Raw genomic sequence first — 144,179 nt, 5'->3', positions numbered from 1 at the left:
CCCTAAAAAGGAAGTAAGACTCTAGTCTTCGTGATTCCAAACAGTGCCAGTTGTTTTAGGTGACATTGGGGGTGTTCATACCTGTGTACAAGTTTCTTACACATGTTCAGCTGCTCATGAGAAAGTTTATATATGTTTATTTTGGTGTAGCTGTTCTCTGTAGAAAGTGGTGTTTTGCTCATGCTTTGATTTGCCCCTGCATTCTGTCCACGTGGCTTTGATCATCTGCAATCTTCTGCTATAAGCCGTCTTCAGATTTTATATTGAAAGTCAGAAAGAAAGGTGATTTCATGAGAAAGAGAAGTCAGGTTGTATGGTGCATATGGGTGAAAATTAGGGCTGTCAACTGGCTCAATAATTTCAGTTGATTAATCATCTATCTGCCTTTTAAGCAACTGATCAATCAATTAAATTGTAATATATTTGCATATTATTAAATCCTCATTATAAGTACCTATTTTGAATTATTGACGGTACTGTAGATAATGAACAGCCTCATAAACAAAAGCTAACACTAATTGTTAGAAAGTTAATATTTTCTTTCCCAATCCCTATTACAAAGCACTTCAATGCAGCCTCAAAAAATAAAGAAGCGTGCCCTTAACATTCTTATTAAAATTTGCACCACCAGATAAAATGAAATAAACTGACAGCTACAATGCAGTCCTAAACATTGTAGTCCTACTCAGAAATAAGTCCTGTTCAGATCAAATAGATTTGCAGCCTAAAGCTTGTAGTCTTAATTAAGACTAGAGCTGATGTAGAAATTTGATTCAGTTTGCAATTAAAGCTGAACATTCCTAACAATATAGGAATTGAAACAAAGCCATCCTTCAAAAATTACACTTTTCTGAATTTTGAATGCATATCTCAAGCCAAGTAATATGTAAAAAAAGGAGAGCATATACTAGGGTATAGCATGCATTAAAATGCACATATTAGTAAAAATAACATACAAAAATTCATTATATTAGGGAAAGTTGCATCAGAAATGTACAAAGTAGGATAAATTTGCACTAAAAGCCAATGTATTTTCATGATGACTTTTATTTTTAAAATTGCACACTGATGTGGAAATGTGGAGACCTGAAGATCTGGGGAATGAGAAATTGAGAGGAACTGAAAGTGAGAATGTAGATACTATGAGAGAGCAACATGCTTCTTGAGGAAAGTACCAATGGGGGAGACAATAAAAACTGGTCCACAGTACACATGTGACAGATTCATGAAAAGTGCTGCCATTTTTCAGTACCAACATAATTTTGGGAGTAGAATTCAGGGATTGCTAGAACCATAGATCTTGGCCAGAGTGCTGGTTTTTGTTTTTTGAGAATTTGATGGCAACAAGCCAGAATAACTGTATTGTTAACATTTCAAAAACTAGTGGATTTCCTTAGATATTTAGTTTAGTTTAGTAATGAGAAGAGATAATGTTGCTATGTATTTCCATACTGTCCCAGGCCAATAATACCTGGCTTTATTTTTCCTTTCCATTAGTCGTCAACCAATGACTATAGAAGATAAAATGCCACACTTGTTTCTGTGGTTTAACCTTGGGTCCCTTCGCATCCTTTCCTTCTCCCCTTTAAAGACAAAGCATTCACTTATGCATAGTTCCCAAGGTTTCATTGGCAACTACATGCTATTCTTCAGTAGGTGCTAAAGCAGAATAATTTGAAAGGAGGGAGAGAGCAGGAAGTGTGAAGACTGTAGATCTGGGATTATTCACACATGTTAAGGGGGTTGGGGCAAGGAGAGGCAGCTTCACCTTTTGGTGCAATGGAGTGCATTGCAAAGACAAAGTGTGTGCCTGTTATAAGCCAGGGAGAATATCTGTTCCCATCAGGGATGCTTTAGCAGAATTCAGAGGAGGAGAAATCTATCAGAGGTAGGGAAATCCCCACTCGGGGAATGTTCAGGGAGGCAGGAGAGGACATATTGTTTATTAATATCCTTCCTAACTTGCGTTATCAAGTTCTATAACTTAGTAGAGTTTACATTCTCTTAAATGGACAGTAGATAGCTGGTTGCAGACTGGTTTAAGCCTCTCAATACAGTGGTACCTCGGGTCAAGAACTTAATTTGTTCTGGAGGTCTGTTCTTAACATGAAACTGTTCTTAACCTGAAGCACCACTTTAGCTAATGGGGCCTCCCACTGCCGCTGCGCCACTGCTGCACGATTTCTGTTCTCATCCTGAAGCAAAGTTCTTAACCCGAGGTACTATTTCTGGGTTAGCGGAGTCTGTAACCTGAAGCGTCTGTAACCCGAGGTACCACTGTATTAGATTCCTGGTAAGTTCCCTTATATCCCTCTTAAAAGAATAAACACGTCACAATCTTGTATAAAGTATATAAAATAAGTTTACTCACATCATCAGTTCACAGTTGGATCCCTGAAGGCAGACTTAGTTACAAAGCATATACATGTGGAACTATCCCATATGGAGATATTTCCAGTGTCTTCTGTTGGCTGAGAGCCAACAGAGCAGTTCTAGCTTAGAGCTGCTGCTCCAGAGACGAGGAAGTCAAAGAGAGAGAGTGTGCTGCGTGCCTTGTCCTTTTTGTTACCTGGACAGGTAAGGTCATGCCCGCTTCTAGTCACATGCAAAAGGAAGTATGCACCAGTCAGGAGGAAACAGAAAGTTTTCGACTGGCTGGACCAAACATTCCCCCACATGTCCACTCTAGGAAAACAAGGAATGTTGTACTTGACTGCTACTTACGGTATGTATCACATCCCACATCCACACCTATTGTCTGTTATTGCCTTAGAGTGCTTTGTGTTCTAGGGGAATGAAGAGGAAATCTCACTGTGCATGCTGTGCACACTTTTCAGGAGATGGGGAGTCAGTGGCGTGTACTAGGATCTGGGAGACCAGGATTCCAGTCCCTGCTCAGCCACAGAGCTCAGTTGGGTGACCTTGGGGCAGTCTCTCCCTCTCAGCCTAACCTACGTCACAGGTTATTATTGTGAGGATAAAATGAGGAGGAGGAAAACTGTGCATGCCACCTTGAGCTCCTTAGAAGAAAGGTGGGGTATAAATGAATAGATCAGATCAGATCACACAGGAAGCCATCCTCTCACATTTCTTACTGTTATTATACCCAATGGGAGGAAAACAAAATACATTACAAACCAACCAGAAAAGGATGGAAGAATGCAAGAGCTCCACTCTCACTTCTGCCCTACTGAAGAGCCTGGCAGTGTGTTGGGTAAAGTGGATGAATTGCCTTTGGTTCCTCCCTGCCTGCTTTAGGATTTTGTCCTAAACCTCCATTTCCCAAATGGGAAGGAAGGGCTGTGCACATTAGGAACAGTATGGCAAGCTCCACCATAAAAGACCCCCCGTGGATGGTCATTTTTGATCCAACAGCACTGGGTGAATTAGCACTGGAAGATTAATTCCTTCCTGTCATCTCCCCAGGGGTATTAAATGATATCTGGTACAATTTTTCTTGCCTACAACGCTGTAATCTGGAAATACATTGCTAACGGCTTCAGCTTATAAGAGGTCTAATGAGACCAAACGATTGTCCAGCTTCTGAGAATGGATTATCAGCCCAAGGTATGTTTTCTTAATGAAATGGTGATTTCTTGCAAAGCGATTCCTCTCTAATATGAAAAGCCCAGCAAAGCAGTTAGGAGCATGAAGCTTAGACCAGTGTTTCCCAACCTTTTTTGGGCAAAGGCACACTTGTTTCATGAAAAAAATCTCGAGGCACACCACCATGCCAGATGGGGAAAGGTCACTTTTTACTTATGTAAAAAAATATAAAAAAATAGTAACAGCATAGAAGGTAATGGTTAGGCTAGCATCCCTCTTCCAAATATGCTAGGTTTTTATTTGCAGGGACTGTTCTACATGGGAAAGCATTCAGCACTGTCATTCTCCCATCTGCCATCTGAATTGGTACTATTCTGGGTCAACTAACTCTGCTGCATGTGTAGATGAAAATGGCACCAAGTGTGGGGGAGGGGGCAGAACAGGTTTCAGATACATAGACAGAAGCTGGCTCTAAGATCTGCCTGCCATTGCACTCTGAGGTGTGAATCCTATGGAACGAAGCAAACCCACTTATATTCTTACATACGGTCCTTTTAATGCACAAGGTAACAAAATATGTTAACTTGCTCCAGCAGTTTTATGTTGTAACATACTGAAAAGACTGTCGAAGTCTCGTGCTCCCCCAGCCTTCGCCAGCCCTGCGCCCTCCGGATGTTTCGGGCTACCAGCCACCCTCCCCTCAGTCTCAACCTAATATCCCCAAGTGTTTCATATTTACTAGGAAATAACTCCCGCTGGTACAACGGAACTTCCTCCCAAGCAAGTCCATCTCTCGGTTTACATCCACGAGCTCGGGGCTGCGGCGTCCAGGAGGCGACAGCCCCGCCCAATGGCCCCGAGGGGACCCCGGAAGGGAGGCTTCGGCGCGGCGGCGGCCCCTGCGTGTTTCGCCTCAGGCTCCGCGGGGGCGGCAGCGACAGGCTGCGCGGCTCCTCCTCGGGCCGCTAGGCGGAGCCAGAGCAGCGCGGGAGGGCAGCGGAAAGGGCGGGTCCATCGCTATAGAGACGCCCGCTTGGGTGGCGCTCGAGGTGGCTCCGCCTGGCCCGCGAGTCCTGCGAAGCGCTCTTCCCCGGGGCCTGTGGCGCAGGCGCAGAGCGGCGCGGCGGAGGGCCGCTTCCCTCCCCCGCCCGGAGCGGCATTTAAAGGGGAAGTGGCCCCTTTCCCGCGGCCGGCCTCCTCCGTCGTCGGCGCCCGGCTCTCCTATGGCCTGGCCCGGGGCGCGGAGGGCGCGGAGAGTGGCAGTCAGGGCCGGGGGGCCATGGCTGCTCCCGGGGCGTCGCGCTTCCTCTACGAGCTGCCCGCCGCCCCGCCTCTCGCCGCCCGACTCGCCCGACTCCCTCCAGGCAACATCTTGCGGCACACCAGGCAACGTCTGGCGGCACACTAGTGTGCCGCGGAACACCGGTTGGGAAACACTGGCTTAGACAATGTTGGCAAAACACACACACACAGGGTGCTAAATCTCATTTTCACTATAAGGTACGTTTATTTCTATGTTGGTTTCCCCCATCTCTCAACCACAAGGTCTCCCAAGGTGTCAGCCACTCTTTGGGGAGCCTTCTTGTTGAAAGTGGCGAAAGGATGTTGAAATAAATGAAGACAAATAACAAATGGTTTTTAAAAAGACAAATCGCAATAAAAAATACAATTAGTAACAGTATATAATAGCCTCTCTCAGTCTGACCCAATAAGTTTTGAGATTTAAGGCAAACACTACGAAGACTCCCCTCCCCCTTCAAGTAAAAATGTAACAATTTAATGGGATATAATAAGTGACAATTGCCTGCTCTGGAATGATGCTCAAAATCTGCCACAGGAGGCAGTCATCTCATTCCACCTAATGATAAGGCTGGTCCTGTTCCCCGACACTATTTGTGCAAATGTCTTTAAATGTTGTTAACGTAGAAGAGGAACCAAAAGGTACATTCCACCCTTGGTAGCTTTTATATTTGCATCCGAGACTGATTTAAGCAAACCAATTTTAAGTCTCACATATTGAAAACTGCCCTTATTTCTTTATTACATTTGCCCAAGTGCATTTCAGTGCTGTTGTACAAATTTAGTGGAAGATGCGCTACCAACAACCCCATCGTGCGAGCTCTTTATTATCCTTACCTGTCTAGCGCCTTAGATGAGGGTTGGCACCTGTCAGGTATTTCTTAGACCTTGCTGGTAGATACCATCTATCAAAACACTTATATCAATAAACAGTGTGTTGCATCACCACAGTAAATTATGCAGCATCCTGTTAGCATGCTTTTAAAATGAACAATTGTCCTCATCCGTCCACACATGCCCTGGTCTGGTTCTGATGACGAGCCCTCTGGCACAGCAGGACAAAGCAGTACCTCAGTCTCCAGGTCTGGGTCTGTGTCAGTGTTCACATACTGTCAAACATTTCTCCAATGAAAATAGGGACGTCCCATTCCATAATGATAATTTTACTACAGTGGTACCTCAGGTTAAGTACTTAATTTGTTCCGGAGGTCCGTTCTTAAGCTGAAACTGTTCTTAACCTGAAGCACCACTTTAGCTAATGGGGCCTCCTGCTGCTGCCGCACTGCCAGAGCACGATTTCTGTTCTCATCCTGAAGCAAAGTTCTTAACCCGAGGTACTATTTCTGGGTTAGAGGAGTCTGTAACCTGAAGTGTATGTAACCTGAAGCGTATGTAACCCGAGGTACCACTGTACTTATACCTCACGCATCTTACTAGGTTGCCCTAGCCACTCTGGGCAGCTCTCAACATATATAAAAACATAATAAACATTAAACATTAAAAAAACCTTCCCTACACAGGATTGCCTTCAGACTGCTTCCAACATTGGATACCCTCCAACATTTCTCCAATGAAAACAGGGACAGCCTAAGGAAAAGTGGGACCTTCTGGGATCAAATCAGAAACTGGGACGGCTTATCTAAACCAGGGACATCCCTGGAAAATGGGGACACTTGGAGGGGCTGTGTTCATCTCCAGGTTCATGACAACGTACAGCATTTAGTACCATTAAAAACCAGATGGAAAAGATGAAGGGAAGCTGAGGGTCCTGATGGCTCTTCTGATAGTAAACAGACGCTTTGCTTCAGAATTCTACAAGGGGCATATAATAGTGAGCCAAAGACATACTGTGTTCACCAGCATACATGCAGAGAGCAACAGCGCCATTTGCAGTTCTGGATGATAGTAGACAGTGTCAGACTTATACATAGTTCCATCAGGATTCCATCCCTACAAATGTGTTCCACTCCATACTGTCAAAGAAACAAATGGATCTTAGGTTCAATTTCTGGCATATTATGAAAAAAGCAGGAAGCAGGCAGAACCTAATCCCTAGAAATGCACTCCAAGGCTCAAGAGTTATATATTCCTTCACGATGACCAAGTTCTGGCACATGGAGACCATTTCCAGTGTAATTCTGTATACATGGTTTTCCTGTTTTTCATGGTATGATTTGCGCTTCCAAATGAACATCCAGAGGTCATTTTTAAATGCTATCTCTGTGTCTTTTCCTGTGTTTTCATTTCACTGTCCAAATTATCATATTCCAGCAGAACAATGCCAACATCTTTGAATTCAAAGATGATACATATATAAGGAATCCTTAAAAACCCTTGGGGAAGGGCCATAGAAGTTAGAGCTTTGCATGCGAAATGTTCCAGGTTCAGTTGCTGATGTATGCAGGTAGGACTGGGATGGATCCCTGCTTGAAATCAGAGTAGAACCAATGAAATTAATGAACTCAAGTCAGTAATATTAATTGGCTTCAGTGGGTCTGCTCTGAGTAGGACCAGCATGGGCTACAGCCCCTGGAGAATTACTGCCAGTTAGTATGAACAAGGGGCAGCCAATGTGGTGTCCTCCACATGTTGTGTACTGTAATTCCCATCAGTCCCAGGCAGCATGACCAATGGTTAGGGATGATGATAGCAGAGGACCTGCAGTTCAGGGAATGCTGCAGTGCAAGCCTATTCAGAGTTGTCTGAGGCCCAGGATGGGAGTCTTGTTAGAATAAAGTTATAAACACAAACAAAAAAGCAGCTGCTCTCTGGCAGGACCCCCTGGCCAGCTTAGCCCTCTGAGGTCAGAGGCAAGGGTCCTCTCCTCTGCATGGGCTTGTTCCTGTGTCTAATTTAGTGATTTTGGGTTTGCAGCCCAAAGTGGAGAAACCAAGGATGTTGGCCAAGCTAACATATTGCTGATAACAGTGACATCCAATGGGCCTCTCTGTGAACAGCATCTTATATTTCTGCCACATCTTCTTCACGACTTGTTCTCTCAAAATCTTACATAGATGTTGGAGGGCAAAGCAGGACCAACTCCAACATTTCACCACCTGATCTAAGTGCTCCTTTCTCCCTCATCACTGCCCAATCTTCAATCCACAAAAGCTTACAGAATAACAAATGCTTCAGTTTTTATGGGGCCACAAGAGTCTTGGTCATTATTTTTTGCTGCGATACAGATTAACAGTGCTACCCCTATGGAAGTTATTGTCAGATAAATAAACCTGCATTTCTATGAACACTCTGATTTTGGAGTCCCGCTAAAAGCAAAGAGACTTACACTTGAGTGAACGTGTGTTGGTCTGCTCATACAAATCACTTCTTTGCATATTCTGTGATGGTCAAGTTGCAAGACTTCAAAAAAGCTAGTAAACTAATAGTGGCACCCAGTGGCTGGAAGGGTTAACATAAACAAACCACCTTTGTCTTCACACAGCTACTCTCCTTCCAAAATAATACTGTTATGAGTTTTTTTTTGGGGGGGGAGGAATTAGGCTGCATGCAACACCCTTCTAACCCCTGCATTCAGCAAGTGTTAAAATATAAGCTAGGTTTGCTTCCTGTGTCGAGGCGATTGCCTGGGTGATGGGCCATTAAGGGAAACAAAGGAAAGGGGCTCTGTGTGAGATGGCAAATGGGTGGGGACTCTCCCCAGCTCACGTTTAGTTCAGAGGATGAAGGCAGAGTTTGGAGCAAAGCAGCAGTGATGTGACCTAGAAACAAAGTAGCTAGCTGGAGAGTCAGAGCAATGTTTGACAGCAATGTTTGATTTCTTCTGGAATCCAAGGCTGTGGTTAATCTATGCTTCTGTATCAGATAGTCATGTTTAGTCTTGGGATTTATTGACATTATAATTTATGAGCGTATAAGCCTAAATGTGCTTACAGATAACCTCAATTGTTATTGAGGGATGGGGATTTGGGGGTCAACTGCAGCCTTCCATTCCTCTCTCTCTGGTCCTCTGGACTCTTCCCAGCACATGCCTTTCCCCCAGGCTGATGACATTTGTAGTTTACATGCATCAGCAAAAGATGAATCTAACCCTGAATCACTGTGGAAGGAGCACGCTTTACCCTGGATTACAATGAAACTCTAAATTTAGGAAAACAAGAAAGCTTCTTTTATTGCAGGGAACACATGCTTGATAAGAAAGGTCCTATCTCTAAATAACTAAGGAGGAGATGCAACAACCTTGCTCTTGCCTCTTGGATGGAGAGAGATCCAAAATAGACATCTCCTTTCCCAAAGTGAGAAGGAAGGAGAAGGAAGTAGGAAATTCATTCAAGTATCATGGAAGAAATCCTGCAATTCCAGCCCTCTGCGATCTGCAAGATACAGCCACTTTGTCTCGTTGCATATGAAACAGGATAACAGCTCAGTAACTTCCTGGTAACTCTGTGTCTTGCCCTGCATTTGCAGTGATCAGGGAAAACTTTGTTAAGAATCTTAGAATGTGTGTTCATGCACCGCATAGGAATTGGAATGTGAAATTTTCTGTGCAGTTTCATGATGTTCATACAGAGGTGCCAACTTGAATAAAATACCGGGGGGGGGGCAGTTTAGCCCCACCCCACGTAATTGATCACATGACATGGCACACACACACCCATTTGAATGGCAATGCCCAACAACTTTTGGGGGGCTGGCCCCCTCAAATAATTTACTGGGGAGTGGCGAAGTGACCTTGACCCCTAGGAGTTCGCTCCTATGTGTCCATAACTGAAACCATTGCTGTCTTTGACATAAATAATATATATGTGCTTTATTATTATTATTATTTTGCTTATGTTGTTCATTCAGAGGTTCTCTGCGAATGTATAACAATCCTTCGATCCTGTGCATGTGGAGCCCACGCTTTGAATTGCTCCCTCCTGGCTGAAGAAAACTTAGGAGCGATACATTAGCTGAGGAATGTTCACCTAATCTTTGCTCGCATTCTGCTTATTCTGTGGCAAGAAGGCATCTGCTTAGAATTAAAAGGTTTTGGGGGAAATGATCTTCAAGCAAATTATTGAGTTTGCTTACATTCTACCCTAGAATTTATATTTTTGTAAATCCCCTCTTATCAACATTCCCAACTAAAGATATTGTTCGAATTTGATGGCTTAGGATGTGAGCTTTGGGAAAGATAGAAAAGAACTGAGAACGTAGTAAATGTTCAAAATGAAAAGCTTCAAATTCTGGAGTATCACCAAATTTCATATTGGTGCAAAATTGCATTTTAGGTCACACATAAAAGAGAGAACAAAGACAGATATTAAATAGCAGCATCCTGTAAATCTGAGGCTACAATGAGCTTTGGATCTGATCTGCCGTATCCAGCAATCCAGCCTTTGGGTAAGATTGACCAGTAGATGAGAGCCAGCCCTCTTCCCTGGCAGCTATAGCATTCTTCATTTTCACTCCAAGGCTGAATGCACTTCATTTTCACTCCAAGGCCGTGATTACTGAGCACAAAGGCCAGTGCCATTTTGTTTTTTTCTCACAGGAACAAGGAATCAAAGCTGTGTTCTGTCTCTCTGAGGAGACATCCTGCTGTTGTTTTTCTCTGGGAGAAACAAAGCATCACACCCTATGACAAAGAAGTGTCCAAAAAACAGTCCAGTCTTCAGCATTAGATTAAATTTTTTAATTTGACTTAAAGGGCTGTAGATCAGGGGTAGAAATGATGTTCTGCATGCAGAAGGTCCTAGGTTCAGTCCTCATCATCTCTAAGTAGGAGTGATAAAGAGCCACTGCCAGAATATTGAGCAAGGACTTGGTAGGCAGCTTTCTATTGCTAGTTGCTGGGTTTCCACATAAGAAATTTGCTTGGATCCTAAAATAGGTTTAAATTAAGGGAAGTTTACAGAAGGGAAGTTTCTTGTCTCTTTCCCCAAATGCAACTCCCTCTCTGGGTAGCTGTCCTCCAGAACAATGTGGACTGGGCACAAGGTGCTTTAGGGAAGGGAGAAAAGTCCCCAGTTTTGTGCAATTCTCCCTTCCCACAACCCTCTCCACACCTACATTTGTAAAGATAAAGCGCTTTATATGCTTTATATTTACTATGACGCCAGATGGCGCTGTGGAGTCCCATTTTCCCACAACCGAACTTCCCTGTGTGAAGTTTACAATGCTTTTATCGCTTCTTTGATGTGTCTAGATCCAACACTAATCTCCGATTGTTCATGAGGGTCTCTGGCCCTGAAGAAAGAGGCTTTTCTGTGGGTCCAGTTGGCTGCAGTCAAGAGGAAGGACAAGAAACTTTGCTTCTGTGAGGATAAATTAACTGAACCAACTTGGGTCGTGTGGGGTAGGGGGATAGCAAACAAACTGAAAATGCTACTTGAGTGATTTAGATGGAAAATCAGTCAGCTTACCATGTGTGAAATTTAAATTCTAGTAATGATTTACACACCCACCCACCCACCGCAATTTTATACAAATGTGTATCTATGGACCTAGGCATCTAACAACATCCCAGCATGGTAAACCTCCTTAACTCATCTAGGATCCATGCCATTGTGTTGGCAAAAGCAAAAACAGCAGAAGTAAGTCTGCCGATTTCCGTGGCACTTACTCCAGCCAGTGTAAGTGTGTGCATAAGATTTCAGCCTTAAATCTTGAAGGGTCATGGTGACAATGTTTGACAATCTTTGATTTAATGTTTAAACAGTCTGTAATATTCCTTTTAATCTTCACAGTGGGAAACATCAAAGATTTCCCATGTTCTAACAAAAAATATAGTCTTTCATTTCTGAAAGGAGAGCTGCCGCACCTCAAGGCAGCCTGAATCTTATACCCTCTGATATATGGAAGTCCTCTACGAGGATACTATGGACGCTACTCAGAGGAGCATTTCAGGCACTCTGCAGATGCTCACAGGAACTCTGTTCTTCACACGATGTAGAGGAAAGCTGCATTCCCTTCTGGGAAGCCACCTTGGAAAGAGTCAAAAGTGGACAGAACAACAAACGTAAAATTTACTTTTGCACAGTGGGCTCATTCCCTCACATATCCCTCTTTTATCCTCCACCCTAGCAGAGTTCAAGGATGGATTCAAGCCTGGCATAAACACTCAAGGAGATTGAAGTAGGACCAGTGAAGGGTGAGGCGGAGTGAGGAGTGTGGATAGGGAGGAGGTGTGGCCTGCAGAGAGAGTCCCAGTGGGCCTATGGAGAGGGTTAGAGGTCTGCATTCAGTTCCTGGGCTGAAGTTCCCCACTCCTGACAGCGTTTAGGTATCATATTGAGAGTCCCATGGACTGCAAGAAAATCAAACCTATCCATTCTGAAGGAAATCAGCCCTGAGTGCTCACTGGAAGGACAGATCCTGAAGCTGAGACTCCAATACTTTGGGCACCTCATGAGAAGAGAAGACTCCCTGGAAAAGACCCTGATGTTGGGAAAGATGGAGGGCACAAGGAGAAGGGGACGACAGAGGACGAGATGGTTGGACAGTGTTCTCAAAGCTACCAACGTGAGTCTGACCAACTGCGGGAGGCAGCAGAAGACAGGAGGGCCTGGTGTGCTCTGGTCCATGGGGTCATGAAGAACCAGACACGACTAAACGACTAAACAACAAAATAATCTTGAAACAAGTTTTAAGACCAAGCCCCCTTGAGCCCCAGTTAAGGTCTGAATTACCTTGGCAATAGACGGCAATACTCATTGCCTTTAGAAGATGGTATTTATGACGTATAGAAGCAGGGGTGGGAAATATAAAAGGCATTCCGTGGAGCAAAAGGTATTTGCTGCTCAGAAGAGGACAGCACAGAGCTCGTGCCCTTGAAAGCTATTTTAAGCCTGGGCTAAGTTGTTACATCTCTGGTGGGACAAAGGGGACAAACAGCAAAAAAAATAAATTACAAATGAAGGAGAACGAAACCTGTTTAAGGATGATGTTTCAAAGAGCATTTTAGCACCGACATAAAAGTGATTTATCTTTAGCCCAACAATAACGCTGGATGCAAATGTTACCTTTAAAAAGAAAAGAAAAGAAAAAAGAGAGCAGAGACTGTTGAGCAAGGAACACTCACACCATGACTGCTTCCAGTGCCAAACAGAGATTTTCTGGGGCGCTGGGTGCACTGATTCAGCACTCTGCCCCCAGCACATCCCCATGCTGATTCTTGCCAGTCCAAACAGTAGGAGGCAAACAAGGTAAGTGGGGATTTCAGAGGCCAAAAGGGCAACTATGGGACTGAACTACCAAACCAGTGGGTAACTCCTGCAACCATTACATCCCAGCTTCTTTGTCATTTAGTATAGCAATGGAGCCTGGATAAGGCCCAAGAGAGCAAAGCCAAACCTCGTTAGACTAGCCACCTTTTTGTATTTGTTAACGGTCCCACTTCTGTGCGCTTAACCATAGCTGGCAACACAGATATTTTAGCAACCGAAGTTTTTCTGTTGCTTATCTCCTTGCCAGGAGAAGCTTTGGCTCCCAAATGTCAGTGTGTCAGGCTGCTACTAAAGGCAGGGGAGCAAGGTCATTAAAAAGATGGCAACCTTCCCTGCCAGACCAGCCAAGCTGGGGGGGGGGGATGCTCCTCTTCACCCCACTTGCAGGGCTGCCTGACTCTTACTCAAAAGCAAGTCTCAATGTGTTCATAGCGCTTACTCGCAGCAAAGTTTTAAAGGAAAAAATTGCAAGCACTAGCAAATCTCTGTCACCTGCAGCAGTGCCTCTGATATTACAGGGACCTTCTCCTTTAACAGAAACAACAAGAATGTTTAGAAGACTATAAGTTCCTGGCTCCAGCGCATATCTTCGGTTTCTGCCAGCTTCACTTGCTTGTGAGGTAGGATGGCAAGGTGCAAAGGAAGAAAGGGCTTTGGTATCTTCAAATGCGTTGCAGAAGTGGGCGTTTTGGCAGAGGAAGAAAGCTTTGTGTCTGCTAACGTTCCTTTGTGTATAGATTTACTAAACGTGCAGGAGCCCTGTTTCCTTTTGTATCTAGTAATCCTGATGAGAAAAGAGGGGTGGATGCTTTATGGAGGCACAGGGCAACACTTTCTTATTCCGCCTCAGGTGATGAAATGGGATGGGCCACCGCTGGACCCCACCCACCTCTGGCATGCAGACCCTCAGAAGGCTGTTCCTGAGGGAATTCAGCTCTCAGGCTGGAAAAACGTTCACTTGCCTCTGCTCTAAAGTGTTAGAAGAGCATTTGTTTATTTATTTATCCATCCATCCAGGGAGTTTCCAAATAATGTGACAGGCAGTTACAGTAAGCCAGCAAGAGTTGAGCTGCTAAATCGTCCCAGAGCACTTTGGATTTTCAGTCCCATAGTTGCCCTTTTGGCCTCTGAAATCCACGCTTACCTTGTTTGCTCCATAGTTAGCATTAGCCTGAGTGACAAAAGTAGCAGATCTTTGCGATCCTATCAAAACTAACATACAGAATAGACGGAAAACAGGCTTTAATCCCGTCTCTCTTGCCTTAAGTGTGATAACATGAAGTGTCTTGCTTTTGTAGGTGTTTTTGACAAGCATTTTTTGCTTTTAACATACCTTGAGGAATGTGATTTGAATGAATCCAAATTTAAGAGTGGCTGACCTAGTTTTATTGGCCCAGGGGATGGGGGATATTAGGTCAGGGGACAGAGCTAAAATGCTTCTCTTAAGCTTTTCAAAAGTTTGTGGTGATATCATAACAAAGAATCACGTGCATCTTAAAAAAATGAACAAGTTTTATTATGGCAGTCAGAAGCTTTCATGGACCTGGGCCCACTTCATCAGGTACCTGAATTTATTAAACACTGTCTGCAACACACTTTTTCAAGAGCATGATCTTGATAATTAGTTCTTGGCCTTTCCAGCACTTAACAGAGAACAATGGAGGGAGAGATACTTTTAAGAATGACTCAGACTACACTCAGATACTTTATAAAGCTAAAGAGCAGGGGGCAGTGGCGGTGGGGAGGATTAGGGGCTCAAACACCCCACTTGGTCTGCTAGTTCTCCTCGCTCATGCCACAACAACACACAATGAGAAGGGAGGGAGGAGGGGAGAGGGAGGGAGGGAGGGAGGGGAGAGAGATTATGTGTGTGAGAGAGAAGCCTGTCTGTCTTCACTGTGTGACAAGTGTGTGTGTGTGCTAAGTGTACATGATTGTGTCTTGTCCAGTCTCTAGTAGTTTATCTGGGCTCCCTTGCACCCTTGGCAAAGAGCTGTACTGGTACCTCCCCATCTTGCCTAGTTGCCCAGAGCAGTGGAGAGGAGCCAGGGGAGCATGCAGGTGGGTGGGTGAGCTCCTAGCCATGTTGAGCAAGAATGGAGAGGTTATATTTTTGCTCCCACCCACTCTGGGCCTGTGCCCTTTGGCAGGGTCTGACCTAGCCAACCCCCAGGTATGCCCTTGCCATTCTCACCCACTTTGGGTCCTTGCTCACTATTGGATTGCAGCTCTCAACAGCTTCCCACCCAAATAATGTGATTTTCAGCTCCAAAATAGGTTTCTCACCTCTGCAGGAAAATAAGAAGCGGGGGCGAAAACCAATATTTTGAGGTGAACATTGAACATTTGATTCAGCGACAGAGTTCCCTTCTCTCAGACACTAACAGACATAGTTTTACTTCCGCATAAAGTTTTACTAGGCATCAATACATATTTGTTTGTTTTCCATCTTTGGGGTCTGAAGCAGATTCCCACCTCTCCCACCAATTGAACTGGAACTCACCACTGCCATCAATTCAAGCTGATCCCACTTCTGTATACTGTATAACCACCATGGGTTATCTTATGGTTTTTGTGTGAGCTAAAACTATTTGGGGTGTGTGGGTGTGTGAGGTAAAACCTTGATACTTGGAGACTCAGGCAGAAGCTGAACATATAAGAAATATTTATTTCACAGAACAAAGTTGGTAAAACAAAAAGATGTGTCAGGTGAATTTTATCAGTTAACTTACTTATAATTATACTAAATTTAGTGGATGTTACAGTGCTATCTTTCGGGTCACAATGCAAAGCCTGCTTTAGGGTGGCTGTGTGGGGTTGTTTGTTTTAGGGAGAATGTTCTTCCTTTTGCCCCTCTGTGAAAGGGGCAGTACTGTATTTCACTGGAAATCTACATACACACTGAGCAACTTAGATAAGACACATCTTATAAACCAGATAGTAAGTAAATAGTCTGGGGAGAGCTACAGCAGTATTTTTTCAGCCCAGGAGGGAAGTGGCAGTGACTTCAGTTCAGAGCAAGGTCACAGTGCATGCCATAAATTTCCCACACTTAGGGTTTCCTTCATGCCCTTCGGTTAACTTTTTTAAATGGGAGGTTTGGCAGCAGTCAGATAAACATTAATGAATCTTCCTCTGCATAGCCCTTCCATTGTGCATAGTTCATGTGTTAATCCAAGTACACATCTATTTTAGAAAGATTTTAGGCAGCTGACCAGGCCTTTCTACAGTGACCCAGAGTGGGAGATCAGTTTAGGACAGACCAAATGAACAAGGTCACCACCTCTTTCTTGGCAGGGCTCTGGGGCTGCTGGGGCAGACAGAAGTTCACCCAAGGCGTTTCTCCAGGCATGAGAGTATACCTACTGAGGAAAGCACCATGGATTGGTTTTCTGCTTGCCACACAGCTGTTGAAGGCACACAAGTCCTGCCTGCCTGGAAGGTGGAATTCTTAGTGACCAGATTGCTCAGCTCAGTTCACAGGGCATTTACAGCAGAGGCCTTTAAAATGGTGTATATACTGATAGGAAGTAAACAGCATTGTTTTAAAATGGGACCCAGAGCCTCTTTGCACGACCACTTAGGAGGAGGGGGAAATGCTTTTGGTTGTGTGTGAAAAAGCATTTGGCCTGAGTTGCTTATCAGTGTTAGCGAATATTTCATGGGTAGGGATGGCAGGTTGCAACCTGAAGATCCATGATGTGCCTTTAAATCTCCCCATGCAGTGAGAGCTGTGTCTTCCCCTATCCATTTCTCATCTAGTCCTGTTGCCTCCCTTCTTTGTCAGCTGTGCAGCACACCTGGATTCCTGCTTGTTACAGCAGGCAAGGGAGGAATCAGACAGAGAAATGGACTGAGAGGGGGAAATGGACAGGAGCAGAAGCTATAGCTGCCTTGTCTTCCACTTTAAAACTACAGCATGAACCTCCAGGTTGTTACTGTTGGGAAATAAGTGCTGAATACCAATTAATCCTGAAGGCCCACTTGTGCAGGAAACCAAGAAAGAAAAAAATGGCTGACTGCCTGATTTCAAAAAAGCGTGGGGCTTGATTCACTCTCTAGTCAAAAGAGCCCCAGCAGTTTCGAACAGATATACATGCAGTGTTTGCAAAGCATGGGAAAGATAGGTCTTAAGCACTTACAATGTGCTCCTCTGCCTCTCTTTCTCTTGGAATGAATAGAGGACAACCTTAAGTAAGCTTAAATGCTTTACTTACAGAGGTTTCACTCATGCATCGTTCAATGCTACAGCAGACACAACACAGGCAAGCTATTCTTGGTTACAAAATGCAGTTTCAAACACGCAGTCTGAGTCTGCAGCCCCAGCTTCAGACATCTGCTCAGTTACATGGTTCGAAGAGGAGATATGGACATGGACACCCTCCCTCCCTCCCTGAAGGTGAAGGGGTGTGACCTAGCCTTGCCTTCTCTAACAATTCTCAGCTCTGTAGTCCCTAAGAGCTTAACCCCTTCATTTACTAACTAGCTCAGATATGCAGATGACACAACCTTGATGTCAGACATTGTTTGGTTTGACTGAAAATCTCCCACAACAACCTACCAATCCTACCCAAAGAACTTAGATTCTTAAGGTGGGAGAGCTAGGCAGACTTAGGGTAATATCTGCAAATTATATAAATGGCTCAGAGATCCATCTGTGAATGAAATACTGCTAATAAATGTTCTCTCTCCCCGCCCCCTCATGCACACACACACAAGCAGAGCAGAGCGAAGGTAGATTTTTACAGGAGTGTCCAAAACTGCTGACCTAGCCTCACATTCCCAGAGTGCAGTAGTGAGGACCCTCTACTGCTCCCAGGCCAGCTAACCTCACAGTTCTCTCTCTTGCCTTCCAATTCAATCTGCAAAACCACAATTATTTCTCTGCTCCTCCCACTAGCTGAAGGATGTTATTTTCCAAAGGGTTAGGGAAAGTGATTTCTACTCATTAACTTGCCTTCAGAGACCATCAACTGATTGCCTTTGATTATTATTATTATTTTTAATAATCAGTTTGTCTCCGATTATTAGCGAGCAATCAGCCTAACAATGAATGATCACACAGCACCCCAAAGATCATATCTATCTATAAGCTAGTTCAAAACACGTTATTCCACTCTCCCAGCAAGTATGACCAAGAAACAGAACTCAGAATGTAACAGTGCAGAGAGCAGCTGCCTTTCTTCTTCACTGCTGAAGTCACCAAGGGCAGGAAGCAGATTTCACTTCTTTGTCAGTTGTGTCCCTCAGTAAACCCTTTTATTTCCTTCAGTATAAAGCAATGATTGTCATTCAGCCCAATGTGGGGGAAAGTCAAGCAATCAACTTTGAGCACATTGCTGCAGCTGCAGCCAAACCTACACTCTGGCTCTGGCAGCGAAGGGCCAGACCCTCATTGACAGTGATTCCACAGTGTGGGGTGTGTGTGTGTGTACACCCACACATGCACCAGCACCAGTGTAACATAGAAACCCTCCTTCCACACACATTATCCATCATGATGCTACACATTTTACAAATATATGATATAAGAGGCCATGGAGGTACATGCAGCTGCAATCCTATACAGCAGGGGAGAGGAAGTACCAACTCATGGGCCTAATTAGGTCCACCAGGTCTCCCCATTTGGTCCACCAGGTCATTTTGGCCAAGCCACAGTCACCTGTCTATCACCAGGTGCCATATATACGTATTATGTGCAGGCTTCTGAAACTGATCAGCACAGAATTAGCTGATTGCCAGGGCTTCAAAGGGTTTTTTGCAGGGACCCTCAGAGACAACCAGCTGATTGTTATGGCAGGTGATTGGAATGTGGGCAGCCTCAGACGGCTCTCAAATTTGGCTCACAGAGATAGTAGAGATAAGGGTCTGGCCTACAGCTGGATCCAGTTCCACACCCCTACCTTTGGAGTTGACCTGCGTGTTGGACTTCAGTTCCCACCAACCAACATGGCAATAGGGTTTGGAAGATGGGAGTTGTCACCCAACAACATCTGGAGGGCCTCAGCTTCCCTGTCCTTGAGTTATAGTTAATCTAGCTGACAGCAATACTAAAGGATGGGGGAAGAATGATCAATCGTGGCATGTTTCTGCTGCTCTTGGTCCATTCACTTCAATGAAACAAAATCAGTAAAAGCCACAGCATTGGCCCTGAAAGCTGGCATGTTTCTTGGCACATGGCTTTCAGATGCTTATTGACATAAGAGGAGGAAGAAAACTCTCCCAAATTGATTGCAATTAATGCAATTAGTGCTTTACAGTTTTTCCTGGCCTTGTCTTTTTGCCTTAGAGACCTTCATTCACTGAAACATTTACGTGCATTTTTAATTACTTTTAGTAAGCCAGCTGCAAATAGTAGATGCTACTCTTTGCTACTTCACACTCTCCTGGTCCAGGGCTGGTGGTTCCCTATCCCTGCTCTACAGGAAAATAGAGTCATAGAATACCAATACCAATAGCTGGCCATAAGGACATGAAGTTGTATGAAGATTGCAGGATTATTATTATTTTTGTCTCATCCCAGTATTGCAGCTAATTCATCATGTGACTTTGGGCACAAGATGCCCTTGATTATCCGTTGAGGGACTAGGAGAATGACAGTTTTCTAAGGAGGTTCTTTCTCAGAATATCCACGCTGTTTCCACCTGTTCTTAACATCTGAAAAGTCCTTCAGTAGTGTAAGCACCATTGTGACTTAGAAGGCTGTGATTGAATCTCTTGTGCCTCAGCACTTCAAAGCAAAGTAGGTAACTAGTTTCTTCAACAACTTAAGCCATCTTTTTTTTAAAAAAGAATCTTTTGTCAAGCTGCAAACAAAACAAAATACTGTAATGAGTTCGTGGGGTGCCTGGACTCCCCTTCGAAATTCCTGTGCCCCCCTTTTCTAATCTATGGGTTCCACACACTGGATTTAGCATGTTAAAATACAAGCCAGGAGCGGCTGGTGATGGCCCACTAAAGACGAATCATTAGGTGACAAAGAGCGTTTTGCCAGAGGGCAAATGAGAGGGGCCCTTCCTTCAATTTAGAATTGGTTGGAAATTTATAATTTTATTAATTTAGTCAGTTTAGAAATTTGTTAGAAAGACAAAAGCCCTTGAAGTGGAGTTTTAGAGCTGGAAGAAGAACAGTTGTTTTTAGTATTGCAATTTGGGGGTTATGTGGGCTGGATGAAAAATAGCTGCTGTCAGAGGGCCATGACTGATTTTTGCTGGCGTCCAAGACTGTGGCCATGGACGAAGCAAGAATCTCTTGGAGTGTAATGCTGTAAGCCCCTGCACTGTAGGCTCAAATAATAAAGCCCCTGCATATAAACCATAGATTATAAAGACACCACAGTCTCTGCTGTGCCTCATTGTCCCAAAAGAGACAGAGACCCGGGATAAATGCCTGGAACCCCTGGAATCTCGCACTGCTTAGAAAGGACTGCCATATGTCTGGATTTTCCCGGGGAATTTCCAAAAGGTGGTACCTTGTCCTGAATCCTGGCAAGTCAATTGAAAAATGACATGTTTTTGTAAAAACAACCATTTCAGTCATTTCCTTAAAAGTAAAGCTCAACAACTTTTGGGGTGCCCTGGTTTTTACTTTTTGAAATATGGCAACCCTAGCTTAGTGATTGGGATGGCATTTATCACTATATAGGGCAATGATCTAGCAAGTCCCATTGATTTCATGCCATTTCAAATCATGGAAATTCCAAGTCCTAAACGAGGAATGGATTGTGAATGTAATGTAGAAAAGATGTGTTTCTTTTTTTCAAAAACAACACATTCTAATGTTAAAAGTGTTTGCTTCTGAACAGTTTGTCGCATTCAGAAAAAAAACCCCAATTGTTTTGGAACTTCGTCCTGAGAGAAGGCTGAATGAACACTTTCCAATTCCACTTTTATTCACTTATCCATCAGCTGTCATGGTTGCTGCCTTCCTTCTCCAACTCCAGGAGACTAGAGACATCTAATGGAAAAGCTGGGCATTGCAAGCTGCATGTTTCCAATGAAGCACCAGTGTTCTGTGTGAAACATTGGTTCCAATATTGCGCCTTTTAGAGCTTTTTTGTTGTTGCAAAAGACACTAAAAGCAGAGTTTGCGTTTCCTGCATCTCTAAAGTGAAAGCAAACCTGTGTTGACTGCAATGTACACTGCATTTAAATATGGCATTCATCTGCTTTCTATTATTCGCTAACAATATTGTGCAGCGGCATAGCGTGGTTGCTAAGAGACTGAACTACAAATGAGGAACCCCCAGTTAAGATCTTGCCTTTGCCATGAGCAAACTAGGTGGCCTTAGGGAAGCCACAATTCTCCGCATCTCACCCTTCCCCCAGTAATATGGGAATAAAAGCACTGGCTTCTTTTTTATAGGGTTGCTATAAAGATTACAGTAAGATAATATATGTGAAGTAGCTCCCTGAACACTCTAAAAGTGCTATAAAATGTATATTTATTATTACTATTACTATTATTTAGTAGTAGCAATATTTGCAAACAATGTATTCCAGATTCAGAAGTGTTTTTAGTGTCACTTATGAAAAGCGCCCCCTCAGGACCTCCAGCCCCCCAGCTTGTGAGTCAGGAATCATCTATGGCTGTGGCTGCATCTGAAATCATTGTTTTCCATTGAAAGCAACCTGTTTTGTAAATTGTGCTACAGACCACATATTAATTAGCTAATTCAGGGCACACACCCCACATTTCACTCTTTTGCCCCTATGCATGCAGATATAAGAAATTCAGGAAGAGAGTGAAAGCCAGCAGGAGATTCCTGTACTCATACAAGGTCCCTCAGAGTACTCTCATTTTAAATCTAAGGGTTACATTGGTGTCAACGCTGCATTCTTGACAGTTGACAAGCAGCAATTAGAGTTACTCTCAAGCTGTATAAATGTCAACATAGAAATAAAACCATGTCTGCTACCTGAGAACGGGGGGCGGGGGATGAGGATATCAAAGAAAAATTATGGGTTGAATCCAACGCTGGTCCTATTCAGATAAGTCCTCTTGAAATGGACATGGCTAATTTAGTCTAAATTAGGTGGATACAACCCATTATTATTTTTAAGGGACCCCTGACCATTAGGTCCAGTCGTGACCGACTCTGGGGTTGCGACGCTCATCTCGCTTTATTGGCCGAGGGAGCCGGCGTACAGCTTCCGGGTCATGTGGCCAGCATGACTAAGCTGCTTCTGGCGAACCAGAGCAGTGCACAGAAATGCCGTTTACCTTCCCACTGGAGTGGTACCTATTTATCTACTTGCACTTTGATGTGCTTTCGAACTGCTAGGTTGGCAGGAGCAGCAACCAAGCAACGGGAGCTCACCCCATCACGGGGATTCGAACCGCCAACCTTCTGATCGGCAAGTCCTAGGCTCTGTGGTTTAACCCACAGCACCACCCACTTCCCGGATACAACCCATAGTCATATACAAACACAAATGTCTCATTTTCTGTTTTCACAGTTCTGTAAACTTCATTACTGAAGTCAAGTAAGGAACACATCTGCACAGACTGGGCTGTAGCCAACTAAATCAGGCTCAGAGTAGGGCCATTGAAGCTAATGGACAATGACTTAGTTGAAGACAACCCACTCTACTCATAGACAATGGATGATGCTACTGAAGCCTGTGGCATGCAGCGAGAGAGAGGTTTCGTCTCCACAGGCCATATTGAGCGAGCTGGATCAAACTTGCTACAAAAACCGGCGCTACCGCTGTGTTTACTGTCCTGACAGAGCCCCTGAGGATTTGCTCACCCAATGAGCTGAGAATAATAGCAGTTTTCAAGCTGGTTCTCAAAATTCTAGTGCCTCCTCAAGCTGCACAATATGAAGAGACTGAGCATGGGTGACACATTCTGAGGACTGACTGAAGCCTCTATAGGATCTCTGTTCAGGAAAACCAGGGAGATGCGGTTGCAGCCCTGCTCCCTGTGTGAGCAGAACAGAGCGCAGAGCTGCCTCGCATAAGAAGCAAGCGTTGCTTTTTCTCCTCCCATCAGGACATCTCTGTGCTCTCTGTGTCACTGCCATGTCAAGCGCACTGCCTCTAGGTGGGCCCACCCCCCTAAACCAGGTGCAGGGAGTCTTTTCCAGTACATGGGCAGCCTCCCAGAGGCCACATACCAGTGATAAGTGGAGGCTGAAACAAAGGATGGGGATCTTACCTTTGCATAGTAGTAGAGACAGTGTGGTGTAGTGGCTATAGTGCTGCACTAAAACCTTGAAGACCAGAGTTCAAATCCCTTCTTGGCCATGAAGCTCACTGGGTGACCTTTGGCCTGTCACTGCCTCTCAGCCTAACTAAATGAGGAGTGGTAGAACTATGTATGCCACTTTGAACTCCTTGGAGAAAAAGGCAGGATAGCGTACCTTCCAAGTGCCCTGGAAAAATGGGGGATCTTGCTGGCCATTTTGGTGCCGCGATCTCATGCTCTTGGGCTGGGCTCTTGCCTGAGAAAAGTGCTTTTGGGGGTGAGAGCAAGACATGGATCACATGACTAACCCGGGAGCGCATCGCAGAAGGCACATGTCACGGTTTTGGGTTGGAAAAAGTTGGATTATATGGGATAGAAATGCAGTAACAAATGACTAAACAAACAAATTTCAGTCATGCAGAAGTCCATTGATTCTATTCCAGAACCCCCATACACACACCTCTCCAGCCTTCAACAAGGCAAGCAAGAGGCATTGTCACAGTTGCAAAAGCACTTGAGGAGGGTGCTGACCAGGGCCTGGGAGGGTTTTGGCCTGGGACAGAGGGTTTGCCCCAAGTAGGAGAAGGAGGCAACTATTGTGGAGACATTTTAGGATAAACAGAGAGGTTCAGAGGGCCACATTCAATCCCCAGGGCTGAGGATCAGGGTGGGGGCCAAGAGAAGGAAACTGCAGACTGTGCTTTCCTTCTCACTTTTACTACTATCTCCTTTCCTTCATCAAGCATAACTCCAGGTAGGAGGAGAAGGCAGCAGGGACCGGTGTGCGCACAACATAAGAAGCTGTCAGGATGCTGTCAGAAGCTCCCGGCTAGTTGCCCAGGAGAGTATAAAGACAAGGAAAAGTTTCTTACCATGCTTTTTTATTTCAGTCTTTACACAGAGAGGCTATAGAACCCAGCCTCTTGTATAATGGTGTTGTCCACCCGCTGTCTCTCCCACTTCCTCATTCTCGTCATCTCCTCTACGGGTGCTGCTATGTGCCCTCCGTCTTTGAGCTCTTTGCTCTTCTACTTTTAAGGCTCGCCGGGTTCTGGGAGCTGAAGGGTCTGGAATAACAACATGTCAGCTGGGTGTTGTTCTGGCTCTCCCATGATTTCCCAGCTTTCTGCCTCATCTGCCTCTGAACTGCTACCTCCCTCAAACCCCTGTTGTAAATCTATATTCTCTTCCTCTTCCTCTTCCTCTTCCTCCTCCCTGGAAGGGTCAGGATGGGGAGGCGGTCTCCACCATTCTTCCTCTGCCAAGTCCCTGCCAGAAGCAGTGCCAAAGCACATGGGAAACAGGGAATTGAAGACCCTTTATAATATATGTGCCAAAAATCATATGAGAAGGAAGGCTGGTAATTTTATGAACTTCAAACAGGGAAGAATCATATCCTGATCATTAATAGAAGTACAGTTTGGTTCAGTTTGGTCCATTTTAGAGTGAAACCCCAAAATTTAAATGCATCTGCCCAATTCTATCTATGTATACTTAGGAGCAAGATCCATTGTTATGGGTTACTCCCATGTAAACATACATAGAGTTGTAGCCAATATAAATTGCCCTAGGTTGTGAGACGGTGGGATAGAAATAATTTTTACAACCACAAGAATGGCATTAATGGGCTGATAACACCCTTGCAACCTCTTGCTCTCCACTGAAGAATTCTGGAAATTTTGAAATAATCCAGATGCTCCCTCCTTACACACAAACATTGATTGTGTCCCACTTCTGTATCAGCAAAGAAAGGAATTGGTTTCCTCTTGACCCTACCATGAAGCAGAGTGAGGCAGCTGCCTCAGGCAGCAGATGCTGAGGGAGAGGGAGTAGACAGAGACCTGTGGGTGCCATGTGGCCTGGCTTGCACCCCCTAAGTCAGACTGCTCCCCTCAGGTGCAGTGGAGGCCACTATCCTCTTGCTAGCATCAAAGTAAAATGGGCAGTTTAGCAGGCTTTCGGGAGAGGTGCTATCTCATCCTTCACCTTAAGCATAGAAATGTCTTGGGCCTGCCGTGCTAATAGGTAATTTAATTAGAGAGGCCAGAGACAGCCACCACATAGGCCTAGTTGACTCAGGGGGAAATGAATCAATTTGCAGCCAGACAGAAATGCATCAGTCAAAGCAGAATACACCATATGAGTAATGAGCTCTTAAACACACGAATGGTGGGGGGAAACCCCTCACCACTAAGCAGAGCACCAAGGACTAGAGTCGCATGGAAGTTTTGTGAAGTTTGCCACCTTCCAATGTGCCTCAGGCTCTGGTACTTATGAGTCAAAGAGATTCCAGTGAAGGATTCTTCCCTAGGAGGTTGCCTTGGGCTGGGTGTAGATGACAGCTTTTCAGAGTCTTGGCAGTTGTACAGTAAGGTGGGCATATTCATAGTTTGCATCCTACGATGGTCACTAGTCAAAACAGTTTGGCTGGTTTTCATAACCCACCAATGTGCATCTTGAAAAAGCTAGAATTCTATTATTCTCCCCCGCTCTGTTTTATCATCACAAGAACCCTGTGAAATAGGTTAATTTGAGAGACAACAAGCCCAAGGTCACCTAGTGAGGTTTCTGGCTGAGGGGGGATTTGAACTCTGCTCTCCTAGGTTCTAGTCCAACATTCTAACCAGTACACCAAACAGGATTTCAATACAATAGCCCTTTCCTCAGCAATTGGTATTCAGAGGCATGCTGTCTCTGATCCTGGAGGTAGCCTGCATCTGGGATAGTCAATGTTGGGATAGTCTTATCCTCCATCAGTTTGTCTAATCCCCTTTTAAAGTCATCTATGGAGCCAGCATTTGTCCGCAAACATCTTCCGGGTCATGTGGCCAGCGTGACTAAACTTATTCTGGTGAAGCAAGAACAGTGCACGGAAACGCTGTTTACCTTCCCGCCGGAGCGGTACCTACTTATCTACTTGCACTTTGATGTGCTTTGGAACAGCTAGGTGGGCAGGAGCAGAGACCGAGCAACGGGAGCTCACCCTGTCACGGGGATTCGAACCGCCGACGTTCTGATCAGCAAGCCCTAGGCTCTGTGGTTTAGACCTATAGAGCGAGATGAGCGTGCAACCCCAGAGTCGTCCGCGACTGGACCTAACGGTCAGGTGTACCTTTACCTATGTTACTATAGGTGCCATGTCTAGGGGGCCCTGGGTGCCAGGGCGCCTACAATGCGGGGCTCTGACGCGACTTCCGGTTTTTACCGGAAGTCGCATTGGAGCCTTGACGCAACCTCCCAGACAACATCAGAGGCCCTGCCAGTCCTCCAAACACAACTTCCAGTAGAAACCAGAAGTCACGTCGGAGGTCTCGCGAGGCCTCAGACGTGACCTCCGAGACCCTGTGTGGTCTCAGAAGCGACGTCCGAGGCCCTGCCAGGTCTCAGAACACAACTTCTGGTAGAAACTGGAAGTTGCGTCGGAGGTTTTGTGAGGCCTTGGACATAATTTCCAAGACCCCACGAGGCCTCAGAAGTGCCTCTGCTGCAACATGACATCATGACATCACATTGCATCACACCTGCTACTGGGCACCCATAACCTGGGGCCCAAGTCAGCACCCCTGTATGTTACAGACTGTCAGCACATCTTGTGGAAGCCAATTCCATACTTAAACTATGTAGGCTGTGTGAAATACTTCCTTCCGTCTGTCCTGAATCTCCCACTGTTCATTGGGTTCTTATTATACTTGGTTGGCATCTGTCTGTTTCGGGAGGCAGTGGAAAAGTGTGCCTTTGTGGGTGAAGTTAAACCATTGGAGACTTACAGCGACTGCTGTGGCTGCAGAGACTGACTGGGAAGAGACATCTTTTATTGCAGCTGTGGAAGAGGAAGGTATCCGGTTTTGCTGCTACGGGTGTACCATGGTGTTCCTTCTCTCTGTGCTCCTCCCAGTGGTCATTCCTCCTCTGGTCCCTGCTGTGGATACATGACCTGACTGACTCCACACAGCGGGGTTAATATTGCCAGCCTTCACGTCACCTTTGCAGGTACCTTTGTAATGCAGCGGGAGAAATTCCGCTCTCTAGCCACACTGTAGGTAATTATAAATGCTACCCTGTCCACCCCTTTCTTGAATATTTTTAAACACTAAAATGCCCCCAAAATATTGTAATCTTTCCCTAAAGGGGATTTTCTTTAGCTCCCCAAACATTTTGGTCACCCTTTTTCTGCACCTTCTCCAACTCTACAATACGCACCTGTATCTGTGACACTGACTATACCTACATTTCTTCTCTGCAAAAACAAAAACAAAAGAATAACCAGAATGCTCTGCAATTATTCAGGACAGGCTGCAGGGTGAAAAAATCCACGTCCAAATTTATTGTTCCTGCTGCCAAGTACGGAAAGAACAACACTTGAGAATTAAATTTTAAATGCAGCTCAGGTTGGTCGAAGCTCAGCCATCCTGGAAGTCACATGTACTAAACTCCTGATGCCCACACAGGACCCTGTGTACAATTCAAGGGTCAGTCAGATCTCTAATCTCAAAATTTATGTAACAGGGGTCTGATGCAGTGGGGGGGGGTGATATCAACCATCATTTTAACATGAAGCCTGTTGGGATTTATTTATTTATTTTCACCTTCATAATCTATAACAGATTTATGTTTAATCCCAACACCAATCTGGTTTGTTCGCAACTCATTATGCCATGCAATGTAAATATAATTGCCATAATATTTTTATATACATGCACCAAAGGAGCATGCTTGATATCAGCAAAACATCCTATTCTGGTCAGTCAGAAACAACTGGTCAAGTAAGAAATAAAGCATCTCTTCTTGTGTGGAGGGTTATCTTTTGAAGAGCTGGCTGTCACTGTTTATCTTCTGCACCTGGGCTTGGAACAAAGATGTATCTCAGGAAGCAGCCGAGTTGTCAGCGTCTAGATTCCAGTGGAACAAAGGGCTAGATTCATTAACAAAGGAAATGTTTCTCCCCCATAATGCTCCCCAGAGCCCCGATTCACTTTGGCCCAACAAAAAGCGAATTGTAATTGGGTTTAGCAGCCCGCTGTGGACTCTAAACTAGATCAGCGTTTCGTTAACTTGCGACGACAGCTCCTTGTATGAATCTGTCTTCCTAAGGATCAGAGGAGGAGGGGTGCCTGGAATGTTGGACAAGCGTGTTTGTTTACAACAGTTTCTGAGAAGAGGGTGAACATTTCAAGATAGTTGCTGTGGGTTTAGTCTGTAGCCAGTTGGCTTGTACTTAGGACACCTTAGAGGCTAAAGGGCGGTGCAGGGAGCTGCCTGTTGGTTGACGGCCTGTTCTTTGGTTCCCACAGCACTGGGGTGAAGAATGGCTCATTTTATATGGCAACCCTCTCAAAGAGCTCTGAACAGAGGTGTGCAGAGTAGCAGGTGCTGCTTATGGTATCTATTTCACCAGGAAGCAGCTGCCACAGGCAACAGAGAGTGTTGCCCTCTGAGGCATTACAGTGGTACCTTGGTTTAAGAACAGCTTAGTTTATGAACAACTTGGATTAAGAATGCTGCAAACCCGGAAGTAGGTGTTTTGGTTTGTGAACTTTGCCTTGGAAGCAGAACATGTCCCACTTCCTGTTGAGTGTAAATTGAGCCCCCCGCTGCTATAGGAAAGCACGCCTTGGTTTAAGAACGCTTTGGTTTAAGAACAGGCTTCCAGAAAGGATTAAGTTCGTAAACCAAGGTACCACTGTACAGCTTTTCTGTTGGAGACCATGCCCTGCTGGTGTTTTTAAATTCTGCCTACCAACGATCCAGTCATATGATCAAATTTGGCATGCCGGACAATGTGGGTCAGGTGGATCTGTGTAGGGCTTGTCGGATAGCAAAGCAACCCCAATATTCATTCTTTGCCTTGTGCTCATTTGGCCATTGGTACAGGATTTCGTAGTGAGAATGCCAGTGGAATATAGGCATTCGGGTCATATTGCGCCTGTTCTGTGATAGTTACATGGGCTTCCTGTTTTTCTCGAGGTCCATTCCAATTCAGAGTGCTGGCTTTGGACTTTAAATTTGGAGAGGTGGCTGCATCATCTGCCCTCAGGCCATGCCTTGGAACACACAGGGATTATTGCCTTAAGAACAGAGAAAAACAGGAAGGTTCCAATGAACGTACGGTAAGTGCTTTTAACCACCACAGTTTGTACAAGCATTTGACAAATGGATTAAGTCTTTAAAGTCATAACATACTACCTAAAGACATGCCTCAATGACATGAATGTATAATACACCAGGTCTGAAGGAGCCAATTACATCCAGACATTTCTATGTAGTTGCGCCATAACAAGGTAACATTATTTCAGTGCACACCGATCATTTTTAGTTTTAAAAAGCTGTTTCTTGGTCTGTTAACTTGCGCTTTTCAGAGTAACATAGCTTTCCACTGTAATTTCGTTAATGCAATGCAAAAATAGAAGGGACTTTTATTTTCATTTTTCAAGGAAAATTATTCCATGGCAATAGCCATGCATGAAATATTTCAGAGTGGGGTTTTTTTTATAAAAGGAATGATGTTATCAGTGAGCGAGTACAATACATATTGATTTACAATATGATTGTTCAAAGAAAATTGCTTTTATTAACTTTCGGTTTTATACTTTCTGTTAACTTTGTATTTTTCCTGCTTCTGCTTGATGGTTGTTTTATAGTTGGCTAATTTTAATGGTCATCATCCGAATGTTGTGGGGAAGGAGTTTTTTCAAATAATTGTTTAGGAATTAGTGCATGATCACTTTTTTCTTCTGTTTTAGTTTTCTTCTGTTTTAATATTTTATATAATTTTTATATTGCAATGCACTGTGGTTTTTCAGCTGTAAGTTGCCTTGGCATTCCTTTGGAATAAAGTGGTTAGCAAATGAAATTAATAATAAAAAATAATATCGTTGCAATTAATTCAATCATATTTAGAATTTCAGTCGTATATCATATATGAAATTTTACAAGCCAAAGCTCCCTTCCAAATTAGAAAAGATGGAAAACATATATTCACATTCTGGGCTAAGCCACTGAATTAAATATTTCCATCAAGCGTTTATACCACTTTAGACTGTTGAAAGGACTTCAACATTCTTAGCTCTTTTCTTCTTACCATGCCAACATGAGGAAGCTTAGGATGAAGACTTGACTGAGGACATCTAATGGACTCCATGGCTTAGCAAAAAAGTTAGCGGTAAATCTTATAGGTTCACCCAGTGCTTTTTTCCTGGAGGGACGCAGGGGTACACATACCCCTAAACATTTTGTGAATCTAAGTTTGACCTCATTGAGGGGCAGTATTTCAATATGAATAGGAAAATGAAAGTACCCCTAAACATTTTTTTAAGGAAAAAAAAGCACTGGGTTCACCACTGACAGAATTTATACAAAGTACCAAGAGAGAAAAACACTTGAGAAGTGTGATTTCTTCTTTTCCCCAACTAATCATATTGTTTGTGTCCTTTTTATTGTTCCCCTTTCCACCACCAAATTGTTTCTCAATTTGCAGAAATTGAGAAATCTGCAGCAACAAGGAAGTAGTGACACAAGTTGGGAGTGTGCATCAATGAAGCTATCACTAAATCCCCAACAACAACAATAGCAGTTGGAATTTGTCCTGGCTGAGCAAAGATGTCTTGAATCGCCCTTTATATAGCCTGTTTAGAATAGATTCATGAAGAGGCACATTGGCTTGTCAGAGAGCAAGGATGAGGACTCCAACTCCCAACCAGCAGTCAGGCATGATGGGGAGTTGCAAGCCAACAACATCTGAAGGGCTGTAGGATCTACACCCTGATCATAAACTCACAAGAGTGAAAAGGCAGCAAAGGATCTCAATGGTAAAATGAACCATATGAACAGCTCCTGTGCATTTTAAGTACAAGACAGAGACTAAGCAACTACAGACTTCAAGGAAGGAATGGCAACCATATTGGTCAGGGCTGGCAAACTTCAGGTCTGGGGACCCATTGTGGCCCTTTATGCCTTTCTGTTAGGCCCTCAGGACCCTCCCCAGCTATGCACACACACCTCAGGCCACATCAGTCTTGCTCTGCATCCTCCTTGGGGTGTTTTTGTCTGGCCTAAATGTATCCATGAACTCTGATAATGCCTTTTGGATACCTGAATGGGGCAGAGAGAGGCAGCGGCAGAGCAAGCCGATTGGGGGCCTGGGGTGGCGCGTGTGCCCTGCGGGGGCGGAGCAAGCCGGGACAGGATGCTCCGCAGGGTTTCCGAGGAGTCTGCCTGCCTCCTCCCACTCAACCGCCCTACAGCTGAGGGGGAGGAGCAGGCTGACCGTTTGGGCAGCAGGGAGCCTGCCTGCATTTGAGCCACTGCGTCTCTCCCAGGAGAGATGCGTGCCTCAGGCGCACTGCAGGCCCTGCAGTCAGTGCCACCTGGCATTTTGTCACCCCCTCAGTGGTGACACCCGCCGTGGCCTGCCCCCCTTCCTCCGCCCCTGTAGAGAGGCATTTGTGAATGCTCAAAGCCTTTTGCTTTTATTGTAGAAAGCCACATCCAAGCTTAATTTGAGAGGGTTCACCCTCTAGAAGAAGGGAAACCCAGCCAGATGGGTGGGTAGAAATAAATTATTATTATTATTATTATTATTATTATTATTGAAGATATGAAGTTAGGTATTATAAAAAGACTGGCTTTGTGACTGTTCGGGGTGCACTTCCCTCAACCCTACAAAACTGCAGCCCCTCCCCAGATTTCTGGGATTAGCAACAAGTCTTGGTCAGAAAGAAAACTCCCTAGATCTGACCTGAGTTCCAGCATCTTTCTTATTTCCCATCCCATTTTAGGAATGGATACAGCTGCCAATTTTTGCTCTCCCAGTTTCTCATTTTTCTAATATTAAATTCAGCTCTCCACACTTCTGCAGCAATTTATTCGGGGGGGGGGGATTAAACTCTCATGAAAATGCATGAAAATTCTTTTATCGTTTTAGTGTGAATAATAGACACATTTTTGCATGCTATTTTGACCAATGTACACCTTTTTGCAAGCAATTTACCCTAATATAGTGCTTTTTGTATATTTTCATGAATACATTCATTCTGATGCACACGTTTACCTAATACATGCATTTTTGCAAGCCTTGTTTTGTTGGCATCCCAAGCGCATCCCAACATTCAGATAGTTGTGAATTTCAAATGATGGTTGCGTTTCCGTTCGCATCTTGTTTTGGAAAGCGAAAATTTGATACATCTGCCTTTAAATGAGAACTGAACCGAGTTTCTTCCCATCCTGAGTCTGTGCTATGCAAAGTTACAAACAACCTGGCTTTCATATCTTGAAAATATGCCAGGGTGCAAATTTAAGCCACAGCACAGGCTGCAGGTAGGACAAGGTATTCTTTGGATTTAAAAGTCTCCTGCTAGCCCCTCAGAGTCCCATTGTGGCAGCCTGGCTGTCCTATTCCAGCACAGACCCTTCCCAATCATGTCAGGCTCACTGGCCTTCTGATGCTTTTCCTGGGCTTGGAATAAAAACAAAAGTAGAAGAAACTCCCTCCCTCTCTTTTTTAGACCCCAATTACTTTCTCAAACTGCTGAAGAAAATTAAAGCAGTGGCTAGAAAGCAAGAAGAGAGTTTTATAGCATGGAAAAGCCCTGAGCAGGGACTATTTCAGTGTTATTCCAACCAAAGTGTATGGGGGAGGAAGGGGGAGAGATTGACAATGAAAACAAACAAGGCAAGCATTACATATTTCCCTAGGCTTTGAAGCAGAGGAGAAGCCTACCAACTGGCTCCCACACACATGCAATTCCATAAAGCGCTCTTTCTTGTAGGATGGCCAGGAGGACTGGCTCCTGCTAATTGCGCGTCATCATTACACTGCAAGAGCTCACTGAGATGGGAAGTTTGATTATTGGTTTTTAATTCTGATGCAGTTTTTCATCCTGATGGCTCTTTTGCCTGACACTAAATTACCTTGCTGCAAATTAAATACAATAAAATTGCTAATAAGCCCATTGGAATATGCTGACAGTGTGATATCTGGTTGCTGGAGAACACTGTCCCCCTCCAGTGCTTCTTTACACTAAACCTGCATGATGTCCAAATCAATCCAGATGCCTATCCCATTCCTTAAAAAATAGAAAAGTCTTGCGCATGCGAGCGCACGCGCGCACACACACAGCAACCAGATCATCCACCATTCATGCACAACCACTCCATACAGACTTTGTGTCCGTGACACAGAAAATCCATATTTACAAACTTGTATACTGATTTTTGATCAGCTTGCTTTGTCACTGTTCCCCTAAAGAACCCTAAGCATTCTTGTTTGGAAAAGTTGCTGATGTGAGTGTTCTCTGTGAGAGTTTTCTTTACACTTCATCAAACTAATTGAAATGGAGAGGAAAACTATCCCACGCAGGGCAATGAGGCCTGAGCATGCTTAGTGAGTATGCAACACTGACTGACAAGGAGGGAGAATGGGCAAATGCATCCGTTTCTCCCAGCTTCTCATTTTTCCAATGATAAAATCAGTTCTCAGAAGAAGAAGAAGAAGAAGAGTTTGGATTTGATATCCCGCCTTTCACTCCCCTTCAGGAGTCTCAAAGCGGCTAACATTCTCCTTTCCCTTCCTCCCCCACAACATTGCTATATATATTTATTTATTTTTAAAGTTGCTATATATATTTATTTATTTTTAAAGTGCTCGTGGAAATTCATCAGCATTTTTGTATGGATTTCTTCTATGGTACACATGTTTATATGCAATTTTGCCTAATACTGTATACACATTTTTGCACATTTCCCTATTATAATTCATTTTCTATAGTATCTATATTTCTATATTTTCTACATTTTGATATTATCTTCACTAATATATGCACACTTTACCATAGTGTATTTTTTTTGGTACATATTACTTCACTGGCGAACTGCATTGCAAAATTTGGATAAGCGCAAATTTCAAAAGATGTTATGTTTTGGTTTGTATATTGTTTCAGAATAAATAATAATAATAGTAATAATGCTGGTGAAAGAACAATATATACACTGCACTTGAGGGGAGCAGGCAGACTTAGGGGTGTCAGGGCAAGCCATATGGCACTCACAGATCTGTCCCCGCCCTGAACCTCAACATTTGTTGCCTGAGGCTACTGCCTCACTTTGTCTCATGATAGGGCCAGCCTTGATTCACATGTTTCAAGACTAGGCCCTAGCCTTTAAAGAAATTGTTTTTAATCTCCCATAGTTTTGTATCTCTTAGCCACAAATAAGAGCCGTTTTGTAAAATGACCTTCAGAAGATATCCCTATAATTGTTGCCTCCTCTGCTTTTTAGTCACACATATTGACTGTGGGCTAACAACACTTAGCAATTTCTTAGCTATTGAAAAAGATAATGAACTTGGAGTGTAAAAACGGGGCCTTCAGCTTAACTCAGGAAGCAGGGAGTCTCAGTGGTAACAGGGGGACTGCAGTATGTGCCTTTTTCCCTTCTGTCAAGACAAGCTAATTGGAAAACAATCATTTTTGTATTGGCAAAGAGTCCCTATCTGCAACAGCCAGAGATATAATCCTCTTATGTAACAGGTCAAATAATAATATATCTTCAAGGTGCTTTTAACTTCATTTGTAAAATTCCCCTTCACAAATGACATTTTAATTGCATTATTAGATGCAGGTCTTAGGAACTTAAGTCCAAACCACATGTCGTTAATATTCCTAAAATAACTGAGAATAGGGGAATGGCAGTCCTAACAAATATTTTGTTGAGCATCTTTGCTGTGCAAATGGCAATATTTTCAACGTTAGTCTAAACAACAGGGTAAGAAAAACTACTCAGAGAAGCCACTGATACAGTTGTTTATACACTGTGGCCACAGTCCATTTTTTTGGTTAAGAATACTTAGACTCACTGAAATTAGTGGAGTTAAAGTTGCAGCCCCAAGGACCCTTACTGGAAAGAAAAATTCACTGAACACAATAGGACTTACTTCGGAGGCACCGTGAAAAACTGTAAATATGAGTAACTCTGTGCTGGATTTGTGTGGCCTGTGTGTTTTGACTTTTTTTGTAAGCTATTACAGGTGTTCAGATTTACCCAACTCTTGCATATCCAAATATACACAGGTGCCAGTGGGGAATTTTCCCCAAAGCAAATACCAGATTTAGAAGTCTAATTTCCCTCAGGACTCCAGCCGGTTGAATCCCCCCTCCACACCTGCTCTGATCCCATGAATTATCAGCCACCCAATGTTGATGCAATATATACTTCTAAAAATCCAGTACCCCACAGTAGTTGGGCCCTGAGCCACTCCCGTTATACAGAATGATGCCGACAATAGGATGGTAATTTTTGCTTTATCCCAATTTTGCAGCTGATTTCATGTGAGCTTCTTGCACTTTGGATATGGCAGCAGTCCTTCTGAAGATATATTGCTAATCCGCTCTGTCCTGAACCTCATGAGCTGTGAACGACTTAAAAAGGAAAATTGTGGGATCATCTTGAGATCGCTCATGTTGCTAACTGAAAACAGTTTACAAACTTGTGAAATTTCTTAATTTTTCTTAATTTTTCTAAAACTGTTCTTGTGAGGAACTTTTGGCTAGCATAAAGTGTTAGCTAGTGGCTGACCTAAACTGCAGCAGTTCAGATGCAGTTTCTAACTCAAGTGATAGTTTGTTTCAGGCAGAGCTTTGTAATTATTACTTGAAAATGTTGTTTTCTGCTATTAATGGCTGTGTTTTGCCATATGCCCCACTATTTGCTGCCAGCCATTATTCATAGATAGAACCTGGAAATAAATCTTGTCAAGTACAGTGTAGTTGGCAGGAGAAGCTGGGAGCACCAGAGGAAGCCAGTTTAACAGAAGGACTTGGCTTCAAGTCAGTCTCTGCTCTAGCCCTAAGATGTACTATTCCAGCGCAAAAAGTGCTTAGGATATGAGCATCCATGCTGTAATATGCAGAGGCTTTGTTTTTACATTTCATATCTATAATCCAGAGCCCTGGAAATGTTTTTAAAGTTGAAGGGGAACATAATGACCTACATATCACGTGCATTTTTACATCTTTATTTAATAAGCGACTAACAAAACTATAAGCCATTGTGTTCAATATTTTTAATAATATTTTTATTTCCTTTTCTGTTATATCTTGCCATCAATACGTACTCTGTTACATTCGTGCTTAAAACAAAAATAAAGGCGATAACCTATATATAAAACATGAGCATACACAGTGGTACCTCGGGTTAAGAACTTAATTTGTTCTGGAGGTCCGTTCTTAACCTGAAACTGTTCTTAACCTGAGGTACCACTTTAGCTAATGGGATCTCCCGCTGCCGCCGCCATGCGATTTCTGTTCTCATCCTGAAGCAAAGTTCTTAACCCGAGGTACTATTTCTGGGTTAGCAGAGTCTGTAACCCGAAGTGTCTGTAACCTGAAGTGTCTGTAACCCGAGGTACCACTGTAATAATAATGGTAACATATCTACATTCCTCCAAGTTGTTTAATTCCTATATGTCTTTACTTTTACTTCCCTTCTACTCTTTTCATGATTTCCTATCTCTTATCCTTTTTAACTGTGTTTTCTTATTCTTCTACATTATTCTCATTACCTTACATAGTCTCATGTTGTAACATATACTGCTGAGTGTTTCTTCAACCTGTTATGATAATTTTCTTGTTATAATATTTTTCCATATAATATCCAGTCCTCTTTCAGTCTCTTATCATCTTTATCTCTTAATCTATTTGTCATACTGGCTAGTTCTATAACTTTCAATATTGTCAACATGAGTTTAGCATAATCTTATGTACACTGAAATAACTAGTAATTCTTCATAATGATAATTGTAGAACATTTAGAGAGCATCACTTGGCTTTGACTTCATCAATGGTCTTTTCTTCTTTTTTTTACAGATCAGCTATGGGGTGAGGTCACACAGCCCCGCCCCCAGCAACTAGGGCAGTGCTACCTTGTTGCATCCCAACTTTTGGAGCCTATGGGTGCCTTCCCAGTCATTGATTTGCAGGAGGGATTCAAGCACACACCAGAACTTTGGGTTAGCACATTTAAAGTGGATTAAAGGGCTCTATAAGGCTAGCCAATAAATCCACTTTTATAACTGTTTTGTACTGCTTTTTTAAATGGTATTTTATTGTATACATATTGTTGCACACCTTCCTGACATTTCATGATAGATAGATAGATAGATAGATAGATAGATAGATAGATAGATAGACAGACAGACAGACACACACACACACATTTATATACATTTCAGTATATAAGTATTTTTATAATTAAGGACCATATTTTTCTGTGTATAAAGGTAAAGGTACCCCTGCCCGTACGGGCCAGTCTTGACAGACTCTAGGGTTGTGCGCTCATCTCACTCTATAGGCCGGGAGCCAGTGCTGTCTGCAGACACTTCCGGGTCACGTGGCCAGCGTGACGAAGCTGCTCTGGCGAGCCAGAGCCGCACACGGAAACGCCGTTTACCTTCCCGCTAGTAAGCGGTCCCTATTTATCTACTTGCACCCGGGGGTGCTTTCGAACTGCTAGGTTGGCAGGCGCTGGGACCGAGCAACGGGAGCGCACCCCGCCGCGGGGATTCGAACCACCGACCATGCGATCGGCAAGTCCTAGGTGCTGAGGTTTTACCCACAGCGCCACCTGCGTCCCGTTTCTGTGTATAAGACGCCCCCTATTTTTTGAGCCCCAAATTAAGAAATAAATAATTGCAACATTCCATGTATAAGATGACCCCCAATTTTAAACTTAAAAAATTTGGGGGAAAGTATAGTCCTATACATGGAAAAATACAGTAATTCAAGAATCAGACTTTCTGGCATTTGGAAAGCAATGGAGGAATGCATTGCAATGTGTGGGACGATTGAATGACTAACGGCAAGGTATGTAAACACCCCACAAGCAAATCAGGAAAGAATGCAGCATGAAAGCTCCTTGCCATATACTTTCCCCACAACAAATCCGAATGAATGCTCAATAAACAGGTGATCTGGATGGGCTTTCTGTCTGTAACTCAAATGCAAAACCTGCCTAGCATGTACGCCTAATTCTTAAATGAATCTGCTTGCTTTGTGTTTTGGAAGTGAAGGTTTCTAGCCAAAAAAAATCTATATTTTCAGGCTCAAACTGTTAGTGAACACACATTTGCTGTGGAAAATGGCAGTTGCACATCTGGTTTCCCCTTAACACTTCATTAGGAAAGCATGATGTGAGGTCACTACATGCTGCATTTCCTGCTCTCCCCTCTGCTCTAGTGGTAGCCAGAGCAGGGAAATGTGTGACAGGAGCGTTGCTTTGACCCCCCCCCCCAAAAAAAAATCCTACATGAGGCAGATTGCAGGGCCTCAAACCAGCCGTTCCACCATCTGCACCACAGCCATGCTCACATATCCACACTTGTTATCTCTGCATGTGGCTGTCATGTGAAGGGGCTCTACATGTGTACTGACGTATGCACATCTGGCTCCCCTACGCAAGGGATATCTTGATGTGCAGACTGCAGAGGCCCTCCACATGCCAACCAAACATGTAGGTGATGGGAGGGAGTCTGCTGCTACTAGGGTCAATGGTGGGGCTGGCCTATGTGGCCCCACACCCCTCACACAGCCTTTCAACAGGTGTGTGGGGCTGTGAGAACTTCCCTCTTGTGATGTTTCCCTAACTAGACGTTGAAGAGGGAGGAAAGGAAACCAAGTGAATGCTGGTCTTTTTACATGGCAAACATGTTTGCCGTACATTTAGAGCACATGGCTTTCCTCCAATGAAACCTGGGAGCTGTAGTTTGTTGAGGGAGTTGGTAATGGCGGTTCAATGACAGTTTCCACTAGAATTCTTTGGGCGAAGCCAGATGCTTTAAATGTGCTTTATATATGATATGGATGTGACCTTAGCATCTTACTGTATCTTTTGTGTTATATAAGTGCAGCCCCTTCCCTATTTGTTTTTCAGGGCTTTGTGTCCAGATGGCCTGTTGTGAAAGAAAGAAGCAGGAGAAGGGAAAATGGGAGGGAAAGGGAAAAGGAGGCAGAAACTGTAGGAAACAAAAGGTGAAGAAGAAGAAGAAGAAGAAGAAGAAGAAGAAGAAGAAGAAGAAGAAGAAGAAGAAGAAGAAGAAGAAAGATTGTTTCCATCCTTCTTCTATGAACAAGATACAAAACACCATTAATTGCCAGGAAATGTGATCCTGTGAGCTGTGTGTTTAGAGCATATATTCTAAGGTCCACATCTCTATTCTGGTTAGAACTGGAAATCATGTAATAAACCAGAGAGGGAAAGTGAGAAACTGAGAAAAAACCAAAATTGACGTCCTCTAATTCTCAGTGGCTTTGGATGTCTCTTTCAGTCTTGCTTGGTTGCCAGTCATCTGCCTACCTCACAGGGATGTTCTTTTTGGTTTTGTTTTTTTGTTAATCCATACATTTAAAGCAGGACCTGTGCTTCAGAATAAAACGTGACTCAGAGTTTGATCTGCATCCAGAATGAAAATTTGTTTGCCCAGAATCAGCCCAGTGAAATTTCAAGCAGCTGAGATATTAAATGCACCAAAACAGAATACATAATGGAAATGCTGGCAGGTTTTTAATTATTGCTGTATGTGTTGGGCAGTAATATAATTTCAGAGGGAGAGTGATGCAATCTTTGCCGATGAAATGCCCTTTCTTGTCCTCCCATCTCTCACACACACTCTCTCCCTTTTTTAAAAAAGCATTTTTATTTAAGCAGCAAGTAAAAGAGAGCTCATATTCTCTGAGTCCCTATTCCAAATACTATGATTTAAAACCCAGGATTCTATGCACATTGTGGATTTAATACAATTCTTATTTAAGCCTATTGATGTTTCCCATTAACTGCAATATGAGCTGGAGTGCATTCCATTTATATTTATATTTTAACTATTGGGGGACATTGTTGATTCTGCAGTCACCAGATCTTGCCCATGTAACTGGGAAAAGGAATCCTCATTAGGAAGAGCAAGGCTGAAGCAATGCTGCAGGCTTCCCTACAGCGCCGCTTTTGATAGAGCCAGCTGCTGTCCCAGCAGAGGATCCTTCTAAGCAGGACGCAGATGCTCCCATTTTACATGGCCAGATGCTCTAGAGACAGATACCAAGCACAATATTTCCATCCAAAATGAAACAGTGCAAAGTTCCAAAAGCTGAATGTAAACTCCTGGTTATCAGTGGCATGACTGATATATATAGCTATAGATATATATAGATATATCACCCTAGTCTTTATTTAGCAAGTGTGATGATAAGGAAGATAATTGTTCATGGTACGGTAATTTCTGCCAGTCCATTGTTTCTGTGCAGGAGTAGCTCAGCAACGGAAGTTAAACTGGACCTGCAAAATGGCCGATTGCACCATCTCTGGGGCACAGAAAACAAGGAGCTTGTCAAAGGCACATATTTAATTGGACTCATGGCTGGCAGACTGACATGTCAGCACTTCCTCCAGGCAGCTATTCTTTTGCAGGAAATGTGCTACCTATGTTTGCCATTATACTGCTACACGCCACCCCAGTCTCTGAGCGGTGCGCAATTGCAGGGGTTCCAGGCACTTACCCAGGGTCCATGTTTCCTTTTGAAAATGAGCCACAATGGAGACTGTGGTGTCTTTATGATATATGGCTTATTTATAGATATATACAACCTGAGCCTATGGTGGAGGAGTTCACAGCATAATCACCCCAAGAGGGTCCTGCTTCTCTCATCATGCAGCCTTGGATCCAAACAGACATTGAGCATCATGCTCTGCCTCTTTCCCTCTGGTTCACATCACAGCAACTCTAACTCCAAACTAAGCTTCTGGCTCTCATTGCTTCCAACTCCCTTCTCTAAACTCTGGCTTCATCCACTGAGGGAGCCACCCCTATCACTTTTTTAAAACAGCAGCAGCAGCAGCAGCAGCAGCATCATATAAGTCAAAATAAGCCCTCTTGGCAAGGTTTGTGTCTGTCTACATTAGGTATATAAGAGATGGTTGAGGAGAAAGAGACCAGAATTAGCAAATGAGTAGCAGTGGCATGATAGAAGAAAGGTAAAAAGTGGAAGCAAGATGAAGTTAGGGTGGTTCAGGAAAGAAGCAACTCTTGTTGTTGTTGTTGTTGTTGTTTAGTCATGTCCAACTCTTCGTGACCCCATGGACCAGAGCACACCAGGCACTCCTGTCTTCCTCTGCTTCCCGAAGTTTGGTCAAACCCATGTTGGTAGCTTCAAGAACACTGTCCAACCATCTCGTCCTCTGTCGTCCCCTTCTCCTTGTGCCCTCCATCTTTCCCAACATCAGGGTCTTTTCCAGGGAGTCTTCTCTTCTCATGAGGTGGCCAAAGTATTGGAGCCTCAGCTTCAGGATCTGTCCTTCCAGTGAGCAAGCAACTCTTAGTCAAGGATAAAGACTACATATTGCTTCATCCCCATATCACATTGCCTCCAGAGCACCAGCTGGTGAAGCTTGCTGTGATAGTCTCCTCATTGTGTTTCCATGCTAGCAACAGCCACCTCAAGGACCACAAAAGTGTGAGGAAATGGAAAGGTTCCATGAGATCAGAAGCATCCACATGGCAAGCCATGTTGGCTGTTAGCAAAGGAGAGTCACAGCAGGGAAGTGGACATGTGACGGAGATATGCATATAAGAGGACAAGGATGAGCCATTGCTCTGCCGTATCACAATATCTAGCTATGTAGCCCTCTATAATTTTAAAGGGTGTGCTTCTTTACTCCAGGAAACTTCACATACCTGGGTAGGCTCCCTGCACAATTGAGAACATTCATTATCTCTATTTTGTGTCTTTAAATGCCTAAACGGGGCTATGATGATCAGGCAACGTGCACCAATTTCTTAGAAGGTAAAGAAGGCACATGCAATAATAATAATATAGACCAGACACAGATGTATTTGTTGTCATGTTGAAATAATAATATACAAGCAGAAAACATAGAAACTGCTGCTAAAGTTTCCAAAGAATGAAGGAACCAGATATAGAAGCGAACAGCTACTCTGATATCACACATCTTACTTCTGTAGCTGCCTAAGTGTGCAAAAGAAGCACTCAGCTAGCCTGGTAAAGAAAAAGTGATTGATGTGCGTTGTATATGTGGTATAACATTGTGCCACCATAAGGTGATGTGGAGTCCCATTTTTCTCTACCTGTTTTCCCTGTTTAAATGTACAACGCTTTAAACTGAAACACTTCTTTGATGCGTCTCTAGATCCAGCCGAAGTCTCCAAGGAAGCCAAAGGAGGTGAAAGCTTAAAAGTGTCATCGACAGGTGTGGGAAGATAAGGGAACTGCTAATGGCCAAAGTCACTGGTTGAAATCCAACTTGGAGAGACGATGACAGGCATGGTTGCACTGAATGCCATGTCTCAGAGCTTGACAGCATTGATAGCAGCAGAACTGCGCTATATCCCAGCACATTATCATTGCAAGATACACTGGCCAGGAATCGGCTCAACCAACTTAGTTCAGCTCTAAGTAAAGGCCAAGTGTATTGGAGAATCTCCTTAAAATTTATGATGACATTTATTTTTTGTAAAATATCAATATTTAATGTCATGCTGATTAACTTCACTCTCGTTGCTAAGCAATGCAATATATTTGGAGGTAATTAAAGAGGAACAAGTTCATATAGCTTTTGTGTAAACATTGCCACACTTTCTTTCTGCCTAAATGAAAACGGGTCTGGCAAAATGTTGATGGGAGTTGTAGTCCAAAGCATCTAGGGAGCACCACATTAGAGAAGGTTGTGCAGCTAAAACGTTGTTGGGTGGGGAAGCCTTAAATGAGTCCTCTCAGTGGTGCACAGATTACAGAGAGGACCATGCAAAACTTGGCTGCCAGCTTCAAGGGCTTTAGCATGTAGTGCAGTATAGAACTGGGAAAATCTGTTTCAGTGCCATATTATCAGAAATCCAATTCTGAAACCGTCAAACATTGCATTAGAAAAAAATGTACAAGATTCTGTGGTGTGCATTAAGAGAGGGAAAGGAAGGGAGAAGTGTAAAAAAATAAAATCATATTAATGTGGCTGTAGAAAAGCAAATCATATCACTGTAACATGGCATCCTCCACAGCCCGCTTTAAAATAACTCATTTCCTGTGCTCTATTTTTGCCCAAGATGGAAATAATGACGCTGCCCCTTTTCTATATTCAGCATTTCTGTTCTCATGCAGGAAATCAATAATGACAAGGCTGAAACGGAATGCAAAATAGCTATGGCAAAAACATCATTGACTTCTCCAAATCCTGCACTTTCAAAGTTAATGGGAGTTTAGTCTTTGACACCAAACAGAACAGAATCTGACCCTTAATGTATGCAGTGCCAGGGTCTAAACACTCCATTAGTGGCAGAGTTAAAACATAAGGTTAGAAAAAGCCAAATGGAGAAATGCAAAGGTAAGTAATTCCCAGTGTCAGAGGCCAGAATGGGAACCCAAATGGGCATCACATTTAACACTTGTAATTGAACAATGTAGGTTCCTATACTACGCTCACTTACACAGGAGTAAGGATGTAAGGATACAGCTTTTTCCATCCCATCCTGTGTTTGTCACAACCAACATTATGTCCATTCTGCTACAGTTCAGCTTCAAAACCTACATGATTCATCTTGCTTCCCGTTATAGCTAAAACTAGTACCATTAACTACACAATTTCAGTATAAAGGAAATGTCAAAAACAAAGCAGAAAACACCTTGAGTCAGCACATAGCAATTTTCAGTTCCATTTCTGACATTCCTACCTGTAAGCTCCATTGGACGTAAGGGAGCTTACTTCAGAGCAGGCATGTATAGGACTGTGCCAATGTTGGTTCTGGCGTTTGTTCTCCCTCTTCTTACCAGAGTCTTTGTAAATGCACATTTTCCTGTCACCTCACACTCCCAACCCCTTAGAAACCTGCCACTTCTCTTGTCTTTGTCCAGTCCTCAGAGCTGTGGGGAAGAACGGTTCTTTTGCATTGCCAATGCCTGGTTAGGCTGGTTTGCATGAGCCTCCTTGTCTGGCATAGTTCTGCGGCTTGCATTTTCCCTTCCTATCCTAAATATTAACTAATTTCTGACATTCATTAATTTCTTGGGTTTAGGGGGGTGACTCTCAAACTTAAAACGTTTTGTTAAGGGTCGATCACACTCAGTGGCGTAGCGTGGGTTGTCAGCACCCGGGGCAAGCCAAGTAATTTGCACCCTCTAACCCGTGGATTTGCGCCCCCTAACCCGTGGATTTGCGCCCCCTAACCTGTGGATTTGCCCTAACCCCAGATGTTGCGCCCGGTGCGGCCGGCCCCCCCTGCACCCCCCACGCTACGCCACTGATCACACTTTCCTTCTGCAGCCTTTTATCCTTCCTGAAGAAGCAGCCACCCCACTATATTTTTACAATTACCAAGCTACTGAAGAAGGATTGCAGATAACACTTTCTCACAGCAGTAAGAGGAGAGTTTGTCACATTCAGCATCTCCACTTACGGTAAGTTCTTTGTATGCATCCTTAAATCAAAGGGGGGAAAATAAAAATCAGATCTGCAGAAGACCAATTAAAATTCTTGAACGACTACGGAGAGGACCTTCGGAAGGGGGTAGCAGGAGCCGGACCAGCACTTCTACCTGAACCAACACCTGATTTGCCACCGGGATTGAACGAAGAAGACACACCCCAAGAGGACTCCTAATTTGATCCGGGATGTCTCTGCAACTTCTAAGTTGGAATATTAATGGCGGGAATTCCCCGGAAAAAAGAAGGAAGATTTTTCATATATTGAAAAAAGAAAAATTGGACATTATCTGGCTGCAGGAAACTCATGTGACTAGGCTCCACAGAAAAGTATTAATTAACAAAAGATTAGGTCAAGAATTTATCTCATCAGATAAAGTTAAGAAAAGAGGCGTTGTGATCTACGCAAAGGAGAACCTGTCACCGAAATTGTTATTTAAAGATGAGCATGGAAGAATTTTGGCAATTGAAATACAATCACAAGGAGAAAAGTTTCTAATAGTGGGAATTTATGCTCCAAATGAAGGGAAATCAGAATTCTACAAGAAGCTGCATGAGACACTGCTGGACTTCCTGGACTACTCTAATGTTTTTTTGATGGGAGACATGAATGGGGTGGTCTCTACTCACATGGATAAGTCGCAAAATCAAAATTTAACCAAAGATGGCAGACTACCTAAAACTTTTTTTGAACTGACTGACAATATGGATTTGATTGACATTTGGAGGACAAAGAACCCCCTAGGTAAAGAAGGAACATTTTTTTCCGAAGTTCATTTGTCATGGTCAAGAATAGACCAAATTTGGACATCTAGAGGACTGGCTCCTAGGACCAAGAAAGTGGAAATCTGCCCAAAAACCTGCTCCGACCATAACGCCTTGAAAGTGGAACTGAGACTTACTCCAGCCGGTTCCTTCAGATGGAGAATGAACGACACTCTGCTAAGAGACCAAGAGATTGTTAAAAAGGCCCAAAAAGCTTTAAAGGACTATTTTGAAATAAATTTGAACACCTCGGTGGAAAAGAGAATAATCTGGGACGCAAGTAAAGCTGTAATGAGAGGGTTTCTGATACAACAGAACACGATTAAGAAAAAACTCTGGAATGGAAAAAAGGACAAGATATTAGAGAAGATAAGAGATGGAGAGGAAAAATTGAGATCAAAACCAAAATCTAAGGAGATTCTCAGAGAAATTAAATTTCACCAAGCACAATATGCGAAATTAATAAATCAAGAAGTGGAATGGAAAATCAAACAAATGAAACAAAGATCTTTTGAATCGGCTAATAAATGTGGAAAACTGCTAGCGTGGCAGTTGAAAAGGAGACAAAAATTGAACTTTGTAACCAATCTGGAGGTGGAGGGTAAAAACATACAGAAACCGGAAGAAATAAGAAAGTGTTTCCAGAAATACTTCAAAAGACTTTACACGCAAGGGCCACAGGAAATGACTGAGATAGAACAATTTCTAAAAGCTAAGGGATTACCAAAACTATCTCAAGAAAAGAGGACAATTTTAAACCACCAAATAACACAACAGGAAATGGAGAGTGCCATTCAGAATATGCAACTTGGTAAATCTCCAGGCCCAGATGGACTTTCCTCCAAGTATTATAAGACTTTAAAAGACCACTTGATACAGCCATTAATGGAGGTTTGTAACCAGATTATGGAGGGGAAGAAGACACCGGAAACGTGGAAAGAAGCCTTCATCACATTGATTCCTAAATTGGAAGCTGAAAAGACTCAACTAAAGAACTACCGTCCCATCTCTCTTCTAAATGTGGATTATAAAATCTTTGCAGACATTTTGGCAAGTAGGTTTAAAAGAGTGCTAAATGAAGTAATTCATAAAGATCAGGCAGGCTTTCTCCCAGGCAGACATTTGTTTGACAATACTAGGAACATTGTTGATATCTTGGAACTCCTGCAAACGAATATTAATACAAAAGCAGTGTTAATTTTCATTGATGCGGAGAAAGCCTTTGATAATATCTCCTGGAAGTTTATGAAGAGAAATTTGGAGGGGATGGGAGTGGGACAGGGGTTCGAAAATGGTATAGATGCAATTTACTCAGAACAAAAAGCTAAATTGATAGTGAACAATGTGGTGACGGAGGAGCTTAAAATCCAAAAAGGAACACGACAGGGGTGTCCCCTATCCCCTCTTTTATTTATCTCAGTCCTGGAGGTGTTTTTGAAAATGATAAGGGAGGACCGGATGATAAAAGGAATACAGGTCGGAGAGAAACAATATAAATTGAAAGCCTTTGCAGATGACTTGGTTTTAACACTACAGGAGCCAGAATCTAGTACAAAAAGAGTTTTAGAATTGATCCAAGAGTTTGGTCGGGTGGCGGGATTCAAGTTGAATAAGCAAAAAACCAAGGTACTGGTTAAAAACTTGACACCTTTAGAAACAGATGAATTTCGGAAGGAAACAGAATTATCTGTGGTTAAAAAAGTGAAATACCTGGGAATTAATTTGTCTTCCAGAAACTTGAATTTGTTTAAGGATAACTATGAAAAAAGTTGGCTAGAAGTTAAAAAAGACCTAGAAATTTGGTCAAGATTGAAACTTTCCTTGTTGGGCAGAATCGCAGCAGTAAAAATGAAGGTATTGCCAAAGATGTTGTTTTTGTTTCAAGCCCTTCAGATTGTGGACAGACCTGAATGTTTTGGTAAGTGGCAGAAGGACATTTCAAAGTTCATTTGGCAGGGCAAAAAGCCCCGAATAAAATTCAAAATACTAACTGATGCAAAAGAAAGAGGGGGATTTGCCCTGCCAGACTTAAGGCTATACTATGAAGCTGCAGCCTTCTGCTGGTTGAAAGATTGGCTGCTTTTAGAAAATACCGATGTCCTGGATCTAGAAGGGTTTGACAATGCTTTTGGGTGGCATGCATATTTGTGGTACGACAAGGTTAAGGTTCATAAAACATTTAAAAACCATATTGTCAGAAAAGCAATATTTATGGTCTGGATAAAATACAAAGACTTATTGGAAAGTAAGACCCCGAGGTGGCTTTCACCAGTGGAGGCCAAGGCCCGAAAAAAGCCCAATATGGAGACCGGCTGGTTGAAATATTGGGAAATGCTAGAAAAAATAGGCGACAATTGGAGGTTACAGAGCTATGAAAAAGTAAAACATAAGGTGCAAAACTGGTTTCACTATGCTCAAATTCAAGAGATCTTTAAACTGGACAAAAAGATAGGATTCCAGGTGGAAAAATCGAAATTAGAGACAGAACTGTTAGAACCAAAGATAAAGGTACTTTCGAGAATGTACAACTTGCTGCTTAAGTGGAACACTCAGGACGAGACAGTTAAATCCGCCATGATAAAATGGGCTCAAGACATTGGGCACAACATCATGTTTGATGACTGGGAAAGGTTATGGACCACCGGTATGAAATTCACGGCATGTAGTGCATTGAAAGAAAATATTTTGAAAATGATATACAGGTGGTACATGACCCCAGTAAAACTTGCTAAAATATATCATCTGTCTGACAACAGATGTTGGAAATGTAAAGAGGCGGAAGGGACATTCTTTCACCTCTGGTGGACATGCCCAAGGGTAAAGGCTTTCTGGGAAATGATTTACAATGAGTTAAAAAAGGTATTTAAGTATACCTTTCCCAAGAAACCAGAGGCCTTCCTTCTGGGCATTGTCGGCCAGAATGTGTTAAAGAACGATAGAACCTTTTTTATGTATGCAACAACAGCAGCAAGAATACTTATTGCAAAGTATTGGAAGACACAAGATTTGCCCACTCTGGAAGAATGGCATATGCAATTGATGGACTATATGGAACTGGACGAAATGACTGGCAGAATCCGAGATTTGGGAGAAGAGACAACGGAGGAGAACTGGAAAAAATTTAAGGACTATCTACAAAAACATTATAAGTTATTTGATTGTCAATAATTTGCATAAACTGGAAAACCAAGCTCCAGCATCAAGATTTTTAATATTGTAAATTAGGGTAAGATTAATGGGACGACTAAAGTTTAAAATATCATTGTGCTTAGATTACACTTTATTGTTAAGAAAGCGGAACTGAATATGTTATGTTTATTTTAAAAGTATTGAAATCAAGATACAATATATTGAATTCGGATGCATAACAACTGAAAGTTACAACAAGGTATGAAATAAGGTAACAAATTGCTGACATTATTAAATTTAAAGAACGCGGCTTCGGCGGGTGTGGGGAAGTCCAAATAGGGAATGGTTTATATATATATATTTTTTCTTGGTTTTTGTTTTGTTTTTGGTAAAAAAGAAAAGAAAAACTGTTTCTTGTATTCACTGCACTTGGGTTGTTTGGATTGTACAAAATTATGGAAAGAAACGCAATAAAAAATTTATTAAAAAAAAAAAAAAAGAGAAGCAGAATAGGTATGGAGATATGCTTACTTCTGTAGGAAGGACTCAGAAATGGTTATTAGATAGAATAGTATTTCGACTGCCTGCCGGGCTTTTCAAGGCTTGACAAAAACAACCTTTTTCCAAAGGTCTGTCTGATCTACTGAGCCTCACAGAATGGGAAGAGATTCAATTTGTGGCATATCTGAAGAGAGAGAAAATTAGTGTATCATTCATGGGAAACCTCTGGCCAGCAGCCTTATTAGACCCATTGGTGGTTCTAATTTGGGCAGCTAGGCTGCTCTCCCAATCCCACACTCACCTGGCACACACCTGATGCCATAGGATATCAGGTGTGGGACAGGTAAAAATGCAGCTGCAAAGGAACAATTAGGAACCTTCAAGTGCACTGCTGCTTTTTCCATGGCAAGCAGGACTTGTAAATTTGGCTACAAATGCAAGTCCTACTATGAATGATAACACTCAGGAGCCATTACAATAACAGTTCTGCTATGTGTAAGGCAGAAGTGCCTGAGCATGTTTTAATGACAGTTCTCTCATGGATAATAAAATGGAATCCCAGGAAGCAGTCAGTACTTTCCCCCAAATCACAGTTCACTTGCACAAGGAATGCAGCTAACAGCAAGATAACTGCTGTAAACCAATTAGAAAATGAATGATAATAGATTCTTTTCTCAGCTGAGAAACAGCACTCAAAAACAGCATAAAAGATGTGCATGCACAGGTACAGAAGTCACTGTGTACAAGCCCAGAACAGGTAAAGGTAGTTGAGGGTGGGAGAGGAAGACGTAATTAAAGATAAGGGTTGGGAAACTTAGCATAGCAATGTTGCACCAAAGGTTGCCTACTGATATGGACGTGAAACAGCAGAATACCTATGACAAATGTAAGACTAAAAAAAGAGAGTGTATGGATGTTTGTGTGTCCATAATGTACTCAGAAAAATTGGATCTGAACGATCCATTTGCGACATGAAGTCCCTGCCTGGAAACACTCAATGAAAGTTATTCCTGCCTGGTGTGTCCTCTAAGCCTTCCATGGCAATCATTTCATTTAGCGGTTTGTTAAGCTATATCATTAGGTATTAATGATGCAAACATTATTCCTTAATGTTTTGATGCTGCCCAGCACATTATTGCTCTGGGCCTGTGCATTTTAAAGCTTTGTGCCAATGTTAGAAAACTATAAAAAGATGCTTTATTGCATTTCTTATTGTAATATCCTCCCTTTTTCAGAACATAAGCTCTTTAGAGCTAAGTCTTATATTGCTTTTGCTTTAGTTGACTGAAAATTTACTTTTACCCTGAACAGAGCTGTAGTTCTTCTCTATTATTTTTCTTTTTAATCAGAACATGTATATACCACCTTCCTACGAGAAATCCACAAGGCATCTAATAATCAACAAAACCCAGTGGCAAATATTTAAAACCCCAATATAACCAAAAGAGAGTAAAAATCAGCAGGAGCAGGTAAGTACAACCCCTACTACAGCTATCATATAGTTCCAAAGCCCAGGGACTCGATAGTGTCTTGCCAAGCCAGCTAAAAGACAAGAGGAACCAAGCTGTATTGGTGCCACAGCTAAGAAGACCCTGCATGATCTCCACAATCAGGACCAGCAGGACATGGATGGCTTCCCACAGCAAGCATGATGAAGAAGAAGCAAGTATGTGAGGAAAGCCTCCAAGGAAGATCTTAATGTGATGGAAGAAAGTGAGGGGGAATTAAAGAACCTTTTAATGAAGGTGAAAGAGGAGAGTGCAAAATATGGTCTGAAGCTCAACATCAAAAAAACTAAGATCATGGTCACTGGTCCCATCACCTCCTGGCAAACAGAAGGGGAAGAAATCTAGGCAGTGAGAGATTTTACTTTCTTGGGCTCCATGATCACTGCAGATGGTGACAACAGTCACGAAATTTATTGAGAGAAAAACAGTGACAAACCTAGACAGCATCTTAAAAAGCAGAGACATCACCTTGCCGACAAAGGTCCGTATAGTTAAAGCTATGGTTTTCCCAGTAGTGATGAATGGAAGTGAGAGCTGGACCATAAAGAAGGCTGATCGCCAAAGAATTGATGCTTTTGAATTATGGTGCTGGAGGAGAGTCTTGAGAGTCCCATAGAGTGCAAGAAGATTAAACCTACCCATTCTGAAGGAAATCAGCCCTGGAAGGACAGATCCTGAAGCTGAGGCTCCAATACTTTGGCCACATCATGAGAAGAGAAGACTCCCTGGAAAAGACCCTGATGCTGGGAAAGATTGAGGGCACTAAGAGAAGGGGACGACAGAGGACGAGATGGCTGGACAGTGTTCTTGAAGCTACCAACATGAGTTTGACCAAACTGTGGGAGGCAATGGAAGACAGGAGTTCCTGGCGTGCTCTGGTCCATGGGGTCACGAAGAGTCGGACATGACTAAACGACTAAACAACAACAGGATAATAAGGAAGAAGAATAGGTCCTCAAGGATCTGGGAACCAGGCTTGTTTATTGTAAGTCACTACAAATGGTTTGCAATAGACCTGGGAACCAATGGGAAACAAACACTGCTGCTGTAAAATTGATGTAACATGGCCCAAACCAACTGGCCAACTTCAGCCTATAATCTGGCAACTGTGTTCTGTACACAGACATTTCTGAACAGTTTTGGAAAAGCAGCTTCACAGATACAGCAGTGCAACAGCCCAGTCTTGATGTGACTAATGCATGAATCACTGTTTTCTGGTTGTTCTGTAAAATAAAAATAAAAATGGAGAAGTGATATCAGTTAACTGTTGTGTGACTGCATGAGAGGGTGGAGGCCAGCTGCAAGGTCTGTGAAACTCATGCCAGCTAGTTCCTGCAGTCTTCGCTGAAGAAAACAACAACAGCAAGTCCAGCAGAGAGAATGTACTCTGTATGCTTGAAGAGGATGTCACTGTGGGGTTTCTCTGATCACATAATTTGTGTTATTTAGCGCCAACCGCAAGAAAGCAAGAGTTTGTGCAAAGTGCCTCACTGAAGAAGCTGAACACATATTAGAGATTTATGTTGAAAGATGAAGTGGTACATAAATGAAATAAATAAAATATTCATATCAATAGACCACACTCACATCTTTTTCATTTCTAAAAGTACTTATATACCAGCCTCTCACAAAGTATCAGGCGAGTGTACAGGAATATAAAAACATAATGAACAATAAAACCGGTGGAAATCCTTCTGAACAATGTGAGTCTCCAGAGTTTTAAACTCAAGGGTACTGAACAGTAAAATTAATAATCCATCTATTTGCTTTGGAAGTTATGCTACTTGTCAGAAAGCAGATTTGGACACCAGACAGCATGGTAGTATTCCCCCTCATGCAGAAACTGCAGACAAACCAAGGAGAAGATACAGTATCTGGGGGGGAAACAGGTCATTAGTGAGGCTGACAACCTCCTGCTCTGGAGCAGTCTGTCAAAAGTATCCGTAACTGGGGCACAGAAGCCTCCAAACGAAGGGCTGGCCTTTCTTAGGGTTAATTGCGAAACAAAGCAAATGCGCAGGAACTTCCGCAGTTACTTGACAGCGCATGGATGGTTGTCAGGCTGCTACATTAGGAGCATATATCCCACTAATACATCGCAGATTATCATGTGCCACAGAAGTACTACGAAAATCATTTGCTTTTGTTTTCCATGCTCATCTATAAAGAAACTAATTGATTCCTATTAACGTTCAATTCCTCCACCAGCGTGGATAACAAAACAAAGCTTCTGAATCCTGCCCTGTGGACAGAATTTAAAGAGTCGTGCAACCAGATCAAGAGAGTGGGCGCGTGTTGTAAAAGAGGGGATTTGGAAAAGAAGCGAGGTCTAGGCACCACCTGCTGAAGCGCAGGGGAGCCAAACAACCCACTATGCAATTATGGCAAATTGAGCAAAACACCCCGCCCTTTTCCAGCTCTATAGATCTATAATTGGATTAGAACTCCGTAGAGCCTTCTATTGGTCAGTGGTTTTGTCAATCTGACCGAAAGACATCCGTTCCGTAAGAAAAGCCTCAGGCATCAGTGTCACGGGATGGGACGAATCCTTCGGATCCTAAGTGGTTAACTTTCCTGTCGCTACATTGGGTTGGCCCCGCCTCCCATTCTTACCCTCGGACACACTAGTTGGTTTCTCCCACCTCCCGCCCCGTTAAGTTACACCTCCTCTGGCTGAAGATCCTCTGAATGGCTAATATGGCTGTCGCTCAAGCTGAAGCTTCTAATGAATCTACTGAAGTAGATTTGACGGCAGTGGGTGGTGGGTGGGAGAGTTTTTCTCTCATGTTCTTATTGGGCGCATGGCCTTGCCACTCAGAATGCGGCTTCGCCTTCTTCCCTTATGAGCCTCCCCGCGAGCGCTTTCTGAGCGGTCGGAGACCTTGTCAATTAGAGTTGGAGGCGGGGCATAGTCGGGTCGCGAGACCGGCTGGTTCATACTTCCTCTTCTGCTTTTCTCTGGAACGCGGCGGAGGGAGCAGCAGTGATGGGGGTCCAGGTGGCTCTTTGGCTGGTGTCAGCCCTTGTGGCAGGTGAGGCTCCGGGCGGCTCTGCATGGGGGGAGGGGAGGGGGGGGAGAAAGGGGGTCCCTGGGGCGGGGTCCCATGCAGCCCGGATCTGAAGGATGGTCTCTGCGACAGAGATAAGGGCACCTGCGTGTTGGGGGTCGTCGTGGCAGGATAGACTGTCAGAGGGAGAATGAGGGCTGGGTCGTGTTCGTGGAACTGTAGTGGCCGTGGGTTTTTACTATTTCTATTATTATTATTATCATCATCATCAAACGCTTATAAAATGCTCGACATTTCCTGCTGTAGTTCTGTTAAAGATAAAGACAGTCCCTGCTCAGTGTCTCACAGTCTCGTAGACGTTGTACAAAAGGTGGAGGTGGGAAATGAGGAGGAAAGAGGAAAGCAAGCATTTTTTTGGAGCAGCATCCTTACTGGCTAGTGGGAGGCCCACCAGGCCTCCCTTTATTTTTTTTATTGATTACTGTACATTTATATCCCACCATTCCTCCACCATTTTTTATTGATTACATTTGTATCCCACCATTCCTCCAAGGAGCTCAAGTTGGTGTGCATGATTTCCCTCCCCACAGTTTTGTCCTCAGAACAACCCTGTGAGGTAGTTTAGGCTGAGAGGCAATGACTGGCCCAAGGTCACCTAGTGAGCTTTCATGGCTGAGTGGGGATTTGAACCCTGGCCTCCCAGGTCCAGCACTCTTATCATTCAGAAGGGGTATTTTTCTTACGGACCTTTGCTTTTTATGTTTTGTGCCTATTACCTGTTCAGAAGCTCCCTATAGCTTATCCAGTATACAAGACCCTCCAAGTGTCCATATTTTCAAAAGGCCATCCCGGTTTTTGTTTCTTCATATATTTCTCCACTCAATTCCTCCACCCAAACTGGCAGTTTGTCTGCTGATTCTCATTTTTAAAATGCCTGGAGATCATTATGCTCATCTGTTTTGTATATAGTTTGGTCTCTGTATAAAAAAGGAAAGGGGACAGAATGAAACCCTTGGCAGCTCCCTTTATACATAATAATAATAATAATAATAATAATAATAGATATTTTGTTTATACCCTGCTCATCTTGGCTGGGTTGCCCCAGCCACTGAGTGACTTCCAACACATATAAAAACATCAAACATTAATAGTAATCTGATCCAATATAAAAAGTTTCAGTAACTTTAAAATTGACAACTCATTTCAAACAAAGCGAGTAACATTCAGCAGTCCATCAGAATCCAGTAAACAGTCAAATTAAACATCAGCAAATAATAATTAAACAGTTTACACTTATCAACCACAATAATTACCAATCTATAACCAATAAAAAATAACAGCAAATCACAATGCATAAAATGCCACAAAACATACCAAACTATGTAAAAGGGTCAAACTGAGAAACACTCGTTTTTACTACAGTTAGTCTTTGTAGTTCTGCTTGTGTTTAATGTGGGGCATTTTAGTATGTGTATATGCAGAGGCATTTAAGCTGTTAGTTCCAGTCTTGGCTAGCTTGAGGAAGTCCAGTTTCTTTGTCTAGTTTGAGACATGGCTGACATCTTGTGACCTGATACTCAATTGTTTGTCTTGTTGGGACAAGCCAAGGATCTTTGGTCAGTTTATTCCTGTACTTTCAGCATCAGCCTGGCTATTTCTTCCACAACTTCCAGCTGCTGTTGGTTTTGTCGGAATTCAATGTCACTTTAGACTAGCCTTCTTGTCTGAGGAAGGAATGTCAAGACTAAAAAGCATGTGAGGGAAGTCTTCCTGCTCCATGGTCAGCTGATAATATGTTGCTAGCTGTTTTAAGTACTTGCTGCTTGAACTAAAATTGATCCTAATGATGTAGTAGAAAGCAGGGCTATTTACCTGTTTTCTCCTAGTAAATAGCTTAGATGGTTTGTCTCAAGTTCAGTGGCTGGGGAATCTGAATTAATTATTTTCCATTGTCTATTCGGGTGCAATTATCTTGTAATGGGAGGTGCTGATATGAGTGTACTGTAGCAAGTCCACGTTTCTGGATTCTGCGCATATAAGATTTTGGCAAAGTATTAAGAGCCATCCAAAATTTTGACACTTGTTGTCATAAGAAAATATCTTAGGCTGCAGTCCTAAGTCCCCGCCCCACACTGGTGCTTTACGGAGCAGTGGGGCTACTGCTGCATTCACAGGCCTGTCATGCACAGCAGCCAGGGCAGAAAGTAGGGGACAAGCAGACTACTATGCCATTTTGGAGGTGGCACAGCCATCAGGCCTGGATTGGGCCCAGTGCTGTCACGTAATGGCAGTGGGTCCAGCTTTGGGTACAAGGAAATGATAGGAACTGAGTTCAACATCTGAAGGACCACAGGTTTCCCATCCCTGGGCTACCACCTTCTCTATCCTCAATGCTTCTTCACAAAAAAATACAAATTGAGCAAAACCTTACATATAGGGTTGAGTGTAATGCTTTAAAGCAGAGGTTTTTTGAGTCCTCGGCTCCCTTGACCAACTACATTCTTTCTGCGACACCCCTGTGGGACTCAGGAGCCCAGTTATGTCACCCCTTGCCTGCAGAGCTGGCAGCCTCTCACCCTTTTTCCAACACTCCCTTGTGGAGCATTCCCTCAGACTCCTCTCCCGTCTCTTTGGGAGTCCTCTGGGCAGCCGCATCTGCCGCCCCTGGTCTCTGAGCTGCCCCACCCCAAAGAGAGGTGCCTCCTCACACTACCCCACAGGGGCCTGGGAAGCACCCCCTGGCCAGTCCCAGAGGCACCATTCGCCTGGGGAGCTTGTAGCCAGGGCTGCTGCAACAAACAGCCATGCAAGCCTTTGGGAGGCAGAGACGCAAGAGGGCATCAGAGGAAGGGAGGGAAGAAAAGTGAGATAGAGGCCAGTGTTGCCTGCGCCCCCCCCCCCCCCTGGCTATCATTCAAGGCACCCCAGAGTGCCACAGCACACTGGTTAAAAACCATTGCTTTAAAGGAACAACTCACAAAATTTATGCTAATTAGCTTCATTTATTTGGAATATATAGGAGTATAATTATTGCACATACATGGCAAAGTGATAATATTGTCTAAATGTCTGAAAACTCCAGGATTTATATTCCCCATTGACAGGCCATGGCTGGAATGAAATAGTTGCAGCTCTCAAATGTGTAGGTTCTAATTTTCACTGTAAATCAACTGTTGTGTATGTTAATCCTGTGTGCAAGATTGGAACAAGAGAGTTAAAAGTACTTCTTAAATAAAAGTGCTTGTAATGATTTTCAAGTAAAAGCACATGAGCAGTGTTAGAAACTGAGATATGAAAGCTAGGAGCTAAATGGCACCTTAAACCTAGGTTTTGGGCACAACAACAGAATGACTAGGCCCATTTCTGAATCTCACAAGTTATCTGCGAATGATTATATTTTCTCTGATTTATACACGCAATAATTTTTTTAAAAAAACCTAGTATTGAACTCCTCCTTTGCCCTATATTTAAATGACCTGATGGGTAGATAATGTTTACAGATACAATGCTGTTGTTGGAAGCTAGTGTTATGAAATGACACATGTTTACTGTCAATACTGCTTGTATTTTCGTTAAAAGTTGAATGTGGTTTAGACCTAACTCCAAGGTTGATGTGGTCAGAATAAAGGAAGAAACATATTGTAGCTGAAGCGTTGTTGGAGGCTTTTGTGTGGTCTCAGTTTTTCTGCTTCCTTTTGTGGAACCTCATTCTGCCTCTGGGACATGTAGGATTAGGATAAGCAACTGGAAGCTTTCAGCCAAATCTTGCTTTCTGAGAGGTGCAACTTAACCCTGTAGTTGGCTAACGTAGAAGCTAACACAATGCAGACAAACACAGAAAGCTGTCTTACACTTGATCCATCCAGCCCAGTATTGTCTACCCCAGGTGGCAGAAGCACTCTGGATCTTTCGCAGACCCAGTACCTGAGATCTTTTTCACTGGAGGTGCCAGGGGATTGGACAAGAAAACATCTGCATTCAAATATGAGCTCTACCATTGAGCTATCCACCCTCTCCTAAAGTGGCATTTGCAGCAATAGATTTTGAGTAAGAATTGAGCTGCTAACCCATTGCCCCCTCACTTCTCAGGGTAACTCTCCAGAAAACGAAACAGCTGAGTAGGGATGTAGAGATGTAGAGATCCTATGATGGAAAGTGGGGACAGCATTTCCTTTGACTCAAACTGAGTATGCGTATCAGTTGCATTCAGTGATTCTACCAAGGCTTCCCTGCAGCCCCTATTGGTTACCGCATATAGGGGTACCCTTATTCCTTACCTTTGTAAGAAATAGCCTGGGGAACAAGACCTCTGTTTATGATACAGTGGTGCCTCGCAAGACGAAATTAATTCGTTCCGCAAGTTTTTTCTTCTTGCGAGTTTTTCGTCTTGTGAAGCACGGTTTCCCATAGGAATACATTGAAAATCAATTAATGCGTTCCTATGGAAACCACCTTCAGACCAGGTCCGGGGACAGTCTGTCCCCCGACCTCTTCTGAAGGCTGGGGGGGGGGACAAGGGCTTTTCTTCCCACCCCCAGCATTTTAAAAAACCCCGGGACAGCGGAGGACTTCTCCGCTGTCCGGGGCGATTTAAAAGCCCCTGGGAAGGCAGGCAGTGGGGACAAAGACTTTTGCCCCTCACCAGCCTTCAGAAGAGGTCCTGGACCCCTTCTGAAGGCGGGCAGGGGGCGAAAGTCTTTGCTCCCCCCGCCTGCCTTCAAAAGCCGTCCGGGACAGCGGAGAAACGCGCTGCGTTTCTCCGCTCTCCCGGGAAGGCAGGCAGGGGGGAGCAAAGACTTTTGCCCCCCGCCGGCCTTCAGAAGAGGTCCAGGACCTCTTCTGAAGGCAGGCGGGGGGCGAAAGTCTTTGCTCCCCCCCCCGCCTGCCTTCAAAAGCCGTCCGGGACAGGCTTCGCGGACCTCTCCGCAAGCAGCGGGAGCGCTCCGGCTGCTTGCGGAGAGTTGCCAGCATGCCGAAGCCTGCGCGCGCTGAGATCAGCGCGCCCAGGCTTCGCGGACCTCTCCGTAAGCAGCGGGAGCGCTCCGGCTGCTTGCGGAGAGTTGCCAGCATGCCGAAGCCTGCGCGCGCTGAGATCAGCGCGCCCAGGCTTCGCGGACCTCTCCGCAAGCAGCGGGAGCGCTCCCACTGCTTGCAGAGAGTTGCCAGCATGCCGAAGCCTGCGCGCGCTGAGATCAGCGCGCCCAGGCTTCGCGGACATCTCCGCAAGCAGCGGAAGCGCTCCCGCTGCTTGCTGAGAGTTGCCTGCATGCCGAAGCCTGCGGGCGCTGAGATCAGGGGGGAGCAAAGACTTTTGCCCCCCGCCGGCCTTCAGAAGAGGTCCAGGACCTCTTCTGAAGGCCGGCAGGGGGCAAAAGTCTTTGCTCCCCCCGCCTGCCTTCAAAAGCGCTTCCCTGCTATCCCGGACTGCTTTTAAAATGCTGGCGGTGGGGAGCAAAGCCTTTCGGCCCCCGCCGGCCTTCCTGGACCTCTTCTGAAGGCCGGGGGGGGGGAAGGCTTTGCTCCCCACCGCCAGCATTTAAAAGAGGTCCCCGGAGATTTCCCTATGGGCTTCCTTCTTGCGAAGCAAGCCCATTGGGAAATTCGTCTTGCGAAGCAACTCGCAAACGGAAAACCCTTTCGTCTTGCGGGTTTTCCGTCTTGCGAGGCATTCGTCTTGCGGGGCACCACTATTAGGTACATAGCCACGCCTGCATATTTAGTATGTTTCCGTGCGCTCTGGTTTCTGTCAATGTGTTCCGTTGTGCCAGAAGCGGTTTAGTCATGCTGGCCACATGACCCGGAAAGCTGTCTGTGGACAAACGCCGGCTCCTTCGGCCTAAAAGTGAGATGAGCGCTGCAACCCCATGCCTTTGACTGGACTTCTCTGTCCAGCGGTCCTTTACCTTTACCTTTTACCATACTTAGTGCACCATATTGGCTGTTTCCTACTATCACAATCTTGTCTTCAGGAGTGTCCAATAGTTTAGTAGAGAAATAAACTGAAAAACATTAGCTGCCATTCAAAAAGGATTTACTGTAATCAAAGGCTCTGTGTTGTGGGAATTGGAATGACATGGTAGAATGAGGTTCATGTGAAGGATCCCACTTTCAGTGCTCCTCTCAAACACAAAAAGCATTTCCTGTGCGATATAAAATAAGCACGGCTGGGCAAGGACATGGGCTGGCATGTTTTCCCTGTGAATGTTCTTTCTATTTGCAAACAGTTTTATTTTACGGGGGGGGGGGAGCATTCCACAGTAGTAGCTGACACCTGTAGTCTAAAGTGGTGTGGTCCATTCTCCCGCCTCATTCTGCTTGTGTGCTCAGGCAAAGGCTTTCCGAAAAAGCTGAGATGCTGTTTAAGGATGTGTGGTTTTTTTACCAGCCCTACCTTCCTTTTTCAGGTATTTCTGCCAATGAGTTCAGTGTATTAAGATATCCTGAATCCATTGTTTTCCGTGAAGGAAGTTGGCCAATACCCGGCGAGCGAATTCCAGATGTGGCAGCGCTTTCCATGGGCTTCTCTATTGAGGAAGTATGCAACTCACTATGTCTGTGTTCAGTCACATTGTTCATTGCTTTTGATAATAGTTGAAATAGACCTAGCCTGTGCAGTCCCTCTAGGAATCATGGGCAAGAGCATAATCTAGCTTTCTGTAGGCTTTGCTTTATATTGGGCGTATATAGCAAAACCAGGCAGTGGTGGCTAGTTACCCATTCTTTTAATAATACACATGTGGCTTTTCATATATAAATATCCCAAGTAGCATAAACCCATCATGCCTTAAGGACTGCCTCCTTCCCTACACCCCATATTGATTGGGAATAACTTTTCATGTGACCCTAACTCAGTGTTTCTTGTTTTGTTGTTGCTGCTGTTGTATTTTTAAAAAGCTAAAACATTCCTTTTTAAGAAAATATATCCAAATTATTACAGGATCTCTCTTGGCCGGGGCTAGCAGTTGGAGATCTCTTCCGGCGTCCTCGAGCTACAGTTCTAGTCACAGTGACAGGGATAGACAAACTAACGTTGCCTAAAAACAGCATATCTTACCCAGTTGAGAATGTAAGTACTGTCATGTGTAGATTCAAATGCTTATTCTGGTAGACCTAGAAACCTGACTATATTTGGAGGGGAGAGAGTCCTTGTTAACAAACCCCTGCTTTTCCAGTGTCTTGTTCTGTGTACATTTCCGCTGGGGCTATTTACCCTTCTTGCAATTTTCCATATGCTGCAGCCAGACGTTGCTTACTAGTCCTTTCTGTATTGCCCTAGGCGGTTCCTTTTAGCTTGGATGGTGTTGCAAATGCAATTCACACCTTATTTTCTGAAGAAACCCCTGTCGTGGTACAGCTAGCTCCTAGTGAAGAGGTAAGTGCCTGTCTCTTTCTGAAAGCCCATGAAATTATTTAATAATGCCATACTCATGCTTCCAAGGATAACTTTGTGTAAAAACTTTTCATTTTGGGAAAACAGTTGTCTTCCAGAAACGTCCTTTTCTCAGGTGAATGTTGTTTTATCCTCATAATGCACGATGGTCGTTCTTTCAGAGAGTGTACATGGTGGGAAAGGCCAACTCTGTATTTGAGGATCTTTCTGTCACACTGCGGCAGCTTCGGAACAGATTGTTCCAGGAAAATTCCATCCTAGCTTCCCTTCCGCTCAACTCACTGAGCAGAAACAATGAGGTAAGGCATGGCTAGACATTAGACACAACTTTTTCCATTTTATATTATGCCACTCTTTCAAATTTAAGGAACACAACCTAGTTTTCCAGGGGGGTGCAGAGGGATGGTGGTGGTGCATATGTTTCAGTTGCTTAATACAACTTTAAGCACATATATGTACAGTCGTACCTTGGAAGTTGAACGGAATCCATTCTGGAAGTCCATTTGACTTCCAAAACGTTCAGAAACCAAGGCTCCTCCAGCCAATCGGAAGCAGCACCGGACGTTCGGCTTCCAAAAATCGTTCAAAAACTGGAACACTCACTTCTGGGTTTCAATCGTTTGGGAGTCGATTTCTCTGGGAGCCAAAGCGTTTGAGATCCAAGGTATGACTGTACTCTGTCTAGCTGCATGATGACCAATGGATAGCTAATTCCTCTGCTTACCCACCAATGCATAGGCATGTATTTAATTACATCCTTTCAGTGACAGAAGGCTCATTGATCCAGCAGAAGCTTCCAAGACAGAAGGTGGATGAAGGTGATCCCCTTCCCCTTCCATTGACATCAGTCTGCATCTCCTCCCACAGTTCTGAAGCCCCCAAGCCCTTTAGATTAGATTTGGGGTGGGGTACAAAGTACTAATGCACAAGTCTGCAGTCCTATCTGTGTGCTCCGCACTGATTTTTGAGCCTTGTCTGAGCATGGCTGAGGTTAATTTGTCAAGCTTGTACATTTAGTGCCTAAATAAATATAATAAACAGTAGTAATCAGTAAGCAGAAATATGCAAGTGATCCTGACTTCTGCCATCTCTGCTAATAGTGTAACTTCTGAATTAGATGCAACATATTCAGATCCTGTTCCAAGAAACTTAAGATTATTGTTTCCTCAGGTTGACCTGCTCTTCCTGTCAGAATTGCAAGTTTTGCATGATATCACAAGCTTGGTAAGCAATTAAACAAATACTTAATTCTGCTATGGGGTTGGCGGCTGTTGATCTGTTATCAGAAGTTAGGCACAGTGGGAGCTGCCACCATATAACTTTTCCTATCGTGGACTCTTCAGCTGGCTGAAGAATTCTTAAACCGAGAAGAAATGTATGCAGTTGCAGAGGAAGCAGTCCTTCTTGGTCAGGGTTCCTTGTCTGTGGGGATACACTATTGCTAGCACCTAGATCTGGTCCTTAAAAGATTGCACTAGCTGCCCATTTCCTACTGGTAAAGTTGAAGGGTTCTTGCATTAACTTACAAGGCGTATGACAACTTGGGGCCAGGGTACTTTTTGTTTTTGCCCATTCACAGAGGTCTTTAGAGGAGTCACTGTTAGTATTCCTCGCATGGTTTGAACACAGGTCTTGCATCCACTCGGAGCAATGCATTAGTAATGTTGGCCCAATGCTGTGGAACTCCTGCCTTAGCTGAGGCAGGCCCCTTCCCTGTTCAGCTGGGAAGGGTGTTGCCAGCTGATGCACCCCTTGCCTTTAGAAGCCTTGCAAGTTGATGCAGGAGATGGGCTGTGAGCAACATCACGGGAAGAGTGTTTCTAGGACCAAATTACAGCTGTTAAACTCTGTTATTTTTGCTGCTGCCATGAGGTGTACGTTTGCTATTGTAATTAGTTATATTTATAGTCCTGAAATGTTGTTTTTTGTATATTACATATGATATTGTGTTTTTTATTTTCTTACTATGAAATTGTTTAAGCACTGTTTGATTTTGAAATGCATTCCTGTTTTCTGTTGAAAGCTGCTTTGAGCATCACTTATGTGTGTGCAAAAGTGACATGCCAGTCAAATAATGCAGTGCCTCGTGAAGATCTTCATATTTCAGCAGGCATTTTAAGCATGTTTTCTGATTTTATAGTTAGCGTTAGCTAACTTTTTATGTATTGCATCTTTTTAGATTTACAGTACATGCTTGGAAAGTATGGTATTAAGTGATATATGTATAAATTGTGAAGATAAATAAAGTAGGATGGCATAAACATGCAGCCATTTAAAATGGAAAATACCCACTTTTCACTGGCATTTTTTTTTTTTTATGTCCCCGCCCTCCACTTCTTCAAAAGCTATCCAGGCACAAACATCTGGCCAAAGATCATTCACCAGATCTGTATTCTCTAGAGCTCTCTGGGTTGGAAGAAATTGGCAAACGTTATGGGGAAGATTCACAACAATTCAAGGATGCCTCTCAGATTCTTGCAGACTCCTTACAAAAGGTAACATGAGCAGAAACCCTATTTTATATATTTAATGCCAAATATGTTAGCATAAGCCCAAAGAACACCTGCTTTTATCTGCAAACTAGCACAGTGCTAAAACGTTATGCAGTACATCACTGCTGACCCTTATTTGATTTTTTTTTAATGAAAGTGTCTTGGATGAATGTACAGTTGATGGCCAGATCAAAATCTGTAGTCCTGGTCGGTCTTATGCATTTGGAAGTGACTAGAGGAGAAATAAGTGGTACTGGAAAATTAGGTTAACTGTTGACAGAGCAATCTGTTCAAGGGATTCCTTGCAAATTAGCAAAGGTAGGCATCAGGTGTTACATCAGGTTAGTATAAGCTTTTCATTCCTCTTCTGAGTAGCTGGCCCACACCATAACATAGAAATACCAAGAGCCATTCCAGAAATCTGGCAAGAAATAATGCTAAAACATTGCACTAGAGATTACCTTGAAACGATCAATTTTGAAAATGGAACCAGGACTGTTATCCTGAGAAACCCTTTAGGAATGCTCCTATTGGAAGCATATTCAGCCTATCAGAAAAATACCACTGAAATGTTCCAAAATCAGATATTCAAGTGATGCCAGAAGCTTTTATGTACCCACATGCAAAAGTTACTATCCAGTCCTCCAGTTGGTGAATTGAAAAGAAATCCATTGCCCCGGCTATAGCATCTTGATAGGCAGTGGCTGAATATTTCCAGTAATAATTATTGGATACTTGCCAGTAAATAGTTTCAGGATAGCAACTTTGGCCTTGTAGTTTAATATAATTAATGATAAATTTCTGGTAGTAGACCATTCTACTTTAAGTCACTATGTTAAATCTAGAAGCAACCTAAGAGGTGTCTACGCTTCTTACTATTCAGTGGCTATTAAAATGGTACCCCTCCTGTCTCATGAGCTGGGCATCTAACTCTGATGGTGACTTCTGTCTTAAAACATGTTTTCAGTTTGCAGACGAGATGTACAACCTCTATGGTGGGAATGCAGTGGTTGAGGTAGTGACCGTGAAGACATTTGACACGCCCTTTGTGAGGAAGTCCCGATCCATTCTGCAGTCTACACAGGTTGTACAAATGCTTAATATATTACTAAGAGAATGCAATAGCTCAATACTGAATAGTTTCTTGGGAATCTCATAAATTTCACTGGAGCTCCTAAGCAAATCACTTAGAATGCAGCATATCCGTTATAAGCTGCCTGCACTATGCCTTGTTCTGTTATCTCTACTGCACAGTACATAATTCTGAGAACAAAACTGTAGTCATTTTAAAGACATTTGAGAATGTCTCAGCCTTAAGCTAATATAAAGACTGAGCAACTTGCCCAAGAGACTACCGTATCACTTTTATAGCATAACGCTGCACAACTGTGGACATGGTAGGTTTTATACTATTGTAAATGGACATGACTTGCTTGCTTTTCTGAAGTGGCCTTCAGAATGTGAAAAACATGAGCTGGCTGTCTACACCTATACCTGAGTTTGTCAAACTTGGGTCTCCAGCTGTTGTTGGACTACAACTCCCATCATCCCTAGCTAGCAGGACCAGTAGTCGGGGATGATGGGAGTTGCTGTCCAACAACAGCTGGAGACCCAAGTTTGAGAAACAGTGATCTAAACTTTGAAAGAGAAAAATTAGGAGAAATACAGTGGTGCCTCGCAAGACGAAAAGAATCCATTCCACGATTCTCTTCGTCTAGCGGTTTTTTCGTCTTGCGAAGCAAGCCCATTGACAGCTTAGCGGATTAGCGCTACAGCGGTCTAGCGGCTTTTCGCGATCAGCTGTTAAGCGGCTTATCAGCGGAACAGCTGATAAGCGGCTTAGCGGCTTAGGAAAAGGGGGGGAAAGCGGGGGAAAACCGCGGGGACTCGCAAGATTTTTTCGTCTTGCGAAGCAACCCCATAGGGAAATTCGTTTTGCGAAGCGCCTCCAAAACGGAAAACCCTTTTGTCTAGCAGGTTTTCCGTCTTGCGAGGCGTTCGTCTTGCGGGGCACCACTGTACTTTGGGGCCAGGTTTGACTCTGAAATGTTGCCATTGTATTTCCAAATTACTGACATGCCTTCTATTTTAAAGACAGCCACAAGCCTGAGAATACTAGTGAACCATGTACTGTATAAACTTCCAGAGCTGTTATGTTGTCCATTGTTAAGTGGAAGAGGCAAGTGCCCCTGGTCCACTGGCAAGGACTCTCAGAAGCCTCCTACAGACTTCTTCAAACAGCAGTTAAAAAGCAGTTTATCTGGCTTGTTTCTTCCTTTTGTGATACCTCAGTACAAATGTGAAGTCCCTGTCTCCTAGTAGTGAGAAAAATGGAAGCTGGTGATATTTATGGGCAGCTGGTGGTGAAAACACAGGTGCTCGATCGGTTATTTGCAAGTGACTCCATACAATAGAAACTGCTTTGTCTTTCAACGATTTATCCAAAATATTCCCTGTGTTTCTTTCAGGCAGGTGTAATCAGTATGGTGTTGGATTACCACTCCTCTCTCATTTTTTAACAAAACTTTTTGTCTCTTTCATAGCCCAAAGATGAAAATCCATATAATTTAGGATATGAATACAACTTTAACTATGCTGTGGTCTTCAACATAGTCTTCTGGATGATGATAGCCCTTACCATAGCTGTGATAGTCATCTCCTACAACCTCTGGAATATGGATCCAGGCTACGACAGCATCATTTATAGGATGACGAACCAGAAGATTAGGATGGATTAAGGTTTAGAGTCAGGTTTTAAAGGCATAAGGTTTTTCCAGGGCTTTGGCCCGGTTCAGTATGGACTCTCTTGGTTTTCTTCAGCAGTGCAATGTGGAGTATCCCCTTGTGTTTTCCTTTAGGATATATTTAAAAGGCTAGCAGTGGGCATAGTCAGCTTGAAGAGCTGAAGCTGTACACTGCTGTTAAATCATGAGCAATTGCCTATTGACACTATGTGAAAAAGATTCCATTTTGTGGCTGTGCAATATGCATTGAGTTCTAAATATGCTCCTCTGTACTGTTGTGACTAAATGTGTGAAATGACTGCACTGAACATTTGCTAGTAAGTTGCTTTGTTTAAATTCTTTGCACTGGTGATTTAGGATGTTACCTTGAGACTCTGTTGTAGATTATGAATTAAATTTGTTGTGAATGTAAATACTTTAAATTGCCGTCTTTAGACATCTAGTCCTGTTTACAGTGGAACTTCTATTCTGCAGCTCCTGCTTTGTGTGTACAACTTGTAAGCCACCCTACAAATTTTGTTCAGATTGAACATTTGTTTAAAGATGTACAGGGGTTTGAACAAGGAAGAAAATACATGTGACTATAACAGAGAACATTAGAATTTGCAGGATCTTGTAACTAAATGTCATGGATTGTGTCAGAGGTTGAAAACAAGGGTTGGTTTAGTGCAACTGCAATGACTGCATATCTGTAAATACAGCCTATTCTTATTCATATTGGGAACAAAAACAATACAGCAGCTCAACACATAACAGTAGAAACGTAAGCAATATGCAAACAATAAAGCAACGCTGCCATTCACGAACTACTAGATGAATACAAAAACTCCACACTGCCACCCTTCTTCCTAACCACCCCCCCCCCCAAAAGCGTTCACATTGGCCTGGTGCTTTTTATCCCTCTTAACCTCCTGAGTTAATCACCAGTGCAAGACAGAGTGGAAAGGTGTGATTTTTGTGGCCACCCTTGCTGGGGGCCAACCTACTGGCTGTAAATCAGTGGTCCAGGATCTTCTGGGTTGGTCCTCCTATCAAGGAGAGCAGCTTTAAATTGATTTATTACAGTCACAGACAAGAAATGCAGACATATACAGCAGTAGAGAACATGTAAATATGAATAAATTTAAACTCTATAAGCTAGAACACGATAAAAAATAGATATAAAACAATTGAAATATGTAGGTTAAAACCTTAACTGCCAATTTAAAATACGTGTGTTAAGACATTGGCCATTAAATTCATTCAGAGCTTGTCTCCTTAATTTTATAGCAGCAGCACAGAATTTAGCTACTTTCCTCTATTAGATATTTGAAGTGGTCATCAGATCTGCTTGGGATTCGCTGCATGATTGGAGTGATAAATATACAACATATGTCCCTATAATAATGACAGTATTGTAGGACATGAGTAACAGCTTCAACTTCCTTCAAACCACATGGGCATATTCTCTCTGAATATGTTTTACCTTCAAATCAGCTTGCAGTAATGCAGATGGTAGGACATTGAGCCTGGCAAGGGTAAACGATCATCTAAATTTGGGTTTTTCTAGCTTGGATAAATACCTCGCTGGAGTAAACCCCCTCCCATTACCTTTAATTTCTGGATACCTGGCCATTTCATGCACATGGCATTGCAAATCAGCATCCAAGATTCATTGCTTAATTGTGGATTTGGTTTTCTCATATCCACAGGGCATAGCTGTCAACATTTCCCTTTTTTTAAGGGAAATTCCCATATTCCGAATAGGATTCCTCGCAAGAAAAGGGAAAAGTTGACAGCTATGCCACAAGGTATCAGAGCCTGAGGTGCGAACCCTTGGCTTCTCAGTTTCTCTTGCAGTGAGGATTTCCATTTTGTTTGGCATGTAACTATTAAAGTTAAGAGTGCCAGCCCTACCAGGAAGAAAATCAGTTTTAACCAATAATGGATCTTCAAAGTGAATATCTGGGACCTAACTGGAATTTGCCCGACCTCCAGGTGAACTGCTACGTTGGGCACACAGGATGAAATCCCCAGCAAAGAGCAATAAAATTTAGTTTGTAAAATTTCAAAAGGAGCAGTGTTTTTATAATTGCACACCTGGGAACCATATATCAGTTGTGAAACAAATACCTGGGTGGCAGCAGAAAGGGGAGAGCAAAGCAAAAGACGAGCAGAAAGGTGGTCAAAGTTGTCCTAGCTGCTGCATTGCTCTTATGCTGCTGCTGCTGGTGGCGGCGGCAGCGCTTTTTTTTTTAAAGGGTGCCAACAGAGTACACCATTCATTAGCACAAATAAGAAAAACATATAATTAATATAAATAAGAAGAATGTAACATATTTTTTAAAGCGACAAAAAACTGTCATGCACAAAAACACCAGATACACGAGATCTAGGTGGTCTCTTTTGAGAGCATGTTTTGCCACCTGGGTGTGGTGGAGAGTTCTACACTATAGGACAGTTGTGTTTGAAGTAGCATGGCTTGCTGTTGAAGATTTCTTCCAACTGAGGACTTCTCACAACCTCAAATACTACACTAGTGTCACGTAGTGTATATTATGGGTGTATAGCTGTTTGTATTAGTAGATTTCTTCTCCATGCTTCAACCAACTTGCTGAGCAAGCTTTTGCTCAAGCTGTGTTCTCTTCTTCCATCTGCTCCCAAGCCTGCAGCGCCTTGCGAAGGTGACCTTTACACTTCTGACTCTTTTCCCCCAACTGTGGTTTCCCCCCCTCCTCCAGTTTTGTTTCCTTTGTTGTTCAGCCTCTTCTTCCTTCCTTCCTTTGCTTCACCTTTTCCAGCTGCAGAGCTCTACAAATGACCTCCTTTTTTTGGTGGCTGGCTTCAAGTTCTTCCAACTTCTTCTTAACTTTGTCCTCTACCAGTTTTTTCTCAAACACCTTGCCAGTTGGGCACTGAGAAGATACAGCCCTTTTCCTTTTGCGATGAGAAGTCATCTTCTGAGTGCTGCCGATCTTGCTTACAAATGCTTTTTCATTGCCCGGCTTTATCCTTTTCCCCAATGATTCTTCTGCAGTTGTGTTCTTGGCACCAACTAGGTTCATTATAAGAGCTGCTGTTGAAAATATTGATGGCTTCTTCAAGAATTTCAGCCACACAAAGTCTGTGTTGGTCACATCTTGCAACAGGTTTCTTCATGGCAGCTTCTTCCAGTCTCTGTCAGGTCAGTGTCTTCAGCTTGCACACTGTAATGTGTTAAGTGGCCTGTGTCTTCCAGCCCAATTGAGGTTAAACATGATAGGTTTGTGCTCCCAGATTACATTAACTAGCTGCTTGAATTCCATTTTTAGAGGTGAAATTAGATGTATAATTGCAAAAACGATATATGAAGAATACTTTACTTCCAGTTTTAGTGCAATCTTTCCATCTCTAGCAGTAGACATAAATGTTTTCTGCTTTAGAGTACTTATTCTTTATATACAAAGATTCTGTATGAAACTTTTACTTTCTAACTGAAGTGTCCTCCAGTCTAAAAAACCTGCTATAGTGGTTACCAGGTACATAAGCTACTTGATATAAGTTAAAAGTTTGATCAGTCCTGTTGCAGATCAGCAGATCTATTACTAGATCAAGCACCTGTTTTTCAATCCTAAAACTAACAAATCAGTCCTAAAATGAAATCTGAAATTAAAACTGCCTAGTAATGTAAAATGAAAACTGCAGAGAGTTAGACATATCTAAATCCATTAGCATGCTTGTGCCCTTTATCAACTGTTAACTGATTCAAGTTTTTGTCCGATTATGGAGCCTGTATTTATTAACTGGGCTCCAGCAATTCATAGTGTGGGACAACATAAGGCTTTTGACTCACAATCGGAGTATTTTATCTACTGGAACAAATTGGACAAGTTCATCACTATCAAACTATTCCATTCTTTTTTTACTGGCATTGAGTAGACCACTAGATTTTGTGGTTTATAGCTGTGATATATGCAAGAAGCCTTTTGAAAACGCAGGTGATTTTACCGAGACAGCTGAGAGAAGGCCATTTTTTTGTACCTAGTCCTGCCTGAGATATTAAATAGGACATGATCCTAACAAATAATGCCATGTTATACAGTTGTATCAGAGTGGCAGTTCATTGTTATGTATGTTGAAGTGACGAAACCTTGGATTTGGATGGATTTTTGAGAGTCTATCATCAGCCTTCTAAACCGCATCCCTCTAACTTATAATGAAACAGGTATTGAAGCACATTCTCTCCCCTAAAAGGATCATGTGTGCATTAGAGGACAATGTTTCCCCCCCTAATTTATATGGAATAAATGTCTGTTCTTGTCAAGATTTGTGTTATACTAATGGCTTATTACTTAAGCACCTGCTTTTTCTTCATATTTCCGTTATTCTGACTTTATATGCAGGCAGTTTCAGAGAGGGTACTCACTCCTCCTCTCCTGTTTAACATACTAACTCATGCAAGTCCTATATCAGCCATTCAAATGTAATTAAATTTCAAGACCCTATGCTAGCCCCTTTACACTTGAGAGAAGCCAGCAGTTACACCAGAGGCATTCAGCTTATCTGAATGCTTTTCTGAAATAACCCACGGTGGTTTTCATGTTCCTGCAAAGCTACTGATCCCCTGTCCAGGAATTTGGTTAATACAAGTCCAAGACTCAAAATTCACTGTATTTTTCGCTCCATAAGACGCACCTGACCATAAGACGCGCCTAGTTTTTAGAGGGGGAATGCAAGGAAAAAAATATTCTTTAAAGGGAGCGCTGAGCAGAGCCTCCCGCCTGCATTCGCTCCATAAGACGCACACACATTTCCCCTTACTTTTTAGGAGGGAAAAAGTGTGTCTTATAGAGCAAAAAATATGGTAAATTCTTTCAAGTTTACCAGGTTCAGTTGCTGTGAAAAGGGCCTCTTTGCTGGATTTTTTCCTATCTTACAAGTAATTTCTTTCACGTTTAGAGTATTTGACAAACATTGTCAGACTTGCTGCAACTACTCCCTAAGTTGGAGCTCCGTGTATTAATTCCCCCCCGCCCTACTTCACACTTAGGAAAGAGCACATTAAGACACAGTAGTAAATGATCATTGTTCCTGGACTGTAGTAACTTATTTAATGAAAACAAAGAATCCTCACATGATTTTGCTCATGGTGAACTTGGAAGTATTTAAATTTTGAGTCTTGGACTTGCATTAATGTAGAAATTAACAGAGAAACATCATGGAGATGGAAAAGAACTGTCATGTGGATGCAGCCACTATTTAGTTCCATGAGATAAAGGCTGTGTTAAACAAAAGAGTTAGGAGGGGTCATGTCCTAATGGGGCTACACAAATTAAGATTGCATTTGGTGCAATGTAAAATAGAGAGATTACAAAATTGATAGTTGTCAAGAGGAAGTAGTATGGTCAAAACATTTGCACAGAGGTGAAACAAATCAAACTGTCCTGGGTAGACAGCAAAATACTAAACCTCTGAAAGCAAACCATAATACAGTTCAAAGGAAACTGGAATTTTTAAGGAAATGACTGTTGACCCTTCAGGTTTATTCTCCAAATTCCAATATAACTTGAAAAAAGGATCGTTCTTTAAATGAGCATTCCTGTGGAATTATGCAAGTTTCCCATTTGGTAATGCATGACATCTTCACAGTAGAGTCACATTCTTCATATTGTTCGCTTCCTTTTTTCTAAATGACAATCTAAAAATTAAACAAAAGCACAGACAACATTACACATATTGCATACTTAAGAATAGCACCTGCCCTTATTTACCAAAGGTCTGCCTTGTGGCAATCCAAATAAAAGCAATCTCAAAGCTGCATATTATTATTTCTGTAAGGTGGTATTCCTTCCTAAGGTGGTATTCTTTCCTCACACCTTACAATGTGTCAGCAAGTTTTGCTATGCAACTTGTTAGAGCGATAAAACACAAATTTCATTTTAAACATATGCACTTGCCTTCATCTGTCTCCTCATCGTTCACTTCCTGGGTTTCTTTCGTGGATTGTTTTTGGCCGTACAATTTTTGCACGAGGTCTTCTAGGTTCTGCATTTCAGCCTGCAAACTTCTTTGAAGATCATGGTTGCCATTTAAGAAATCCTTTACAATTTGTATTCTGTTTAAATCCTAAGAGGGGGAGAAATACCTTGTGAGTAAAGAATGTGAAATGAGAACAGGGTGCTGGACTAGATGGGCCTTTGCCAGGATCTTATTTTGTTCTTATTACCACCTCACCAAAAGCATCTCAGGCAAGTAAGTGTTTGATACTGCCTAGAGAGTTTCATAGCAGAAGATGGATCTGAATTTCAGCTTATCACCGCCAACCCAATGCACACAAATTGCTACACCAACCCTGTTCTCTGGTTTGTCTGTTGCTTCTCTCTCTTTCCAATGCTTCTTGCAAGACCTGCAATTCCTAATTTAAAAAGGTTTCTATAAAGCAGTAGACAAATGGGTTTTTTTCCTTCTAAAAAAAGCCTTTTTACTATTTTACCTGCAGAACTTGCCACTTCATCTGAAGCTAGAAGTGTATAATCTTTAAAGCTGAAACCAGGAAGCTAATATGGGGAAAAAAGCCACGAGTTACCTGACAGCAGAGCAATGAATGAAGTGAGCAATGTTAGGCATATCAGTGAAGCACAGGAAAATGCAGCATCGGACAAAAATTAATTGTGCCACAACTGTGGGCAGCAAGCCCTTTGCTGACTGTACTAAAGTGGCAGGTAAAGGGCAGGACAAGAAACCCATTCAGCTATAAGACTACATTCCATCCTATATTCATCACTATCAACCAACACAATACAAAGAAGGGAAAAAAGAACACGGCAATGTCTCTCGCAATACTAGAAGAGTTCATTAGTTCAGACACTGAGTGGTCTCCGGTTCTCGCCGTTAAAAAAATATATATCCAGTGAATACATGAATAACTTACTTGATTCCATTTATTTAATTACTATGCAAATGGATTTAAGCAGTTCACAAACTAAGAGGGGGATGGAATTTCCTTATATTCAGCCATTTAATTCCCTAAACATTCTATTGCATTTATTAATTATGTTTCCACAGATACACGCACACAAAATTCCCAAGGCAATACATGACAGAAACACTTCAAATACATATATTTTGAAGTGGGCTTCAAAAGCTTTTCAGTAGCTGCCTCCCAAGCATGTTGCAGGTTTAGCTATATGCTGCTGCCTGCTCTTTCTTCTGGCAACAGGCTCCTCTGCCTTTACCTCAGGGGGAGGGGGCAAGGTAATTCTGAAGTAACCAACTGATAGTTGTTGAGGGAGCATGAGGCTGCTTCAACCAGCAAGATCACGGGGAGCAGGTTGTTCTCTCGTGAATGGCAAGATCATGCGCCTTAAGTAACTCTCTGTTGGCATTTGGAGGGAGCTACGTAATGTCAACTCTGTGATCAGTGCAAGATTCAAAGCCTTCACAGACTCAAAAGTACTTGTGACCTTTACCACAAGGCCTCAAAACCGAGTTGATGGGCACATACGTGCTATAAGTATAATTTACATTCATTGAACACAAAATAAAGAGACGCCAAATGTCAACATTCAGGTCCCTACGTTCTTGCACAAGCTGGAATTGTTTGTATTGCAAACAGATGAGTAATTCCTTTTTTCACTGAAATACTAGGGGAGGATGGTTTTTAACAGATACGCGTTTCTCCATCATTGATCACCTACAACTAAGCAGACACAAGGAAGTATAAAATGGAAGCTCCGCCTGCTCTCCTCCATCTGTCCCTTTGAGTTTGCTAAGTTTCCCCAGTCTTCCATAATCTGCATATGGAGGAGTTACATCCAGGAGTAGAGGAAAAGCTGCTGTTCTACACCTGGGTGGCTCACCTCACTGTAAGTAGCTATAACAGGATGGACAGACTTGATCTAAAAGCTGCTGCTTATTTTCTCCAAGAAACAATCTGCCTCTTTCATTTCTCCTCTACCTTTCTTTTTGATTCTTAATAAACTTCATAAAATTTGACTGTTGACGTCTTGGGTACATTTCTGCCAGAGTCAAAAGGACTTCTCCTCTCAGGTGTTTGGACCATTCTTGTGACAAGCTACATCAGGGGTCTGAGAGAGAAAAGGCAGGCTACCTGGGGCTCAGTCAAGGAAGAGCCTTGTAGGCTGGGTGCTCTTTCTGTCTACCCTCCAAAATACCTGCCCTGGACCCCTCAGAAATCACTCCTGCCTGGGGGGCAGAGGGTACAGTTACAGCTTCCTTGGGAGCCTCTGTGCACAACTGGGCTACTCAGTGGAAGGACTCATCCCATTTCCGTTACAGGTGGCGCAATGGGTCAGTGCATCTGGTTATCAACCAAAAGGTTGGTGGTTCAAGCCCACCCAGGGACAGCTGTGAGCAGGAGCCCTGTATTGCAGGGAGTAGGACTAGAGAACCTTCAGGGTCCCTTCCAGTACTATGATTCTATTTCTGTCCCAGAGGTAACGTAGATCTAAGGTGGCTGAGCAGGCAGCTTCTTTCTCGGAGCAGAGACACATCTGCTAAAACTGAAGGAAAGAAGCTTCACAGAAAAAAAGAGATCACTGTTCTAAATTTCAACACTGAGTAGTAATTTCCTCCATCAAAGCACTCAAGCCAGCTTACATGGGGATCCCTCGTGGCATCCCATCTAGGCACTGACTTGACCCAAAGCCACTTAGTGTGAGGCAAGATGTCTATATTTGTGTGTTATCAGTCCATGCCCTAGGGGTAGGTTTTAAGCACCCTGGCAAATGTATTCCAGTTGAATTTTAAAGCGAAGCAGTGTTTTCTATTAGGGTACAAATACAATGGAGGTGCTGGGAGCTCAACTGCATGGAACAAGCTTTCCTTGGGCAAGCAATAATCTATTCATCTGAAAAGGTTTATTCCAATAAATTCTGAGGAACCCTCTAAATGCACCCCTCTTATTACACAGATGGACCTATCAGCATCAAACTCTTAAGCATGAGTGCAAGCCTGCTTTTATGTTTTCAAATTAGGTTACCTCTTCTGACATCATTCCTTGTTCTTCCACGAGAAGACTGATTTCATGAAGTCTCTCTTTTATCAGTTCTGCTTCTATTTCACTGATCTGGCTTCGATTCATTTCACCCTCCAATCCATCAAGCTGATCTCCCCCTGGTACATGCACAGCCCAATCAGACGACAGAAGCTATTGGGTTTTAGTAAAAACAAAATGAACATGAAAAGCTATGGGTTTATTGACAAAATAATGACACTTAAGGGCTTCAATGACCCAAAAAGGATGAAGTTTGAGAAATACAGATGGAACTAGTTACACATTACTTTGGATCCAGTCAATGTTGTTTGTGATATTAGAGATGAGCAACACTATTCGACAATACTGAGGTATGCCAAGTACAGTGGCACCTCGGTTTTTGAACATCTCTGTTGACGAACATTTCGGTTTTCGAACATCATAAACCTGGAAGTAAATTCTTTGGTTTTTGAATGTGCTTCCGCTGAGTGCAAGATCCTGAGGCCTAGCTGTCGGCTGTTGAGTTTTAGGCTTTCTAACATTTCAGAACTCGAATGGTCTTTCGGAATGGATTAGTTTGTGAAACTTACTGGCATTCTGTGGATTTAAAAACATTATACCTTCACTGCAAAAGAACACATTTAAACAATTCCCAGTGGAATCATATGCATGACTACTCAGAAGTAAGCTTCAATGGGACTTATTTCCATAGGCAGTATGGCATAGTAATGAACTACTTTAAAAGAATTTTAAAAATGGTGGTCTGGCTATTCCTTTGCAGCAATGTCCGTGCCATTTACTAATTCTATTTTTAAATAATCTCTTTTTACTTAAATTCTTTTCTAAAACAAATGAACTGTTTTGAAACTATGGAAAGTTTCAGAAGCAGATTATGTGATACAGCATAAAAGTCTGCTGAACATTTTTTATTTATTTATTTCAGTAGTGGGCCTAAAATAGATTTTGTATCCTTGCTTTTGTGTTCTCCCACATAGGTACATTATTTAACCAGTTTTTATTATTTTTTAAATGCCACATAGCATAATGCCTGTTGCCTCCATGCAAGGCTATCTGCCTTGCAGAAGTTTTACCTTTCCATCTATATAACATGCAGATAAAATGCTGTACTATTGTTTTGTTTTGTTTCCCCCCAAAAATAAACTTTTGATATGGTAATCTCAAGAGTAAAACTAAATTGTATCAATGTGCCCAAAAACCTTGAATCAACAAATTATGAAACAGTCTCAGATATCCTTGATCAAGCACAAAAGCTTTGATTTAGAGTGCAAACCATCTGGATACAGACTGTTGCTTTTCTATATTCAATACTGTGCCTAGCTAAATAAAAATAAAAATGGTGAATAGCAGCCAGCCTACAAGTTGAAAGAATGGCAACTATTACCTTTTCTATCCTTGTACGAGCCATCTGGGCCTCTGGAATGTGTTGAAATTCAGTTAGCAAGTTCTGAACATGATTCCCAAATTCTTTCAGCCAAGAAGAAGAGACTTTCATATCTGAAGAATGCATTAGTTCATTGCGGCACTTAATCACCTAGAGATAAAAACATGAAGCAAAACCAGTAGACTGAAAACTCAGTGAAGGGCAATGGTAAGCAAAAACCAACCCTCAAGTTACAGCCCTGCATTAGGGGTTGCTGACTGAGTGATCTGTTTTCACATCAGAGCCACATATTGTTGTTACTAGAATGGAAATGCCCCGTGTGGCGAACGCCTTGCCAATGTTATGTTCCTTGACTGTCTCCTCCTCAGAGGCTGCTACATGATAACCAGCCTTAAGCACTTTATTATACTGCATTTTATACTTGTAGGCATGCACAATTTAAGCTCCATCTGTACTATATATTTAAAGCAGTCTCATAACACTTTAAACAGTTATGGCTTCCCTCAAATAATCTTAGGAACTGTAGTTCATTAAGGGGGCTGAGAGCTGTTAGGAGGCCCCTACTCTCCGCACACAGCTACAGTTTCCAGATTTCTTGGGAACAGGGATTTATTATTATACAACTCTGGGAACTGTAGCTCTGTGGGGTGGATAGAGGTCTCTGTAGACAGGACAGGGTGGTTGCCCAAATGGAAGAGGCAGTCACTGATTGCAACCTGGTGAGGGTGTTTGTGGAACCCCGCTGAGAAAAGATGTCAATATCAGTAGTTGGATTACCTCTCTGACTTTCTTCTGATCGATGTTACTGAAGTGATCGCAGAAGTTGAAAAGGTTTAAGAGTGCAGATGCATCACATTTGTCTGGACCACAAATGTCTGCTTTCCCACGAGGCATGTAAGCCTACACAGTGAAGGAGAACGAATGCAGTTAATGTCTGATTCAGAAGCTATTAGTAACACACTATTTCTAACTGATAGTTTTATCAGAACTCATGTTTATTTAATTGTAGCTTTGTCAAGCACTAAAACAGTGGTTTAATTAGCATCTTGTAGCTGTCCTTTTTCTCTTTACAAACCCATTGGATACTCTCGCTGGAGTCCTGCATAGTCATTCCGTACTGTTCCACACCATACAGGAGGACACCATTTAGAACTTTTCTGATCAGCTACTGTTGGTCAGCCTTAGGCTGCCACTCCCTCTTGAATCCAAAACAAGTTCCACTTTCCATAAGGAAGCACCAAACTTGTAGATGAGACTTTTAGGGTGAGATGTATTGCCTTGCAAAGCTCATCAACATGCTTTTCATCACATGTTGATCGTACTTATGTCTATTTCACAGCATGTCTACATCTTGGAAGCCACAACGAGGCACAGTTTCCCAGAGCACACATCTACACTGTGGGAAGCCACAGTGAAACAGATACATATGTGATCACCACACATCAGTTTGCATGGGCTTTCTGTCTTTCCTTGGGGGAATGGGAGGAAATGGAGGCACTATTTTCTCTAACAGGGCCCAGCAACACTAATACAGACATAAAATTCAACAGATTTTTTTGCCAACCACAGTCCACAGCTTCATGTGTTGAACATCTGCCTGCTGTGCAGTTGTCACAATCACATAACTTTTGCTGAGAAAGAGAGATGCAACTTCTATATAGTAAAATGCTACTATGAGTTTGTTTGATCTTACTAACTGAATACAAACTTACAAATGCTGCTTTGGCGAATTCTCAGACTGTTCAAATCCAGAAATAAAGAAGGAATAGAAACCTGAATAAACTCATGGAAGACAAAAGGTGGCAGTAACAAAAGAGGGTAGCAATTGGTTGCCTAGAATTCAGAGCAGCACGAGCTTCTTCTTGCTCCTGAAGCAGTTTCAAAACTAGCCGTATTATACATAGGGCCTTGCAGATATTGCCAGAAAACTCCCATCACCCCTGACCACTCGCCACACTGACTGCAACCTATGGGAACTTGTAGTCCAACAATACCTGAAGTGCCACAGCTTCTCTATCCCCAATTTATATCCTACCCTGATGCATGCTGCAAAAGCTGGAGCAGAACATCCATTTTACATACAGGGGCGTAGGAAGGGGGGGGCGCCCCAGGTTCCATCATGGAGGGGGGTGACAAATTATCAAGGAACAATTACTGCCCTACTAGGGCGCTTCATAAAAAACTTTTTTTAAAAAATGCCTGCTCCAAAGGTCTTATCTTACTACACTAAGGATTATATAGCTATATGTGAAATTTCATGCATATCAGTTAATATCTTGACCCTCCTCCACGAAAATAGCTGTTTACTTGGCCGTTTTCCTATGTGGTGAAGGCTGAAATTTAAATTCAGTGGAGCACTGTTCCCAACCCTAACCCTGCGGAAAGCCATCTAATTAGACTTTAATTTGATTCTGACATGTTTTTATGAGGTAATTTAATTATTGTTTGATTTTATACCAATGTTATATATCTGATGTTGGCCGCCCTGAGCCCGACTTCGACTGGGGAAGGCGGGATATAAATAAAAGTTTATGTTTATTATTATTACTTATTATTACTCTTTTGTAAGAAAATATGAAATAACGTAAAACCATTTTTGCAGGTTAAAAAAAATAAATCAAGGGGGGGGTGACAAGAAATTTTCTGCACCGGGTACCACCTGACCTTCCTACGCCTCTGTTTACATAACAGAACTTCCAGGCATTACCTTTGCCAACTCCCATGCATTAGATGGCCAGAGCCAAGGCCTGCAGTTTCCCCAGTGGACTTCCCCATTCTTGTGCGTGTGATGATTCAAAATCTCTTTTTTCCATTCTTTACACAAGGAGCACGCAGGCTGAAACTACAAAGCAAAAGGAACACCAATACAAGTACTGTCATTTAAATCATTGGTTTCAAATTTTTTAACCAAGGGGGTGGGACTCAATTTGGATTGTCTGAGAAATCAAACAATGTCCAGTCCCCAAAGTCAACAAATTACAATTCGGTAAATAAAAAGGGATTAAAAGGAGTTAGGGATGGGACTGCTTACTGTTAGCAGGAAAGAGGCAGAGGTGTTAAGGTTATACGGGTTTACATAGTCGTAGTGTCTCTCTAGTGGGCTTCCGGTTCCTAAGACCCTTTGAGGATTCCTGCATGTGTATGCTAAGAAAAGCCGGAAATACTCTAGAATCAAGGGGAGGGGGAGAAATGCAAATAGATAGTTAAATACTCCCTTTTGTTGCGGTGCTTTGAAACGATTGTGAGCTTTATCCTTTCAAAATGCAAAATAAGCTGCACAAAAAATGCCACCGCCACCACAGCAGAATTCAGAGCGCTCTTTGCAAGCAGGACTTGTGTGTTTTTAAATGCCACATGTCAAGCAGAAACTTAACATGTGGAGATGGGTTGGGTAGAATGGCGTCACCGGCTATACTTCTTAAAGGAAACGAGAGCATAAGATTCCATTCTGTTGCAAATATAACGTCCTCTCTATCAAAACAAGTAGAAAGCAAGTTATTTTAATAAGGTGGAATCTAAGTACAGTGGTACCTCGGGTTACAAACGCTTCAGGTTACAGACTCTGCTAACCCAGAAATAGTACTTCGGGTTAAGAACTTTGCTTCAGGATGAGAACAGAAATCGTGCTCTGGCAGCGCAGCGGCAGTGGGAGGCCCCATTAGCTAAAGTGGTGCTTCAGGTTAAGAACAGTTTCAGGTTAAGAATGGACCTCCGAAACGAATTAAGTACTTAACCCGAGGTACCACTGTATACTATTATTTGCCATGTTATAAACTGTCTTGTAAGCGAAAATACCCTGAAAGGAAGCTTACATTTATTAAATAAATAAAATTAAAATACATCGGGCTAAAAATATTGGGGGAGGTGTGTGTGCTGGCTCCTGTGTCTTTAAAGGCTGAGGCATGCCAAAATTTAACAGGTACAGCTTCCCTTTGATCATAGAGGTAAAGCATCACGGAAAGTTGCACCTACTGAATTTCTGACAGATATGAGATGAAGCCCAGCATTATAATGCCAAAGTACCCGTAGAATGTCAGAACTGAAAACATGTACCACAGTATTCTTAAGGTTTCCTTTTCAATTTCTGGCCAAAAACATGTATCTTTCCACCACCCCTTCTTTCTTCTAACTATTATCTCTCTTTTCTGTCTCTCTGGCAAATCACATACTCTGAATGCAGAGTGAAAGGTTCCTTGAAATTCTGCTGGTTACATAGCATTGCGGCTGATAAGAGCCAGGGGCAGCTCTTACTCACAAACACTTAAGAATACCGCCATGCACTGAACGCTCATCCAGAGAACACATTGCAATTTGGGGAGAGTAGGGAGATAAATTATTGTTTCAGAGCACAGCAACAAAATGGAGCCATTAACCCTGTCCGTTTGTTTGTTTTTAAAAAATCAATCTATTCCTATCTAGGCCCACTGCTCTTTCCTTGCACATGGAGAGTACTGTTTGTAATCAGAGCGATGTGTGGAATGTTTGATATTTCATGTGTCCTTGAGGCTGTGTGGGAAGAGAGGTGGCAGAGGCAAGCTTCCCAGATCATCACACATTCTCACTGAATCCCTCATTTTCAAAACCCAAATCGACCTGTGGGCAATTCCACTTCTTCCCAAGCCACAAGGAAGCAATTCCGTGAATTTTACTCATGATTGAGACATGATGAGAACCTGGGATTGTCAGCCTTGTTGTCAATAAATGTTTTGTTCAGTATAGTCCTGTACTGCAGAGTCAGGCCTAAGTATCACAAGCTGTTCCAAAAAGTACCACAAGAGTGATCAATGAATCATTTTATATCCCATAACTTTTTTCCTGTGAGGGAAGATATCTGAAGCATTACAGAAGTTGGGCTGCACTCTCTGCTGCTGCTATTGTGGCCAGGGCTGTAGCTAAGGTGTGGTGAGGTGGGCCCCCGCCAGGGGCGCAGGAGATTGGGGGGGATGACAAAATCGGCTAAGAATATGTCCATACATATAAATATAAATGTTGATTATTGCCTCATAAGAAATGGTTTTAAATAGAGGGTGAATTGAATGGGTGGAAGGGGTTGGGGTTGGAGGAGAGGCGGAAAGAAGAGCTAATTTGTCCATGGCTAGGGGACACGGGTGGCGCTGTGGGTTAAACCACAGAGCCTAGGACTTGCCGATCAGAAGGTCGGCGGTTCGAATCCCCGTGACGGGGTGAGCTCTCATTGCTCGGTCCCTGCTTCTGCCAACCTAGCAGTTCGAAAGCACGTCAAAGTGCAAGTAGATAAATAGGTACCACTCTGGTGGGAAGATAAACGGCGTTTCCGTGCGCTGCTCTGGTTCGCCAGAAGCGGCTTAGTCATGCTGGCCACATGATCCGGAAGCTGTACACCGGCTCCCTCGGCCAATAAAGCGAGATGAGCGTCGCAACCCCAGAGTCAGCCACAACTGGACCTAATGGTCAGGGGTCCCTTTACCTTTACCTTAGGGGACACAATCTGGACAGTTCTGCCAGGGGTGCAAAATCACCTAGCTATAGCTCTGATTGTGGCTGAGTCATGCCTGCAAGCAGCTCCATGGGTGGGTACATGAAGCCCACATATGCAGAGATTGCTCCATGAGGCAAGGCGTTTGCATAAAGTGGCTGTTCCCATGTAGTTCCAGCAATTTCAACCCATGCCAGAAAATTCCCCAAAATTCAAAAAGGGGAAGCCTTCACCAGCATGGAGATTCTGTGACGGTAAAAGTTGTGCAGATTGAATTCTTCCAGTCATGTTAGTCAGGCAGCAAAGCAAAAAGCCACAAACTTCCATCTATCCAGAGCATTTCTGATGCTTTCTTTATAATTCAAATACGAATGGTGCCATTTTGGCATCACTGACTAATTTTACACAAATTGTCAAACAAACTGCCATCATGATGCACAGCATAAGATTATATAGTCCAGTTTTGGAACTTCAGTTATTTTAACTGTGAAGTGCTGCCTGCCCATTTTTTAAATATAATTTTTGTGCTATAACATTTTGTGAAATAATAATTTGAGTGGTGACATCCTGGCACCCTTGAGCAATTTGAAATCATTGAGATGGCTGCCAAATTAGTTTGGCAGCTTCGCAAAAGAATTGGAAAATGCCGCCCACCAAGTATATTTTGAGATCTGGGTGACTTGTGTCTCTCTTAGTGGAAGACCCGCCTCCAAAATTCTCTTCCCACTCAAGTCTCAAAGATATAGGAAAACAAGCACTCCACACACGTCATTTACAGGGTAAGAGCAGTGAAAGTATGTAGGAATCAACATAAAAAATAAATAAAACAGGCAGGATTAGAGACTCCCTTTTGTTGCAGTGCTTTGAAATAATCATTTTCTGGTGACAAGCATAATCATTTCCCGAAATATTTCAAAGCAGTGAGTCACGCTGTCTTCAACTACATCTTTATAAAGCGTCAGTTGGGCTTCATTCTTGGCAGGACTCCATACCTTTGGCTTCTATGCAATTTTCTTTGCAACCTTCATAATGGTACCTGGTCATTATCTTAATCTGGTGCTAAGTAAAGCACACCAGCAGCAGTTTTTCAAAACATGAAATTAACTATCCATAGATGTTAAAGTAAGAAGTTCTGATTCAAATAATTCTGTGCAAGTACTCTGAGAGGGCAGGGTCTCTTCATTACGATGTTTTGAAAATCCTGGCCTGTTTCCATTAGTGAAACTGTTTCTCTTTGAAGCCTTGATTGCAGAACAAAGTTCACTGCTATGTATGCGATCAGTGCAATATGTTGTATCAGCTGCTGCACAGTGGCGTAGCGTGGGGGGTGCAGGGGGGGCCGGCCGCACCGGGCGCAACATCTGGGGTTAGGACAAATCCACAGGTTAGGGGGCGCAAATCCACGGGTTAGGGGGCGCAAATTACTTGCCTTGCCCCAGGTGCTGACAACCCACGCTACGCCACTGCTGCTGCACACTGACTTCTCTAATCATTCTCACTTATCTTGCCTGAACGCAACATCATTGTAAGCCTTCAAAACCTCTAAGATTGTTCCTTGTAAGGATTTCATTTGGGGTCTATCATTAGCAGTTCTACAGATAATATTGCCCTATCAGCTATGATGTTTAGGATTGCGACTGAAGGTGCACATTTTGCCCCAAAATATATGGCACGCCAAAAGCTAAAACCTGGATGTCTAGTTGGATGTGGAATTTAGCTTGATGTACCATTCCAAAGCTTGGCTGCCATCATGCTACTAATGGCATCAAATACAAATTTTAAACCCCAAATGAGAAAATCCAATGAGGGATTACGTAATCTGGAACAGAAAAGCAACCCTCTGCCCACCTCCCCTCTGCTGCAACGCAAAAGTGAAACTGGCAACATGAAACAACTGTGCATTTTTATTAACGATTGTAGGTGCATCATAGTGGCACTCTAAAAATAAAATTGCTCAGCATCCTTCATGTTTGTGACTAGCATCCCTAATGTTTTTAAAAAATCTAAGAATTAATGGCATTTCTTGGGATTTCTTCCTTCACATCAAAACTAATTTGGCAACCATCTTGAACATTTCAAATTTCTCAAGGATACCAGGTGCCATCACTGCAGCTATTGCTTCACTATAATAGAAGAAAATATTTCAGTATATCACAATGAAATAACGGAAGTTCTGCAACCACATTAAAATAAAGAAGCGAGAGAACTGGCCGTATTGCGCTGCCCCTGTGCTTACATATAAACAAATGAAATTATAATACATTAAAAGGATAGGAAAACGCGCAGTATGCTGTACAGTACAGCAGGCAATCTCTCGCCTTGCAGAAGGGGGCACTGTTCGAAAGAAACAGTTTTGCAGAAAGCGCTTTGGATCCGAGACAAGCCGAAGTTCTTTGTTCTGGCCGAAACTTGCCACGAGCGCGGCGCGTATCTTTCCGCGCGAGAAAAGAGGGATGCGCAACCCCTTCTCCTGTTTAAAATCGTTCCCTCCTCTTTGACTGAGCAAAAGTAGTTTCCCCCCCCCCGGCCCCCCCACCCTCCAAATCTCAGGCTGCAAAAACCCTCGGGGGGCACTGAAGGGACCGCTGGGGCGCGCCACGTGCACTTCGGAAAGGGTGAACGACGCGCGAGTGTTTGTTTCTCGAGCGCGCTTTTGGCGGGAGAGGGGCGACCAGGCAAAGCGAGGCAGGAGCCTCCTCCGACCTCCGCTTCCCGGGGCGGAGCCTCACCTGCTTGCCTCGAGGGGTGCAGCGCCCGCTGCAGCGGAGGCCCGAGGGGCTGAGGCGCGCGGAGGAGCGCGCGACGAGCTCGCGGTGAAAGGCCTGCACTTGCTCGCCGGCAAAGCGCTGCAGGGCGGCCCGCAAGAGCAGCAGGCTGTGCCCGGCCTTCACCCAGTTCTTGTACTCGGCGCAGTTGAGGCGAGAGGCCAGTTCCGCCAGCGCCATGGCATGCCCGACTCTGCCGCCTTGCCCGCCAGCCTCCAGGGGGGTGGCTAGAGGCAGCGGAGGCGGCCGGCCTCTGTCGTTCGTTGCCTCAGGGGAGCGCAGGCAGGCGCTGCCGCTCATCCCGAGGTCATCCTGTCAGCTATAGGTTCACACTTGCAGACCCTTTCCTAAGCAACCGTGCAAGAGGTAGGTATCGATTTCCTTAAAACCACACTTTGACTATTTACAACGAGGAAAAATCTTGACCCCTCCCTACCCAAGGGCACTCATATTTTTCTCAACAGTGTTAGCTTCATAAATAAAATAGTGTACACTTATGTTAATTTCCAGATGGTAGCCTCTTTAGTCCTTTGCAATATATATATATATATATATATATATATATATATATATATATAGGGTCACCTTAAAGGCTAGCAAATTTATTATGGCATAAGATATTTTGTGAAGTACAGTCCACGGCACCAGTTGCGTGAAATTTGAGAGAAATGTAAAAGGTGAGGTCAGTGGGAAATGAAATGCAGAAAAGTAAACAGTGGTATTACTTACTTTTTTTAGTGGTAATTCGACCTAAAACAGTACTTGATTCCTCAGAAAAGTCCATGACACCCTATATATATATTTTCAATATATGATATATATTCTCAGGATATGTTCTTATTTGTCAGACCATTTGCCACCAGTATTCAGTTACCGTACATACCAGAAACCACCAACTTCCTGAGGAAGCTTCTATTGGCAATAGAAAAGAAAAGACAAACCCAAAAGGGCAGCAAGATAAAAGTTTATAAAGTATTCCTCGTTTGGATAAATGTAATGGAAGAACTATAACCCATGAGTTACCCTCAAAATTGACTGGCCAACCACATAAAAGGAAGTACTAATTAACTAATGGAATTCACTGCCACAAGATGTGGGGATGGGCATAATCTTAAAGAAATCAGAGCTAACCTGTATTTTGCCTATTACTGGCTATAATGTAACCTCCAAATACAGTTATTATTGATATTGAACAAGGTTCAATTTTCTTTAGCTTCCATATACACGCTTTATAAAAGTTGTCATGTTTCCTTCAATGTTCTAGTGTTTTGTGTCCTAGATCATCTATATCTACTGATATGGAAGCTGTCAAATTTCCCCCACTTACTAGCTGCACCACATGGGAATCTTTTAACATGCATTAACTTACCATTTGGGATTGTCATGTGGAATCACCATGCTAGCTAGCACCAGACGTCTCTGTGTCTGCTGCTGGTGAACAGGGGAAGACTATGTAATGTTGCTATTCCATGTGGCAAGCTACTCTACAAGGTACAACTGCCAAGTGGGAGATTTTCCCCAGAGGCTGTTTCAAGCTGCTTCCATGCAACACTTTCAATGTGAAGAATAGTGAGAATTCAGAGAACAACCTTAGCTACTGCTTTAGTTGGGTACACTTACTGGGTCTTTCCCATTTTCCCTCTCCATATGCATGAAAGTAAGTCCCTCCATTAAAAACTGCTTCTGCTGCATCCCTGAGTTTCAAAGTCAATTGCTGTGCAGCACAGAATGCCACCCTTGCTCTCAAAAGGCCTACTGAACTTGTTTCAGGGTGCTTCAGGAACTTGCCTTAAATCAGGTATGAAGATCTGCAAAATCATACCACTTACTGCTTGCTCAATCCAACTTTAAGAGATATTAAACTACTGTACTTGAGAAGGAACTGTCAATTTCCTACTTCTAAATTTGGTGCACTGAGTATGTTGAGCTTTTAAGGCAGTGACGAACTACCCAAAAACAGCCCCATAAGCAAGCAATCTGGCAGTATTTTTTCACATATAAAAATGAAACATTTCTAAAGCAAACACACAAACATTTTTTTTAAATCTAGTTTATTAAATATTGCTTTTGGGGGGACATGTTTACAACAAGCCCAGATTTAAATGTAAGGATTCAAAGCAGTCATATTAAAATACAGTTTCAATATAAAGTTTGTCACAGTTTTACAGTATTCAAAAAATGACAGACCTGCCTTTAAAAAAAGACTATTACACCAAGACATAAGAAAAAACATTTAAATAAACAAATTTTGGCATTTTCATAATCTTTGTAGTATAAAACAGAATATTAACTCTATTTACTGGCAAGCGGATACATAAATCTATTACGACTTTGAAATGTCTCCGTAAAACATCATACAGAGTGCTGTACAAAAAGTCTGATGAAAGTGCATCCCTGAAAGTGGGCCAATCCATTGTATTAGCTCTTTTTAAAATGTGACACGTGAAAATGTCTCTTCCATTTTATATAAGTGAAGGCTTATTTCAGAGAAATGTTTTTGCCTCTTCATCTCATTTTTACCCTTTGCTTAAAAATAGCCTATGGACGCCCACCAGGGGGCAGTGTAAGGTTAGCCATTAAATCACGAACAGCTGCAAAGATTGTACATTCACCTAGAACAAGGGAAAGAAACACAAGTTAGCTGGAGAAAAAACAAGCTGGGTTATGGCAAGTGATAAACTTAATCAAATGCATTTCATTTTTTGTCACAAGGCACGCCACAACTCAAACTTTTGTAAATAGGTACAACCAGGTGCAACCGTAATCAAATAACTTCAATGTTAAGCAAGTTTGCTTTATTCTAACCTATTGGAAATAGTGTAGCCAGCTTGGGTGGAAAATACAAATCAACATGTTGATAAGGTGCAGTTTGCCCACTCAACCACAACTGGACCGTTAGGAGTCTCCAAATGCAGCAAAGGCACGCTCTCCATGCAGCAAAAAACCCAAGAGTGGTGCAGAATGTTGGTCTTGGGCCAAGGAGACCCTGCCTCATATGGCATTGGGTGAGTGCCTATTTCTCAGCCCAGCAGAGTTCATACAACACCCCCCAACATGTGCTACCCTCAGCTCCTTGGAGGAAAGGAGGGATGCAAAGCTGACTGATAACCAAACTTCCTTGTCAATAAAGACTCAGAGACAAAGATAATTGTCCAGTTCAAAAGTATCAGCTCAGCCAGTATCTCCTGATAGGCAAACACAATCACAGCAAGCTAAGCTATACTGCTGGTGTTGGAGCTGGTATGTTGGTGCTGCTGTGGACACTTCTAAGGATTAGGAATCTTGATGAGGATTTGATTTTACAGGAATGCTCTAATAGACAATAGGTTACTTACATGTGCATTGTGCTTCCACTTACAATTTCAGAATGACAAAGCAGTGAAAAGTAGCCATGAAGTCTTCTCTAAACTTCAGTTTAGATGGCATACATTTTATTATTTGTATGCCATTATATTTTAGAGTAATGGAACAAAACTGCAAATGTCAATTCCAACAACTCCCCCCTCCCTTTCAATAAAGCCCCATGGCCCTGTGTAGTAAAGCCTGATGACAAAATGCCTCATTGGCAAAGATGACGCTTGTTTAGTTATGTATAGAAGCTATACCTGCATTTCCCTCCCAAAATAGTCGGTGCCAAGGTAGCTGAAAGTTGCTCTTTGGAGCATGCATGAATTATGGGTGGCATGCACGATATTCCAACTGCTAGTGACACGCAGCATGGATGTTGAATAACTCACCTTGAACCTTACTGCCCAGGTAGAAACACAGGGCTAACCCCTCCCAACATCGCAGTTACCTCAGTGACGATCAGGGGTTCAGGATGGAGTGTTGCCAAAAGTAAAGGCAAGCATTTGAAGAGGCAGACACACATACCACATCAATCCTATAAGCTGCTTCAATGTAGTCAAATGGTATGCGTATCCACACAGTGCAGTCTCAGAATCAGTGTTCATGTCTATGCTATAACACTACACTAAGAATATGCTGGCACTTTTTTTAAAAAACAACCCTAAACTAATATAATGATTTTTTATTGTTAAACCAAGAACCAGTAAGCAACAAAGATATCCTTTGAGGGGATAAAATCTTCCATTGAAGAAGTTAGTGTCTTGGGTAAAAATATCATACCCAAGAATAAAACTGTTAAAAAAATCACTTTTCAAAAGTTTCTAACACTTTTATTAAAGGAAAAGTGAAACTGAATACAAAAGTTTCTCACAGAAACAAAGCAGGCAGCATAAATAAGAGAGAAGATACAGTCAAGGCAAGATGTTAGTCATGAGATACAGAAAGTATAAGCCAGAGCTGTAAGGTGATACTTTATGGAATAATTTATAAGTAGTTCCATCTTCCTGGACCCCAGGCTTTCCTCAGAGGAGTACAATTGAGAACAAGACAGGTAGTAAAACCTTGTAACAGTAAAATTACAAGAAATGGGAAGACATTCCTACAGTGCAAGATGACTTAACAAGCACTAGTTTTCACAGAAATATATACACAGTGCTCACATGACAAAAGTTAAAATCGTGTCGCTGTGACTACAGTAGTATGAGCCAAGTCATTAAGTGCATTACACTTTCTTGGTCAGTGTCATAAAGTCCATGTTGTGTCAATAATACAACCCTTCTGGCACCACAGAGAGGTATATATTCAACAATTTATCACTAACATGCAGTAATCCGAAGCCAGGTCTTATGAGGTCAGTTTTCAGGAAACCAAAAAAAAAAAAGGCAAAGCAACACTGGTGGTAAAGTGAAATTTAAAAACTTTAAAAGGTTGGACTCTGTCCATTCAAGCATGCAGAAGTTTTGACCTACTGGACATGTACAGTACCTGGTCGTGGCGAATTCAGTTCTGCAAACCTCTTTAGAATATTGCTAACCATCAAGGGAGCAGCAACTGAAGAGTTCTGCTGTCTGGGGATGTCTGCCTGTTGTGTCGTACCTGAAGCCATATCATAAATGATGGGGACTATTATGCTCATGGCTTCCTGTGAAACTGTAGTCTTCTGTGTTAGCTGAAGCTGTGAACAGAATAGAATATGCAAAAAGTAATCACAGCAATCTTGCAATATACCTTTGATGCAGATATGGCAACATCACATGAGTTAAGGCATGGTCTTTATTACTGTGCCAGTTTGAATGCATTCCTTAGCTCAAGAGGAAAAATGAAAGCCAATATACGACCGACGCAAATTAGTTATCCAAACTTAAATCAGAACCGTTTCAAACTGACAACTAAACCAAAGTGCACCAAAAGTCCTAGTGCAGCTTGAAATGCCCTAATTTCCCTACTGGGCATTCAGGAGTAATATATGAACACAATTTTTTACAATCCAAATTGCTTTGTAGTACAAAAGGGAAACTGGGAGATTTAGAAATGAGCACTATGTACTGTCCAATTTTTCTTTAAAGAATTTTGGAATGGTGATATTCCAAAAAGTAAGATTATCTTCACCATTCATCCTATTTCAATGTCAACTGGGTTTTTAAAATCCTAAGTGTTCACTTTAAACACACTGGCAATTACATAAACTGCTTATCAAAATGGGTCTACATAACCATTTCCACACATGCAAACTTTCAAAGCTACGTATTATGAAAAAAGTAGGTGCCTTTTACATGGCATATGTGAAAAAAAATACTAGCACAAATCAAATATAGTGCCCTATTTGTAAAGAAATTGACTATGGGACTAATTGCAAAGAGTCATGTGTTAGTCATGGCCTCTTATAGCAGAAGCAGCAACTTCAGCATTTAAGTTAGTCATCCTTGACCCCAACTGAAGCAATGGAACATGTTGAAATGTTATATTTTGGTTTCATATATTGTTCATATATTGTTGTTGACATCCATCTGTCTCGAGAGATAATGGAGTGCGCCTCCAGGGGTGAAGTCAAACCACTGTGTTAGTAGTACCCTGGAGCACAAGCCTGGACAGTGTGTGTGTGTGTGTGTAGGTCCTGGGCCGCCCAGACGACAAGATCCCTCCTCTTGGCATACTGATGTGGTCCAAAGGGAAGCAGAGCAGTATGTTTGGAACCAGCTTGGCTGCAGGAGTTGCCAGAAGGAAGGCATACAAGATGTCATCCAACCGTCCTATGGACTCCACTCCGGATTTGTGTAGGGTTACTCCTTAGCCTGTCCTTCTGAGGATATCCCACAAGGCAGCAGAGGTTTAGGAATAGAGTTTTCCTTCCCCTTCATGGGCTACATTCCTAGGTTGATGAGCCCCATCTGCTCCTCACTTTCATGTATTATCAGAACAATTCAGTTCCTAGACTTCAAGGGGATGAAAATAGGATAATATATTCTGTAATTAGGTATCTCATTTGCTACTTACACAATGGCTGACGGAAGTCATATTTAAACTACTCCTTACAACTGGACACTGTCAAAGGCTGCACCAAATATGGAACTGACTTAGTTGCTCTACTTACAAAGAACAACATTTTGGATTTCAGCACAACGGCCGGTGTTCCTGGAGGAGCAATTGGTGGAGCACTTGGAGGAATTGTCAAACAAAACTGTACATTCCATTTCAGCTGGCTGGCCTGATCGGGAAACTGTTTCAATAAAACATGCCACAGAAAAAGACAGATGAACAATCCAGTCTGGGTTATGAGAAATAATACAGAATGTTGCGAAGACGTTAAAACCAACTTACCAGCTCTAGTTTCATAATGTGTACACAGTCCCGGAGAATGTGTGGAGGTGCCCCTAACAGCTTTGTAAAGGCTATTAGAGTATTGGATTTGAAGGGTGGTCCTGCAACCTACAGTGAATGCAATGTGTTATTAGAATTTCTTTAGGCAGCTCAATGATTCTTCAATCCTGCTCTTAATCCATATCACAAATAAATAACAGCACAAGGATGTGAAATTCCCATTATGGCAATCTCACATATTGGAATGCTCTACAATAAATACTGGAAAGTTAGGTGAAAACCGTAAGAATATGAAGTGGCCCAGTTCATGATCAACACAAGCATCAGACCAGGAACATACAAAGGAGAAAAATCACATGGAACATCAATGTCAGCCAGGCAGCTTTTAGGGAGGTGCTGAACAGGCATGAGTATGTTCTGCATGATAAGCTCACTGGACATGAATCACATATGTGTGATGTATTATGAACTTATTTTATGAATGTGGTTTTCAAACATCTTATCAAACATCAAATTACAAATAAAGTAAGATGGGGTACATACTCTGGTTTCAAAGAATTTCTCCAAAACCTGCAGTTCTTCTTGTTTCCACTGCCCTGCAGTTTCAGGTGCTACTTTTAGCTGCAAAGTCTGGTTAGTTTTAGGGTTGAGGGCAACTCTACATTTCAGGGCATCTGTCTTGAACATTATTACACCTGGTTCATTGGAGTTCATAAGCTGTAGCTGTTTAAAAGCCAAGACAGTTGATTAGAATGCAAGAAATAAGCTGCTGCCCACACCTCATTATACTCTAAGCAGCAGGAGCAAAACTTTCCCAAACCCAAGTTCTAAGCATTTTAAGGTTGGCTGCATGTAGCTTGTCAGGTACATCTCCACCTGCCTTCCCCAATCTTGGGTTCCCAGTTGTTGCTGTACTACAACTCCCATTATTCCTGACCATTACCATGCAGGCTTGGCAAAATGAGAGCATCTATAAACAAGATGCTCTCTATTGACTCAGCAGGGTACATTGTCTTATGAACCCCCCCCCCACCTTATCTGCTAAGAGGAAAGTGCTGCTTTTGCTTTTTAAAAAACAACAACAACCAGTCCTTATATTGTTATTATTCAACTCTTCCCTCTGACTTTCCCCTACAAGCCCTGAGATTTGTCAATACAAATTCCTGTTTCACTAATCCTAGCAAATACTGGATGGTCCTACGCAAATAATAGAGTTTACAGCTTAGCCAAAGTTTGGACCATGTTTTTCCAAATAGAAGTGCTAAATAAGCAGTTTTCCACTTGCATTGCTAGGAATCCAGGAGCTAACTTCTGAGGAAACTGGTAATGGCGGAAAAGCTGTCTGAAAGCCCACTTGAGCACCATTCCAAATGATTCAAGGATGCAGTCTTAGTTTGCGGGGGGGGGGGGCGGAACTAGCCCCACCACCACTTACACAAACTGAGTGTGAACCCTAGAATTTTCTGCTCAGGACTCCACAGTCAACATGTAAGAGTTCTTTGGCAGACTTGTAGAAAATATTCCCTATGGGCAGAAAAAACAAAAACCACTGTCCTCGACTTCAGCGATACAGTATACCAACTCAATGTGGTTAAAACATCACAAATCACGTCCCATTTCACGCCTCTTAAAATGCAGAATGGTTAACACTTATTAGGCTGTATCCAACGAAGTCATAGTAGAGCTCCTAAAAGTAATGGCCGTGACTCGTGCAAGTTCATTAATTTCAATGGGCAGAACCCAACATAGCAGTTCCATTAGCACAAGGCCTTGTGGCTGCACAACAGAAATTTACTTCCTTCTCTTATGGCACAGAAGCTAGGAGAAGTCTAAATTTAAAGTGATTGTGTAAGGAACTAAGCATTTTGATTCCTTACATACCGGCTCCTGCTGGATAATCCTTTGGAGATGTCTTCTCATGATAACTGATCCAAGGAAACGTTCAAGTGGAGAGCAGAGATAGCTTCCGGCCAGCCCCGGCATAAGCCCAGGGGTGGGAGAGGGCAGAAGAAGAATGTTCAAGGCACTGTGAGTGAGAATTGTGGGTATGGATGCAGCCCAAGAGCGATGAGGTAGTTTACGAGGTGGCGGCATATTTGTTGGCATTACTTGGGAACCTAGTAGAAATAAGAAAAAGCACACCTCACTCTTCCTGTCTAGGGATGCATGGCTATTTACATACATTTAAAATGCTAGGCAGTTCCCAGTAAGTCTTGGCATAATGACACCTTCCCAAACTCAGCGCCCCAACAATTCCAAAGACTAAGAAACAGTTAATGGCTGTGTCCAATTCCCTCTATTTCCCTCATGCAAACAGAGAGGGTTAACTACTCAGACCACTATTCCAGAGTTAAGATGATTGCACAGCCACCTTAGCTTCAAATCACAATAATGTTTGATTAATGTACTTTATTTTGTATTAACAAATAACTCAGTCATAGAATCACAGAACTGTACAGTTGGAAGGAACCATGAGGGTAATCTAGTCCAACCCCCTGCAATGCAGAATTTTTTTGCTCAAACCTACAACCCTGAGATTAAGTGTCTCATGCTCTACCAATTAAGCTATCCCTGCCTGCCTGCCTGCCTTTGTCTAACTGGGTTGCCATAACCACGTCAACAGCATTTTGTAGTGAAATACTAAGTTTGAACATCCCCTCTATTGGCTTTGCAACCTCTTGTTGATATTACTTACTTGTTCCCGCTCTTGGGGAATGGGAAGCATCTGGTACTGGAGAATGTAAAGAAGGGTTCGCTGGTGACATTCCAGGCATGCGTGCTCCTGGAGAGGGACCAGAGACCTGGGGCGAGCCTGGCCAATTCCCTGGACGCTGGCTTGGAGACATCATTGTGTACGGTGAAGTAGGATCTATAGGACCTACGGAAAATGCAAGAAAATTGTAGGCAGCTTTCTCTGGGTGTACTATCTGTACACCGGGATCCTTAGCCTTCCTAGACCCTGCCTATCTGAAGCCTAACACATCAAACATGCCTTGATTACATACATTGTTTAAGTGGTGGATCTTAAAAAATGAATGCTTTATTGCTCAGTCTATTCATTGATTGGGGGCTTGCTTGCTCTGCTTACCACAGAAGGCTGCAGGACAATGTCTGTTGACTCAAGAGATTTTAGAAACCATTTGCTCCAATTTTTCCTCCCTGCTATGTTGGGGCTGATAAAGTTGGTGATTTGTCAGCAGCAGCGGCTCCTGATTTAAGTAGGAGCAACAGTTCAGGTGTGTGAAGAAACAGTTGCTGTCATTTCAGAGCCTGCATCCCAACAGGGAATGGAGCAGTGCGCTTTCCCAGAGTCAGGAAAAGGGGTTGTTTGTTTTACGGTATCTGAAGTGTCAGTTTTCTATCAGTATCTAGCTGTACAAGAAGAAGAAGAAGAAGAAGAAGAAGAAGAAGAAGAAGAAGAAGAAGAAGAAGAAGAGGAGGAGGAGTTTGGATTTGATACCCCGCCTTTCACTCCCCTTCAGGAGTCTCAAAGCGGCTAACATTCTCCTTTCTCTTCCTCCCCCACAACAAACACTCTGTGAGGTGAGTGGGGCTGAGAGACTTCAAAGAAGTGTGACTGGCCCAAGGTCACCCAGCAGCTGCATGTGGAGGAGCAGAGATGCGAACCCGGTTCCCCAGATTACGAGACTACCACTCTTAACCACTAGACCACACTGGCTCTCAAGTCATGGGCTTACCATGTGGGCTAGCATAGTTCGTATTTTGTCCCATTGTGATTCCAAGAGATGAAGGAGAAGGAGTTGGACCAAATGATGCTGGTGACGGTGCTCTTAATGCGCCGCTTGGAGAGTTTGCAGGATGCAGCGTTCCTAAATGGGACATTCAGAACCACGTTACGTACTGCCCAACTATTCCTCTCCAAGTTTAAAGAGAACTCTCTTTTTAGCAAGTTGTCAAGGTTATTTGAAGGTACAGTCATTTATAAAAACACAGGTCGCATCACAATTCATTTATGAAACACCTTAGGAACACTAAATGCCATGAACTGCTACTGGCGGTGCATAAAAGGCAGCCGTCTTACCTGGGGACTGCGTGTGCATCATGGAAGGTGATGGGGTAACTGTACTGTGATAAGATGTAGGGGGTGATGTCAATGGGTAAGCCCCTGGTGCTCCTGTCTGTTTTGAAGACTGTTGAAATAAGGCCTTGATTAGATATAGTAAAATATAGATCCCAACAATTCTACATGCTTAAATATCTAATGCTTAGAAGTTTTGTCCTCAGGCATTGGACTTCATTAAAGCTGAATTTCTAGAGTAGCATTTCACTTCTTTACACTACCTTTCCACAAACTACCAACATAAGCCATTGATTCCAAGAGCCGTTTTTCCTTTGTATTATATCTCCAAGTCTATTATGTGGTCTGTACTTTACTGCTTCTAGCCAGCAGCTTACGCAATGGACATCAACATCCACTCTAACTTACACATGTTGATGTGTTAGGCACGTATCTTACACAAATTCAGAACGTTACTCCATCCAGTTCAGTACCTGTCTACACTGACTGACAGTGGTTCACTGGGGTTTCTGACAGAATACGTAGAACCTCTGGCATTCCATGAATATGCTCTAGCAACCTCTAAGGCCTGGGGAGAGGTCAGTTGCCATCCTCATTCCGCCCCGCCCCCCCGGCCTTCATAAATCACCACTACATTTTAAAATATGTTATTATGTATTAGTTTTCACTTACTGTTGGCCAGGAAGAGCTATAAATATTGCTAGGCAAGTACAATAAGGAGGATATGACCTCACTTGCTGTTGTTATCTCTTTGGACATACACATTTGTCAAAAATGATCACCATAATCATAGGGGCTTAGCCTTATACTGGGAGCCTTATACGGCATACATACAACCTGCGGCTGCGGCTGAAGCTGTGATATCAATGAATCCATCATGTCCCCTCCAATAGGAGATGGTGGATTATCATCTTCATTGACAGATCGTCTTCGTGCATCCTGATTGCTGTCAACAAACATGTTCAGGAATGTCTGTGGATATAGAGTATTCAGATTTATGAGTCAACATGTCTTCCTATTGTATCTACCAGACATCTAGATCAATCTTAACAGCAATATTCAAGGATTTTATAACTATTTCAGCTAGTCAGTGTCTGTAGCTGAATTCTGTTCCATGAAAGGGATCATAAATCACAAATAATTGTATTATTTATACCCTGTCCATCTGGCTGGGTTTCCCCAGCCATTCTGGGCAGCTTACAGCATATATAAAACATAGTAAAACATCAAACATTAAAAACTTCCCGATTCAGGGCTGCCTTCAGATGTCTTCTAAAAGTACTCCTTTTAAAGATTTTTCTGTACCATTAAAAAATGGCATCCAGGACAGAAGCTGAAAGTTACTTCGATAAGATCAGCTGTACTACACTTGAAAAAACACAACTCATAGAAGACTCAAGTTTTTTAAAATGCCATAAAATGATGGATATGACATATTAAGTCACAGAATGGTCCATTCAGCCCAGCAGTGAGCACTCTGAATGGCAGCAGCTCTCCAAGATGTCAGGCAGGAGTCTATTCCATCTTGCTACCTGAATTTGGCTTTCAGTAGCCAAAAAGTATTGAGTAGCAGTTGTGAAAACACCCAAAAGTGATCTGAAGGATGTTACTGTCCAAATCCCATACCCAACACTGTCATTATATCCTTAAAAAGTGCAGAGCAAGCTATTTAATCCCCTTAGCAATGGACAACCTAGAGTCCTAAAAATAAAATTTATTTGGAGGAGCTGCAGTTGCCAGCCCCTTACAAAGGGCATTTCCTCTTAAGCAAAACTTTCTGAAATATTAATGGGAACCCAGCCTTATTTAATTACACTGTAAAATAAAGATAAAAAGACCTTTAGTCCTGGTGCAGGGTAAAAGCCTTCCACAATTTTACTGTTGTCAAAAAGGCTGTATGCTCCATCGCGAATTGCCACCACCCCACGGCTTTGACAGTAAATGTCAATGCAGTACATGTTCCGAAAGGCCAGCCTGATGTGTGTGGGTGACTGAGGCAGAATTGAAAAACATTGGTAGGCAGTGTTGGTGCGTTGCGTCAGTCCCAGCATTGGCACAGTTGGGAGCTTATTGATAGCATTTAATGGAGCCTGAGTATCATACAAAACCTGCAAGTAAAAACAAAACTTGTTTAGTTTCACAATAGCCAACTAAATATACTTAGCCTTTAGAAACAATCAACATAAATGCAGCTTTAAAGTTGTTTTTACCAGGGGTAAGAACCTGCTGGCTTATTTATTGTGTATTAAATGTTCATATCAACCTTTCCACTCTCTCTCTCTCTCTCTCTCTCTCTCTCTCTCTCTCTTAATCAAAAGCAAACTCTTAACAGCAGGTTAAATATGTAATGAATGAGCTTATTCTCCTCTGCAGCCCTACACACAAGTTATTATTGGCCTATTGTGCTAAATGATACTCCTGAGAACTGGGAACAGAATTTGTCCTTTGGTGCTTTTTGCATTTTGAATCAAACGTTTCTCTTCCAAGGGCAGGTTGAGGAGAAGGGTTAGTTACCTGTAAAAGTTGGACTACATTTGGTGATTTATTGAACATCTCTTGGAGCTGATGCAGGATTGTATTATGACAGTTACTGCAACCTGAGTTTGGTCCAACTGTTCCTAATGATATGTGGAATTTCTGGTGTGCAGAGTTCCACTGAATGCTGATCTATAAAAAACAAGTAAGAGCTTTAATGGAAAATAATCCAGCAACATCTAAGCAAGCAACTGTTTCATAACTCAGCAGGAGGGTGTGCATGTAATCACTAAACTATGGTTTAGCACAGCTAGGAAGAGTAACAGACACAAATTCACTTTCATTTTCACTTATTCCTATCTTCTTCTTCCCTGTGAACCAGAAATCGTACTTTAAGAGTAAACTAGTTTGTTAAAACAAGCCAGCTTCATTATCCATGGTCAGAAGTTGGCTTATGTAGAAAATGACTAGCATTTATTTTAAACAACAATTCCTGGTTGGTACATAAAGACAAGCTAGAAATCAGGCAAAGTGAAACTAAATCCTGGTTTATCCCTTCTCCAAAAAAATTACTTACTGAACTTCCTTTAGTAGTTCCATAACAAAGAATTAGCTTCCGATAATTGTAGATTCGGACCTCCGAGAAAACTTTTAGATGGCTGGGTATTTCTTCATAAGGTGAAAGAAAGTGGAAGGGGAAAGATACAAAAATAGATATATGAATTGTTTCGGTAGACCTCATAGAGCAACATAAGAACAAAGAAGAATGTATTTATGTACCTGGTAAGGATCTGAAATATTCCAACACACATTCATATAAGCGAGCAATGCTATTCCAGTCATTGAGGAACATCTCAACTACTTTTCGTCCACCAACTGGTTCAGATAATTGGCTTTCATATGTCAGGTAAACATGACGGGTAGGTCCTACAAAGTGAAAGAAATGGCCCAATATAGTCAGATCACATTGGCACACAGAAAACATAAGCAGAAAGTAGGGAGGTGCAAGACAGAACAAGTGTAAGTTGGAACACTAACCTTGCTCCCTGGAGGAAGTGCTATTACTAAGTGGGCAATTTGCAAACACCAGTTCAGCAACCCATGTGCGGTTATTTCTACCTTGCAGTCGAAAAGTGCAATCGAGAAGAGAACGGTCTAGAGCCTTCTGGGTTTCTTCACTTGTACCCTTACATGGAGGAATTCTGTTGAAAAGGATAAAGGTAAGACCATGTACTTATTTTAGTCTCACAGCTAAACAATTCAACGTAAGCTGCTCAATGTTTTCTGGAGGATATAATTTGTACAATAAAATGTGTCCCTGCAAGGAAACTCTGAAGTTACTAGAAAAGTGTAAAATAGTAACAGCATACTGAGGTATCATCTTTCAGCAATTTATGCAATTTTTAATCAATAAAAAAAAGGAGAAAAAAGAAAATTCACATAATTCATAGCAATGAGGAAGTAGTGAAATTTTGTTGTTTGGTTTTGATACTTCTCCAGGATGCTGCTACATAAAATAAAGCTAAGAAAAATTAAGGATAAGTAAGGGGCGGCAGGAAGTAAAATTATTGTGCCAAAATTAGTGTCAAGCTGCTGTTCACTTTTCTGCACTATGTATGCATTAAAAAAGTGTCTGAAGATGGGTGGGTGGTTTTTTTTACTCTACAGCTATTGTTGTAAAACTTTCCGTTTTATAAATGAATAAATGTATAATATAATACAAGATGAGTTTTAATTCTACAACATGTTGTATATTAAATACTTTCCTCCCCTTCCATCACTCATGGAATATTGTACACATTAATGAAAGTGTGGCATAATCTCTTTACTTTAATAAACGAATAGCATGACTGAAGCCATCTCCTTCAACCTGGACTCCTTGATGTGGGATCTCCATATTGGATAGCTGAAACAAAACAAATCACATTTTTTATATTTTCATAGCAAGAGAAAAGTCCAGGCTAAAGAGCATCCCCCCTGCCACCACAACTGGCCCATTCAGCCAAGTGAAACTTACAACATTTTCAGTCCTAATACAGGGTATTAAATGGCCTACCTGATCCTTAGCATCTACAGTATGAGCTATATATCACACAGGTAGTGATTCAGATGGCACCAGAGGCAATGGCAGGCTGAGAAGCCCTTTACAAGGGTTTAAGAGAATGGAGAAAGTTGAACTTCCTTGTACCTGGCAAGGTATCAGTATCTCCCACCTCATTGCAGATTATTGCTGAGAACTCTGCTTCAATCTACTTTCCAAACCCTTCACCCTTTAGATTATTAGAAACTGCACTCCCAACAATGGCTACACCTCCTCCTTTCCAGTTTAATGCAGTGTTGGGGAACCCATGGCCCTCCAGTCTTAGCCAGCATGGTCAATAGTAACAATGGACGTTGTAAGCCAGCACCATCTGAACCGCCACAGGTTCCTCACCATTGACATAAAACATCCAACTTCTTCTACATAACAGTTTCCCCAAATTATCACACAAATAATTTATTTGCAAGTCCCAAGGTTCGCCACGCAAGTCATCCCTAAAACCGATTAAACCCAACACACCAATGGATCTTTATGGTAGTTAGCAAAATGTTTTACCAAGCTGAGCACAATGCTTTCTGGTCTATGACTAAATTATTCACATTCTGGCAAACCCTGAGTTTTGTGCCCAAGTCAGCAGTTAGCATAGCTGAACAGGAATGTCAAAGCAAGAGTCTCTTTCATCTCCAATGGCTTTACAGTCTAATTGTTCCTCCCTGCTATTGAAGCTGAGGTCTAGGCTCTTTCCCATACAAAGAAAAGTCCCTGTTTAAAAAGACTTGTCAACACGACCGTCTCTTGCACAACGGAAATTATGTTACTTACCTCCATACGAAGTCCTATAAATGGCATATTTGTATCGCACATTGCTACAATGTGAGCTAGAACTTTATTGAAGGCACACATTTCTCCAGACCGCTTTGGTTTCTTGGGTTCAGTAGGACACGGATCACCAGACAACTAGAGAATAGCAGGAAACCTCTTTTAGCCAGGTGCAGTTAAAAGCTGGGTTCAAAGTTCTAATTATAGGCATACGGGTCACAGCACTGAATTTGTCTTTTTCATGTAAAGCAACAGCAGGCATGCCTCTGACAATGTGGGGCAGCTGCAGAGGAACTATCTGGAGCCTTCCATTGCGCTTGGCAAGAGGGGCTTGTGTTCGGTGTCTTTTAAATTTCTGGCTCCAAATGCAAGCCTCAATAGGATGGGTTCCACTCAGGAATTCCCAATGGGAACCCATCCCTGCCAAACGCAGATTGCCAATGGCTGAAAACTCTGCTTTCTTTGTCAAGCAGTCAGACTTCAAATCATGTGGGCAAATAAAGCAGAAAGAGAAATGCTTCCTTTGCCTGCACAGTTTGAAACTCTGCAGGCAAAGGAACGTTTGTACTTTGCAGACCAGCTTGAATTTAAGATGGTGTGAAAATACTTCACACAACACCATGGCCATGTCAGCTGGTTAGCCCTGCCCTCTATCATAGGGGCCCACAACTACTTTTCTGCAGACAGGGCTTGCTGAGACATATACATGCTTCTATAAACATTTTTGCTTCAAAACTATAGTTTTATTCCCATGAAATCTTGCACAGTTTAAAAGCTAAAGGATTAATTGATTCATATTTTCTGAATCAGTTCTACAGCACTAAAAGTTACTACTCAAGAAAACACACATACTAGTAAATGACGGTGCATCTATCCTCATGATTTAATGTTTCAATGTTAGGTAAGGAAACTAAATACTCAGGTTTCTAGGTGGCTGTGCCATACAACAGCATGCTCCTATAATATACAGTGGTACCTCGGGTTAAGTACTTAATTCGTTCCAGAGGTCCATACTTAACCTGAAACTGTTCTTAACCTGAAGCACCACTTTAGCTAATGGGGCCTCCTGCTGCTGCCGTGCCACCGGAGCACGATTTCTGTTCTCAACCTGAAGCAAAGTTCTTAACCTGAAGCACTATTTCTGGGTTAGCGGAGTATGTAACCTGAAGCGTATGTAACCTGAGGTACCACTGTATTTTAGAAATTGCCTCTAAAGATGTAAGCAAACATTACTTACATAAACACTGTGAAAATTTCTTTAAAACTATATGCAAGTTACTGAACCATAGAGGACTAGGTCATTAAATACTTACGGTAATTTGAGTACCATTATTTAAAAATGGAGAATGATGGGTAGAATGGCAGAATACTGGAATGCTCCTGAAACCCAATTTCTTCCATTTCTGCCTTGTAACCAAAGAAATCTAGTTGCACTGGCTTATTCTTGACCATGATTCACTCAGCCAGAAGCCAAGATGTACCTCAATAATTATCTGCTTACCTTAAACTAGGATAATTTGAGTGTTCATGCTGGTGTTGTGCAGGGGGTAGATTGCATATGTGGCAAATGATTTTTGTAGATTAACATATCTGGTGTGGTGGTGATGTTTTTCAATTGAGAGGTTTGCTGAAAATTGCAATACATTGTATTTTGGCATTCCACTTCCAAGATTTTTTACGTAGGAAACAAACTAAATAAACAAGAACTGGTCATGTAGCACGTTAAAGATTAACAATTTTATAATGGCATGAAGCTTATGCCATAATAAAGCTGGCTATTTATTTTGCCTTAATAAAATTGTTAGCCTTTAACGTGTCACTAGACACTCTGCTGTTTTTTTGCTGTTAACAGACTAGTACTTCTCTGGAAATGCCAATTTTAAAAAACTACCTGCTCTCAAAGCCATACCTTGCGCTTTGTGCCACCTTTTGCTTGCTTCCCACTTTTTGTGTCCAAAACCAGCTCTTCAATATTTGGTTTAAATTGCTGCAGCAGAACTGCAGTGGCAGGGCTGTCATCTCCTTCAGCATAGTTCACAGAAAGGAAGTAGTATTTGTATTCCAGTTGCGTGGGGTTGTTGGGAACGTCAAACATCTCTACTACCTAAATCGTTAAAAAAAATTACATTGGGAGCTTGAGAATTTTCATAGATTTAAGAACTCTGTCATTGCAGAAAGCAAAAAACAAGTTTGCAACAAGAAATCCTGAACTCTCATAATGAGCACACAGTTCACATGTTTAAACATTCTAGCTAACACAATTTGGGTATATGCATGAACACGGCCAAGATCAAACTACAGTTTATAGAAAGGTTTGTAAGCGACTCAACAATGACTTTTAGAAAAAAATCCAATCAAATGGAGGTGGGGTGGGGAATTGAAACAGACCTTATTGTAAATGAATAACTTGGGTAAATTATACGCAACTAGGTCTGCATATCAAACAGGAGTTAAGAATTGCATTTCCTGAACTACCCACCACAAATACTTCATAATGAAGTGCTTTTGAAATGGAGGTACATTTCAAAAGCTAATTGTGATATGAGGGGAGCTGAGAGATTTGCTACTCATAAATAAATACAAACAGAAAAAAGCTACTTGGAATACAGAAGCACTCGTATGACCAAAAAAAGCCCTCTATGTATTGCCACCAATTACAACTTTTTAAATTTGCCTAGCTTCCCACCTCTTTGATCCACGCCTGATCCAGCCCCAAAGCAGCCTACTCACTAGTCACTCTACCAAATTTTAATCAATACATGCCTGTAGTTTTACTCAACATTTTTGTTAGATGTAAGAAATAGATTCCACACTTTCACCTTTTTTATTTCGCATGAAGCATTTTTATAAAAGATAGTTTCATTTTAAAATTTGTGTACCTCCTTACTACATTGCTGGACTCAATAATATGTGCAATACGTAATTTTGTCAAAACCAGTGTCCTCCAATTAGAATATAGAAGTTTGCCATTGCCAGTGTTAAATTGAATTGGATTGTATCCAATAATTGTGCAAGTGGTTAGCCACCAATCTCTCTTCTCATCCTCTCTGCAGCCTCCAATTATACTCTCTGGAGGATCGAGTGGCCTCTCAACATGATTCCCCCCCCCCCAACTTTTTCCCCTAGTCAGAAATAAACTGCACCCAATGACTGTGCAACTGGAAAGCAGTCTGCGTAGCCTTTATTTCTCTTCCCCAAACCCAAGGGCTGTGTTATGGGCGGCTGCAGTGAGCAGAGAATCGCCTTAAACGGAGTGCAGGAAGCTTGCTCCAGCAGGAAGTCCACTGGGCAAGATCCTTTTGCCCGATTTCCATCTATCTCCCACTTCAACGCCACATGACAACCTCCACTATTCAGGCTCCCTGGAGGGTTTTCTCCAGAGGGTACAAGGGGAGGAGGGGAAGAGAAAGAGCAGTTACACAAGTTGCTTTCCACTCACACAGCCACTGGGTACAGAATGCTTCTAGGAAATAAAAAGAAAAAATTGCAGCCACTGGGGCAAAGTGGGAGGAGTGGTGATGAAACACTCCCAACTGGTAGTTTGCAATGTTCTGGCAATTCAAAGTGGCAAAAATCAAAGCAGTAGTCACAGCTTAGCCTATTACATTTTGCTTCCTTCGTTCTAAGGGTCCCGTTCATAAGAAGATTCCACATTCACTTACAATGTAGTACTGTGGAAGTCGGGTGAGCTTGATGAAGAGTTTGTGATTGGAGAGATTTCCCACAGGGTGCATAGCGTAATTAGCTAGCTGTAGTGTTTCGCTGCTGACTGTAGGCAAATGTTTTATTGATTGTTTGCAACGCTGCTGTCCAAGCCAAAACCTTAATTGAAAAAAAAGAACATACAAAAACATTGGCACTTTTGCATTAGATAGAGTGTAGCATTGCTAATTTGCCTTCTAGACTGCTTTTGACCTCTTTGCAATCATGCAGAACAGAACAGAGCAGGACTTGCATTAAAAAAAAGTTGTTCTCACAGAGCTACTATACAAATTCTGTGGTTTTTGGGTGCACATCTAAAATACTTTACATGTGTACTTCAAAAGGAAGATGTGAAGATGGCAGACATGTTTATATACCTTATACACACACACTTGACATTTGAATAAGATCAGTTGCAGCTGCCTGGCAACTGTACATATGGTAGTAAACCCATGTTTACTGACTCATAACTATAGGAATGGAGGCTTTTACATGTGTATTCACAACACAAACCCAACATTAGCAAGTCTTATGAGATTTTGCTTGTATATAGGACTGTCACATTTGGGGACTTGCAAGTTACACAAATACAATTCTTATTTGGGATAATTTATATGGTACCTAATATATAGTAGGGATAAGTTAGTGCCTACCAAAAGTAGCTTGCAATCTGCTTTTGTTTTTGCTTTTAAATGTCCACTTGCTTCTCTCCTTGGTATAAAATATCACATAGTAATTGAGTTATTTATCAACTGTGGGCACCAGTCGGTAATAAAATTATTAACTAATATGTTCACAAACAAACCTAAAGATTTTAAACACGGGATTCTAGCATGAACACTTCTTTTGCTCTGTTGCATCTGTAAATAAAGTTACTGGAAGTAAATAAGGACATTTTTAGAGAGCCTTCCACTTTCCAAGCCACATTGCTGCAATAACTAGGTTCATAAGTCTGTAAGAACCTTACTGGACCAGATCTAAAGTTTTATCTAACACAGCTTCCTGTTTCCCAACCAATGGCTAACCAGATGCCTCTGTGAAGGCCACAAGCAGAACTTGAGAACTGCTGTTCTCTCCTGCTGCTGTTCCCCAGTGACCGATATTCAGAGGCATCCCTGGAGGAAGTATATACCCATCATGACTAATAACCATTGACAGCCTTAACCTCTACGAATTTGCCTATTTCTCTTTCAAAGCCCAAGTTGGTGGCTCATCGCCACATTCTGTGGTAGCAAATACAAATTAGTCTTTTGCTTTAGTGTGTGCATCACTTCACAGTAAATCATATTTGACCTTTTTTGCCCACCCCCCCTTTGGTGATGTTAATGTTATCTTGACCATCTCACCCAACACTTACAAACAAGTTAAAAAGCCACAGTCCCAATACAGAATCTTGGAATGCCCCATATCTTACACCCCTCTACCATACCACAAGAACTGTCCATTTATTCTTACTCGCTGCTTCCTGTTAAGAGGACCAGTCCTCTTATCTCATGACTAAATTCTCTCAGGAGCCTCTTGTGAGGGACTGTTTATTTAGATTTTCAAAAAGCTTTTGACAATTTCTACTAGATCACCCCTTCACCACACATTTGTTGGCACTCTTGAAAAATTCTGAAGAGCTTAGTGATACACAGCTTACAATGTGATTTTATTTGCCCCCTTGACCAAACTTTTTAATGGGAAGTTTTTAATGACTGATGTTTTAATGTATTTTTAATCTTTTGTTGGAAGCTGCCCAGAGTGGCTGGGGAAACCCAACCAGATGGGTGGGGTATAAATAAATAATAATTTATTGTTATTGTTATTATTATTATTATTATTATTATTATTATTATTATTATTAGCTACAAACTAGCTACTAATCAGTCTGCCGTCTTGCTACTCAGAGCAAGAAGGCAGACTGATTTGAAGGGAAGGGAGATGGGAAGGAAGATAAAATCATAGTAAAGGCAAGTGAAGTCAGTGGAGTCGAGGGGACTATAATTAGAGTATAATCACACTGAATGGTTTACCAGTTTCTTGTAATATCAGCAAGTTTGCAACAATGTCCTTTGCAATTAACAATAAAAAGAGGGGAAACTGGCATAGAGTTCGAAGGACAACAACCTTCTACATAAATATCTTACCCTGAGTAAGGGAAGGAGAAGGAGTTTAGCTTTCAAAAATAGTTTCTGGAAGTGAGTGTTATTTTCACAGTTCTGGAGGCAAAGAATAGGCATAGCACCAACAGGAATAGTTACATATTACTCACTTGAGCTGCTGGAGCCACGTAATGATGCGTTTCATGTCATCATTGACCGATTTTTCTATGTCATCCAGCGTTTGCTGGTCTGCAGGGAAACAGGATTAGTTACTATTCAAATGTGGCATTTTGTGCATTTATCCAGAAAAATGAAATCCAGAGTTGTAAGTAAAAGCACACTCATAGGTTTATGGTGCTTTAAAAATCAAGCCACCCTCTGCAAGAAGTGCCATAAAAGACAGTTCAACATGCAATTTCAGCACACACACACACACACACACACACACAGGCCCCATTCAGGCAGTTGTGTTTCACCTTACTAAGCCAAGATACAAATAACCTTTTCGTTAATGCACATAATCCCTTTGCAGACCTCTATAAGCCAGGACATTCCTAGTGAACCACAGTTTCCCGTTTTGTCCTAACCAGGAAACCATGATTAAAAGCTTCAGAGCAAGCCAGGATCTTGTCCCAAAGCTTGTAACCAAGTTTTGTTTTGCACCTGAAGCAGTAAACTACAGTTAATTAGGGACTTTGTGGCTTATCAAACTGTGCGATGAAGGAAGGAGCGAAAGGCTTATGCATTTCTCAGCTCATTGAATTCAGGTCACTTGTAAAATACATTCTACAAATTCACCATACTCTTTTCAGCTTCAGTTAAGCTGCTAGCCATAACTACTTCCTTTGTTGGGCAGCTTTACACATCACACTGCACTGTGCTTTAAGTAAGCTGCATGTTAATTCACTGAATACAATGCTAATCTATATTCACCTCTACTCCTGCATCCTTACCAACCAGCCAGCCAACCAGAAGATTCAATTTTCATTTTTTGCATCCAGGCCAAAAATAGAGAGTTGAATTCTACTAAGGAAGGTATTAGAAGGAAGCGCCTGAAAGTTTTATTTACATACCAATCCCATAAAGCATTAGTTGAAACATTCCAGAATGAAGGTCTACAAAAATGTGTAGACATTCGGATCGACCACATGGCTCCAGAATAGGGATGACAAGTGTGGGGAGAGCCGTTTCTATAAAAGCTAAAATTAAAGAATCAAGAATTCATAAATCAAGGTACAAAGTTTTACTTGATTAAGCAATACGGAGACTTCACAGTAATAAAACGGAACTTAAAAAGCCTTCACAGCCCCATCATAAATTAAGTAAGTACTTTTGAATCAAAGCTATTTTATTCAATTAAGATTATGTTGTGCACAAAAAAATGACCATTTGTTTAAAGGAATGCTATTCTTGCTAACTTTGCCCTTTTCCTTGGCAGCTTGTTTGGATATATAATATATTTGTTCACTAACTTGACGGTACACTAATTAATAAATTTCAAAGATATTGATCTGTATACTAAAGCCAGCTGCATTTTTCCATATAAGGCACCATACACCCACTCCCACCAACCCCAAAATCATAATTCTGCAGCTTTGATTTTGAGATTTCAGGACCTGGGTGAGGGATGGGGAGGAGAGAGTTTGCTATATCAAAGTATGAAGTGGAATTTCTCTCTCTGCCCTCACTCTGTGTGTCTCCTATGAACTGAAATCTAAAAAAGCATTCATGGAAGACAGTTGGTTGAAAAAGACTTTCTCACTCCCTCTTTATACCCACCCAAGCCCCCTGAAAAGCCTTTCAGGAAGGCCAGGAACCCTTCTGAACAGACAATGAGACAGGCACAGGCAAGTTGTGTTTAAGAAGCTAAAATGCAAGTCAAATGAAATACGACAATTTCCAAACCCCATCTTCACTGATCATTTAAGTAGAGCTTAAAAAGCGCCAAAATCAATTCCAAAGGAAAGCACTAGTTATACATATCATTACATTTGCCTCACAGAAATAAGAAAACGTTTGCCACTCATTTCTTCCTCAAGTTTTGTCACTCTCCTAGGGGATGCTCAAGGAAATGAAGGACCAAAGGAAGCATTGAGTTCAAAGTGCATTAAATGACTTTGGTTAGGTTAGGCAGAGGAATTTCTGGTTTTGAAGAAAGTTAAAGAAAGGGCACATAAAAATGTAGAACAACATCCCCTCCCCCTCCCCCAATTCAATGTAGTTCAGATACCATCACATACAATTGTCATTGACATTATAATTCTTAAGAATGGCTTTCAGTTCCTGGAGTTTTTGATGAGCTCTTGCATGGACACTGTCTATCAGAAGCTTCTCTACTGATAGGTGGTCTATCTATATAAAAAAAGAAAGAAAAAGCAGTTATTCTGTATTTTATATGTACTCTAAAAAGGTTCACAGTTAAAAACTATGTGTTTTGAGCTGCTCAGGCAAACTTCCCATACTGGCCTTGTTTCACAAAAATCAGCATGTTGGATTTAAGAAGAACTTTAAAAAGGGTTAGACTTTAGAAAGTTCTTCTTAAATCCAGCATGTTGATTTCTATACAACAAGCCCACAGGAAGGAAGTATCTCCGCAGCCTGGTTAGTGAAGCGACAATGCCTTTCCATCACAGACAACTAGAGTCCTTTTCTGAATCTCCAAACAGGAAATGAACTTTGCGATTTGGAGCCCTAGCCTGCCACCCCCCAGTTTCCAACACGATGAAGATCAAAGTAATAAGGCTCTTCAAAACTGATCAGCTATTTATAATTTACTTAACTACCCACAGGCTTACCAAACTACTGTAATCTTTACTGCAATCAGGTTTTGGAAAAAATGGGCTGAGATGGGGAAAGTGCAAAGTTGATTCATGTGCAGTCCAGCCAAGTGGCAATTTGCATGCAAACCCCTCCTCCTGCTCCTCTCTGTGATCCCCTCAGAGAACCCACAGTCTTCGCTGCTCACAGCAATGGCCCAAAGCTCATCTAACTTGCGGTTGGTGGGTTTATTTTTTTATGAAGAAAGGTACTCTGGCCTTTGTCTCAAGTTAGCCTTCCTGGATTCAGACAATTGATTTGTAACATATGCCTCCCACCCAACATACCTTTTGGGTTTCAGTCACTTAGGAGGTGGTGGCAAGATTGTAAAAGGAAGGTTTTAGCACTGTTTGGACTCTACAGGATGGACCCAAGTCAGAAATAGTGCTGGGGGCCAATTTTTGACAGGTGGATGGCCCACCCACCTGTCAATCACGTATCATTATGACATCAAATGACTGGACTATAACCCAAACACAATACATTGCTTAAGAGAGATTAACTTTAAAAACAATGATCGATTAAAATTATATGCCAACTTCACCTGGCAATATTTACCTTCATAGCCCTTTCAATTAGTTTGGAATCACAGGCTGGAAGGGGAGGTTCATGGGAAATTTGCAAAGGTTTCGATACATCATTCTCATCTATCTTAATGGTGACCTTATGAAGAGATGCAGTCCCTGTTTTTCTCCCAACCACCTGTTGGCTTAATATAGAAATGTTGTGTTAGCTGATAAAGAAGCCAAAAGACTCCCTCTGTAGAATACTGAAACACATGAATAATATTTACAGTTTCATACTATGAAACAATACCATAGAATTGTGTTGTGCCAAGAAGTTTAGCGCCCTATTCCTGTATCAAGTCTCTAAAGAACCATTATCAAACTCCTCTCACAGATACACAACCATACAATTTGCCGTTTCAAATTCTTGAGAACTTTGTTTTTCATGTGGGATCCAATATAAAGCCTAACTTAAGATGCCATCTCAATCTGGACAAACATCATTGTCTACTTCTTTCTTCTGGTGCACCTGAAAATGTTCTTTGGGGAGGCTAGGCTGATGCCAACTTTGACTTCTAGCACAAGCCCGGCACCTTATTATTTTCTCATGCCTCTTAACTTTTGTTGAGACTACATTAATGCTATGTTTTATCTGTGTTTCATCCTTGTGCAATTTTTTTAAATTTAATTTTGAATACATCCTGGGAATATTTACTGGTTTGACTATGTGTTTCAGATGGATAGTGCTTGAAATACCACGATGGCTTTCTCTATAAAGCAAAACTTGACTAAGTGAGCATGCAAAAAACAGCCTAAACGCCTTGTTTTAAGGTACCACTAAATATAAACAAGACGTTAATTTTAACTGCAAATATTTTGGCTGTAACATATGTTATGATAAGTAATAACATTATTGGACCAATAGCCTTACCAAAGGCCAGAAATTATCATCATAAATGTCTATATTCCAAAAACCAATTATGCATTATTTGTCTGACACTAATATAACCCCTCTAAACCCAAAAGATCAGCAATTCCTATGCTTCAGTGAAAGGCAATTAGTATAATATGGCATCTAAATATGCTAGTACTGTATAGAAGTTTCCAAGCTTTACTTGAGATTTAATATTTCAATCGAACATTTACAGATCTCATGAATTTTTTCACTTACTTCCAGACAGAAAGAGAGAGGCATTTGCCTGCATGGTATCTCTCCACTTGCACAAGATCACCCCAGCGCTCTCGAACCAGCATTAAAGTCTGTGAATGCAAAACTTCCAACTGCAGTGACAAGCAGAAGGAGTCTAAAGAATTCAGGTTAAGAAAATGCAGTAAAATATTGGAGCAACTTTTGATAGTTCTCAACTTACACTAAACCAAAGACTTGCTGGACTTTGTACACACACATATACATGGTAAGTCAACACTGGTCTTGATAAGCAGATTTTAAATCAATTCTTGACAGTCACACCAGGGAATGGTTTCTTGTATGGAATTTCTCTCCCTCCAAGCCACACACCCCCCTCTATATAATCTAACAGGATCTAACAGGTCTGTAGGCCACCAGCAAGCTAAAGCTAAGCAGGTCTGGTTACTGCCTGGATAGTGATTACTTGGGAACTATATGTATGGTGTCTTGGGTTCAATGACAAAATGCTGTCATTCTGTAATATGTATGTTCCATCCACACCAAGCAACTTGCATATTAAGATGAGATGCTATTCTTAGAATAAATGTGTTCAATCTAGGCTTTCTTTTCCAAATTACTTACTTATTTTACCTCCCAAACATATCTAAAAAGTATTAACACATTTTTCATGTAACAGTTATATGTATGCTTTTCCAACTGTGTTTGGCACATGTGGTTTCCATAAGTTGACGTTTTCTCCCTAGCCTAGCCTTTTATGTTGCTAATAAGCGCGGGTGGCGCTGTGGGTTAAACCACAGAGCCTAAGGCTTGCCGATCAGAAGGTCCGTGGTTTGAATCCCCGCAATGGGGTGAGATCCCGTTGCTCAGTCCCTGCTCCTGCCAACCTAGCAGTTAGAAGGAACGTCAAAGTGCCAGTAGAGAAATAGGTACTGCTCCAGCGGGAAGGTAAATGGCGTCCCCGTGCACTGCTCTGGTTTCGCCAGAAGCAGCTTAGTCATGCTGCCCACATGATCCAGAAGCTGTCTGCGGACAAATGCTGGCTCCCTCGGCCTATAGAGCGAGATGAGCGTGCAACCCCAGAATCGTCTGCAACTGGACCTAACGGTCAGGGGTACCTTTATCTTTAAGCATACAGCGATCATTACACCATACTGAGGACACCCAATGCCAACCTCCCTATCCCAGCTCAATGGCTACTCAGGTTACCAGGAACACCAAGTAATAATCTCTTGTATTTAGTACAGAATACAACCAAAATCTCAGAGTTCAAAGGAGAAAGGATAGTGCTCACTCTTCCCTCCCACCCTACTTTCCCTGTTCCCCAGGACTAAGGAAAGAAACGGACTAATTTTGCTTCCCTTTCCCACTATCAAGTCAAAAGGCACCACCAATGTTCTCAACCTTGGCAGATAGGAGGATTCTAGCACCCAGGTGAAGAAAAAGCGTTTTGACTGGGTTTAGATCCAAAAAACACAGAATCTGCTATGTAGAAAAGGACACCAAGCAGCAAAACCAGGCAACACAAATTGGTATGATTCCAAAGGCACTTCAAACAATTCATCCCAATGAAGGGGAAGAAATCATATTCCTAAATAAAAACTGCTTGGGAGGAAAAATCATGCAAAGTCATCTTTATCAAGGAGAGGTAAAAATCCCTTACTAAAGAATACTTTGAAATGCAATAGGAATCCTACCAACATGTGCAGCTGTCATTGTGTTTTGTAGCTCATTTGTGGCCCTGCTCTAACTGAAGGTGTTCCAGATTCTTCTGTGCGAGGAAAAAGACGGAGAAAGAGACTAACAAGAAGTAGCAGATCAGGGCCTAAGGAACAGCTGCAACTTCATAATGTTAGCAATTTCACTCCTCTGATGCTGCAGATGAGATTGTTGTAAATTACATGCCTGTCTGGGACGAGTCTGAGAAAGGAAGAAAAGTCTTATCTCTTCCGCTGCAGGTACTATTACACTGCACTTTCGCTTTCATTTTTTTTCTGTTTCGTTCTCTCGGAGCTGGAGAGAACAGACGCCATTATGCTTTTGTCTGTACATAGTGTGTAAATAAATAGTAGATTAGAATCATAGAATCATAGAGTTGGAATTGACCACAAGGGCCATCGAGTCCAACCCCCTGCCAAGCAGGAAACACCATCAGAGCACTCCTGACATATGGTTGTCAAGTCTCTGCTTAAAGACCTCCAAAGAAGGAGACTCCACCACACTCCTTGGCAGCAAATTCCACTGTCGAACAGCTCTTACTGTCAGGAAGTTCTTCCTAATGTTTAGGTGGATTCTTCTTTCATGTAGTTTGGATCCATTGCTCCGTGTCCGCTTCTCTGGAGCAGCAGAAAACAACCTTTCTCCCTCCTCTATATGACATCCTTTTATATATTTGAACATGGCTATCATATCACCCCTTAACCTCCTCTTCTCCAGGCTAAACATGCCCAGCTCCCTTAGCCGTTCCTCATAAGGCATCGTTTCCAGGCCTTTGACCATTTTGGTTGCCCTCCTCTGGACACGTTCCAGTTTGTCAGATTAGCTCTACTATGTCTCACGCTTCTTGCTGTGTTGTGCCAGAAGCTTAGTGTGCATATATCATTATGGTGTATGTTGCTAGAAGCGCACTGGAAGAGAAGGGAGATGCCTTTTCGAGAGCTGCGCATAACGGAGGATGTTCAGAGTTCCGGGGGCTTGCAGGCACCCCCAGGGTGTTTTTCCAACACATAAGTATATCTACAATCTACTGAGTCAACTACTCAAACAATCCTTGCCATCAACCTCCCTATATACCTCCCCTGCATTTCACATCTCAGATTGGGAGCTAGTTCTATGGGTTCACAAAAAGTCATTGAAAAGGATACGTAGGCAGTTGTACATGTCCTGCAGAGGTTTCTCATCCGCAAAGAGCCGGGACTGGACCAACTGATGGATGAAGCTGATCTGCATACTGTGAACTAAAGCTCGACCATCTTCCATTAAAAGAAAAGAAAATGAATCTTTTGTGTTTTTTATGAATCTTTAAGATGATGTAACACTACTTAAAAGGTTTATTAAAAGCCTCAAACAATAGTGGAAAGTATAAAGTATTAGTGCTTGGAGAGTGGCTTCTGATGCAGTGTTCCCTTTGAGAACACACAGCTGGGGATACAGAGTAACATGCTGAAGAGCGGACACCATCAGCATTTAAAATGGCATGGTCGAAAACAGCTCAATTTACTTTCATAGAAGAGGTTAATGGAGTGCACCAGTTTAGGTGAGTGCCCCAAGTCATAAGCATTAGATCTATCATAATGTCTATGGGCATTACCTCCAGTCTCTTTGTCTTCAACCAGAATTTCCAGTTTGAGAAGACGCCACGGGACATCAGGATCATCTCCCATCACTGTCAAAGTAGCCTCAAATTCACCCTCAACACGAAACTTCACACGGCCATTAGCTAGAAACAGAAACCATACATAGTACAAAACAAAGCATAAGCAAAATAAAACTCCAGTTTTTTCGTTTTTAAAAAAATATGACGGGGGGGGGGGATATGGAAAAGATTCCCTTTCCTCTAGCAATAATGACTCCTCTTTCTGGTAGTTTTGAGTTTCAGACATTCCTTTTAAGTTACTCTCAATAAATCTTTATTACACCTTTTAATTAGCTGAGAGTAATCCATCTGTCATGGATGCTTTAGCCGAGATTCCTGCATTGCAGGGGGTTGGACTAGATGACCCTTGGGTCCCTTCCAACTCTAAAATTCTATGATTCTATGAACTAAAGGAGTGAGGGGATCAGTGCAATGGCTTACCAACTGTAAGATTTGCCAGCTGTGGAGGAAGATCTGTTGTCACCAGTCGGTGGCGAAGAATCTGGTTTAACTGATGGAGCGTTGTTTGTTTCTCAACTTTTGTTATTGGATCAGGAGGAATTATTTTGTCCTGTAAAGTTACAAATGTGCATTTTTACATACTAATTTAAGTTATCCCGAATTCATGCATGCAACCATTTTGTAAACATGAAAAAACTGCAAGGACAAACCTCACCATCCATGTTATAGATCCACAACGGCCTAGGCTCATGCAAAGGACTTACCACGGTTTCATGGATTTTTTTTCTTTTCTTTTAAAAGTTGAGTCTCACAAAATATCATCTGCTTTTATAATTGAAGGTACAAATATTGTGGCCTTCATAGTGCAACACACAAGATAGTTTGGCCTTTGTTGTTGTTAAAATAAACAATAGTGGAAATGTGTTGAGCCACTGACAAAAGGACTAGATAGAGGGGGAAAGAAGGCTCTCATAATGGGTGTAGGGTTCTCATAATGGGTAAGTTAACACAGCAAATCAAAACCCAGAAAAGGAAACATGAAATAAACCTCATCATGGAAAACTGGTGGCCCTTGCTTACTTACTTGGAACCAAGCCCTGTTTACAGGGATAAGCCAAACAAATAAATAATGTCTTAAATATATCTATTATCTGTACCAAAGAAACCTGGTAATTTTAGCCTTCAAACAGTGAGCAGTGGGGCAAGAGCCATATTTTTTAATCATGACTCTAAAAAGTTCAAAATAAACAGTGTTTTTTTTAAATACACCAGCGATTAAAAGAATCTTATTTGGTGATGATTCAGCCAACTAAGGTGTCTGAGGCCAATCAGAAGTATTTGGCATCAGTTATCTCAAACATAAGCCTTTTATCCAATGCAACAAGGCTGTGAGGAAAAAGATCCCCCTGAAAGCAAACTGAGACAGAGGTCTAAGTCTTTTGTTGTTTTTACATTATACAGCAATTTACCCGTATACATGTTGGCAGCCGTGGATATGACCCAGTTGTCAGTACATCAATAGCATATGGAATAGCAAAGCTGGGCAGACGAGCATGGACCAAAGCATCTCTGGCTAGTGATGCTAAACGATCAGCAGTGTCCACGAACAGAATAGCTTGTTGATCAAGAAAGCTTGATATCATCTGTAATAAATATATATATTAATATAAATTCATTTAAAATTATTTACCCACATCTAAACTCCTCCATAAAAGCCAACTATATACCTCCTGTTCAAAATGTCAAAGTCTTTGGTGGAATAAACACTGCAGCTGATCTGTGAAATAAATTGTGATGTGAACTGCCCTGTGATCTTCAGATGAAGGGCAGTAAACAAATATAATAAATAAATAATAAAAGGTAAAGTAAACTTTTCAAAAATATATTATCATACTATAGACCCTTTCAAAGACCTAAAGCTGCAAGGAGGACAAGAGCATGCCTTTAAGAGGCAATTTGGAAATTATAGCTCTGGAAGTACCCTAAAAGAAAACCAAGGTAAGAGAAGACCAAAAAGCAAAAAAGAACACATACCCAATAGATCAGCATGTGTGTGGTGCTCTTGTTATATGGCCTAAAGAACACCCTTATACATATACAGTGGTACCTGTGGATACACACACCTCTGGTGAGTATCCTTCAGGATGCGAACGTGCCAAACCCGGAAGTATTTTTTAGGGTTTCGCCACGCGCACACGCAAAAGCGCTCTACGCGCCATGCGCAGAAGTGCTCTACCGCACTGCACGTATGCGCAGAAGCGGCACCTCCAGTTGCAAATTCCTCGGGATCCGACCGGAGCTCTGGAACGCATCCTGTGCGCAACCGGAGGTGCCACTGTAGACTGATTTATCCAAGAAATACATACAGCAGTGTCATACAGTGGGAAAGATAACAAGCCCACTGTTCAAGACAGTCAGAATGACAGGAAATGTAACACTGAGAACACCCTGACCTGTGTCCAAAGGAAACAGACTAACTACTGGCAAAATTCAGTTTACCTACATGAAGTGCTTTCTGATTACTAAGAGCCAGTGACAGCTCAGCTGGGCAAGGTGTTGGGAGAAGAAGTGGGGGCAGAGTATGAAACCAGGCAGAAGCCTAGAGAGAAGCTGAGGTCAGGAAGAAAAGTCTGACCAGGCCAAAATCTTTCCACAATATATAAACTGCTAACCTAAAACTAGAAAAGCCTAAGAAATCATGGCAGAGCTCCGAATGTCACTTAGGAGCATGTATTCACTTTAAATGACTTATTTCTCTTCATTGTTACAGTAACACATTAAAGGTACATAAAATTAAGCAAGGATCTCGGACAGGAACAATTTCTGCAAATATGATGCCACTAGTATTACATGCACCATACTGAAACATTTCCCAATAATGGGGGCATGTCAACATTTAATATAAATCTACATCATGATACAGAATTTTGTTTAGCTGTCATTTGTTATTCTACATTAGTTTGTAACTAACTGCAGAACTACATTCTGAAAACAGAAGATTTTGCTATACCAAAGATCAGGAATAAAACCATGAACAGGCTATTTTTCAGATGTTTCTAGTCCACCCAGCTGTAGGCAAGTTTTCCAAGAGACAATCATTCACTGCATCTTAAAAAAAATGAAATCATAACTTTTTTACTAAAAATATTTTTGAAATTTATGACCACTATATTTGAACATGCGGAATGTCAGTAACTATCCTCTCAATGCTTTATTTATGGTTCCTCCTCTGCTTTTATGATTTTATTGTCTAACTTATGCCAATAAAGGCTGAATGAATGAATGACCTATTTTCTCAGCTAGGTGAAATACAGAAGCCATCCCTTGCCTCTGTAAATTTCAGCTGAGAGCTAATGAATAGTATCAAACTTACCGCACATTTTTCCACCTTTCCAGCGTTATTTGCCCACTTTACCAAGGCTAACAATCGGACAAACAGCTGCCGTGTGCGACTTGCAAACTGCACTATTTCTATTTTTCTGTAAAGAAGCAAATTGCATTAGAAAATCTGTAGTTCAATTATTTTGAAAAAAGCAGCACATGAAAGGGGGAATCAGATATGCCAATAATTATTCCAGATGCAGAATGAGATACTAGACTAGCATTGCAATCGGATACATTAGATAGCTCTTTTTGGCCAAAAGTCTGCATTCACTCTTGGTGAACCCTCCAGGGGCTGCCTGCACACTCTTATACATACTCTCGCATGCACAGAACCCCCTCTTACTTTATTCTAGTATCCCCTTTCTTGTTTTGTTTGGTTGCCAAAATTGGTGAGGTCTTGGAGGACAGAAAAACTGCTTCAGGAAGTATGTCAAGCATCCAAACAGGAGATTAGCTATCCCTGAGATACCACAATGCAAATATTCAATATCTAAGGCAAATAAATATAGTTGTAGTAGGACAGCTGGAACAGTCGTGGGGACAGGAAAATATATGGTTGAGTTATTACCATTTCCAATTTTTTAATTGATTAATATGATTTATTGTACTTCTATGCTGGTGCTCTACGATTTTCTTCCTTTCCTTTCCTTTCCTTTCCTTTTGTGGGGGTGAGGGGCTTTACTTCCCCCTGCTCCCACCTCACAATGCAGCACACTGCACCTCATTATGCCAATGCTGGTATAGCTAGGGCTCCATTTTATTTATGGGGGGAGGGGGGTTCAGGGGAACAAGGGCATTTATGATTCTACCACCCCCAACATGCCCTGTTTCCCTTGTTCACTGCTGGTAGTACAGATAGACTCATGGAGCTCCCTGCAGCTGTACTGGGGGCCTCCAGCAGTGTTAAGTGCTATTCTGCTGATAGGCCTCCTTCTCTGACAGAGAAGCACGTACGACGCTTCCAAATGTCCCTCAACCAAATTTTAGCCTGCTTTAGAATTGCACCCTAAACTGTCTTAAATACTGTATTTTTCGCCCTATAGGACGCACTTTTTCCCCTCCAAAAATGAAGGGGAAATGTGTGTGCGTCCTATGTGGCGAATGCAGGCTTTCGCTGAAGCCTGGAGAGCGAGAGGGCCTCTCGCTCTCCAGGCTTCAGGAAGCTGTCCGCAAGCCGTGGGAGAGCTGCGCGACTTCGCGCAGCTCTCCCACGGCTTGCGGAGAGCTGCCTGCACCCAGAAGCCTGGGACGCACTGAGCTCAGCACCCCCCAGGCTTCAGGCTTCACGCAGCTCTCCCACGGCTTGCGGATAGCAGCCTGTTCTGGGGACTGGGGTCGGGGGAAGCTCGGGCTTCCCCCGGCCCCAGCCCCGCACCTGGGAGGGAAATAATTTTTTTTCTTTATTTCCCCCCCCAAAAATAGGTGCGTCCTATGGGCCAGTGCGCCCTATGGGGCGAAAAATACGGTACATGTACAGCTACAGTTAGTGTGAGGCCGCGATAGAAAGATTTCTATGCCCCATAGTAACAAAATGCTAATGCTCTCTTTACTGATAAACAGGAGCAGTTAGGTGATCTGTTCCTATATGTAGGCATAAAAATGCAGGAAGCTCCAAAATGTTTTTAACTTGACCGTCTCATGTATACATGCTCAACTTCGTTGAAGGAACTCTCATAGATTATCCAACTAATTCCAAAGCAATTATCTGTTTTGCATGCGATCCAACTGGGTGTTACACGCCCAGTAATAAAGCCATCATATGGGGCTAGTTATTGGCACTAGCCCCATAGTTAGTTGCATACAGATGCTACATATTACTAGTATATATTTTTTAGTTTTAGCCCACTTATTGTTCAATATAAATGCACAACATGACACTGTAAGTTTTAAATATTAATAGCCTGCTTTCTAAGTTTTATGTCTTGTACATGGAAAACATGACATCTAAACTGCTGCCTTTGATTTGTAGAGTTTCAGGAAAGGTCATTATTTAGTATGCAAAAAGAAGAAGAAGTAGGTTTTGGCTGCAAGAAGCATGTCAAACTCATGATTGAACTTGTGAACCTAAGAGCCCTGTTGAGACCAACGGCCTATCAGATTCAGTCTGCCATTCACAGCGACAAACCAGAGGCCTATGGGAAGCCCACAATCAGGATTACTATATAGCCATAATGACTAACAGTTATTGGTGGCCTGATCCTCCAAGAGAAACGCTTGCTTTGTCTGCCCCTCTGGACAGTTTCCTATGCAGCAACCACTATTCTTGCTCCTTCTCATGCATGGGGCTTACAGCAAGGCTCTTGAACCAGCTTCTCAGGAGGTCTCACAGACCACTTCAATACTGGTATCTTAGGTAAAAGGTAAAGGTAAAGGTACCCCTGCCCGTACGGGCCAGTCTTGCCAGACTCTGGGGTTGTGCGCCCATCTCACTCAAGAGGCCGGGGGCCAGCGCTGTCCGGAGACACTTCCGGGTCACGTGGCCAGCGTGACATCGCTGCTCTGGCGAGCCAGAGCTGCACACGGAAACGCCGTTTACCTTCCCGCTAGTAAGCGGTCCCTATTTATCTACTTGCACCCGGGAGTGCTTTCGAACTGCTAGGTTGGCAGGCGCTGGGACCGAACAACGGGAGCGCACCCCGCCGCGGGGATTCGAACCGCCGACCTTTCGATCGGCAAGCCCTAGGCGCTGAGGCTTTTACCCACAGCGCCACCCGCGTCCCAACGCCACCCGCGTCTTATATCTTAGTAGAAAATAAATTATTTTTACCCTCTTCTCTGTTGTCTTTTAAGTAGTTTAATTGTGTGCAGTTGCCTTCCATTTTGTTGACACTGCTTTTGTAATGTTTGATCTATCTCATTTTATTGATTATAGATTGCCAAGCTTTAAAAACAACAACAACCACAACAACAACTGGAGGCCAATTAACTAATTTTCTCAAATAAAATAGTACATGCAGGAGATTTATGGACTCACTTGCTAGTCAGTTTTACCAGAGCACTGCTGCAAGCATTCATTTTCAATGAAGGACAGCATGCTAGTTAATTAAAACATTCCCTAAAGCAGCCGCACTAAAAAAAGCAGGAAAAACTATTCAGAGCTGAGTTACAGTCATTGACAAGTATCAGCAGTGACAGCCTGGAGATTCTGAAGGGACAACTTTGTGTCCTGCCCCAATTTAACCCTTTACGCCTTCAGGCAAATGCCAAAACACTGCTACAGGGTTTAACTGTGTGATAAATATCTATGCATTACAAAGCTCACAGTTTTAGAAGAAATCTTCAAAGAAAACAAGTGAACATGGGCACAGAGAGCTGCATGACCCAATGCTGACCTAAACTTAACTATGGTTAACATGTCAGACATACAAGAGATTATGGTTTAGTCTGGCAAAGTTAGTTCTGCCCTCAGCTGATGTGTATAGTGGGACACCAGTAATACCTATTACTTATTTTATAAGGAGAGGCTGGAGAGGTGGATTAATTTTCCTAACCATACTCTGTACAGATATATCCTTGACATACAGTTAATACCAACCATGGTTTGCAACCCCCACGGTTTCACAGCATTATTCTGAAGCAGGATCTTCATGAGGCCATAATTCCACCCATATTCAAACAAGTCTGTCTCCTATCAATTGCTAACTCTATCTGAAGTGGATAAAACCTATGGGTTCTCTATTTGAAAACCTGACTCCCAATTTGCTACCAAGCAAATGGTTCTATTATTGTATGGATCTTCCAGATATTCAATGATAAGGAAAAATGTCCACGCCACAAGCTGGGATAGCTCAGTCGGTAGAGCATGAGATTCTTAATTTCAGGGTCATGGGTTTGAGCCCCACAGTGGGCAAAAGTTGGACAGGGGGTTGGACAAGATTACCCTCGTGGTCCCTTCCAACTCTACAATTCCAATAAAAATTAATGGATGCCAATTGCAAATACATTATTGGGCAAGCTTGGCAGTTTCAAAGTTTTTACCTTTGTTTACTAAATAAAAGTAACAAAAAATAATGATGCTGCTAAATTAGATAACTTTCTATGGCATCAGAAAACTTTACAGTGCAAATTACCCTAATGTTACATGGGATTTTTTTTTTTAAACCCACATTACACAAATGTTAATCCTTTATTGGCATAGACTTTTCCTCTGCAGTAGTATGAAGTCTCATACGACATTTCATAATCCAGTAATCCTGATCTAGAGGAAAGCACAAACCATAGTTTTCTGATTTGAATGCAGTGGCAAATTTGGATCTGTACTACAGAGGAAATTCATCCAGCTGGAGTGCTGGGCAGGGGTGGAAAATAAAACCACAAGACTCATTCTTATAGCATCAAATCATGGTTGCCATTACATGTAAACCATCCCAAAATGTTTTGAATTTCAAACTAGGCACTTAATAAAATTGAAACACTGTATTATTCTTTTTTAACTCAGATAAAGTTAAAGAAAGGAAATATTTGACCCAGTGATTCAATACCTAATTTTCATTAAAATTCAGTACAAATCCTCCTCAATTGTCATTACTCACCTTTCCATATCTGTTTTTCTTGGTAATCTGTTGGGAAGGGGAGTTGGAGTGGTGAAAAAAAGATCAAATTATTATGTTTTGACAAATACTACAAAAACATTAAACAGGAAGCGTGAGTTAATTTCAGCTCTCTGACAATAGTTCTTGTACAATTCTCAAGTTTTTAAACAATCTTGTAACTCATTCACATTTTACATTTTGGGGTGTACATTTAAATCTTAGGCAGATACCTACAGTATGTGACTGCAAACTTCTTCACACAGATAATAAACAAATGTCTACCATGTGTCCAAATAACTGAAAACAGATGATGATTTCCCCAAAAGTTTTTCCAACACCAGTGCAAATACAAGTGACTGACATCATAAAGAGTGAACTTGCAGTCATTCAATTTCAGATCTCCATGTCCTGTGTCTTTACTATTACTAACAGCACTGTATTATTGTGATGCTTAAACAAGCTGAGTTACAACACTGACTATTTTTTAATTCTGGGAGCATTTATCCACACCAACTTAAGGTAAATAAAAGGGTCTGTTATATTTCCACAAAAGCATTAACAGAAAAAAGATAACAATATCCCACTAAAAGTAGATTGAAATATATTTTTGTAGAGGGCCCTATATTGCTAGTGCTATGAATCACAAACGAGTTAAGGTGGAGTAAACATATTTTGAACCCATTTAGCCCCATTTAAAGTAATGCAGCTTAACTAAAATGCAAATAAGTTTGAAAAGATTTGCAGATATGACTATAGGTCTAATTTATATGTGGATGCATATGTAAAAAAAAGGAATTGGTTTATCCTGACTTTCACAGCCAACAACCTAATTCAGCATATTCCTGAAAGAGACTAAATAAGTAGTTGATGTGAATATATTAAAGCTATTAACTTCAATAAGGCTATTTATCTATTATTTTAAAATCTCATCCAACCAACCTTCTTTCTATTCATTACCTGGGCTGTTACTTACAAGAAATACTCCAGAGATGACACAGAGGGTCTGCTGCTTTGCCCATCATTTACAATATTTGAGATTCCAGCATTGCAGGGGGTTGGGCTAGAAGACCCTCAGGGTCCCTTCCAACTCTACAATTCTATGGTTCTATAAATAGCTTGTTGCAAAGCCGTAGCCACAATGGGAATTGATTTTAAAAGGCCACAATAAAGCAACCACAGAAGTTCCAGCTATGTGACAGGAGATTGTAATGAGGTCTCACTAGAAGCTTTGTGAAAAGTATAAATACAATTTCTTTTTAAAAACCTGTTTATTACAAAGACAGCAAAGGCCTTGCTGCAATCTAGACACATAGGATGCTTCCAATGGTACCTGTCCCTCAATAGTCTACACATAAACAGCTTGCACTGGACCAAAATGGTCTGTACTGTCCAGATGACTTGCAGTGAAAGGAGGCTACCTTCAAACTAAAATACAGCATCCAACTGGGACCACAGCACCCTTGTCACCTAGTGTGCATGCACACGAAAGTTCATACCAGTAACAAACTTAGTTGGTCTCTAAGGTGCTACTGGAAAGAATTCTTTTATTCAGTATTTCCAATCAAGCAAACACAAGTTTTAGTTTAAAACTTAGCCCTTATCTTCTTGATGTTCTTATTAGGTTTGCCAGCAAACATAAACTCAACCAGGAATCAGTTCCAGCTCTTTAACAAATGCACTTGTATGTATGGCACTTAAGTTGTTGAACGATTGTTTAACTCTATTCACCCTTTACATTTTGGGGGTGTACATATGACTCTGAGGCATGTCACCTAAGAGTCACAGCGTGCGAAGAGAGTCTGAAGATTCTAACTGAACCAGAAGATCAGGCTTCCCCAAACCACCACCCTCCTTCTCCATCACGTAGAACAAGCCACAAAGGAGGAGGACCTCTTGGGCGAATGGGTAAGAGGCGTTCCATAAGCCAAGGTCGCCTAACACGGGTCCGTCGGAGAGTGAACCATCTCGCGGGGGGAAGCAAGGGGGCAAGGCAGGCAGGTGGGTGGGTAAGGGGCTCCCGGGCACTCACAGGTCGGCCAGAACGGTGAGCTCCGCGTAAGTGCGATGCAGCAGGAAATCGATGAGGGTGCTGAGTCGGAAGCCGGCGCTGGCCGCCGCCGCCGTTCCCGGAGGCTGCGGAGCTGGGGCCGAGGTGGGCCCTCCTCCCGCCGGGACCAGCTGGTGGCTTTCCAGTTGCACCGGCGCCATCGTTGCAAGAACCGAAACAAGCCGGCCGGCCGGCCGATGAGAGCGGGTCTTCGACGCCCTTTCCCCGCCCGGCTCGGCTCTCCCTCGCGGGCAACCAGAAGCAGCCGCGATCACAACGCGCCTCTTCGGCCGCCGTGCGCCGCCGCTGCTGGGGCTGCCGCCACCATTGCTGGGGGCGGACACCGCACCGGAAGCAATCCCAGGACAGCGACGGACCGGAAAGAAACCTCTTCCGGTAGCCTGCACTGGATCATAGACTTCCCCCCGTCTTTGCAAGAAGCCTTTTTAGTCACCCATTATTAGACTGACAAAAGGTTCCAAGTTTCCGGGTTCACTCTGAGCTCGATTTTAGCCTCCCAGGGAGGAAGTCAGAAAGAACCGCTCACAGGAAGCGCTGGCGGAAGCCCAAGTTTTAATGTAGCTGCGTTTGAGCAGCGGCTTGTCCATTAAGAAGCCAACGGTAATAGCATTCATTTCAGTGAAAAGCGGCGTAGAAATACATTTCATCTTTCTAACATAGCATGACTACCAAGCCCAAGTGGGAGGTACCTGCCGTGCCCGAAAGTTGCTTAGCAAAAGCCCTGTAAGCGCAGGTCTTTATTGCAGGCTGAAGATGGACCGAGGTCGTTTTACGTTTTCCATTCAGAAATGGTATCCATCCCATGCAAAACACTCTCAAGTTACAGTGTTCAATTTAATTGATTTAAATCGTCACCCGTTTAAACAAATAATTAAACGTGCGGTTTTATTTTTATGTTGCGTCATACTGAGTTATTGTAATGTAGGCGACTTTCGCTGTTATCCTAATAGGAAAGTGAGTTATAAACATTAACTAAACCGATCTATCACCCAGCGCACACCCAGCACTGCTTCACGAGAAAGCCTTGACTTGCACGGAGCTGCATTGTGCATTTAGCTGCAATTCCTTATCCACTAAATTGGGATGAAGCCCCACTGAATTTTATGGAGCTTCTGAGTAATAATGAAAATAATGACACTGCTTTATGCTTAAAACTATGGCTTCTACGACTTCATTTCCCACCCGAAATGAAACTTGAATAGCAAGAACATAAGCTCCCGTTTTTGCTATTATTATTATTATTATTATTATTATTATTATTATTATTATTACTATTTTACGAGACGGAAGAAACTAATTTTCTTTTGGCAACTCTCATTTCCTCTCCAGGGAGAAAACAGCGCCAACAGGAACCGGAACTTCCTTCTTCAGGCATCTTTATCACGACTTTACTCTTCAATCTCGATAGTATAGGCTCTATGGAAAGCAATGGGGCGGCCTGGCGTTACCGGCCTTCGTCTGTCTGAAGCCCTCGCCAGAGAGGGAGGCGCCGCAGAGTCACAGAGGCCTAAAGCGGGCTGTGCTGCGCGAATTCCTGGCTCAAGAAGAGGTTGCGGCTCCTCCTTTTTTTTCTCCTGACAGTTCTTGTACCTTCAACAGCTTTCAGAACAGGCTGAAATTCTTCATGCTGACAGGAAGAGAAGCTGCTCCTGCAAATCATGCAACAGTTAAAGACGCTTTGTCAGGAAAAAGAATCATATACTGGTACTGTTTAGGATGCCAGGCTCCAGCTGATCACTTCCATTTTACTCCTGAGTATTTCTATCAGTTTAATGGGCTTGTTCCAGCATAAAACAGGCCATGTCATCTTGCAGTAACAACTAGACCCCTTCAAAAGCAGAAATATTTTCATAAATTAACACCTTCCATAGTATTTTTTTTTTATTGTGGAATGTGATTTAGAATTGCTTGTAGTGAGTTGGTGTGGTGTAATAGCAAGTGTGAAATGGAAATCTCTCATCAGCCGTGGAGTTCGGAAGTTGCCTTAGGCAGCTCATAATCCAGCCTTATCAAACGTGGTACCAGGGCAGTGGGCCAGCATAAAGCATTCCACACTGAGGCAATACCACTGAGTAGCTGCTTTCTCCTGCACCTCAGCTCAGGTGGCAGGGGGTACACAGAAAAGGGCTTCTGAAAATAACAATCAGGCAGGTTCATTTGGGAACTGGTAATCCTTCAAAAACTGAATCCAAGTACATGTTTTAAATCTTACTTTTTTCATCTGCATTATTATTATATGTATTAGATTTCTTATCCGCCGTTTACTATAGGATCCCAGGATGTGTTACAATGGCAAAAGCAATACAGTTTAAAACAAAACCAACCACTAGTAAAATATTTATCATCATCATATTAATTGACAGTTTCAGATAGGTCACAAAACAACAGCCCTATTTCAGATTGGTGACAAGCTCTTCACTAACAGAGAAAGGTCCCTGAGACACCTCAACAGGTGGTCACACTATGTTTGGGGTATCCAATGACACAGGTGGGCTGTTCTGACAATCCACTTGTTCTTTCTCTTGGATCCAGAGCTCTGTGTCCTAAACCCTAGGACCCTAAGTTCAGACTCCTCCTGGGGTCCTAGGTTCCTATCCCCTGCCCACTAGAACCTTCTTACAGGCTGACCTCCTTCAGCTCTGATCTCCTCCCACTTTTCCTCAACATTCAACCCCACTCTCTATACTGTCTCTATGAGACTCTTGGCTCCAGCTCCCATCAGACCTAGCCAGCATGACCAATGATCAGGAAAGAGGGAATCTAACAATATCTGGTGGACCACAGGTTCCCCAACCCTGTACTAATTCCTGTAGTTGCTTTTTAAAAGTAAGTAAAATAATATAAACAGAAAATATTCAACATTAATATACAAGATTGGCTAAGGGTTTTAAGCCAAGAAGGGAACTTACTACTTAGAAACTTTTACCTCAATACCACCTTCATTTGTAAAATTATATTAAAGGTTTAATATAAATTTGTAGATGCAAGAAGTCAGAAAAATTTCTATCAATTCTAAGTGTTAGTTCAACATACCATTACATCTATCTGTATCTAGAGAGAGATAACCTTATGCTTCCCACTGTAACAATCATTTATTACTAAAAGTGTCTCCCTACATAGTTTGTGCAATGCAATTTAGAATTATTTATAAACATTTTAATATCAAAGAAATGTAGTATAACATGTCACACATTTGGGCCCATTAGTGACTGTATTATTCCTAGTATATTCAGTTTGCTGTCACAAACTATTGGTTTGTCAATTGTTAAGTGATTGTTGTATGTACAATAGAGCATTCTTTATATTAGCAGTAAATTAGTTACCTATTGGTGCCTGTTGAAAATACTGAGAAATTCAGATGCAATTATATTTGAAATGGCAGTTTGAAAAAGAAAATGTCCCCCTCAGAATAACATTATCATTTGCTGGCAGCTGCTGGTGCTATATAAGCAGTATAATACTTCTTATCCAATCATTTCAAACGCTCCCTCCACCAGAGTCTAGAAAGAGTCGTGCACATTATGGCTCAAGGATAACATTACAATAGGCAGTCTACATATAATGGAACGGGGGCAGTGGTGGCAGAAGCAGTTAACCATGCTGCAAGGTGGTTTTTGACCAGAGAATATGGGAGTAAACTACAGGCAATAATAGATTTCTTCTTCCATTTTTAACTAGCATAAACTTCAGGTCTCCATCTTTACAGACAAAACCAGTTTTCAGCTCCTGCCTGGGCTGATAGAGGTGACTCATGTTCCAGCATTACTTTTTAATGGCCTAACCAACAATTGCTACCAAGCTTATGAAGACCTGCAGAGGAGGACAGAATACGGTAGTTAAAAACAGAATATTGTAGTCTGAGTGCTGAGATAATGCCATAGCCCCCAAACAAAAATGTTTCATTCAAGGAGAAAGAGCTGGATCCTAAGAAACAACTACACTTTTATTGTGCTATAAACATGGTGGGGGTATACTTCCTGCCTCTGACTAACACATATTGACACATATTGTTAATATCAGAAACTACTTATAAAACCTTGTTTTCTGGATTAAGGAAGAGCTCGGCTTTGTGAGGAGTAGATTGCGGAAAAGAATCTCCTTTTTACACAGAAAGTCAATAAAACTTCTTACCAAAAAGGACAATAATATCCTGCTTTTCTTAGTTCATTCCGGAAGAGGCCACATTGCCAAACTTGGGGCCACTTCTAAATGGTGATGCTGTAATAAACAAAAATGATTCTCATGTAGATGAGGATGCAGGGTGTTTTGTGCTTGCAGGAGCACCTGGTGCAGGTGCTAATATGACCTCCACCTGCCTGGGTCCTAAAGAGGTTAGTAGGAATAAAACTCGCAAAGATCTGAATTAAACAAACTTTTTTCAACTGAAACCACATTCACACCGAACAATATACTACAGCAATTGCCCACATAGAACTAAATTTATACGTAATCTATTTAATACAATAACAATGGAACAAATAGTTCCACTGTCCACAGAACAAGGGGAAAAAACTGCATAGAAAACCAACCTGTCCAACCATTTAATCTAGTTCACCAAGGTGCTGAACACTTCAAAACTTACTCCATGCATACAGCTTTTGTCCCAAAGTGACAGGACAACAATAGAAAATGGCAATGTTTAAAACACCAAATCTTGAAGGACACATACCTTATACAAGGTGATAAGAGACCAGAAATCTTATTCAACTTCCAGCAGAACAAACTGACTTTGATTGTGTACACATTACCATTTATTCCAGCTCCAGTGCACTCTCACCACTGATGTTTGAAGCCAAGTAGACATGACATTAGCCACAATCCATAAACATAATGCAGTTTCTTGAGAAATATTTCTGATAGATGTGCTTTCCCTCAAATCAATTTCTATCTTATTTGAAAAGCTATGGCCATTTGTAAGCCATGGTTAAGCTGAGGTATGTACATTTCCTACATCTGTTGCTCATGCACAGATGACAAATTCCCTGAATAAAAGTTCAGGGGGTTCACAAGACTTGAAAGACAGCTTGGAGAAACAACCTTACTGCACTGTAAGCCTCTCTCCATCTTCACCTATACTGGCCTAAATCAGCCCATTAAGTAGTATGGAAGCAATCCACTCCATCAGGAGTTCCCATGTGATAAGCAGTTCTACACATTATAGCAGTACAGTGGTACCTCGGGTTACATACGTTTCAGGTTACATACGCTTCAGGTTACACACTCTGCTAATCCAGAAATAGTCTTCAGGTTAAAAACTTTGCTTCAGGATAAGAACAGAAATCGGGTTCCGGCGGCGCGGCAGCAGCAGGAGGCCCCATTAGTTAAGTGGTGCTTCAGGTTAAGAACAGTTTCAGGTTAAGAACGGATCTCCGGAACAAATTAAGTACTTAACCTGAATACCACTGTATAAGGAAGTCTGCACACTACTGAATTTTCACTTTAAATTGTATAAGTCCCTACACACTGTAAGTTTGATTTAACTTCCTATCTCGAACATGTTTCTAATTAACCACATAAGAAAGTACTATAATAGTTGTTATAAACAAGGTATTTTGGAAGTAATGTCTATGTCCTAGGAGGAGTGCCTGTATTTGCGTGAAATATTGAATGGTTCATCTTGGGTAAGTGCAATGAATGTGTGTTATTTATGACGCTGTGAGTTGCAAAGGTGATCTGGGGGTTAGGCTATATGCTAGAGTCCATTCTGTAGGCATTGGGGGAAACACCAGGGAGAGGAGAGTAATTCTGCAGGAGACAGATTGTGCTGTAAATACTCTGTCTTGTGACCTTGGCCAAGTTAGAAAGGAAACTGATAAGATTTAACTGCTGCTGACCAAATTCACCCCCTTAGACGAGCCCATAGTCTAGAGAAGCCGATGCACTTGGATTTAAATTATTTGGCACCTAAGTCCTAATAGCATTTACTTGGTACTAAGATGCATTGATTTCAGTAGAACATATTGCCAAATAAGCATGCTTATCTGTGAATAATGAAGGCAGTTGATGATGATGATATCTATTCTGAGCATTACAGGGCGGTTTTCAGATTCTGCTATGTTAGTCTCATAAATGAATTACATTGGCTTAACTGGGTTATAGAGAGGAGATGTGAATATGGAGATCTTGTAATAGAAAGAGCTTCGGCTGTTGATGCCTGCCAGTCAGGCGGCTGTTAAAGCAGTGATGTTGTTGGACTAGAACCCCCATGCTGATTGGGGCTGGTGGTTGAGTCTAACAAAATATAGAAGACACAAATTCCCTACGAAGCCTTTGCCTATTAAAAAATAAAATGTGCAACTTTACATTGCAAAGAACTGGAAGACACAAGATTTACCCACGTTGGAGGAATGGCAGACGCAGTTGATGGACTACATGGAACTAGCTGAAATGACCGGCAGAATCCGAGATTTGGATGAAGAATCAGTTGAGGGGGATTGGAAAAAATTTAAAGACTATTTGCAAAAATATTATAAGTTGTATGAATCTTAAGATAGTGCGTGTTATTGGAAATGTTATGCTTTAGCAAATATGATTAAGCAAATGGTAAAATAAGTCACAAATGAGAAAAGAAGATAAGTGAACCAAACATATTATGTTTATTTTAAAGGTATCAAAATTGAGATACAACATATTGAATACGGAGACATAATAACTGAAAGTTGTAACAAGGTTTGAAATAAGGTAACAAATTGCTGATATTGTTATTACAAAGAACGCAGATTTAGAAGGCGTGGGGAAGTCCAATGGGGATTTACGGAAAGTGGAATGTTTATATATCTATAACTTTATTAAGGTTTTTTATTTTTCTTTTGTTAAAAAAAAAATCAAAAAAAGTGTTTCTTGTATTTGGTTTCTTCTGTACTATTTGGAATGTACAAAACTATGAAAAGAAACGCAATAAAAATATTTAAAAAATAAAAAATAAAATGTGCAACTTTCTAATGTGGGGAAAGTGCTGGTGCATGCATTGCCAAATACACTATACTGTATGTTTGTTTTATGTGCTGCTCCATATGAAATGCACATGCCATGCTGTTGTGTATGATATGCTATTGCATGTGTTTTTCCGTGGCATATTGCTGCATGTTTCCACATGTTTGGGCGCTACATGTCTCTCTGTGTGTATGAGATTGTGTGACAGAGAGAATGCAACTGACATAACACTTGATTTGCAGCCACAGACTTTGTTCACTTCCTCTTATCTGCTAAGCAGCCTTTGAGATCTCTGCAATGTTTGCAGTCTGTGATAACAGTGGCTGACATGCCAGGATTGTTGTAGGCACACTTTGTCATCTTTATTCCCACCCTTTTGGAGCACTACACTGCCAAGTATATTTTTTGAACCATTGGACTAACTACAAAGATAATAACCCAAACAGCATTAATTTAGAGACAATTATTAAAAAATGGCTACTTTACAGTGTTGGTGTAAAGATAATTTAGATAATATGCTTGAAATGCTTTTAACACCTTCAAATGCAATATACTCGCAAAGTTGCAGAGCCATGCTGAAATTAATTTTTGCTTCCCCACCCTGCAACCAATAGATTTCTCTTAACATGAATATCCTAGAATATTCAGGTCCTTGACTTTACAGGTTAAAGACTGCTCTGGGTTCCTTCACACTCACATTTTACTGACACTTCTGTTCCTAGCATTTTGAGGGGCACCAGGTTTTTAATCTTTTTTCTCCAATTTGCAGTTGGGGGGACGCAACTCGTTTATACACTTATTTACAACATTTCTCTAATTCGAAACTGCTGAAAGTGAAGCATAAACTAAAAGCATTGTAATCTAAAATACAGGCAACCCCCCAATTTGTGTGGAGGTTGCTTTCCGTGTCATTGCACAAGTCAGGAGAGCACGCATAAGCCTTCTTTTCCCCAACCCCATTAGGGGCCTCTCCTGGATCGTGTGCACAGTTGTGAGTTCAAAGGACGTGTGCAAAATGGCCGTCCCCTGTATTGATAACAATATTATACCATGGTTGCAGTTGGAGACCCAGATCTGTAGAGATGCCCCTTCCTTTCATAAGGGTGATCACAGGCTGGTAATCAGGCATGTATGTGGTCGGGTTCAAAACTTAGCAACATTAAGAGCTGCTTTTAATCACATACATTTTTTCAGTGATTTTTTTCTAAAAAAATGTTTAGGGGTACTCTCATTTTCCTACTCATATTGAAATACTGCCCCTCAATGAAGCCAAACCTAGATTCACAAAATGTTTAGGGGTATGCGTCCCCACAGAAAAAAAGCACTATTTTTTGCAAAAATTTCTAGAAGCGACTGAAAATGCTACCTTTGGGTGCTAAATCATACAAGGCTCTGAATAAGGTAGACAAGAAATGGAGCCAACAATTGCATTCTGCTGCAGTATATTTTCTGCAACAGATGAAGGAATTGAGATCTAAACTGTGATTTGCCACCTGATCAGCTTTTTATCAACCATTTTTACTTGCTCAGGTTTCACAGAGCTAGTGATTTTCTTGTGACTCATTCATCTCACACACTCAACACTCTCTTCCGCTCTTTTCCTGTGGGCACAAATAATTCAGGTGTCTGAAAGATACCTGCAGTAATTCTATTGTGGACTTCTAGGCACGTCCATTTGCAGCACTTACATACCTTTATCCCAACAAAATAGAATAGAATTGCAGCTTCTGTACTGAAATGGCTGCAACACAATAGCAAAATGTCCCGCATTTGCTCTGAACTCCAGAGTGAGCTTGTCAACTATGGACACTTTTACAAACCTTTTGTAATCATTTTTGTAAAAGTCACTGCTTTTTAAAAAAAAATAAAAATGTTTAGGGGTACTCTCATTTTCCCACTCATATTGAAATACTGCCCCTCAATGAGGCGAAACTTAGATTCACAAAATGTTTAGGGGTACCCCTGCATCCCCCCAGAAAAAAAGCACTGGTAAAAGTTGTTCTTTTTTTTTTTTTTTTGTAAATACTGCAGATTTCCTCCTACTGTTTCTTTCCCTACATGATCCGTCATTTGGTGTAAATACAGAACTGTTTCATTTTATTTTAAAAACATTATAATTCACACACTTTAAGTAATAAGAGTTCTTAAAAATTAATAAATGTTTGAATTGAAAGTGTGTTCATTTCAAGCACAGACCAATCCTTTCTGCAAGCATCTATGTATACATTTTAGACATAAAATTAAAATTAGGAGAGCATGGAAAAATTGTTATTTTACATGCTGATGCATGAAAAGATATTTAGACAATTTCTTTTGTTTATATTTGCATCAAACATCTATACAGCCACAATGGGAAAATATTGTAATTTATTTATTGTTTAAAAAGGAAATTTGTGTTAAAGCAAATAGGTAAAATATAATTTATTTGATAGAAGGTGGCACTGAGATATGAACTGCTTCTTTCAGAACTGAAAAAAACTGAGGTTGAAAGAACCCATCACATTCACCACTAAATGACTAGTGCATAATATCTTACCACAAAGCAAATTTACCTCTAAGAGATATTTGTATAATTCATATTACTATGGTAACCAAATGCCTTCCAAAGCATACATATTATATACCAAAGGGATATGCTATTCTCCTTTTTTCCTTTCATACCTGAGGGTAGCAATTTTATGTATATTGTTAAGAATTTGACTTTTGCTGTTAATGCATCTATCACTTTGGTTTTTCATAAAGTGTTCCTTAAAAGGGGCCAAAGATTTAATAAAAGAATATTAAGATTTTTTGAGAGTGGACTGTTGAAATGCAACAGTCATCAAAGTTTGGGAAGGCGACACTCGTTCAACAGAAACAGTCTGGATCCAGTTTGCAGGTTGAATTAATGGGGGTGGGGTGGAGAGAGAGAGAGAGAGAGAGAGAGAGAGAGAGAGAGAGAGAGAGAGAAGAGGGAATTGTGATTTGGGGGGGACAAAGTACCTTTGGGTGCAAAAGCTCTCACTGGAAATCTGATGCAGAATAAGTGGGATTGCTGCCTGTTATAGGAGTGTTCTCTCCAAAGGAAACTAAAGCTCCCCTTGAATTGTTCACCCCTTGAGGAAGTGGAGAACATGTCACAGTTGTGGGATGGATTGACTCATTCATTGGGTTATTCAAATTATTTGTTTAGTTGCATATAACCTATAAACCTCTCTCTCTCTCTCTCTCTCTCTCTCTCTCTCTCACACACACACACACACACACACACACACACCCATATGCGCTGGCTCCAGGGGGCTGAGGCACTGTGTCACCCCCCATGGTTTTTTTAGGGGAGACCATTGTTAGAATTGGGCACAGAACAATGTCAAGATGTTGTGTCGGGCCACCCCAATGTGTTTCAGAAGATGGCACCTCTGATCCACACTCATTGGCCTTGCTGTTGCATCCTCTACCAGTCCATTCTCCTGCCCTCCATCTGCTGGAGCTTCCAGTCTCCTCTACGCATGTAGGTTCTTTGTGAGATGGAGAAATGTGATTGTGCAGGTTTCTAAATTGTATGGGAAGTCCAGTTGCATAGAGCAGGCTCCTCACTTCAGGACAGCAGCCCCACAGGAATTGGCTGGTAGGGGATGTAATGGGGGGGCAGCCAGGTTGATCCTATTTTCCCCATCATGTGATGGTAATAATGTGAGTGGCAAATGAGTGAGTAGCCTACATCTGTCCCTCAAAATAAGGTATATGAAATATACCCTAAATCAGGGCTTTTTTTCAGCAGGAACTCACCAGAACTCAGTTTCAGCACCTCTCAGATAGTCACCATTGCCATTCTAACAGAATGAGGAAGGCGGTCATGGTGAGTTCCGGTACCTCTTTTTCTATAAAAATAGCACTGGCCTAAATGCCTAAGGTATTTATGATATATATTCTTTTAATTGCCACCACCCCTTAATTTATTGGAAATTTCTGGCAAGTTGATTTTTGAACAGTTGCCAACGCAACTATTTTGCGCATCTGAGGGCCAAACCAGATGTGACAGGGACGGGCAAGTGTTTTCCTCTTACATGGCTTCCCATTCCACATATACTTCACACCCACCCTATACATTTAAAGCGCAATTAGAATATATGACCCCCTCCCATGGAATCCTAGGAACCATAGTTTATTAAGGGCGCTGGGAATTATAGCTCAATGAGGTGAAAACTACAGTTCCTAGGATTGTTTGGGGAGAGCCATGTGATTTGAAGGTAGATGTGTGGTTTTACTTCAAACAGAAAAGGACAGCATGTGGTGAGGGGTGCTGAACACTGAGCTCTCCCATGCCTTTCCTCTCTTCAAACTTTTATTTGTGCCTGATTCTCTTCTGGCATTAGAGCTAGAAGGAGAGAACATTGGCTCTGGAGCAAATGGGTCGGAAGTGAGTGAGGCAGACCTTTTGTATGTGCTCATTTTACCGTTCAAGAGACCCACCTCCATTCCCCACATTCTGAGGGTGGTAGTGGTTTTCATCAAATCTAATTTCACCCTGAGAGTGAATAACTTGCCCAGGGCCTCCCAAGTATGCAGACAAGGCCTCACAAGTATGTAGAGCGTGGCCAGCTCTGCAGAGCAAAATCATTTTCCACACTGTATAAGTTATTTCTCAGTGTTCCAAGTACAATAAGCTTTTGGACTGTCAGAGAGCTGCAAGCATGTAACTGTGGAGAGCTGTCTTGCTCCGGCTGTATTTTCCCTGTGAGCTAAGCATTCAGAAACATGAGTCACTACAGAGCAGTGAAACGAAATGGGAGCTACTGAATAGGAGCAGTCTTTAGGATCATTATATAGATCCTTTGCTTGAGACTCCCACAATCCCTTCATTATCATCTGTGATTGAGAAAAACATCCAGCAAGATTCCTGAGGCAATGTACTGTGACCAGTTTTTGCAGTCTTAATCTAAAAAGAAGCTTTGTTTCCAAGAATGGAGGGAACATTACGAGGCATTTTCTCAATAAAGATGGTTCTCAGCACAGCCTGATTTTTGGATGGGAGCCTTCCAAATGTTGCTATTAGAACAAAAACAAAACCCACAAAACCATTTCAATTCCTATGTGCATTTCTGGATTTCCACCAAAAAAAAGGGGGGGTTCCTCTTGGCAGTAGGAAACAATTTATCCCAAAATAGTACAGCTTAAAGCATGAGTGGGATTAATATTTTAAAATATGTGCAATTAAAATGGAAATACCCATGATGTGTGCATCAAAGTAGGTAGCTTCTAAGTTTCTTTTCTGCTCACCCTTAAGTCAGATACTCATCAAGCAAATACAAATGTGTGTTTGGCTTGCCTATGGAAGGGGAATTTAGTCTTCAGCACATCCCTCTTGTGACATTTATTGACTGCATTTCCATAACTCTTTCCTCTCATGCATTTAATTCTCACACCAATTCTATTTATCAGATTGTATAGACACTCTGTAGGCGCTTCAGTGGAGTCCTAAAGGATCACATCACACTTTCCTTCCAAGTTTCTTTCTTGTACTAGGAAAGTTCCGTTATGCTATGTTCATCTCTTCTTCTGCTTACAGTACATGCCTTTGTGTGAGAAAAATGAGAGCCAACCCCCAATGTTTCAGAACATAAGCAATATATGCAGTGTACAAACAGCTGAATATTTTGTAACTGATTTTTATTGGTGTTCATCCTCCTATCTTTATAAAGGTAATCGAAAGGAAGTTTAGGGTACATACACTGTTGTGGCTCTTTGAGCAAGCAGCAACTCTACTCATTTGTCAGCGGGGTGTGTGTGTGTGCATAAGCAGCAAGGGACCTGTAATGGTTCTAAGGGGTTGCTTGTGCGTAAGCAGGTGCCTATCTCCCTGGCTGGGTGCAAACACCTGGCTGGGCTGCCAAAGTGAACCTCCTCTGTCCGGACAGCCACTCACCCGTGGCTGACTCAATCGCTGGCAGAATCCGTGAGTGGGCGTTTCTTAAACTTCTTCCAGCAAAGAAGCACTTTGACGCCTAGTCTCCGCCCACTCTCCCTGCGCGGAAGCCTCCTGCTCAGGGAGGGCGTGGGCAACGGAGGACCCCTACTCTCCCCGCTGGTTCCAGGCAAGGAGTCATGGGACCGCCTCGCCACTTCCCCCACCTGCCCCCCTTCTCCACTGGTGTTACGCTGATTCTCTTCCCCAGAAGATGGGCTGCTTCTCCCGATCCCTGGGCGCTCTCTGGAATCTCTCTGGCTTTTGCGCTCCCCCTCCAGTACTGATGGCAGTTCCCTGACAGGACCTAACTAGCTTTGATAAATGGTTTTTGAACTCTGATGGAGCAGGTAAAGGCATGGTATCCTCTGATAGGTTTGAAGCTCAAGCAATGAGAATGGGAAATGACATTGTAGATTTAGGTAGACAACGAGGACCAGCTGATGGGTTGTGGACTCTTTAAGTCAATATTGACACAAACCAGGGAACTGTCTTTAAAGCTTTTGTATGGCTGATATCTAACACACCTACCATCATATCTGGTGAGACTGCATGGAGATTCAAATGTTCTGGTATGTGTGTGTGAGTTTTTGAAGAAATCTCTAGGATTACAAAGCAAAATGTCCCAGCATCTTCAACACTGGCCTTATTATGCTTGTTTGATGAATGGAAAGCCTAGTTGATGTTGTATAAGAGAAACACCTTACTGTTGTGTGCTTCGAATGTAGCCCACTTATAAAGGTAAGAACTATCTCCAGTGCCTCTGGCCTCAGTCACCACTGGCATGTGGCCCCCAGAAGGCTCTTAATTTGGGAGTGTGGCCCTACCCCTGCCATAGATAGACAGCAATGGAAAGGTGGGCCTGGAATACAAGTTTATCAGAGGCCAGGTCTACCCCAACCTCACCACTGCTCCATCACCAGTTCTACCAGCTGTGACAGATCTACTCACTGAAGCTAACTACATTTTGCTTTGTTTGTTTGCCTACCTACCCTGTAAAAATTCATGTAGGTGCTCCTGACCACAGGCCCCCAAACCCCGCTCTAGAAACTGGGTGGTTCTTTTTCTTTTCTTTTTTTAGAAAGTGTGAGCATTGTCAAGCATATTTTAATAATTTTTGAACCATCTTGCTAGGTTTTGGACCTCAACACATATTGCTATGGGTTTGCCACTGTGTTATTGTTTTCCCCTGATGCATCTATTGTATCCTTCAAAACGTGTACATGGTAAACTAACAGATCAAGGTGGCAACCCTACTAAAATTTAATCAATAGGGTAGGTGTCTTTTTTATAAAACTGCTTATGTTTAGCAACCGTTTCATTTAAAATATTGTTACAGGCCACCCCAATCTCCCCCAAGTGGTAGCAGAGAATCCAGGGGTCTGTGCACTTAATCAGGGTTTGTGTTTCCTTGGGGGAGATGAGGCACAGCAGAGACCAGTGTATTTGAGAAATATGGTTTATTTTACACATATTTACAACCTAGGCTTTGTTGGAGAAGTAATTCATAGGATTTACATCCCAAGAGGGGCTTGTCCTTCTCAGCAGTGCAGCATTACATCCCGAGGCATCCTAAGTGCCATCCCCATGTCTCTCTGTAGTAGTCTGCTATAGCCAGCCAGCATTTCTGCTGCCCTTCAGTCCCCGCATGGAGTTCTGCCCACTTCCTGCTCCTTTTTCCCAAAAACCCCTGCTCCCAAACCTCTGTTTTAAACTTCTGTAGTGACATAATGCCCCCTGTTACCCTGAAAACCTCCCCCTTTCGCTTCTTCTGTTCTGTCCAGTTCTCAGCCAGGGAAAGGACAGTATTTGCATGGTCAAATTTTTCTTAATAGCCCAGTACTTAGTTCTCCTTAGTGCGATCTCCTGAACAGGAGAATAGGTTCAGCCTCTATTTTCCCCTGGCCTGACATCTTCCCTTAATACTCCTCAAATCAGCTAAATTCTACCTCTTTACTACATCTAGGATTATGGGGAGTCTGCACCCACCCATAAATTTGTAACAATGTGTTCAAAACACAAGCTCATCTAATAGCTCTTCATACTTCATTTATATTGAAAAGTGGAAAGTTTTGTTTAGGTTTGGCACTTCCCTTGGGAGGAGTGAGGACCGAGGGTGACTTTGCAGATATCTGTTTATTTACAGTATATAAACGGAGGAAGACATTATAAGAATGCAACAGGAGGAAACAAGCAGGGACTGCTAATTCCACAACAATATTTAGTGTAGGCTAAGTATCAGCAAGAGGGATCAAGATGGATTAAAAGGTGCTTGATCCACCTGAAACAAAAATTTGATGATTGACAAAAGCGAATTTATTCAGAAGGTGTCTTGCAATCATGAGCTGAAGGTGCCATGCGATGGTAAATGCACAAACTTCCCTGGGCAGTCTGTTTTAGCAGTTAATCATCTCCATCACTGAAACAAAGTGTCTTTGTGTTTTAAATTTGTTCAGCATTACCCACAGTATGAATACTATCATTTAATCTGCAATGTCTTGTACCTTCATTAATTTTCCATTATTATCAATCTGATTATCTCCACCAAATAACTCCCTTCTCACACTTTCCCCCTCCTCAGCCCGGATATTCTCATTTCCTCTCCTTTTTGCAGCATCCCTCATATGAGAAAATCCTGACTGTGGGAGAGGATAGTGTGGGAAGATGGTGGTTTGGAAGAGAACATCATATGGACAACAGAGAATTAGTGGAGGTGCAGGAAGCTTATTATCCACATTAAACGACAATGTGGATGAGCACAGAATGTCAGCCTCTGCAGGAGTTCCTTACTTGATCTTTGTCAACTCGTGTGTATTTGCTCTTTCTGAATTTGGGTCAGAAGCAGCAAACATCTGGTCAGCATTCCATACTTTTTGCCTCTGACATCACGTCATATTATTAGGGAGACTCTGAGTTTGTCAGACACTAATATAAAATATTTGTTCCAAGGTCCTCTAGATTCCACAGCTAGACTAGTTACTGAGTGGCAAATTACATGACAATTTGGTACTAGGGATCTGCCAGCACACATGGTGTGCCTCCTATGCACAATTATTGTAACAGGGGAAAACTGCATTTCAGATTAGAATGAGATGCATTGTATTTACTCTGGATCATACTGGACAGCAGGCAGCATTGTATAATCATCATGAAAGAACCTATTGTAAATCATATTCCTCAGGGACAAAAAATTGCTTCTAGCTGAATGTGAGGCCTCAACCATTATCTTGCATCTGCAATTTTTACTTACATTTGGTTTGGCTTTGCTCTTTACGTAAAGTAAAAATAAAAAAACGTCAAAATGAGAAATATGTTGGTATGACTAAAAAATGAAGCTTGGACCAAACAGGTAAGAAGTGTCAGGCAGGCGGTTAAAAAAAGCATTTTGCTAAGCTCTACCCATGATTCAAAACAATAAAAAATAACCCAGTGCAAACACAGAGCTACTACATTCCTTGGATTTGTATTTTTAACTATAGTTGGAACATGCTCATTGAGTGTACTGGGTGGAAGGTTTGAGGCCTATTAAGTTATTCTCATGAAAGTGTTTAGTGAAAAGTGTTTTGCCCTGGAGTGTGGCATTTAACCTCTCAAACCTATTCAAGTAAATTACAGCAGGATCATAACAAATTACTCCCACTGGACAAGGAGAGGGTTGTTTATAAATCTCCTTTTGCTGGCAAAAGAGTTAATCTGGCATAGTAATTTTACACAGGGTGTAGCAATGCTTCTGTATTAGCAGTACGCTACATCTGGAGATCTCCCCCCTCAGCCACATAAGAAGATAGGATTCTGACTAACTTTGGCCAATCCTAACAAGGGTAAAGAAGGCCCAGCAAGGGAACATAGCTCATGGGACAATACCACATAGCATGAGGCTACATTATTCTGTATCTGTATTTATCAAATTAAGAACCTACAAGTTGGAACTTTGGTAAAAGGACCACAATGCACAGAAACCCCATAAGGAACATCTTCTGTGCTTGCGACTGTGTAGTTAAGAGTCTTTTTTTCTGGAAGGAAGCCAGGTTCTATTCCTATTGCTTCTGCTTTTTCCCATGTAATTGCCAGCAAGTCACTCAAAAGATACATTTGGCCTTGTGGAGATCACATTTACATTTTTCATGAGTTTGAATCAAACCATCCTCTTGCTTCCGATTGCATTGCGCCTTCTCACAGAGCTACTAGCAAGTATTGTCTACTGTAAGCTTGCTACTGTAGTGCATTCTTCCTTGTTTATGTGTTCCAACTGAAATGTCCGGGGAAATCCAGACATGTGACAACCCAACTTTTGTGTCCGGATTTTCACTTTTTGAAAGATGGCAACCCTACTTTACAGACATCAACACAAATACATTGAGTGCAGAATCATCTTCACTGCTGTGGGGTCTGAGCCCTTTAGGAGAAGGCCTGTTGCCTACAGGTTCAATGTGTTGTCCTTCTATCCTCTGGACTATAGGAATCGTTGCTGCTATTTCTTATTAATTAATTACAGTGGTACCTCGGGTTACATACGCTTCAGGTTACAGACTCCGCTAACTCAGAAATAGTACCTCGGGTTAGGAACTTTGCTTCAGGATGAGAACAGAGATCGTGCTCCGGTGGCGCAGCGGCAGCAGGTGGCCCCATTAGCTAAAGTGGTGCTTCAGGTTAAGAACAGTTTCAGGTTAAGAACGAACCTCCGGAACGAATTAAGTACTTAACCCGAGGTACCACTGTACTAATACTACCACTACTACGAGAATGGCACCCATTGCCCTGACTTTTCCCATCAAATAAGATACTTGAAGGCTGCTACTGACTTTTTTGATGGGATTCAAACCCCTAAGTGAAAAACTGGAGCTTGTGGCTGTGTTAACAGCTGTCCTCCAAACAATGAGCCATGGAGGCTCCTGAATGAGCAATTCTTCGCAGTGTGTTCATCCATCATGCACTGGAGATGCAGAATGGATGCTGTAACAGCACATCATCATGGCATCCCTGTGTTTGGTGTCTTCCATGCATAGATACTATTTGGTGGTCATCAGTGATTGGTGGGTGCTGTTGGACTTGTGGAGGCTGTGGGACTGCCTGTTAATGTTGCTAATTTATCTCATTTCTTTTGGTATTGTTTTTCTTTCTACTTTGCTGCTGGGAGTGTAGGGTTGTGACTATTTTATGACATAATTACACCAGCCTAGCTAGTGGTGCTGTGGCTGCTGGCAGTGGCATTGCGTTCCTTTTTTTGCCACCCAGGGTCAACAGAACCCACTGCGCCAGTCTAGCCCTCGCCAGGTATTAAAACTCATGAATGTGGGGAAATAAAGCAAAAAAGCTGTTTCACATAGGATGCTATAAAAATCACAAAGGCCATGGCCTAACACAATTCATAATGCTTTTGCTCACTAATTTCAACGAAATTAAATATGCTTGAATTATTGCTGTATTGTGACCAATTAAAAAATGATTATATACGGTATAGCAAAATCCTTAATTAGAGCCAGTGTGGAACCTGTAGGCTTCCAGATGTTGTTGCATTGCAACTCCCATCAGCCCTAGCTATCATGGCCAACAGTTAGGGATGTAAGTTGGGAGTCCAATGACATTTGGAGGGCTACAGGTTCTCTAGGCCTGCCCTCATTGCCCTCACCTGTCCTGCTCTAAGTCATGAACCTTCCACTGCCAATCTTTTGTTGCAAAACAAATCCTTAAGTGGGAGGAGAGGGAAGACATCTAAACAAGATTTTGAGCTATATATATAAAGGGGATCCCTGACCATTAGGTTCAGTCGTGACCGACTCTGGGGTTGCAGCGCTCATCTCGCTTTATTGGCCAAGGGAGCCGGTGTACAGCTTCCGGGTCATGTGGCCAGCATGACTAAACTGCTTCTGGCGAACCAGAGCAGCGCACGGAAACGCCGTTTACCTTCCCGCCGGAGCGGTCCGACCTTCTAATCAGCAAGTCCTAGGCTCTGTGGTTTAACCCACAGCGCCACCCGCGTCCCACTACTATATATACTGTGTATATATATATATATATATATATAATCAAATGGGCTAAATGTTTCCATTTGCAGGTGTCCTCTAGATTTAGAATCCAGTTTCTTTAGCAGAAAACTAGAACTATGAAAATGTTGTAAGGGTCTGTGGGGAGGTAGTTAAATTTTATGGTATAGTGGTGTCTAGGCTGTATTACACCATGTTACGTTTCTATTCAGTTCATGCCAGGTGCCAGAAGTATAAAAGAGAGCAGCTACCTAATTGTTTCAAAAACTATGAAGAAAGCATGCAAACTAATGACAGAAATGAAGGTAGCTCTCAGGGTGCATGTGTAGAACAGTTCAGTGAGCAGTTGAAAAACACAGGACACTTGATCACCATATTGAACAGACAGGGAAACACTGTAAGGTATTCCTGCTGGTGGGACTCTACCCTCCGGCAGACACAGGGGAGTATGGACTCCAAGTGCAATTCTTAGCAGACACTTCTTGCTTGCAGTTATTGATTCACATCTTACTATGGTTTAGGTATTAGTTTGAAAAAGTTATTCCAGCTTCTGTTTACTTGAATATTAAATAAAATCACTGAATGGAATCCCTGCACGTGCATTCCAACTAGCAAGATGTTTTTAATTCCAACTCATGTCCAGGAAGATAACAAAATAACATCATAAACTACAGAATAAAAATATGACAGAAAGCACAGTGGGTGTGAGGTAAAGCCAAAACAGTAAGGTTAGCAATGAAACGTGAGCCACTATATGTAACATATTTTTGCCAGGTCTAAGAACGTAAGGAGTCTGTGAAATTTAAAAGTGTTGGGTACAAATGTAGTCAGGAGACGTTTATGCATCTTGCCAAGATGAGGCAGACGTCCCACTGCCTATTATTATTTTAAAATAATAGTAACAAAGAGGGACGAGTCCTCTCAATCTGGCAGAACACAGAA

At 42.1% G+C, this 144,179-nt stretch overlaps 3 protein-coding genes and 2 long non-coding RNA genes across 11 annotated transcripts; 2 read left to right on the top strand and 3 right to left on the bottom strand.

Moving 5' to 3' along the window:
• Positions 1-27,498: 27,498 nt before the first annotated feature.
• LOC144327382 (uncharacterized) lies at positions 27,499-44,202 on the bottom strand. The gene is made up of 3 exons (XR_013392467.1): positions 43,921-44,202; positions 29,146-29,269; positions 27,499-28,093 (listed from the first exon to the last, which is right to left on the bottom strand). It is a non-coding gene; the product is annotated as an uncharacterized LOC144327382 (long non-coding RNA).
• Positions 44,203-53,446: 9,244 nt separating this feature from the next.
• On the top strand, positions 53,447-66,618 carry ATP6AP2 (ATPase H+ transporting accessory protein 2). Its single transcript, XM_028727371.2, has 9 exons — positions 53,447-53,603; positions 59,984-60,114; positions 60,517-60,645; positions 60,856-60,951; positions 61,131-61,268; positions 62,140-62,193; positions 63,315-63,464; positions 64,429-64,545; positions 66,005-66,618. Exons 1-9 carry the CDS (start codon positions 53,558-53,560, stop codon positions 66,197-66,199), a joined length of 1,056 nt encoding a protein of 351 aa, XP_028583204.2. The 5' UTR covers positions 53,447-53,557; the 3' UTR covers positions 66,200-66,618.
• Positions 66,619-67,217: 599 nt separating this feature from the next.
• Positions 67,218-85,040, bottom strand: C4HXorf38 (chromosome 4 CXorf38 homolog). 3 transcript variants are annotated; one of them, XM_077927381.1, is made up of 8 exons: positions 84,745-85,014; positions 79,592-79,725; positions 79,268-79,402; positions 77,338-77,460; positions 76,561-76,710; positions 75,165-75,332; positions 72,121-72,289; positions 67,218-71,861 (listed from the first exon to the last, which is right to left on the bottom strand). In XM_077927381.1, the coding sequence occupies exons 4-8, from the start codon at positions 77,452-77,454 to the stop codon at positions 71,827-71,829; spliced, it is 639 nt and encodes a 212-aa protein (XP_077783507.1). In that variant the 5' UTR covers positions 77,455-77,460; positions 79,268-79,402; positions 79,592-79,725; positions 84,745-85,014; the 3' UTR covers positions 67,218-71,826. The 3 variants fall into 3 exon arrangements, with proteins under 3 accessions (XP_077783507.1, XP_028583201.2, XP_028583202.2); XM_028727368.2 differs by lacking the exon at positions 79,592-79,725 and having other exon boundaries at positions 84,745-85,038; XM_028727369.2 differs by lacking the exons at positions 79,268-79,402; positions 79,592-79,725 and having other exon boundaries at positions 84,745-85,040.
• A 1,768-nt stretch (positions 85,041-86,808) lies between these two features.
• On the bottom strand, positions 86,809-124,720 carry MED14 (mediator complex subunit 14). 5 transcript variants are annotated; one of them, XM_028727363.2, is made up of 31 exons: positions 124,338-124,719; positions 122,309-122,335; positions 117,766-117,871; positions 115,862-116,035; positions 114,873-115,002; positions 114,387-114,515; positions 113,941-114,048; positions 111,101-111,233; positions 109,982-110,132; positions 108,847-108,958; positions 107,680-107,805; positions 106,777-106,855; positions 104,483-104,642; positions 102,730-102,924; positions 100,824-100,958; positions 99,790-99,866; positions 98,999-99,162; positions 98,741-98,887; positions 98,538-98,629; positions 98,000-98,152; positions 97,324-97,593; positions 96,320-96,457; positions 95,489-95,597; positions 95,145-95,276; positions 94,142-94,324; positions 93,328-93,563; positions 91,990-92,169; positions 91,447-91,554; positions 91,220-91,345; positions 89,614-89,803; positions 86,809-87,392 (listed from the first exon to the last, which is right to left on the bottom strand). In XM_028727363.2, the coding sequence occupies exons 1-31, from the start codon at positions 124,514-124,516 to the stop codon at positions 87,319-87,321; spliced, it is 4,323 nt and encodes a 1,440-aa protein (XP_028583196.2). In that variant the 5' UTR covers positions 124,517-124,719; the 3' UTR covers positions 86,809-87,318. The 5 variants fall into 5 exon arrangements, with proteins under 5 accessions (XP_028583196.2, XP_028583198.2, XP_028583199.2 ...); XM_028727365.2 differs by having other exon boundaries at positions 96,323-96,457; XM_028727366.2 differs by lacking the exon at positions 91,220-91,345 and having other exon boundaries at positions 124,338-124,720.
• A 38-nt stretch (positions 124,721-124,758) lies between these two features.
• On the top strand, positions 124,759-127,843 carry LOC114596162 (uncharacterized). Its single transcript, XR_013392593.1, has 2 exons — positions 124,759-125,167; positions 125,706-127,843. It is a non-coding gene; the product is annotated as an uncharacterized LOC114596162 (long non-coding RNA).
• Positions 127,844-144,179: the final 16,336 nt, after the last annotated feature.

This window comes from Podarcis muralis, chromosome 4, assembly GCF_964188315.1.
Source record: "Podarcis muralis chromosome 4, rPodMur119.hap1.1, whole genome shotgun sequence".
NCBI lineage: Eukaryota > Metazoa > Chordata > Lepidosauria > Squamata > Lacertidae > Podarcis > Podarcis muralis.
The sequence above is the reverse complement of the archived record's forward strand: the minus strand, read 5'-3'. Positions and strand labels throughout refer to the sequence as shown.

Bases quoted from the DNA above. Each gene is read 5' to 3' on its own strand.
- ATP6AP2 (XM_028727371.2), top strand. From the start codon at position 53,558: ATGGGGGTCCAGGTGGCTCTTTGGCTGGTGTCAGCCCTTGTGGCAG. The intron at 60,115-60,516 runs GTATGCAACTCA...AAATTATTACAG, and splicing joins TGGGCTTCTCTATTGAGGAA to GATCTCTCTTGGCCGGGGCT. The intron at 61,269-62,139 runs GTAAGGCATGGC...TTGTTTCCTCAG, and splicing joins CACTGAGCAGAAACAATGAG to GTTGACCTGCTCTTCCTGTC.
- C4HXorf38 (XM_028727368.2), bottom strand. From the start codon at position 84,960: ATGGCGCTGGCGGAACTGGCCTCTCGCCTCAACTGCGCCGAGTACAAG. The intron at 76,711-77,337 runs GTAATCCAACTA...TTTTATCTCTAG, and splicing joins ATCAGAAGAAAGTCAGAGAG to GTGATTAAGTGCCGCAATGA. The intron at 71,862-72,120 runs GCAAGTGCATAT...TTTAATTTTTAG, and splicing joins CGATGAGGAGACAGATGAAG to ATTGTCATTTAGAAAAAAGG.
- MED14 (XM_028727363.2), bottom strand. From the start codon at position 124,516: ATGGCGCCGGTGCAACTGGAAAGCCACCAGCTGGTCCCGGCGGGAGGA. The intron at 104,643-106,776 runs GTGAGTAATATG...TTTTCAATTAAG, and splicing joins ACGTGGCTCCAGCAGCTCAA to GTTTTGGCTTGGACAGCAGC. The intron at 92,170-93,327 runs GTATGTAAGGAA...GCTTTTAAACAG, and splicing joins GGATTATCCAGCAGGAGCCG to CTACAGCTTATGAACTCCAA.